This window comes from Brachyistius frenatus, unplaced genomic scaffold (genome assembly GCF_029030835.1).
Source record: "Brachyistius frenatus isolate BFR_SWC_R1_liver_20210118 unplaced genomic scaffold, ASM2903083v1 Contig_15, whole genome shotgun sequence".
Taxonomy (NCBI): domain Eukaryota; kingdom Metazoa; phylum Chordata; class Actinopteri; family Embiotocidae; genus Brachyistius; species Brachyistius frenatus.
Genome location: NW_027210614.1, coordinates 315,750 through 424,612, shown reverse-complemented (window position 1 = coordinate 424,612; position 108,863 = coordinate 315,750). Strand labels below are relative to the sequence as shown.

Below are 108,863 nucleotides of genomic sequence, written 5' to 3'. Positions count from 1 at the left end.
TCCTCTCTTGGTTGACTTCTCATCCTCATTGCCTGCTGGTGCATTTTACAAACATTACTTTCAGCTTTAAACTGTAGACAGGGAATCTGTGTATGCACATTTGCTTAATACTCTTGTTATCATTCATACATTTTTCGCCCTTGTTGATTTAGCACATCATCTTTCACCACAAAATAACCTCACAAATGTTTTTGTTTTTTTTAGGTTGGTACAAAGTACACTACAGAGAATTGAATTCCTGTAAATCTGGGGAAAAAGATAAATCCAACCGTATCCCACAGTGATGGAGCCGTGGAGCTGTCTCTGTCTGAGCATGAGGCATGCAATATCTCAGAAAAGTGCTGGCCTGATTTCAATGAAGCCAGGGTGATAATATGTCTGTCTTCCTTTAGAAATTCAGCATTTGCTAAATTACAGTCATTTGCTTTGCCATGGTAATTAAAGATTTTTAACATGTTCATCTTTTGCCTTTCTGGAGCAACTGTCATGAAAATGTTATTACTTACATGAGAACGTATTTTTTAATGGAAAACGTCTCTTTAATTTAAACTAAAAAGGTAATTGTGTTCTGATTTTGTTTTGTATAGAGCATAGATGTGTTATAACTGCTCAAACAAAAAAGACACTTCATATTATTTATGGGGAACCATGTTCACTGCTGGGTAAAAGGAAATGCCTCAGGCTGAAAATGTGTCCAGGAACAAATATCAGTCCTTGATTCCCAACAGTTGCAGACTTCTTTCAGTGAGACTTACAATCTTAGCGTGAACAGGGTTTTTGAAACATTTGTCTACGATGTACAATAGTAGGTGATGATGTAGATTACTGCATGCAAACCACAGTGTAATTATCAAGGCCATTTAGGGAATCAGTAAAATATCCTATACTAGGACAAATGTGTAAGCACAAAGATAAAAAAAAATAATAATAATAATAAATTAAAAAAAAGAGATTAAGGATTAAGAGCAAATTTGTGTTTAAAAGGGAAATTTGTCTAAATTGCTACACACTCAAAAATTATTAAATTTTAACATTAACACTTAGTAAACAAACACAGAATATGTCAAACAAAGCTACTATATAACTATAAAATATAGAATTACCCTCTTGTAATTGTTTGTCTTCACCAACCAGTTAAGTTGCAGCTCAAATGCATATCTGTCCATACTCATAAAGTGAAGACTTTGAAGGAATCCTCATATGTGTTCACATGTTGGGCCAATAAAGCTGACTGACAGAAGACGATGCTTCAAATATTGAGTTTGCTACAAATTCTAAAACGTGGATGCTTCACAAACATCTTCAATCCTGACAGCACAGAAGATCTTTACAATCAACATGTGACATTATAATGTCGCAGTGAACTTTTTGGGTATAAAATGCCATCACTTCATCATTTTATCCTATTAGAAATTTGTGTGAAGTTTTGTCATAATTAGAGAGTGAATTCTTGAGTTAAAATCACAAACGTGTTCTGTGAGGTCACAGTGACCTTTGACTTCTGGCCATCAAAATCTAATCAGTCCATTCTGGAGTCTAAATGAACATTTGTGCCAAATTTGAAGAACAAAAATCCCTCGAGGTGTTTCTGAGATATTCTGTGGACAAGAATGGGATGGACAGGCAACCTAAAACATAACGAGTCAGACTAAGACTGTTGCTGATAGGCATAAAAATCTCATTTTGGGATCCAGTTTAAGATCCATCTGATAATCAAAACTGCTGCCACCTTCAGCACGGCACCTTGTAATGACTTAAAAGATATACTGTACAGGCTTCATCTTTGATCTTCTGTGTGTACCCTATATTATTTTGATATGTACTGATTTAAATAAATTTAGATCCCTCCTGCCATTTGCAGACCCAACCTCAAGTCCTGTTTATGAGGTTTTTTTATGTAATAGTTTGATATTTTGGGAAATATGCTTTTATTGACTTTCATCTTTCTCAGAGACAGATGGGAAGTTTGATGTCACTTTCTTATCTGTATGGAGCCAGCAGTCAGTTATCTTCACCCAGCATGAAGACTGGAAGCAGGCAGAAACAGGGAAAAGGTTTGGCTCTTTTTAAAAGTAACAAATCCATTCACTAACATTTCTAAAGCTAAACACTTAACTCATTATTTCTCTGACAAAAACTGAGTTTAAAAACCAGTTTGTGTGTTTATATGTCATCCTATTTGTGGGCCAAGACTCCAGGAAGTTTCTGGTGATGGATGGAAAACTGTAAAAATCACGGTCAAAATTGATAAAAATTAATGTCACTATTACCTCAATGCAATACTGGGTTAACCATACTAATGGTAAATGATGCCATGCTTAGAAAACCATGTAAGACATAAAGTTGTTTTGACCGAGATCCATGTTTTAAACATTATTGTTGGTTTATTTACCCAATGGTTTTGTTGCAAACTGCTATAATGTAAGCTTAACTGTGATTATTTGTTACTGATTGATAATATATAAATCCTGGGCAGTTTTAAACATCATATTACCATTATTTTGTACAACTGTAACGCAACTATTGTAAAAGTCAAATTTGAGCTTGTGGGGTTTAACACAGAGACCACATACAGGAAAAAGCAAATCAGCATATTTCCCGTAATGTCAAACTGTTCCTTAAAATAAGATCTTTGTCACCATCCTCTTGTTCTCTTTCTCTCTCCATGCATCTTCATCTCTCTCCACCTCTATAATTCATCATTTTGCCTCTTGAGGGAGAAGGCTCTGTGAGGCAACCTATTACGTCTTGTCATTATTTTTTCTGCCCCCGACACACACACATAAAACATTGAGGAATATATTCCTGGCAGAAGTTGTGGTGTGATCAGGGGAATCAGTTTTTAAAACCATATGGCAAAAGGAAGCAGGTTGTCAGAAGTGAGACTATTTGAACGCCCCCTAGGATCCAGAGAGGAGGTTTTCTCTGTCTCTCCTGCAGGTGAGCCACAGGTAGCTGAGGGGAAGCTGTCAGTACTGCAGGGCATGTGGAACAGCACACACACACAAAAGAGAAACAGAAACTGGAAACAGTCTAAGCAGCTACCTCTCTGTTAAAAATACACATAAAGCCTGCCAAAGATAAAATGAGTTTTCACTTACAACCTACAGTGAGCCGGCAGTGTTACAGAGAATGTTTAAGCGGAAAAACAGATTCACCAGAACAATATATGTGGGTGTGAGATTTGTGTTCACCATGCAGCCAAAATGTTTCACATGTGGATAAATGTCACTGTTAATTGTTTTCTGCGAGAGCGAATCTGAGTTGTAACTGCGTTGCCATGGCTACAAGTCCTTAGCTGCATATTGTCAGATTTCCACAGGCATCAGACCATAGGTGAGCATATTAACTGCAAAGACCTGACAGGATGTAATTGCCTTCCGATGCAGATGTAAGTTTAATCTTTGCCCTTTTTATCTTGCACTGGAATGCTTTAACCTATGCAAATGAACTGGCTGACAAATCTATTTGTTTTTGTGCACACCTGCCTGTGCCATGAAAGAGCATAAAGGTGGGTATAGGATTCATCACAAATAATTAAGATGAAGAGGAGGCCTGAAGTCGAAATGAAAAGACTGAACATGAGAGTCAGCCTAACTTTAACCAGCCAGGCAGACATGTTTAACTGCAGGCAGTCATGGAGGAAGTATTCAGATATTTTATTTTAGTAAAAGTACTAAAACAGCAATGTAAAAATACTCCATTACACGTAAAAGTCATTTTACACATTAGCACATTAGCATTAGCAGCAAAACATAGTTAAAGTATTAAAGTAAAAGTACCAGTTTGGTCCCTGTGAACTACATATGATTATATATAACATTATTAGATTAATAGTTAAATAAATACAGGTGGAGCTAGTTTAAACGACTTTATATACAGTTTTTTACACAGAGACAGCAGATATGTTAGAGGTCATCAGATCATTACTGACTCAAAATTCTGATCCACACATCTGTTCTCAGTTTTGGGGTTTATCATCCAATCTTTGATTTTTGGTGAGATGTTAGATCATTTGAACATTTATTGAAACAAAACCATTTGAGAAGAGGGAAATATCCCTATTTGTGGAAGCTGCTAATGACTCATAGACATCTGAGTCTCTTACACACTGATTGTTGTAAAACTTGAGAAGACCGTTACTTTAATCATTAACAGTGTGTTGTATTTTAAAAGCTTGTTACTTGTTTTCTTCTTCTGAAAAGTAGAGCTGTCATAGAAATGTAGTGTAGCAGAAAGCGCAACTTCTCCCTCTGAAGGTGGTGACTGTATAAAGTGGCATCAAATGTAGGTGCTGAAGTAAAGTACAAGTATCTCAAAGTTGCACTCAAGCACAATACTTTAGTAAATTCAATTACATCTTACAAGAGAAACCCAATAATTCAACAGTGCTCACGTGAGCAACACGAGGGAGAAAAAAATTCAATTTTAACAGGATGAAACCGCCGACAGGACCCACTGGGAGATTTTCACTGATATGCAACTCAAAAGATTATGTTTACTGATAATTATATATTGTAAGAAGATTACCAGAAAAAGTCTCGCCATACAATTCCAAATATCACCATATAAAACTATACACAAGCATTTATCCATCCTTTATTCTGTGCAGGGTCACGAAGGCTGGAGTGAAATGTGCCGTCAACCCCGGACAGGTCACATCTCCATCACAGGGCTCAGATGCAATCAGTGAATAATAAATGTGATACTCTTCTATGAATTTTAACTAGTAGTCAAAAAAATTCTGAGAAATATATAATCCTAATGTAAAAATAGAAACTGAAATTGTGCAGTTTTGTCATGTGTATATACAGTAAACTTGTTTAAAAGTAAAGTTGTTTAATCAGTAAGATACAATAGATAATCACTTTAAATTTAAAGCTGTATTAATTCATTGTTTACAATGTGGGGGCAGTGGAACAGGTTTTAAACACACTACCAACATACGATCGTTTTAATAACTTAATTATACAACGAATATTTTAACATTAGTAAATAACTGCGTATTATAATTCTAGTAGTTATGGAACAACGCAGGTCTTTATTCACTTTCAGGAGATAAGAAGTGATCATGAATGTGGCATTTTTCAGCTCTCTGTATCTGCCATTCAACTGAATTATCAACACAGATTTCAAAAAGGCTCATTGCCAGAGCAGCTGGGATCTCATTATACTTTACATGTATTAGTTGTGTTATACTTAGTAAGTGTTAACAAGTGAGAGGATGTAGACATTTTATCCATTACAATTTAACTGGCTTTTGATGGTAATGGATGTTCCATTCAGAAGCCCATAAATCAGATTAAATTGTGAAGATGGATATTGGCTGGGATATCTGCTGTCTGTTTGCTTTTACATTTTAGAAATGTCATACTAAGGTTAAATCTGTCTGCCTCTATGGAAAGCCTTTGTGAATTTGATTCCTCCTTTGAAGCAGCCATCAGCTGTCAATCCATCAGTTCTTGGTCAAAATGTTAATTTTCTTGGTTGAAACATAACATGATCCAAACCTACCAAATATTATCCTGGATAAACAGACCTCAGCTGGAGATGCAACAAACTGTGTCCCTCAAACCTCAGAGGGGTCTGTAATTCCCATTAAACTTATTCTGGAAATCATTTATGGTAATTCAAGCCGTTGTTTTGAATGTTGGAAAAAAATTAATTATACCGTAATTAGTTCATAATTATTGGTAAATACATGCACAATAATCGTCGGATGATTGTTTTTCTTTTACATTTAACTAGCTACACCTAAAGCTCTTACACTTGCCCCCACTTATACACTACTGTGCCTTCAAAATACATTTTGCTTTCTCCTATATTTGAACTCCATTTTATTTTAAAAATGTGTTTTCTTGTGTTTAATTTGATCTGTTCTTAGGCATTTTATTTTGAAATTAGTTCTACATTTTAACATGTTTTTATGTTCCCCTATATCTGTTTTTCTGTGAAACACTGCATATAATTTTTTTTGTTGTAAAGCACTTTAGTTGCTTTTTTTTGTATAAAGATGCTGTACAAACAAAGTTATTTATTTATTGTGTCTATTATTTTGAGCTGCTGCTGTAAATCAAATCTGCACAAACTACACCCACACAATGAGGATGAGCTGTTGATGGATAAACAAAACAAAAAAAAGAAGACAATTAACATGTATTTTTTTCTCAATTTTAATGATATATTAAAGATTTAAAACCTAGTGTAAATCCCATAAATTTAACAGAAAACTGTCCAATTCAATTGTAGTGCTAATGCTGCAGTTCTGAAGATGCCCAGTAGTGGGCGGTAGGTGCTGGCAGAAAGCGTTTCAGCTGAGGTCAAAGGGGAAAAAGAAGAGGGAGACACCTGGAACAAGTGGAGTTGGGGTACACAAGCCAGCTGAGTTAGATCAACTTGTTTTAGACATAGATGTCAAAGTTGTTCGAGACAGCGGAGCCGTGTTTCGGTACTTTGTTGTTCAGGAGGAGGTTAAGGTGCACCAGACTTTGACGTGTTTTGATGGTTGTCTTTTTTTTCTGCTAGATTAAAATGAAAGCAGCTGAGTTGATTTTCATGCCGTGAATTTAAAAAAAGAAAAAAAAAATCAATGGGAGAAGCAGTAGAAACGCAGCACTGTTGAAATACCTGTGTACAAGAGGTCGAATGTTTTATTGCTTCAGAAATGTTTATCTGCTGGCATTTTATTTTGATATTCATGAAATATGCTCTAGTTTTGTGAACATTTAATTAGTAATGAGATGAGGGGCAATAACTACAAACTATCTGCATGTTTAGAAAAATTGGACATTAATTCAAATTCCAAACTGTACTATATGCAGGTTGTTGTTGTTTTTTTGTATCGTGGATTTCTGAGAGAGGACGGCGGAGGATTTTCAGTGAGCTTGAGGCACAATGTGGAGGAGCAGAGGAGCCTCCATGGATCTGGACACTGGATTCTCCTCTCAGATTACAGGTAAGCCTGAACACAAATATAGAAGCTCCTGACTAAACTGAAACTATAAAAAAAATACTGACGTGACTGAACTGAAATACACTTCAGCAAACTCCGAATGGCTCAGAGAAACTGAACGATAGACAATTTAATATCCTTTTCTTTTTCTTTTTTTGCTTTAGTATCTGAAAAGAGTTGTGAACAAGGTGAATTTTGGTTTATTTTATTTGTTTATTTAATTTTGGATTAAATGTATTCTGTCTGTCTTCACAGAGTAGAATTTGTGCCTCAGTTATCATCCTACTTACAGGGCCCAGACTAAAGATATTGGTGTAAACTATTTAATTGTCCTTTACCATTTCAGTATAACAATTTGTGACACAAGTTTTGAGGGGTGTCCAAAGGAATAGCTTGACATTTTGGGAACAGTTTGGGAACATTTGCATTCTTGGTGAGGGTTCGGTGGGAAGATTGATACCGCTCTCACATCTGTGTACTAAATATGAATGGTAAATGGTAAATGATCTGTACTTGTATAGCTTTATCACCTTTCGGTCTCAAAGCGCTTTAACATGGTTTTTCCATTCACACACTAATGAGACAGATCACCATGCAAGGCGCTGCCATCAGGAGCACATTCACACACCGATGGTACACCATCGGGGGCAATTTAGGGTTCAGTGTCTTGCTCAAGGACACTTGGGCATGTGGACAGGAGGAGCTGGGATCCAACCTTCTGATTAGTGTGCAACCCGCTCTACCGTCTGAGCCACAGCCTCCCCCAACATATGAACCTACTGACAGCAGCTGGTCAGTCTAACTCGGCACAAAGACTGGAAACGGGGGAGACGGCAACCAAAAGTAGTGAAAATTCATTTATCTACACCTTTAAAATTCACTAAATAACACTTCAGCTATATCTGCTGTATCTTCTTTGTGTAATCTTTACACAAAACAAAGTGTAAGTTTGTGGTTATGGTGCAGCATGGGCGCATTTGAGATGGTTGCCTAGCAACTTCTCCCCGACGGTTACCTAGCCAGCTGTTTATGCTAAGCCAAGATAACTGGATGCTGGTGCTAATAGTTTGTTATCTGTGTGTCTGCCTACGTATTTGTCCATCTATCTATCGTCACACATATTTTCAGATTTTTGCTCATTTTCAATTAATCATTAATCATAGCAGGAAAATCTATTCTGAAGTTATGACATTTTGCCTCAGCCAAGGCTCGCCTGTTAAACCACACAGGAACGAGGAGAATCTGAGGCAGCATGGGTTAATCAAAATGTAATCACACCGCAAAGGCTGATTCAGTCAGTCACACATACAGTATGTTTAGGTTGGACCAGACACATCTTTACGGTTCATTTTGCTGCTACAACAATCTGCCTTCTGACTGCTCTGTCAATACCTTTTCCTGACACCGCACACCTGAGAAATTTCATGCAGCTACAAGTTATCTAAAGAAGGGAGGGGGAAAAAAGCTGAAGTCCATGAACTCACATCACCCCCTAACAATATCTAATCACTGCAGGCTGGATGTAGACTCTGCCTCTCCACTCCTGCAGCACTGTTGAGAAAGACATCTTGTGAGTACTGGAGCAAAACTCTATTTCTATTCTTGTCCTCCTGCGCACAGAGCTGCGCTTGATGCAAGATTCCCCCAACAGACAAATTGATAATGGTTATCCCGGTTTTGTTCTTCCACTGGATTCAGATCCCTCGGAAAGATTTCGGTTTGTGTAAGTCTACTCAAAGAACTCTGCACAACATATGCATCAAAGATTTGAGGTTTCATGCAGATTATAGACATCAGAGTTTATGTTTCATCTGTGTTTTTGGATTCACATAAATCACTGTGCTGCTGTGAAATGGTACTTAATGCTGAATGCAGATAAGACAGAGGACATGCCTGCTTCTCTGCGTCTGTCTGTCTGCCTTGTCTGTCTGTGTGAAACTGTCAGTGATGGAAAATAGCATTAACTCAAGTACTTTAACAGAAATGGAGGTACTTGAATATTTCCATTTTAAGCTCATTTATGTCTCCACCACATTTCAGTGGGAAGTATTCACTTTTTTACGAGAGGCGGACATTTCAAGCAAATAAGTATTCAGTATTCTCTGGGAACTATTCAACTAAGTACTTTTTGAATTATTTTTTTTAAGTTATGACCAATCTCTGCTTTTTACTACAGCAGTAATAATTAGTCATTTTTCAGATCAATATTTTACATAGAAATACACTATAAATAATATTTATTTATTTTTTAAAAACTGAAAATAATAGCTAAATAAATTTACTTCGAATTGCAGCCCCAATATTATTTTGACCTGTGTATATATAACATCGTATATAAATGTTAAATCTGGAAGTTATACACCTGTCTGCTCTGGCTTGCTGAATCCAGCGCAGTGTTGCGTGACAGCTCAACAATATGAATTCATCATAACATTGATTTTTGCTGTAGACAAAAAGCTACGATCTACGTGATGTGAGTCTCAATAACCAGACAAGTGTGCAGCACACCTAAAGATAATGTGTAATATTAGCTCAATTAAGTTTTTCATTTGAATCCATTTTGAATGTTGTTTTCATGTTATCAAGTGTTTGATGTTCAAAGCTCCGAACAAACATTCTGACCTAGATGCAAAATTAATCATTAATCGCAAACAGCATCTGTCAAGCAGATGGAGGGCAAGGATCTAATGGTATGTGTTTAGAAAGGAGAGAAGCTCATTTCTGTGGCCACCTGACTCTGAACTTATTAAGGGTACACACAACACAATAAGCTATAATCCTCGGTATATTGCTGGAGAAAATCCATCAATAGCCTATTTCTGAGTGTCCTTACATCACTCACTCCATTAGGTACGCTTCAGAAAACAGATTGCTTGCCATATTGAAACTCAGAAAAAGGCTTCTACCTAAAATGTGTGATATTTACATTTTGAACCACTTTTCGCTTCACTCCACAATGTTATCGCAAAACAGCAACACCTGATCAGTTCTCTTCTGGAGTGTACAATCTTTGAGGTTGCATTTGTGATGTATAAGATAATGAGAGATAGGAAAATAAGATGTCTCTTACTTTGCAGGTGTCGGCAGTAGAAGATGAGGAGTGAGATGGACAGAGCTACTTCTTGATGAAAAAATTCAAAATTTTTGGGTATGTCAGATGTTTTTTTTCACTTTCTTGCCAATACTTACATAATTGCAGTTTTATGAGGTTTTAAGCTGAAACATTTTTGGGCCGGAGCTGATAACTTCCTGGAGTTTCTACTTGTTGCCAGGCAACTGCACATAACCCACAGTAACACCACAATGTTTTGTTGTTACCCACTGATTTTAGCACAGATTTCACAAACAAGCTGTAATTGTCAGGATCCCCGTCTGTCCCCGTTTTCTCCCCCATCACCTCTTCCTCATGTTTCCTGTCTCTCTCCCTGTTTGTTATTGCCTGTCATGTGTTCTGTGTTCTGGTCTGTGTGTGGAGGGTGTGGATTCATCCACTGCCCGCCTCCAGACTCCTCCCACTACCACACCTCCTTCAGCTGGCACAGCTGCTTCTCATTTCAGTAATCATCACCTGGCAGTATATCAGTACATCGGTCCTGCACTCCACCTGCGTCAGTCCGTTCCTTCAACCCACCTGGTACCACGCTGCAGGTCTTTAGTAAGGCCGGTTACGCTGCCTGCTGCAGTCCTTCCAGCGTGCCTGTCTGGTAACATGTGGTACGTACCCGCTGTCCAGTGTCGATCCATGGAGATCCCCTACGAAGTAGAAGCCGTCCTGTGTAGTTCCTCGGAGATCACCAGTCGACGAGTCTTGGCAATCCTGCGTCGGTCCACGTGAAACCACACAGTCGACCCGGCCCACTGCCCTGTGTCAGTCCACGGAGATCACCAGCACGGGGGCGCTCACACCACCCAGTTTGGACCAGCCTACCTCGGCTCCGGTCACCGGCCTGTTCCTGCTCTGGCCTGAGCTACTCGTGAGGATTACAAGGACACCCTCCCCTCTGGACTCTGTCTGAGTACCTGCCCCGACCCCGGGAGGATCCCAGGTCTTTTGTTGGCTTTTGTTGGCTTTAGTCACCCCGGACTTCACGTACCATATCCTGGACTATTGATCGGTTCTGTGTTTTTGACAATAAACTTATCGTTTATTCAAGTCATCTGCTCTGTGTGCTGCGTTTGGGTCCGTTCTAACACCACCACATAACAGTAACATGTTAATTAGTCATATTTAGAGAGGCTCATGGGCAGATGTGTTTACCTTTGGACCGAGTCCGGTTCTATCTTTATATTTAACTTAAACATAAGAGTAGTAGCAATATAAGCTAGGGATGACACCTGCCGCTCACCATAATTTTTTAACTGATAGGTGTTGACTATACTGAGCTATATTTATCCCAGATCCTTTGTTTTACATCAATGGTTATCTGGAAAGCCAGGTTTGTGGCAGGAAGCAGAACTTAACTCTGACATGTGGCAGTTAAAATGTGTGGAGCGTGTATATATTTTAAAGCCTGTAATGTCTGCAATGTAAGCATTTAGCAAGGTGGTAAGAACAGAACTTTTTTTTAACACTACTAATTGGATGTGGCACCAAAAAAAACACAACAAATACAGTGAGATCACTCGGGCAACTGTTATAAAGTGAAAATGTGATGAATATTTAATTGTTGTGGCTGTGAATGTTTACCCAGTTCAGACCAAAGATTTGCAATATTGCTGTCGAGATGTCTGAACCTGGTTACTATTTTGAAGATAACAACATGAAAACCAGTGCTGCACTAAGACGTGGAGCAGTGATTAGCAGTGGTTAGTGGTGTCGCTGCACAGCAAGGAAGTTCTGGGTTCGAATTTTGACTCGGGCCTTTTTGTGCGGAGCCTGCAGGTTCTCCCTGCATGGGTTGTCTTCGGGTGCTCCACCTTCCTTCCACCGTCCAAAGACATGCATGTTAGTTTAATTAGTGATTCAAAATTGGTTGTTGATGTGAATGGTTGCCTGTCTCTGTGTTGGCCCTGTGATGGACTGGAGATGTGACTCAGGCAGGGGTCCACGATCTACCTGATGGATCTACTGGCTGGAGACCCCTCGTCTAGGGTCTACCTGTCCTTGCCCAAAGTTAGCTAGTTAGATCAGTTTCAGCCCCCTGTGACCTTGTATTGGAAAAAACATGGATATAGATAATGGATGAATGGAAAACCCTTTCGTAACAGCTTGGATGCAGGCGTTTTCCCTAATGCATTACAGACCCATTCATCAAACATGAAAATTTAACTGATTTTAATAATTTTATTGAACTTGAAGTGTCCTCTGTGCAACTGTATTATCTAGGAAAATAAAAAGTATTGGATCGGAACTCTGTATTGATTCAATATTAAATTACTTTGATCAGGATCGGAGACAAAAAAAAATTTGATTGATTGGGAAATCCCTTATCTAAGCACATCAGCAGCAATGTCAAGCTGTTAAAGGTGAATGTATTTTGTCTTTGATTGGCCACTGTAATATACTTGTAAATTGTGAACATAAAGCTTCTAGAGGAGTCCGCAGGAGACTAACAGGTGACTGCTGATGGGTGTAAGCCAGTGATTGTAATAAGTGAGGATCCTTTAACTTAAGTCTGGAGCACAGAGGAGGTCAGATGACAGTGTTTTTAGAAAACGCAAGGTGAGAGGGAAATTAGGTCAGATCAGTACATACTGTATCTTCAGATCGCTGTTCTCAGGTTTGTGCTAATTGGAAAGTGGATGATGATATGTTTAAAAAAAACCACATCTGTCAGCACATCGCGTTTCAGAGACAAAAAGGGAAGATAGAGAGTGGCTTGTAGAGCTGCTGGGCTCAGACAGAGATAGATCAGATGTCATCAACTTTTTTGCCATCAGTCCCCTTCTAATTATTTTCAGTGACTCCCACTGCATTAGTTTTACAAAAGCAATTGGTTATTATTTCATGAGTAAATTATGTTCCAATGACTTCATTTTGGCTTCATAAAATGCTGAGTGTTGTACCCTATTTCTGTTTCATAAACAGTAGCCTATGTTTTGACTTATTTTCTTAAGTTGCTGATTTGGCAAAAATCCATTTGTAAAATTTGCCTTTGAGCTCTCCTTCATTTGCTGAGGATAGTCTCAGGCACTAATTATGTAATTAGCCATTACTTTTGTGACGCAGACACAATGTAATTGGAAATGGCAGCCAAAACCTGAACAGGAGGCTTTCATGTATCCAAATCCAGCCTTTAGTCTTCATTTTTGTTGACCATTATGAAAATTACGGGGGTTTTTAGGTCTTTTTTTTTTTTTACCACTGGATCCCACTTTCATTTAGCTGAATACAGTATTTCAGCATGTTTTGGTCCTGTAATATATTTAACTTCAAAGTCACAAAATACTCACCAATATTTGTATAGCAGCCTAAAAAGCAAACAAAGAAAGGGGTAAATATCCAGTGTTCCCAAAATTGGTCAAATTGCATCACCAATTGTTATCAATGTGTTTAACTGAAGAAACAATGTAGGAAACAAAATCTAATTATAAAGCAGAAAAACAGAATTCAGACACAGGATGTTAAAAGTACAAAAGTAAGGGTTGTACACAGATTGATCATAATGCAGAAAGCAAATTTTGATCATTTGGATGACTCTATGGGGCTATTTATAAACAGGGCCCGAGGGTCAACTGAGGGAACTTAAAACAGCAAAAGCAATAGGCAGTTCGTTAACAGTCACTTATTTAATATGCTTCTCACTCTATCCTCAATAAAAAATAATGACTTGAGCAGCATGAGACACGGGGTCAGCAACTCTGATGTTGTTATCCCGGAAGAAGAGATGTGACAGATTTATAGATGCTGGAATTGTTTGAAATTTTAATTAACTAAAGTTAAAAAAAATATACAAATAAAAAATTAAAAAAATTGGGGAAAACTGGTAAACACCCCTGAGCACGTGTACAGCATGCAAGTCACGTAGTAAAGTAGATGCTCACAGAAACACATGCAAAGACAGAGGCACAGCATCCACATAGATATAGTATTTTATTTTACTGTGTTACAGGAGGGTCTGTATTGTGTTCACTATTTTGAGACTGCAGTGACTTCAGAGAGCAGGGTTGTGCTTCAACTTATAAACTCCGCAGATGAGCTCTACTCTTTGACGTACAGGTTATAAAGCTGCTCTCATGGGTTGTTGTCACAGCTAGAAGGGTCACCTAGGAGCATGAATGAGGGCCAGAAGAATCGTGTGATTGATGGCTGTGCCGGATGACAGTTTTGCAACTCGAGCACTACTGCACCTTGGAACCAGGCCTTGGTAGTAAAGAAGGACCTAAACCACAAATCACAGCTCTTGATTTTACTGCCATCGGTAAAATCACGACCATAACCCGTACAAGCATCTCAAAGGAGAAGCCTCTGAAAGAGAGTTTGTCACACTCTGATTGACAGGAAGGGGAATTTGCAATTTCAGGGGACACTGGCATCCAGCCAGCGCTGCTCGACACTGTCATAAGCCCCCTGAAGTGGTTTGAGCTCCTAATAAGAACACCTCCTGGTTGAAGGAGACAATGGGTTAGACTTAGTGGCTTTAAGGACAAAACAAGACAGTTTTCCTCACTTCACAGAAACCCTGACCTGGATAAAAGGCTACTATATAGACAGATACATATTTTCAGTCACTTTTTGTGCAACATCTTTGCAGGAATGCCCCAACAACATTCAGCATGACTGAGGCTCAATAGTTGTGGCTGCACCAAGTAAGAATTCATTAAAGCACCTCTTTAATTACTTGAGGATTTGAAATTAAGGTTTTAGGAGCTTTAAATGAAACCGTTGTTTGCTATTGTTCTGTTTGCAGATTATGAATATGAACTTTCATAGAATGTAAAGTGTGGTCAAGAAGCAATCAGAGTTAGTAGAATGGCCACATACATATACACATGCATATTTAATAGCTACAAAGTCATTGACCTGCTCTATTTTCACTGATTCAGAAGGATCTGTGCCATCATTGACCTGTGCTCTGTTTGCATACTGACCATCCTACCCTAAAACACCACCATAAAGGTCATCTGTTCAAGCTGCTGAACATGCTACATATTTCCATTTATTGAGACTTCTAGTGGCCGACGTAATTATGACAGGAGCAAAGGAGGAGAGAGCGACAAAGTCCACATGGGGAGGAATGTTGATGGTATATGGACTGATCAACTACAGGAATTATATTCAGGAGATGTTGCTTGTGTCCTATGTGGAAACAAAAGCTTCATAAGAGTTAACTTATCGAGCATATTTGGCTAAAGTCCAGGACTTAACATCAACAAGTTAAGGAATTTTTCTGATAGGTCAGTCTATTTTTGCAACCTTAGCACTATATATCCTTTATACAGATATTCCATATGCCATCTTACCTGCAGCAACACAGCTGGTGCAATCCATAAAAGCAGGAAGCAGTTGCCATCACAACAGAAAGTATTTAGGCCTGGTTGACTTGGATGGACAGAGAAAATCTGCAGCCAGTAATGCAGAAAAGCTGCACCAAAAAATAAAAAAGACTTAGCAGGCTGAGCAGCAAAGTGTGCACAGATAACGGATTTATTGAAGCCGTCTAAGCTAATGATGAGAGCAATGGCAAAGAGGCCACGTATAAGAGGAGTGAGCAGGTTCTTTGTTACGCTTACATCCTATGTGCTGCGAACTAGCTAAATGAGCTGACTAAATGACCATATGTGTTTGTTAACCTTTCAACGCTGGTTTGACCATTTCCAAAGTTTAACCAGTTAGACACACTGCATTAACATTTGTATTTATTTGAAAACACCATGATCTTTTCCTAAATCTAACCAAACTGCGACTGTTTCACAATGTTAAACACGTGTTTATTATCATTGCATTGATGTCGAAGGTCCTGTCCATCTGTTTTTGGTGTTTTCAAAATATACATTATAGTGTGTCACTTTTGCAGATGACCTATTCTTGTTTAAGTATGAGGACGTGTTGTTCCAATACAGGACACTGAAAATTGTGTTTGTCGTTTTGTGAATCATAGGAAATAGACTTTTTCTGTTGTTTCGGTGATGTTTTGTTGGTGCATGTCATCCGTCATGACAGCCTCCCTGCAACAACTGCACAAAATGTGTCACTTACTGCTCTTTAAAAAAAAAAGGTGCCTTTTCATAATCCCAGCAGCAATGGAGTTTCCCTTAAAATGTAATTGAAAAATATATTAAAACTATGTAAATGTAATTTAAATGAGTCATGGTTGCAAAATGATCATGTTGTCGTTAACACACTTAGTAATGCCAAATATTCACAGTTGAATGTTTATTCGGAAATTTAAAAGATAGAATTGATTTTGTGTAGTATATAACCTCTAGGTACAAGAAAAATTAACATTAACAATTTTATCTCTAATTGTAATAACTTCAACACTGATATATGTAGTGTGGTGTGCTTTATGACTTTAGACATAACTGAATTAAGACAATGGCTGCTTGATAAACATAATACAGGCAGAAGCATCCTAAAATGATATAGACTGTCTTATTGGTTACAGACGGCATCATGACAACACAGTGAGACAAAGAGAAATATTATCTTTCAGCATGGAGTCCCATATTGTCAGGTTGTCAAGTGGGAGCAAAATTGAGACAGATGAGGATGGATTTCTTTCAAAATATGTACATAATTTAAGACTGTCATCAAAAAAAGAACAAGAAACACTTTGCTCTTCTTGGTAGTTATTCTTAACATCATCACAATAATAGCATGTTGTTTTACTGGCATGTGCAACAACCATAAGAGCTCATAAAAGAAAAAGAAGCATTCAGAGCGTTTACTTACGTTTAAGCACCAAAGAAATAATGTAAAAATACTCCAATTTACACATAAAAGTAGAGTTTTCTTTTTTCTTTTATTGATTGAATTAGTTATTGTGAAACATTGATAATTCGATCACTTGTGGCCTCAAGTGTCTCTTTGGTGGATTGTGTCTCAACTCATGAATATCAGAAACACAATAAGAATCTCCAACCAGACTTTAGCTTTTGTAAAATAGGTTACAGGCCAAAAGTCTTCTTTCCTGGTTAATGTTTAAAAATGCTAAGTATTTTAGAAACCTGTTACTGCCCCTTTCAAATCTTGTGAGGTATAACTCAATGTAAAAATACTACAAAAGTTACTTTCCACCACTGATACATGCACACATGAATGAACACATGAATACACTACCTCAGGGATATATAAAGCTTGGAAAGATTGGAATAATGAGGAACTGTATATCCTATTATTCACACCACTACGACTCTATGTTGCTGTCTATTGCTGAAAGAAATTATTTATTAATATTTCCACTTTGTTCATTCAGTATCATGCAGATAAACATCTGTTTTTGACAGTTATATGGGATTCTTAATTCAAACTGGATGGGCTCATTAGAGATTTAATGCAGCATGACAGAGACAGGGAGACTTGTTAGCTCCGAATCGAAGGAGGCTGATTCAGTCACAGCAACAAAATGAGTGGGAGGTGCTGAACCAGTAGGCGAGTGGCAGCTTTTGACCTAACAGCACTCAAATCACACACAAGCCAGGGGAGTAGAGTAAAACTTCAAAGTTAAAGTTGCCTGCAAACCTTTTGGATACCCAGTTGGTCTGTTATGTTGCAAACCTCGAGCTCATTTGAACTCTGAATCTCTCCTGAAGGACAAAACAATGTTTGCATTGGTTTGTTCTGTGTTTCTAAATATTTATTACAATGCAGCATTTGCACGTCATTGAATATTCATAAGTAATGTGTGCAAGCAGTTAGGATTTGTTTGGGGACAGGTTGGAATAAATATGAAGTTCAGATAAAGGAGAGGTGTAGGTGAGCAATTGGCACAAGTTTTTAGATGAATTATTCTCATCACATTGCATTCTTAATATTGAAGTCTTTAATTCTGCTTGCAAGAAATGAATTCGTTTAGTAGCTGTGCCCTGTATTTTTGGCAGTTTGTTCCAAAATAAAGGGAAAGTATAGAAAATATCTCCAAGCCAGCTAATTTTTTACTTTTTAAAATCATATTGTCACATACTTTACGTTGTATTGATAAACAGACTGTGGAAACAGTTGTCCTATTAAAATTATGAAACTGAAAATAGTGGAATTGGCATATCCACATGAACAATGAAAGGGATAAAACATTAGGAATTCAATCTGACATGATTTATTTAAAACAGAGAAACAGTAATAGCTGAAGAGCAGAAATCACAACACAACATGTAAAGAAAATCCCAGAGCAGCAAGAGGGTGTGAAGAAGAAATAAAACTGACAGCAGTACTTGCATCGTGTGTTGCAGTTATGTTTAGCAGGACAAAATTGAATTGAATTGAAGAACCAAGAAGACATTTGTTCACACAACTGCTCAGCGGGAGAAGTGGTATATGTCACACTGTGCAACGCCAACAAAATATGTGCATGTTGTTTCAGTTGCATTAGTTTCACTGTGCTCTAAGAAGGGTTTGATTATACATGAGCAAAAATGTCCCAGTAGATTTACCCCCTCCTGATGAAGATGGTTCAACACCTACAGAGGGAGGCAGGTTTAGTGTGATATGAGTTTATTTTTAAAATCATAAAAGATTTTTCTACAAGAAGTACTAATAGTCTCAGCGGCTATGTCGGTTGTCGCCTGTATGAAAAGCAAGAAGGTTAGAAAATGAAGCTGCATGTGAGAATACAGTGTGAGAGGAGTTGATGACCAAATAGGATGAACAATAAAGTTTAGCAAAAATAACCATTTGTCAAATGTTCTTTCCAAATCTATGTACAACCCAAATTTGACTTTGCCCCGAGTATAAAACCCCTTTGGATAAGCCTGACAAATTTCTATATTTTTTTGTTTATTGCCAATAAACACCAAAGCCAACATTGTGTTGGTCCGTCTCTGCATAATCTCTGACTCTCGTAGCCCAGTTGTACTCACAGAAGACAAAAGCTTTAAAACCGAGTCAAAAATAGTCTCGTATTCAAATGAAGTTAAATAGGTTCCCAAAGCAGCTGGGCAGTGTAACATTATTCAAACAGGAGTAAAAGTGTGGATTAATTTCTGCTACATATTTTGTGTGTTGGTGAGTATTTCAAGCTGCAGGACTTGTGTGTTGGTTGGAATCAACATAAACTACAGTCCCTGTTTTCATGATAATGAAGGAGGATGTGACAGTGCAGCAGTGTGGTTCAGTGATGTCGCCTCATAGTTTGTGCACTGAAGTAGAGTTGTGTTGGCACAAAGGAATACGTGACATCAGGCTTTAGCGACACAGACAGTCATTGTAGTAGGATCTGTTCATTTTTGGTGTTTTTGTTGGAAGTGTTGAGAATTTCAAAAATGCACATCAAGTAAAGTTAAATGTTCAAATGTAAGTACAGTTCATCCTGACATGATTTTGAGTGTCAATGTGGTGGCAGAGCTAGAGGAGCGTTTTGTCCATTTTTCTTATAAGCAGCAGCACAATGGTCCATTAGGCCCATAGAGTTCTGGTTATGGCACTTAAGTATTTTGAGTATGTATTGCGTGCTACAGGCTGTACTGTTCATACCACTGTGCAACATTTAGTATCTCTGGCTCAGGATTTGCTGTTGCATTCTTAAATTCTGTGAACAAAGGCTTCCTTCCAACAGTTTTTTCTCCTTTTACACCTTATTGCCTCTTTTCACAGCCGAAGTGTTTGTTAAAAAAAACAAAAAACGGAAACAGACAGCAGTCTTTTTCTTGCTGCAACACGGTGTCAATGTCTGCAGGCACAGAACATCCACAGAATCAGACCGCAAGTGGTATGACAAGTCAGTGCCATGCCACACCAACGGCACAACACAGTGCCAGGGAACAACTTCACATCCTGTCAGACTGTGCTGTGCTAACTGAAGTCAAAGGGATGAGTAAGGCAGAGCCTGTGACTGTGTGCTTGACAGCTATCGAAGGAGACACAAAATCTTGCTTCCGCAATAGTGTCATTGTGAACCCAACACACAGTACTCAGTACTGATCTAAAGGATGCTGTATGTTGTGTGGCACCATCATAGCCTTCCCCCCTAATGGATTCATTTGTATCCTCACATAACATGTTTGTCACTCATTATAGCTGCAAGGGGTTTTAGCAGCTCTTAGTTTTCCAAACATGTTCTTATTCCGTTCATAATAATTATAAATCAACAGTATTTAATGGCTTTAGATACTTCTCACAAATAAGATCATATCTTATCTGTAGTTAAATATAATGTGTTCTTGCCCAAATGTCCAACTGCAGTACACAACCTACCAAACACTCTCACTCTCTTGTAATAACTTGACTGAATGAGGAGATCTTGTTTTCCATGCGTCTAAACATGGCACTAATGAAACCAAACCTATAGGGTATATCATAGATATTGTTTCTTTTTTTAAGTAAACCGTTTTATTTCTTTAATGCTATGGTCATGGTAATCTGTGGGATTAGTCATACTGGATGTGTTAATTCTGTCCATTATATATTTGTATTAATCCAGTTTACATTTATCAAGAAGTTTAAAACAGATATGTGAGAGAATCCAGTCCAAGAAGCTGTATGTAAAAGCTAGTGATATATGTGACAGCAGTGAGAAGATCAAATGCTAGAGTATTGTACAGTGAAAGGACAATAATATCGTCTGGTATGTTACATTTCACTTCAGTATCTTGCTTTATTCTTTTTCTCCTTAACACATATTGTCATTACTGCTGTATATACACATAGATACATGTTTGCATAGATTTTGTTTTGCCTAGATTCTGCTTCAAAATGCCATTGTTTAAGCAGTAACTGCCAACCATTACCTAGAGGTGCTGAGATTACAGTAAAGGCATTTTTTATTTCAGCTGATGCAGAAATGAAGCGCCATAAATCAAAACTGTCTTGACAAAAATAAATCCTATATGTACAACTCTTGAAAAACATCTTCCTGTCGTTCATGTCTTGACAGTAACCATAATTTGATGTTAACTCAGGTTGACTGTTCACTTTGCAGGGAAATAATTAAGTTTCAGCCTCTTCCCGTGATACTGACTAAGAATGAGAATACCATAGGGGCCCTTGATCTTCTGAAGATGCAAAATTGATTGCCAGAGTCTACTTCAATCTTTGATATTGATTATTGCCTCTGCTCCAACCTAACAAGCCTGGCCTTGATGATGCATTTAGTGATGACAGAAAATCCATTCATATGAAGCTGGTAGCTGGTTATACTGTAGTTTTACAAATCACATGTGGGTGCAGGCTTTTTCTACATTTAGGGTTTTACTATACTCTGCCAGATAGGATTGTGAATTGGTTTGATGCTGAGCTGTACTTTATTTATGACGAGAAGGTCACTCAGAGTGCACAGACTTCCACCAAGGAGAATAGTCCACTCTTCTATAATATGCGGATCTGTCAACTGCAAACTATATGTGTCTGGCTATATTTCTAAATCTATGAGAATGATGTCAAAACACACCTGTTCCTCGCTGAAACTTCATATCTCAGCCGTTGTAAGCGGTTCCTTTTCTCCCCTATGAAACCAAGCTGCCCTTGAGTGTTCCATAACAACTGCTTTCTGTATGGAATTTGAAAAAGTACCTGTGTATCCCAGAGGATTCCTGATGCCTGTGGATTTAGGGTTTGACGTAACATTTGGCCCGATGGCTTGTTGCTATTAAGGGTTTGGCTATTTAGTTGGCTTGTCACTGGCCCTTATGAGGCAGTAGAGGCCAATTAGAGGTTTTGATGCAAGTGCCTTGTAGATAATGTCTCTGTTTTCAAGACATGACCCATAAAATGTATGGTGATTTACTGAAATTGGCATGTGAAAGGTAAAATTCGCCCACTGCCCCTATCCCACCAGCCAAAACAAACAAACATACACAAACTAACAAACTGCACCACAAACATACCCGCCGTGGTGAAGGTAAGAACCAGTAAGCTGCAACCTTCAGTCAGTTTTAACACATTGACACATGTTGCAACAGAGAGTGAATAAAGTAGTCAACAAACAAGCAGAAAAGGTCATATTAAAAAAAAAAAAAAAAAGGGGTGCTAGTGTGAATGTAAATTTGATTAAATTATTGTAATATAAGTAAATTATTGTAACAATATTTACTTAAATGTAACCAGTTCAGTTAAAAGCATTCAGTTTATAGTCCATTCATAAGAACCTGTTTGTACAACATGACAGAACATTACAGGTGTAAATGAAACTCATCTGATTCGGGCTGTGGGGGCATGGCAGACAAAAATGTTTGGAAACTGCACTATGACTATATTTCTTCGTGTAAAATCTGTTGGGTGTTTGTTAGAGAGTGGCAAAATGTTCATTTGGATTCCCCCTTACGTTGATTCTGTCAGGATGGCTTCTGACATAATATTGGGGCTGCAGGTAAATTTCATGTCTGACTCTGATCTGCGCTGACAGTCTGAAACTGCATGCAGGACTTCATTGCTTCCCAGAGCAGATTTAAGGCGCAGGATACAGAGATTGAGGGCTAGGCAGACAGGAGCTCAGCTCTCCCTGCACTGAGCAGACGATCTCAGGCCCGGTCACATTACCTCAGCTTGAATGGAGATTGTCTCCCGGCTGCTCAGCTGAGTCCTCACCTTGTCACTCCTCTCTACTGGGTTCTATCTCTGTCTGAGTCTATGCAGGGAGACATCTGTCAGCATGTGTAACGCACTCCAAGAACAAAACCAAAGCCTGAACCATGTGGGAGTTAACTATCAGTGCCAATACATCTCAACCTGCACGGAGAAACAGGGTGGAAGAGAGGGGCATTAAAGCAAATAACATTGAGCTGTCTGACATTTCTTTCGATTAACTAGTCATTCTTGAGAAGTAATTCAAAGAAAAAAGTGCAGTCAACTGGTAAATCCCATAATCCTAATCTCAATTAAAACCTTTTGAAATATTTGATAAATCCCATGATTATACATGTTTAAAGTTCTTACAGGATGAACAATGAAGATTAACTTGAATACATCTTGAAGCAAAGTACAAGTACGATGAAGAACAACAGCTCCAGCACAACTTTTATACCAAGTGGTCCGAAAGGGAAATGATAATCCAGCATCAGCAATATCGATGACTCCAATGCATTGTATGGATAATGAGTATTCAGCAATTTAGTGAAAAGACCTTCCAACAAAGGGCAGTGAGTGATTGGGTGATCTGATCTCCTCCACAGCCTGAAGTCTCAGCGCTTTAAAAAGAATTCGGCCTGATTCAGTGTATCAGTAAATGCTGAGCAGCTTTTGTCTGACCAAGGCAAAATAAATGCCAATACATCTGATCAATATGTATATGATTAAAGTAGTCACTATGACCAACCAGTACACTCATCTGTTGTCACTGCCTTTCTACTCAGTAGACATAAGCAAGAGGCAGAGAGCAGTTTTTGTACATATTGAAAATTTAACTGTTAATTTCCACCTCTTCAAAACCTGCTGATAAACAGATACACGGTCTCCTTTTCAACAGGAAGCTACAGACAGGAAAGGTGAGTGGAAATATGTATATATAAATGTGTAAAATCAAAGAGTACAAAAAACAAGTCTGTAAATTCTCATTGTATTTCATATTTACTCATTAGAGGAGATTTGACTCAAGACTCCCCGCTAGGCAACATCCTCGCTTCGCTGTCTTGAGAAAAAAACGTCTTTGTATTTATGTTTTTATTTATTTAATAGAGTCAAACGTGTGGAAGGGAGAAAAGGGCACTGCTAATAGAATTATTTTTTCTTTTTCATTGTGAGCTCAGAATGGTTTCAAGGGTGCAGAACTTTTTCTGTATGAAGTGCTCAATATTTTAAAATGCATTCATTATAATGGCTTTTTCATGTTCTAAATGCATGACAAACTATTTCCTCAGCTATTGACAGTTGTGCACACCCTATGAAGTACAGCTCTTATATAAATTTAAAAAACACCACTAGTTTCTGAAATATAATACTGAAAAAACACATGGCGTATAAAGCTATTGCGCCTGAGTCATCAACTGTAGCTCTTAAAAATGTTTAATCAAGACTCGAGTGGCTGCAGTTGTATTTCTTTTACACACCAAAGGTGGTTGGAAACATCAGATGTATGAGAAAGTAATACATCCTATCATGAAAATGTAGCCTATTTTTAAATACTTTTAACTATTGATCTCCCCTTTGTGTGTCGTGCCTTAGCTAATGTTTTAAACCCTAAAATGAAAGCAGCAATAAGCCCTCATTGATACAGTAATAAACATTTTATAGGCTGATTTTTGTTTGGCCTCAGACTAGAGCGCTGAGCTTCAATGCTTCTGCCACAGTGTGATTTTGATAAATGACTTTATTAGTTGTTTGGGCTGTTGAGGGTGGATGTTTTTCTGCTGCCCAGTACATTAGTTCTTTGTCCTTACAGAAGGATGCCAACACACTGACTGGTTTCATATTGGAGAAGTAGCACCTCCTCTATTTTTCTTGGCCCAAGGAAATTGTCTGTCCCATAATGATGCAGCACTGCTTTATACAGAATATACAGAGCATTTCCACTTGTATTAGTGGGCAAGACTATTTTAGGAATGAGCATTTGGCCACCTTCTGGCTGCAGGATGGCTTGATGGGTAAGGACACTGTCCCAGACAAGGTCACACGTAGAACACATATGACAGCGGGTGTCCATCCTACTCAGTATGACCTGCATGCTCAGGATCTCTCACACACACCCTCTGGAATCAATTATACTGCAAGTGAAACTTATCCGTTTTAGGGTGTTAGAGATGTGATAGACAACAGGTTTAAGATGTTGTCCGTGTACTTTCATTGAGTCTGGCTGGGAACATTTGCTGCAAGTCATTCCCCATTCCTCTCACTCCCACCATTTTCTGTCTGCATACTAAGCCAGTCTAAATGAACTTACAGACAAAATACATGTTTTGTCCATGACGTCTATATAAAACTCCTTAAGCCTGACGGCGGTATGTTCTTTTGCTGAAATGCTTTTGTGCTACCTCACATTCAGTTTCACGTTTCCTTTGCAATATTGTGTGCATTCCACTTCCTCCATTGGAACAGTTAGTGTCCTTGATCCACTGCCTGAATAGGGAAACATTCTGCAGTTACTACAAAAAGGAGAGATGATGTGACACTTTAAGTGATTCATTTATTGATCATTCCTGCTTTCAAAAGACAGAGCTCGGACAGTATACAGCTACCAACTGTGAGCACAGCTGCAGCTGTTCTGCCTGACTGTGCTGGCTGAAGCTGTGGATATGGTTATTGCTGGGACTTGGGGTGTGTTATGAAATTGATGATGCTTTGGATATGTCTATGGAAGCCTTACTCAGACTTAGACACACTGGATTTAAACTCCATTGTGCTTCTATTGGATATCAAATATGAGAGATGTGTTAAAAAATACACCACAGGAGTTCAAGAATACTGTAGCTTCAGTACAACGCTCAGACAGTACAACCATCACTGTGACTTGGTTGAGTTTGGGTTTTTATTTTCTATTTTGTTCAGATTAGAATGACATTATGGGTTGGGTTGAAAGAGTTACTTAATTAGTGCAAAACTTATACAAATAAATAAGCATCTGTTACATCAAAGCCCTTGCTGAACGAGTTCACACACTTTATCACCACCAGATAAATCTGTCTGCATACAGTTTTTAAGTCTGGTGTCTGATGAGACATTCCCGAGCGAGCTGGATGAATGCAAACTAGCTGCTACTGGCCATCGTCCATGAGTAGAGCACATGCACCAGAGACTTCCACCTGCCTATCCAGATAACTTATGGTTTAGTCCTACGATAACTTTAATGGGGATAGAATAATTCAGCTGTGCAGTTCCTCTCTACTTAAATGTTAATAGACTGAATGGATCAAACTCTGATAGTAAAACAAGTCATTTTGTGGGGATTGTGAGGATGAAAACAATTTATCCACCTTTTTACAGCAGCCGCAGTAGCGCCAGAGTAGGTTACAGCGGAGCCAATGACGTAAACTGTGTTTTTGTAAGGAATCACTCTCACTGGCTTAAGGTTTAGCACTGCAGGTTTAAGATTTGTTATGTTGATAATAAACACAATTAAATTTAGGGAAGAATTGTGGATATGCTTACTCCTTACTTTCCTCATGCCTCACATCAATATTTACTGCAGCTGGTGGAGTGCTTTGTCCCATGAACATAAACATAGTTTGTCTCTTTCTAAAACTGGTGCTGTTGTTTTTATTGGAGGGGCAATCTCTGCATGCTGAATAAAGGTAAAAATGACAAAAATATACTTTAAAAAGGTTCTGCAATGCTTTGCACTGAATGCCAATGTCAGCATACTAAAATGCCCGTAATGACAATGCTAACATGCTGAACAACGGCAAGTGTGATGCTTACTGGGTTTAGCATGAGTTTAGGCTGAAGGGTTGCTAACATTTGCCAATTAGTATCCAACACAAACTACAGCTGATGTGGCTGTCATTAATTTTGCAATTATTTGGACATAAGCCAAATTATTGAGCAAACGGTTCCAAGAGGGAACGTTAGTGTTTGAGCAGAATGCCATGGTAACCCATCCAACATTGAGACAGGCCTATTTCAGTCTCGACCACCATTGTTGGACCAACCAACCTCCATCTGCAGAGGCATGATGCTAACATGGTTTTTAAAAATAGCATTTCATCACAGATAGGTGTTAAAAATATATCTTAACTATCACACACTGTACACACCGTCGGGATGACATGATGATACATTTTATTTTTCTGGTAACAAAGCTGCTTCTGTGATTCAAAAATTGAATGTTGGATGTCATGTCTCTTTCCCACTTTTGGCTTCATACGTAGAAAACACTTTAATTTGTCTCCAGGGAATGTTCTCTTCTCAAGCAAATCACATGATAATATCATCACACCCTCAGGAAGAGCCTATCCAGAGTGTAAGCAGAGCTGGAATCAGACACAGGGCTTGTCACTGATGACTCAGACAGTCCCTCAAGCCCAACACAATTTGGCACACAGGACAGCCACCATTGCTCTACCTCAGCATATTCATGCAGTATGTGCTCAGAATATTAAACACACAATCAGTATGAGCAAGTTTGGCAGTCCTGTATGTTAATTTGCAATGATATCTGAGGCCATGCACTATTGCTGCCATGTATGAACCATGTATGTCAGCAATAAACAAGAGCCAATTAGATGACGAGCAAGGAAACCTTAATGTAGTAAATGAGAGACATGTCCTGCTTAAATGAGAACAGCAGCAGCAGGAGCATGTATGGGAAGTGCTAGAAGTTTTTGACACCTATATGGTGCTGTAGGGTCGGGTGGGGGTGGGGGGGCTGTGGAGGGGGATTCACTAGGCCAGTATGGATGAATAATGCAGCCTACCCACTGTATGGTTGTTCTTAGTGTATTTCATGTTCTGCATGCTGAGAGTTCAGTCAATTAAATTTGCATTCCAAAGAGGGTTTTTTTTCCCCATGCTGTCCTGATTCTTTAATGGATGATTTCTAAACGTGTTGACCCGTTCATCGCTGAAGGTACAGAGCTCTAATAATCCTGAAGTGTTTGTGTGTCCCGGCTATGGGCTTATAGGTAGGTAGGTAGGTAGGTATATACTTTATTAATCCCCGAGGGGAAATTTTTTCGCCACAACAGCATACATACAGGAGCAATAATATAAACAATAGAATAAAATAATATGTATATGTGTATATGTGATAATTATACTCAAATGCGCAAATTATGTGACATTAAGACGAAACAATATTGGGCCGGGTAATATAAATTCACAACTGGACACATTTTGTTTTTTTCATTACATTCACAGACATGTCTGTTTTGTTTTTTTAATGACTCAGACCCAGAAGCAATACAATAAAAGCAGGTTAAAAAACAACAACTTGATGATCGTGTTTGACCTGATTTGTAGTTAATGGGCACATTAACATGTCCATGGTTACAATTGTCACATTTATAAAGCCTGTTAATGAATATTTAACATCGCACATACTGTATGTAAAAAAACAGTTTATATACTGACTGTAGAGCTGTACAAATGTTACTCACATCCTGCACCCATTGTGAACTTACATATGTTATTTAGACCTTGACAGGTTTTGAATTTCCAACTTTAATAGTAAAATTGTACATAACATTGAAAACAAAACAAGAAAAAGTTACAAGCTATATCACCACTAGCAGCATGTATTTAGGATTATGTGATAGGCATCTTTATTTGACAGTGACAATAGAGAGGCCATCCAAGGAGACGACGAGAGGTGTGAGATATGAATAAAGACTCTGCCAGACCTGAACCAAAGACATTGTGGTTATATGTGATGTAGTTTAACCATACGGCACCAAACATCTCATCCCATTTCAAAAAAGAATTTCGGGCTTACTTAGGCACTACTCAAATGTTTTTTTTAGTCATTTGGTAGTAGAAACATTATTGTCATTTAATGAACTAGATAGATTCTAACATTCAGTGGTATTAGTTAGGACAACTTACTTGAACATAGATGCACATTTTTATATTTGAACTATATTGAAGCCCATTTCTCATTTTGACTTCTCAATATGTGTTAACTTGGAAAATAAATATTGATTACATTTAATTCAGGTGTGACTCTCAGGCCCTGCTATTGTGAATGCAGGAGCACAGTCACTGTTGTGTGTGTGTGTTATTAATTCCACTTGTGTTGCACAGTTTATGTCAAAATGCTGGTGATAAATGTTTTTACTTTTACCGTGTGTTATTTACTGATAGCTTTGGTTTAATGGCAGCTGCACGCATTTAGAATAATAAAAGTGTTAAATATGTTAGACACAATAATTAGCGTACACAAATTATTTGTTGTTTGTTTAAGATAATTAGATGGTAGTATTTGTTGACAGAGTGATTGATTATTTTCCAGTTAAAATTTTTCTAGTGTTTGTTTGGCAAAGAAAAATGGCCACCAATTTGATCATCGTTAAAAAACCATAAGCTTATTGTAAGTCAATGACCTTTACACTAAATGCCAAGAGCACAATTTATGTATTCTATGTGAACAATAGGAAAAGTCTCAGGAAGCATTGTACCACCATCTAGTGGCTTCTCATTCTATCAAGCATTGAGAGACATTCAACCTAAATTAGTTTTTATAAGTTTTATAAGTCATTTGTTCAACTCTTTTATTCCTTCATAAATAGTCTGTAATTTTCTCTGCTTAGGCTTTAAAAATGGGGAAACACTGTCATGGCTATTTCTGGGGCCCAACTTTAATTAACTTTAATAAGTCTCTCCTAATCCCTTGTGATGGCCACAATTAAATTCCTAATTTACTTCCTGTAATATTGTCCAACCTCTCAATAATAAATTGTCTCATTATACCAGAACTGATACATTCTGTTTACATTCCTTTGTGAATATCAGTTCATTTTCAGCTTTCAAGGAACAATTCACAAACCCAGAGAAAATATATAATAGAATATATTTTGATTTCAGAAGTATGATACTGACTTCAGTTTTATGCATTTCATTGTATTGGGTAAACTATAAAGAGTTTTCATATATCTTGCTGCATGACTGTTACACAGCATACACATATCATCAGGCCACTTTGACATCTTTGTTGCAATGAGGGTGACTGCTGGGGAATTTGTCTGTTTTTGGCTCCATTCATTGTTTCCTCTATCATTGAAAAGTGCTCCATCACTGCTAACAAAATGCCTCTCCTTGCCATGACAGTCTGACCATGATTTGACAGTAAAGCTGGAGAAAGATAGATGCTGTGACTTGATCCCACTCGACACTTTACACTTTGTCCTAAACGGTTCATTTTCTTTTATCAAAGTGTATTGCCTTTTTGGAAACTCCAGACTTATCCCCATGCCTTTACACCCTCAGGCCATTTTATCACCTTTTGAATTTACTGCTGTCCTTCTGGCAAGATGTACAGTAATTCTATATTTCTGTCTTAGCTTTCCCCTGGTCTGGTTCCACTTTCTGATTTGTAGCCTTCATGGAACTTGTTCCACAATTTATAATTTCCTAATTAAGCAGTCTACAGTGCTGCTTCAAACAAAACAAAACATTATGTTTTACTGTGCCTTTTATCTATAGATCTATGACTAGTCTCTGAAATCAGTTCTGTGGACTTTGTGGCAGAGTTTGGGCTGCAATGACACAATGGTGGCATATCTGTTTTGTTCATGTCCAGTGAAGTTAAAAGGATGTTTCACTCAAATGAATATGGAAGCACATATAGTCACTTTGAGTTGTCACTGCTGCTGAGTTGATTTGAGCTGATCGCTCATTAAAAATTTCCAGGTTTAAATTTTTCATTAATGTGTAAAAACGGTTAAATTCCAGTTGGAAAAACTGAGATCATTCTCAAGTATAGAAACCGAACAGCACTGGGCAGCAACATCTCTCCACGAGGTCCACTCTACAGCTGTCCTGAAGTTTTAAAATGAAGCTTCTCAGTTGAAAACGTACCATATTATTTCCTTTTTTCTTAAAACCCTTTGAGGACTTCTTAACCAAATTGGCTTAAAAGATTTTCAGTGGCCGTGTCCGACATTAAGATAAGATGTCCTAAAATTAATTTAAGGTCGTGGACAATCAAAGTGTTTTCCACAGGCAACTGGACTTGGTAGAATTTTTTCACCAGGACTATTATATTATACATGACTATTGTGACCCTAACGATTCACAGGACGGGTCTCACATGTGACCTCAATCCCTCTCAAGGTCTAAACGGCCCCACATGGAGTTAAAAGGAAGGGATCCCCCTCCAGTCAGAACTGAAGCTGAGTGAAGTATTGCTCTTTGAATCAGAGCCGGTTTCTGAGCACTACAATGCGGATGCTCACTGCTCCTACTGTAAATAGTTTGGATGGGTCAAATGTGGAGAAGAAACCCCCTAACGAATAAATAAGGTGTTGTGTTAAATGTTGCACCAGCTTTACGTTTAGCTGACGTGTGTATTGGTAAATGGCTTGTTTATTTGCTTGTTTGATTTTACGTAAACATTTTAAGACATTTTAAGGTGTATTATGTGTCCTAGTTTAGATGTTTTATATGATCTCCCTTCTTAATATCAAAGGTCATAACAAGGTTCAAACAACATCAGCGGATCAGTGATACCCAGATCAAAGAGAAACAAAGCAAACCAATGCAATGATAACCAACTTCACACCAACTCCAACTGGAACTGTACTGTTTTTCCTCAACTGCAGATCTAGTCTTTGCTGACTTTATTGGCACACTGGGCTTAATTAACTTGGAGTGGAGTGTTTACTGTGAGACAACTGGCTTCATTTTGCTTTTGATGAATGATTGATGCCCCTCAGGGGTGAAGAAGCAAACGAGTGCAGGCACAGAATGAGGTTTAACACTCCCTTGACTAATAGGAGAAATGATCAAATAAACATGCTGAAACAAACATCTTTGAAAGTGATAGGATCTGTGTCAATATGACAACCTGCCAAGACACATCTGTCAAATGTCATCAGAGCTTACAATACAACTGAATAAATCAGGCATTCTCAAACAAGTTGTTCAATAATCCAGAGTCAAGATCCACTTACTGTTAGCTGCATCTTCAGCAGAAATGGATTACAAGTTGATGTTTATTTCCATGACTTCTCTCCAATTTTGCTCTTTTTGTTAGAAGTCAGCAGAAATGTTCTGACTCTGACTTTTTTAACTGGTCAACATTAACTATGTGGATTTAAAATTGTCTTACAGTTTTTGAAAATGTATAAATGCTGGTGTCCAACGTCTTCTGATAGGTTTGAGTCGTATCTGTATCGTTATCATCATGACAGCAAATGTTATAACTACTCTTATCTTGCATAATGGAGGGCGCAGAGTAACCTGAGCGACTAAGAGGTGTTACCAGTCTAGTCTTACCCTGTAGTCATTTACTGGCAGATGGAAGAAGTGACTCATCTTGCCAAGTCAATGTGAACAATAAGTTTGGTTTCATATTCTCAACAATAGACACGATCCACAGTACTTATGAAACTCTTTCCCACACCTTCTACTCCACCGTAAAGTAAAATAGATTCATGAAAAAGAGTGCAGACAGCAACAAATTACAAAATCTCAGTCCAATCTGAACACATACAGTAGTGTGAAAAAGTGTTTCCTTCCTGGTTTCCGATTGTTTTGCATGTCTGTCACACTTAAATGTTTCAGATCATCATTTAAATATTAGTCAAAGATAACACACGTAAACACAAAATGCAGTTTTTAAATGAAGGTTTTTATTATTAAGGGAGAAAAAAAATCCAAACCCACATGGCCCTGTGTGAAAAAGTGTTTGCCCCCTCCTGTTAAAACATAACTTAACTGTGGTTTATCACACCTGAGTTCAATTTCTCTAGCCACACCCAGGCCTGATTACTGCCACACCTGTTCTCAATCAAGAAATCACTTCAATAGGACCTGCCTGACAACGTGAAGTAGACCAAAAGATCCTCAAAAGATAGACATCATGCTGAGATCCAAAGAAATTCAGGAACAAATGAGAAAGAAAGTAATTGAGATCTATCAGTCTGGAAAAGGTTATAAAGCCATTTCTAAAGCTTTGGGACTCCAGGGCCATGTGGGTTTGGATTTTTTTTTCTCCTTTAATAATAAAAACCTTCATTTAAAAACTGCATTTTGTGTTTACTTGTGTTATCTTTGACTAATATTTAAATTTGTTTGATGATCTGAAACATTTAAGTGTGACAAACATGCAAAAAAAAAACAAAAAAAAAGAAATCAGGAAGGGGGGAAATACTTTTTCACACCACTGTATACAGAAAAGTGTATTAAAAGCTGCTCTGAAAGAAAGGAAATGGGATGACATTTGGTGATGCTACAGGAAAGGTCAAGTGATCACTAAAAACAATTCATTCTCTGGGGCCATGAATGTCCACTACAAATGTTATGGAAAGTTTCCATTAGATTTTGAAAGGTCAGATGGTCAGCGAACTCATTAGGAAGCCTCTGGGGAATATTCATAACTCTGACTACACTCACGCAGATGCAACCAGTAGTTGTTGAGATAGATTCCTGGACAGGATGGACGAGTGAGCAATCAGCTTCTAAAGTTAGAGTGTAAAGACAGAGTCGGAAATGTGGTCAAAGTGATTAAGTGTTTGCATCATGTATGCTTGTCAGAATAGACTCAAACGTCCTCTCCTAGTTGACTCGTAAAACCACTTGGAAATTTGTGTGGCAGACTGGGAGGTTTGAGACCGATGTCGATGAACTTCGGTGCATCCTGTGGCATTTTGAAGTAAAAACACTGAATCCCTACCAGTTTCTAAATCGATGCTAACCCTGTGCCTGGCTGGAAGATAAGGGCAGTGAAATTGAGTCTCCCTAACAGGATCTATATAGTTTCACTAGTGAGTCTACAATACAACCCTTCTTGTTCTGTTGTGGTGGAGGCCTCTCTCCGATGGTTTTCAATATCCACCAGGAAAACGAAAAGATGAAAAATTAGGCATGATAGATAATAGCAAAGATTATGATAACCTAACATCATTAGATGACAAGTAAAAAGCACAGAATAATAAAAATTTGCCCCACAACATTTCATAATCATGACTTGGACATTTGAGTCAATATTGTGAAATTAAGGGTCACAATTAAAAGATTGAAAAATAAATTCTGATATGTCAGTCAAAGTTATGACACAGTACAATTTAGACTTATTATGTCATTTAATATTAGATTTGTTTTATTTATTTATACAGTCTATGAATAGTTTGGCAAGTTAGGCAAAAATACCAAACTGAGATACAAATTAAATGTATTAGAGTAATTCCAATGTTTACTTGCCGTCTCATAATGTTGAATTAATAGGTCAAGCTTTTGTCCCATTACTTTCCTACCTGTACAGAAAGATGGGCTTTAATCGTTTCCTGCTTTAAACAAGTGACCTTGAACTGTGCCTGACACAAAAAAAAATTTAAAAAGTGGATATACAGAGAATATTTCTAGTTGGTCAAGAATCCTTCATTTGTCCCCGGACATCTCCATCCATTTGTTTCAGTAGTTTTACAGTTAATTATTATTAATATCATCTGATCATTATAAGTGATTGGTTGTTTTTTTTTTCTGCCTGGGAAGTTACCTCATCGTCCCGTTTGGCCGTCACTCATTACAAACGCATCACAGCACTCCTTTAAACTGAAGCGCACACGTTATGCCAAGACGAGGTTGCGAAATGTTCCAGGGTGTTTTTGTTTTTTGTTTTTTTTTTCTGCACGGTGACGTCGGCAGGGTGGGAAGATGACGTCGCGACAGCCCCCCACACAAAAAGCAGCTTCCGCATGACGTAGACGAACAGTCAGCATTCTTTCTTCACCGTAACCGGTAGCTAACACATCGGAGTCGTCGTGGTTCTGCTGGTTTCAACAAAAATAACAAAACCTCGCAGGTTTTAACTCGGCTTTTTGAGCTCTTATTTCCATTATCTCTATTTTTTTTAATCTTTTGATTGACAAGACAACAGCTACGCTGACGTTCTTTTTGTAAAGGTAAGCTGATGCGTTTGTTTTCCACGTCCGGCTAACGTTAGCTAACCCAACCGGTCGGGGAGGAACTTCCGTTTTTGGTTGATTATGTTCCACACGAAGCGGAAAAAAAAAATCATAATCGGGACTTTCTTGTTTCGAGGTAATTGATGTCGTTGACATTGTAAAAGCTGCGCTGAACCGGTTTTATGTTGAGCAAAAAAAAAAAAAACAACCCGACCGGGAGCTGAGAGTTGTTTACAGCTTGTTAGCTTACCGGCGGCCTGCTCCACAAAACCTCCCAAGATGTCGCTGTTTGGACATCCGGTGTTTGAACAAAGACCTCATAAAACCAGCTGATGGGGTTTCCCCTCCGGATTTACAACAAATACATTTATTTTTTTACATCGGATTTGATGCGGATGTCCTCGGATGATGTGAGAAGTACGTTGGTGAAATAACTGGTTTTAACGGTGTTTGAGCTTTTTTTTTTTTTTTTTTTTTTTTTTCGGTGGCTCTTAAAATATCAACATTTGAGAATAAATCGGCCGCTCACGGACACGCAAAGTGTGTTATTTGATTTAATCTCGAGACGTTCGTGACGGATCGAGTTTATATTTCGCCTAAATTGGTGTCGAAATATTTTCGGCCTCGAGTCGAAATGTCGGACTTCTTTTCCTGCCGCGCAGCCATCCGTGATTTGGCTACGTAGCTAACTGGGTCACTTAGATAAAAGTAATCTGGGAGGGGGGGGGGGGTCAACGATATTTTTATTTGCGGTGAGGAGCGTCGGGGAGAAACGAGTGGGTTTACTGTAAAGGGAAAGCAAACGGGAGATTACGGCAACCTCACGACGACGCATCGTCGTCACCGTACCGGGCTAGCATCGCCACCGCTATCGCTTCGCGGACACGGGGGGAGGGGGGGGGGGCACGTGTCGGCGTTCACGTGCTCAACAAATTCTCCGAAATCCACTCCGCAGTAAATGAAACGTGTTTATGTCGGGTATTATTACGTTATGCTCGACGGTAATAACCTTCGTGTGTGTGTGTGTGTGTGCTGGCGCTGTGCGGAGGTTCACTCGGAGCTAATCGACGTGCGTTTGTCTCGTCTGTTCTTCTTCCAGGTCGCTTTTTTTTTTTCCTGCTCCATTCCCAGAACTCAATTCTTTTCAGGTATTCTTTGTCAAGCCGCCAAAGTGGAGAGTGTCGTTGCACCAGGGGGTCCTTCTCGTTTCAGGTATTCAGCATGACGACGTCAACACCTGTTTACACCGACCACACTCTCAAATAGCACACACTAAAACCTAGGCTCGCATTTATGTTAAGTTAAAAACCGTTCTCCCTTTTTTTTTTTTTTTTTTTTGGATCACAGTGTAGGGGGAGGAGGTGGGGGTGCACCTCAGCACTATCCCAAGACTGTCGGCAACAGGTGATTTTTATTTATTTTTTAATTTTATTTATGTTTTTAAACTCATCCTTTCACCTAAACATATTCAGTAATCTTAATTACACCGCAGATATATAAACCTCTCCATCGGGCCTTTAATCACACACCCAGATATGTAGTGTTCTTTGGCATTATCACAGAGTATATATAAAGTATATGACTTCTTTAGCATCTGAATCAGGTAGTCGCACTTTACTCCAAATGTCACTAATCAATGCACGAGTCAACAGGGAAAAGGCATGCTGTGAGAATTTCAGCTCCTAATAATCAATTGTAACCCTACGAATACCACAGATTATACCACAGTGCCATTGAAAACCAAACTTAAGACAAGTTACTATATTTGAGCAGTGTTGCAAGGTTACTTTTGAAATGTAAAAGGATGCAGATTACTTGTTACCCTTTTTAAAAATGTAATTTGTAATGTAACTATTTTGATGACTCAAAGTAATGACTCGTTATAGGGGATTACTTTTGTAACAATTGTTTTAAACTGGACAATAAAGCTGAAAACCCCTGAAACTAAAGATAAACAAGGCAGTACAAACCTCCCAGCAGAACTCGACACTTATTACTGTCACACTTTAATTAAAAGTTCTACAGTAGAATTAAAGGTTAAAATGTTTTGATTTTATGTATGTCGATCACAACTGACTGCAGGGAGGGAAATTTTTTCCCATAACATCAAACTAAATCCACATTCATGTCGCCTTCATGCTGAGTGACTATAGGACTCATAACAGGGATACTGGTCTGGTTCTGACTTTTTTTAATCTCATGGTTTGAAACAACATCAACCGCCTGAGCACGGTGGTTTAGAGTAGTGCACATTGATTTGATCGGCAGACGACAGGCTGTGCAAATTGAAACAACCCATCGCAAACAATTCTCAAATTTGAGAACACACTGCCAAATAAAAGGTGTCTGTTTAAACATGGACAGAAAATATCAAAATCAACATGATGAATATTACATTCTACATAAAAGCGCTTTACCGAAAAGCATATATTCAGTTGTAACCCATTTGTGATCACCCAACACTTGGAATAGTAACTGTGAATTCATTATATATTGTTTGACAGTAACTGATTACCAATGCATGTAAAACATGTAACTAGTTATTCCCCAACTCTGTATTTGAGTTTCTAAACAGCAACCAATAGTGTCACATGCTGAAAAGTTGACAACACTGTGAACGCTTTTTTTTCACATGCTTTAACAAGGCCTTATTTTTACTCAACCACCATCAATCAGAGCCAGATACCTGCGATATAAGACTATCTGTTCCTGGTTAATATTCCTGTATTGTACCACTGACGATGTTTTGTGTGCATTGCAGCGAGTCCCTGGGGAAAACCCCAGGTTCTAGCGTTCAGAGATGGGTACCTTCTCGAAGCACTAGACGAGATGCCAACTCCTCCATCGAGAAAGGGCAAAATGACGGAATCTTCAGGAAAGTGAGAGGGTATGTTTCCGTTTAAATCCATGTGTACTTCATTTACGCAGATTGGGTAAAAATGTTCACGGTACTATTTAGATGGTAAGCCAGGACCTGAATGTGCCATAAGAGATTGTTGATGGTGTAGTTGGTATATTGTCATTTAATGTGTGCTGTTTTTTTTTTTTTGCCCTTCCTCCTCTTCATCAGCATACTGAATAAGCTGACTCCTGAGAAGTTTGACAAACTATGCCTGGAGCTCCTCAATTCAGGTGTAGATTCGAAACTTGTCTTAAAAGGAATCATCTTGTTGGTGAGTACTCTCTTCAGCTGTGTTTTGTGTTTTATTCGTGTAACCTGTTAAAATGGGCTCCTAATTTCTTACTTTCCATTTTTTCCCTCTTAAGATTGTTGACAAAGCCCTCGAAGAGCCCAAGTATAGCCAGTTGTACGCTCAACTATGTCTACGCTTGGCAGAGGATGCACCAAACTTTGAAGGCCCATCAACAGAAAACCTAGCAACACAAAAGCAGAATACTGTAAGATATCTTTTCACAATAAAATGTACATTTTACTACTCTTGTGTGTTTCCTGTCTGGATTTTGAACAATTTCTGTTTTACAGACCTTCAGACGGCTTCTGATTTCTAAGCTTCAAGATGAGTTCGAGAACCGCGCCAGGAATGTTGAACGTGAGTGAATTCGATTTGAACCATGTGGTCAGTTACAAAATACAGTTTGGTCACGAGTTGTTCCTTGGAGTCATTTTCCTTTTTCCCCTTGTAGTCTTTGACAAACATGACAACCCACTCACCTCTGAGGAGGAGGAGCAGCGTGCTATTGCAAAGATCAAGATGCTGGGAAACATCAAATTCATCGGTGAACTTGGCAAACTCAATCTTATCCACGAATCAATCCTTCACAAGTGCATCAAAACGGTACGTTTGTTTTAATAGCTTAACATGGTTAATTGTACTCATTCATTTTACTTTAATTCTTAAGTTGTATGACCCCAAAATCAAATTGTCACGCCAACAGTTGTGTTGAAAATTCGATTGTATTAAATGTTTTTTTTTTTTTTTCAGCTCTTGGAGAAGAAGAAGAGAGTCCAACTTAAGGATATGGGTGAAGATTTGGAATGCCTCTGTCAGATAATGAAAACTGTGGGACCTAAACTTGATCATGAAAAGGCTAGGGTGAGTACATGGAAACAAAGGTGATAGATAATAGTCTTGTCTATAAATTATTTTGCCCTGTTAAATAACATACATTTTCCTTCCAGTCTTTGATGGATCAATACTTTGGCCGCATGCGATCCTTAACGAACAACAAGGAACTGCCAGCGAGAATTCGTTTTCTGCTGCAGAACACGGTGGAGCTGCGAGACAACAACTGGGTTCCTCGCAAAGCTTACATTGACAACGGACCAAAGACGATCAACCAAGTTCGTCAGGATGCAGTAAAGGTTAGTTTCGCGGATCCACTTCAGAAAGTACCGTCTGTCTGTTTATAATGGAGGGATAAGAACAATGAATAACATCTATAATAATAATAATGGGTGCTGGTCCAGTAGGCTGTGTCCACACATTCTTACAGGAGTTTGTGCTTTGCAGGATTTGGGTGTTTTCATTCCTCCTTCAAATGATGCAATGAGGAATGAGTTCTTCATGGACAACTCCTCCTTCCTACCAACAAGGATCAAGTTCGACAGGGAAACTCTTGGTGGGCTGGCTGATATGTTTGGACAGATGCCTGGTATGTCGCAGCTTTTCCCCTTTTTATAAAAGTAATTGCTTTCAAGATGCATTAAATAAGTATTCCTCCTTACTAGCAATGTTTTGCTGTCTTGGTTTGGATAGGCAGTGGCATTGGTACAGGTCCAGGAGTAATCCAGGACCACTATTCTCCGACCATGGGTCGTCACCGTACCAACCCGCTTTATAATGGCCACAATGGAAACGGCAACGCTTCACACCAGCCTCAGTTTGAAGCAGGAAACAAGACTTTCATCAAACCAAACCAGGTACATGTCATTATTGTAGTTGTTCATATTTCTGGCATGTTAAATTTCTGCACTGATCATTGATAACAATAATTCTGTAACTCTTTCAAAGGGACAAAGTTCTCCAGTTTTCAACCACAAACAGAATCACTCGGCACAGATACAGTCAAAGGACATGGCTCCCCGCTTCAGCAAGAAAGGGAAACTCAATGTTGATGAGGTACAAACTCTTACTTTTGGCTATTTGAGTTTTGCATGTTGGATTACCAAGGTTCCATTTAAATTGTATTGTATGGTTTGAAAATAAATGTGAATGGCTTTATATTCTAGCTGTGTGACATTGGTGTCTGTGTTTTTGCCTTTCCAGATCAGTCTGAGGCCAGCACAGTCCTTCATTTTGAATAAAAACCAAGTGCCAAAGCTGCAGCCTCAGATGATGATGTTGCCTCAAACAGGTCCCCCAATGGGACAGGTAACATTTTTAGATCTGCAGCAAATACACTGAGCTCATATGGTATTTACAGATTTCCAGAAAAAAACATGCTCATCTTTTGTTTTCTTTGTGACTCCACAGCTTGGCCTCAAAACTAATCCTCCTCCAATTCAGGAAAAACCTGCAAAGTCCAATAAAAAAGCTCCTCCTACAAAGGAAGAGTTGCATAAAATGACAGTGAGTTCTTTGAGCTGCTTATTTGAGTTCCTTCCTGCAAAACATACTCCGTCAAGCTTACTGAATCTGATGATCTTTTTTTTTTAGGAGACATTAGTGTCCGACTATCTGAACAGCAAAAACATCGATGAGGCAGTCAATGCTGCGAAGGAGATGAAGCCTCCGAAACACTTTCTGTCTGAGATGCTGAACAAGATCCTGATCTATTCCCTTGATCGAGCAGACGAGGATAAGGAACACGCAAGCACCCTGATCTGCGCACTCTGCACAGAGGGCCTCGTCACTGGTGATAACCTAATGCAGGCGAGTGTTTTTACGGTTCTTTAAAATGTGCAGGATTCACCATCTGAATAGGAATATTAGTTCTTATTCACACCACATTCCTTTTCAATAGGCCTTCCTGAGTGTTCTGGACCAGTGTCCTAAGATCGAGGAAGAAGTCCCACTGGTGAAGTCGTACCTGGCACAGTTTGCAGCTCGAGCGATCATTGCCGACCTGGTCAGCGTTGCCGATTTGGCCCATCAGCTGGAGAACGGTGCTCATTTCCCTCTGTTCCTGCTCTGCCTGCAGCAGATGGTCAAACTGAAGGACCGCGAGTGGCTGACTGATCTGTTCCAGCAGAGCAAGGTCAACATGCAGAAGATGCTACCTGGTATGTCCAAGACCCCTTTGACCCTAAATTTAAACCCAATGTCATTTAAAAAACAAACAAAACAAAAAAAGTTCAATGCAAATCTGCTTCTGAATACAAAATGAAGTCTTTGGCTATTTCTGACGGGTCCTTATTTCTACTCCTGTAGAAATTGACCAGAACAAGGACAGGATGCTGGAGATTCTGGAGGGCAAAGGTCTGAGCTTTTTGTTCCCTCTGATGAAACTGGAGAAGGAGCTGCTGAAGCAGATCAAAGTAGATCCTTCTCCACAGTCCATCTACAAGTGGATCAAAGACAACATCTCTCCTAAACTCCACACTGACAGAGGGTTTGTCAACATCCTCATGACCAGGTACAGCAGTGTTTCTAATGATGATATAAAACAAGAATAATAATGCCTATTAGTTATTCTGATACCACACCGTATATCATGCTCTTAAGCGTATTAAAGTAAATGGTCCTCTTGTCTGCAGCTTCTTGCAGTACATTGCTTATGAGATCAACCCCGATGACGATGAAGAGCAGCTTGCAGTGCCCAGTAAAGAACAGCTGGATGAAGAGAAGCAGCTGATGCTGGTGTTCAAACCAGTAATGCAAAAATTCCTACACGATCACATTGACCTGCAAGTCAGTGCGTTGTATGCCCTGCAGGTCCACTGCAATACCAAGGCTTTCCCCAAAGGTAGGTCACGGTTGTGGTTCAGCGCAGCACCTTCTGTCCGTTTCTATTTGGAAACGTTGCTTAACTTTGGTTTTGAAGCTTTCAGATGTGTAATGGTTGCGCTCTCTTTTTTTCCTTTTACTTGTAGGCATGTTGCTGCGCTACTTTGTGAACCTTTATGACATGGAAATAATTGAAGAAGAGGCCTTTCTTTCATGGAAGGAAGATGTCACCCAAGAGTATCCTGGGAAAGGAAAAGCATTATTTCAGGTAATTTTATGTACCCTAATTATTGTTGATTTTTGACATTTTTTCCAAAATCAGCTGTTTATTTGTGTTGTACTTCCGTATAGCGACCGGTTGATCATAAGTAACTTGGATGTATTGTGGTTCTGGTGCAGGTGAACCAGTGGCTGACCTGGCTGGAGACCGCAGAGGAAGAGGAGTCAGAAGAAGAAGATTACTGAGGAACAGGCCAAAGCCATGTGTTATCAGGATGCAATGAGTGATTCTCTTTTCTCTTTTTTTTTTTTCTTCTTCTTCTTCTTCTTCTTTTTTTTCTTCACGTGTCCTCCCCTGTCTAAATCTTCCCCCTCTTCTTGTAACCACTGTTACAGTTCATTCCACTATAACATGTTTTTGCCAGATCAATTGAGCATCGCCACCATCTTTATTGTATTTATGCTTTGTCAAATTTTCTATCTTCTTTGATGTCCTACAGCAGATGTTTTATACATTTCAATCATCATGGGTTATGTTTTCTTCTAACAGTTGGCAGTATTTTGCAGCAAATTGCACCAGAACTTTGACCCATTTTATCACCTTTAAAATCTGGTAGGAGTCACCAAGTGCTGCCATAACTATTTACTTAAAAACTGTTTACAAATGAGAAAAGACTCCCAACGTGTTGCTTGGAGACTTTACTCAATGTTTAAATTGCATTTGTTAATCAGTTTTTAAATGCACTTTGCTCAACACCATGAGTCGTTGCAATAGTAAAATATACTTTCCTTGATTTGTTAAAACAATCGTGAGCTGCAGTTGTTGGCTGCATGATTATAATGGGGTTTCTTGTGCTCGAAAATAGACCATTTTGTCTGAAAATTCTTAAATCCGGATTCGATTATATCTCTAGAAGTAGTGGCCTATTTTACTTGCACAGTATAATTTCGGTTACCCACATTTAGTTTGATAAATCAAGAGCTTTTTTATGTATGAAACGTTTGTGCTGTTAGGAATGAATCTGTGTGGCCTTTTTTAATTTATCAGTTCATATGGATATACCTCTAATGTATCTCGGACTATACTTGAATGTCTCGGTTTTGACATTGAGACAGCCAAAGCTTAGTTTTCCTTTGCTACGGTTGTTCACCACTCGTGGAAATTTTACGTCTGTTTGCCATATTTGTCAAGTTCTTAAATGGTCTTTTTATCTTCATGAAATTACAAAGAATGTACTGTATGTGTACACTTTGACCTTCTTTTGGAGCGCAAGCGCATGAAGTTGAGTGTACAACTACAGATCAACCTTGAATAAAGTTTAACAGTTCATTTCTGTCTGGAAGATTTGTTTTTCTGTGGCCAGAGGCCTCGTGTTCGTTCTCCAGTTGTTTGTCCCGTTCTCTTGGACGGTATCTGTCCCAACACGCTGAGCGAATGTCTTCCAATTTGGCACAAACGTAATCTGCCGAGTTTGAAGAAACGTTGGTCCCGTGAAGGATTTTTTTTTTTTTTTTCCCCCTTAAGCGTTGGCTTTCTCTAGCTCCGTGAGCTCATCGTGGTTGCAGAAGGACCCCTTTCCCTCGCAGCTACACAAACCCGGTCATCCTTTGCTTCCTGAAGACGAACCGACGTGAGTTTTGGGGGTCGAAGGTCAAGGTTGCGGTCACCTCACGTCGTCCCACTCTTGTGAATGATATCTCGGAAACGCCTCGAGGGAATTGCTTCAAATGTATCGCAAACGTTCACTGGAGCTCAAGGAGAAACTATTTCTATGTTGGGGGGGGTGAAAGGTTACCGTTATCGCACAAAACGCAGTCGTGGCTAAAACTAGAATTTATGTGCTAATTATGACCAAAGTTCACTCGACTCTTGGTTTTATAACCCAAAGGTCAACTTCGCTGACATCAAAATGGTAATGAAACACTTTTCTTTCCATTATTCAATGCAATACCTCAGGAACAGAAGAGATACGTGTGTTGAAATAGAATCAACTGTGTTGGCCAATTCCCTTCAAAGTTTTCACCACGAGTAGTGAGGCTGGATGTAAACTGCAACTTCACTGGTTTTCTAAAATCTGGTGGGTTTTTTTTGTGTGTGGACTATTTGCCCTTTGCTCAGACTAACAGATGGGATGTCTTCCTAAAAGGCTGTTTATTTCCCAAATTTAATCAAACGGCCTGTTGCTCACTGCAAGATGATCTTAAATTCTGGTTTACTCAGATTAGGTAGACTTGAACAAAAGTGTTCATTGAAACCTTCGGAACAGCGATTATCTTGAAGTGCAGCATCCTGTTAGTACAAACTGATGCGCAGCACAACTTTGAAAAGCAACACTTCATACAAAGTTTTGTTTTTGAGACATGTCTGTCAGTATTAGAAGGCCCCTTATTCAATTGATCCTATCTTTCTGAAAGGACCCACATCTTAACCCCCCCCCCCCCAGCTTATTAATAGGGATATAAAGTTGTGTATAATGTTGGTGTGACACAGGACCAGAGCCTTACACAATTTTTTTGTACTTTTTCATTTTTATTTGACATTTCATTGAAGTATCTTTCATTTTGTGGTCAGTGTCTCGTCGGTTACGAGACATTTTTTTCCCGTTTTACTTCAGACCATTTTGTGTATCTTTAACAAAACATTTTCAACAAAGCACAACGTCAGTGAACGAAATTTCCAATAAGACGTGAGAAAATCATCAAAAAGCTGTACCCCCAAAAAAGACACTTTTCTAGACTAATCTGAAATTATTATACGGACAGAAATCTGCTTTAAAAATGAAAAAATGCAGATGGGTTTTCTCAGAGTCTGAGTGATTTGAAGATTTAATCACTGTCATCGTTGTTGGAGCCCTCCGGTTCTGAACCGTTGTCGGACCGGTGCGGGGAACCTTCGTTGTCTGAGCCCGCTTCAGATCCTCTGTTTGACCCTCGGTCTGACCCTCGGTCTGATCCCCGGTCTGACCCCCGGTCTGACCCTCTGTTTGACCCTCGGTCTGATCCTCGGTCTGACCCTCTGTTTGACCCTCGGTCTGACCCTCTGTTTGACCCCCGGTCTGACCCTCGGTTTGACCCTCGGTCTGATGCTGCGGCGGGCGAACCAGCCCTCGACTCGTCGTCGGATCCCGACCGACTCCTCTTGCTCTCGTTGTCCGACTGCTCCGAGTCAGACTGCCGCTGCACTCTCCTCTTCTTCACTGGACGGTCGCTGCCAGACTCGTCGTCCTCAGAGCCGGCAGAGCGCCGAGCGCTTCCCGCCTCGCTGCCCGAGCGTTTCCTCCCGCCATCGGAGTCACTGTCAGACGCGATGCGCTTCCTGTGGCCGCCCTCGTCGTCAGATCCCGAACCACTGTCTCTATTTCTGTGGGAGAAAGGGCATTCATCAACCTTCCTGTTCATTTACTAATGTTCAAGGGTGAAATTTCACTTTAAGCTTTTACCTTTCTTCAGCTATTTTCAGTCCATCTTCATCCGAAGAGGACTCGGAGGAGGAGATGATCGCCTTGGACTTGATCTTTCCTTTAAGAGACGGTGGTAGACGCTCAGGCTGGTGCTGAAATGGAAATGGCGTTAAAATTGTAGAAACTGCACCTGAAACACGTTTTAAAATGATTTTGAGAACGTCAATCAGACAGAAGAGCGAATCAAAGAAAGGACCTTTTCAATCCTCTTGCGGCCGTCTTTGGGTTTACGCTGCTTCTTGGGTCGTGATGCTCCTTCCTCATCATCACTGTCGTCATCTCCTTTAGTAGGTCTGAAACACAGGTCAACATTTTATCTTGGTATCGAAATGCTTTGCTCTGCAGTCAAACTAAACTACATTTGGCATTCACTGCCGCGGACTCACCTCCTCCTCTTCTTTTTCTTCTTCTCTCCATCCTCTCCGTCCTCCTGTTCGCTGCCGCTGCCCCTTCGCTTCCTCCTCTTCTTCATTGGCAGGTCCTCGTCAGAATCGTCATTAACAAACTCATCCATGTCGCCGCCTTTCTTACGCTTTGGGATGAAGAAGAAGTATGTTAGCTACGCCGCATTAAAGTGCAATTTGGAGTCTTCTGTTGACTTCAGCGCAATCAGTGCTGACACTCACACGTCCTCCGCCTCCCGACTTCTTCTTGTCTTTGGACATGTCCTTCGATCCCTCTGCGAAGGTGAGAAGGTTCTTGGTCTTCTCCACATACAAAGCTCTCTGCTCCAGGAGCTTCTTCTGTTCTTCGACCTCTCTGCTCCGCTTTTCCTCCTAAACAGGGTTTGATGAAGAAAAGCCGATGAACTTTATTGGAGATCAAAATTAAATCAAAATCCGATGCAACGCAAAAAAAAAAAAAAAAAAGAAACCTACACGAGGCCAGTTATCACCAAAAAGTGTTTTGTTTTTTGGATGGTAGGATCATCAGTACCTGTTCTTTTAACAACTGCTGGCGCAACAGGTCTCTCTCCTGTTCTTGTTTGGCACGAAGCTCCTTCTCCTCCTCATCCTGCTTTCTGGCTCTTGCCACATGGTACTGAGCCTGACTCAGCAGGTCCGAGCACTGCCTGCGTTGCCACAGCGCAACAACAATCGCAGTTATATCACAACACACTAAATGAAAACAGCGCCAGAACGAGCCCCGTGTAAAAACAAGAAGCACTCGATTAAAAACATTTGATCAAATTGCTGGCAAACTACAAGTATCTGCTGACATCAATGTAAAAAGAAGAAATAAAAGGAACCCCTATTGAAACTGTAATGTTTGAGATTTGTCAAAGAAAAATAATAAGGAAAATCAGCGAGTGTCTGTAAATATTTCTGGTTTAAAAAAAAAAGGGAGGTTTAGAGGCCGGTGTGGATGGAGCAGCAAGTACCAGCTTCATTCATTAAAAACACAAATGCAAAAGTTTTCATAAATTCTTCTGTTATTTAAAAGCAAACAAAAACCTTCGGCATGTATTTTACTGTGATGACAATAAATCAGACTGACCTGGCTTCAGATGCAGCGAGAGCGAGGTCGAACCTCATCTTGTCTCCGGCCTTGCTGAGGTAGCTGAAATACCTGCGTGAGGAGGAGGAGGGTGAGAAGGAGATGAAACTACAGGACGAGGCAGAGGACAGACTGGGGTGGGGGTGGGGGGCGGAGGCATAAACGAAATCTCTACCTGTGAGCCAGTTCCAGCTCTTTGACAGCACTGAGCACGGCCTTCAGGTTGCTCTTCTCATCTTTCAGCACCAGAGTGGCCAGTCTCTGCAGCACCAGGGCTACGTTGAACATCAGCACGGTGTCGCTGGGCGCCACGTGACGGGCCTTCACACATCAGGTAGACAAAGTTACTCTCCCCTCATGTAGTAAATTTGATTTTTTTTAAAAAAAGAAAAAAGCCTTTCATCAGTCTTAACGTACCTTCAGCAGCATCTGCTTGCACTCTTGGAGTTTCCCGCATTTGAAGAGCGCTCTCGCGAGGTACAGCAGCACCTCTGTGTTCTGATACTTGTAAAACTTCTTCAGGCAGTTCTCGTACTGTGGGGCGGAAGAAAAATACCCGACTGTAATGAGGGAAAAAAAAAAACGTAAATAAAAGCAGTCCATCGGAAGTGAGGGCCTTACCATCTGCACAGCGCTGATGTATTGCTTCTGTTCCACGTAGATGTGAGCCAGATTCAGCCACACGTCACTGATGTCTGCTGTGGCCTCCCTCACCTGCGCAAACACGTCACGTGCTTCTCTGAAGTAGCCCTTATGGGCGAGGACGGCACCTGGACGAAACAACGGTATGTTCAGCGCGACAAACAAATACAGCGCAACGAATTAAAACAATAGAAGAAAGCTCAACAGACCGATGCCATTGGCAGCGTAGAGGTTCTTGGCATCATTTCGCAGGACCTGTTTGTAAATCGCCAGAGCTCGATCCTGATGTCTCTTTTCCTGTCGGGGCATAAACATTGTTGCTTCATCTGAGAATCTATTATTTCCCTTCAAACACGCACTTAAAAAACAACAACCAGTCATCTATTAATTACACTGACTTTAACAGGATATGTCTCAAGATCCATCTGATTTATCTCAGCAGATGATTTATTGCCTCATGTTGAATTTGCAGTTCTTAAGTAGAGCAGCACGTTGCAATGTCACAACAGCTACAGCTGGCCCAGGTGACCCTCATCCATCCCCTTTGCTACGCTGCTATCTGCCTGGGCTGTTGAGGGTCTTCCCATGATGCACTGAGCTCTACTACTGCATGTCCTTAACTTTGTGTCTTTGTGTCTGCAGGTGTCTTCTGGTCTGCTCAACTTTACGATGATAAGAGCACTGACATGATTTATGTTGTGAAGTAGCGTTCACTGAAGTCTTCTACTGTTTAACTTGTTCTACTGCTGTCCTTTTTCTGTCAGTCAGCTGATTAAAATGAAACATCAGTGTGCACCTTTTCTCGGTCTCTGGTGGGCTGGTGCAGAGTCTGGAGCCACACATTACCCAGCGCCAGCATGGAGTATGTGTCGTTCTGCGTGGACGGCTGCTTCAGAATACGCTCAAACTTCTTTTGACCCGGTCCCCATTCCTGTTTGGCCAAGTGAAGATTTCCTATGAGGGACCAGGCGTCTGGGTGGTCCTGCACCATACAGAACAAACGTCAGACCATGTCGCAGCAAGTTTTGCATCCATATTTGTCTATGAACGTTCACACAGCAGTGGGGGTGTACCTGATTGATCTGCAGAGCTTCTTTGAACCAATCAGAGGCTTCGTAGAAGTTTCCTTTGTCACGAGCCATCGCTCCAAGACGCAAATAACCTGTACGGCAAAAAAAAACGTTTTAGTCTTTCACAGAGTAGAAACTGTTTCCTTCATGATCTCACTCCTTTCACCGGGTAGTGTTGCACGCTTACAGTCAACATAGTTAGGATGCTCTCTGAGGATGTTTTTGTAGAGTTTCTCAGCTTCGTGGAATTCACACATGGCCTCGTAAAGACGGGCCAGATTGTAGGAGGTGGTGACAGAAATGGCGTTGTAGTAATGCTCGTCATGCTCTCCCTCGGCTTTGGCTCGCTCCAGAGATGCCAGAAAATATTTCTGTCAGGGGAGGACAAGACCCAAAACCTTGAAGTAGCAGCCAAATACAAAATTCTGCACACTTCATGGCCATTAAATACCTCAGTAAAAAAAAAAAGGGGAATGGCTGTCTGTCCAATTAATATTCCACAAATCATCTAGAGCTTAGTTGATGAATTCCTACATGCATGTAGCTTCAGCAGGAGGCTGAACTGATTGTACCTTGGCCTCCCCCAGGTTGCCCAGTCTGAAGTGCAGAGCTCCAAGGTTGTTGAGGATCTCGGGGGGGACGTCTGCCTGGACCTTCTCCTGCAGGATGCGGGTGGCCGTGCCGTAAGCGGACAGCGCCCCCTGGATGTCAGTCTGCTCCAGGATCTGAGCCAGCTCGATCCACGCCTCCACATCATCCGGGTACTGCTCTGTCACCTTCTTTAAGTGCCCCTAGGCAACAAAAGCAGTGACATGTATACAGATTTAACATGATCCCTTAAGTTACCATTTAATATATTTCCACTGGCACAATCTTCAGGTCCATGTGATGAGTGAGATGAGGAAGCACAGGATACGTACTTTTGCAATGTCTCTCTTCTCCTGGTCGTCAGATGTCGCATAGAGAGACCCCAGGATTTTCATAGTTTCGTAGTTGTTGGGGTAGGCTTTTAAAACCTTTTCAAAGCACTGTGCTGCATTTTCCTTGTCCCTCCGATATACATACATCTGTCCCAGGCCAAAGAAAGGCAGCACGAAGGTGGACGAGGCGAACTGAGTGGCCTGGTAGTAATACTGAAACGCTTGGTCGTAGTCCTCCTGTGGAAAAAGAAAAAGAGCAGACGTGTCACTGGCATAAAGTGACAAGCCAGTAATCACTCTGAGCGGGAACAGGGTTGGGTAGGATCGTACCTGCACGTGAAATGAGCGAGCTAACTGATAGCAGCTCTCCGCCTGCATGGCCTCGACTTCGGTGTTGTGGAAAGCATGCAGGGCGAGATGCTGCACTTTGCTGTAGTCCTGACAGAGAACAGAAAACACAGCAGTTAAATCACACAGGGTTACACTTGGGCCTGCACTTCAAAAGGACAAGTGACAAGTGATTACCTTTTTGAAGAAGAAGTGGTTGGCAAGGTGGTTCAGCACCATGGGGTTGCTGGGGTCGATGGTGTAGGCCCGTGACAGGAGCTGCACTCCGTTCTTGATGGAGTCTGCCTCCTTGCTGTTGAGCTCTAAAACTGCCAAACCCACCAGCGCTCCCACGCATTTCGAATTGAGCTCCAATGCTCGGCCGAAAGCCAAACGAGCCTTCTCCAGTTTGCTGAGTTTGACAAAGCAGTGGCCCATCCCCAGCCTTACCTCCGCTAGACAGACACGAGAGCGCGATACAGAAAAGATTAGGAATAATCTGTCTCAAATGTTTGACAAATCCAGCGTTAACTGGAGCACTGCTCATATATCAGCAAATATTCACTCATCACAGGAGTTTTGCATCAGCGTTGGCAGATATAGAGAAAAAGTTAGGAAACATAAATGTTTGTTTTTTTAAATTGTATGTTTGTCTACTGCTGCTTTTATCCCTTTTTGTTACATTGTATAATTTATATATTAATTGGTGAAACAGGAAGTGTTTAAAGATATTATGTAACTTGTTTACCTGGGCAGCCAGGGTTTGTACGCAGAGCCTTTTTGTAGTACGCCAGAGCTCCTCTGAAATCCTTTTTATTGAAGGAGATGCAGGCCTTACCTGTTGAACAACATCAGTGTTATTATTGCAATCAATCAATCACAGTAGTCAAGATCCATTGTTGTCTTTTTTTATATTCAACTTACCAAGTAAAGCAGGGATGTTGTTGGTGGACTGGTTGAGGACAAAGTGGAACTGAGCATCGGCCTGGTCCATCTTGTCTCCTTCCAGCAGGCAGAAACAGGCTCGTCCCAACAAATGGTTCTGATTGAGACAGCGGCAGGTTATATTCACCAGAAACAGAGGAGTCATAGCAGCTTTCTCTGGTTATCTACTTCTCTGACAGACACGTTTCCTACCTGATCATACATGATGATCTTGTCCGCCATAGTATAGAGCAGCGTGGCCTGCGTGATGAGCTCTTTCTTGGCATCTTTGTTTTTCTCTTTCCGTGCTTGCTGGACATAGTAAGCTGCCAACGTGTCCAAACAGGTCATCTGGTCCTTCTCGTGGTCTCTGTAGTCGAGGTTTCCATCGATGCGCGCCGCCTCCAACAGCTTGACAAAATCCTCCGTTTTGCCCTGTTTGTAATACTCCAACTGAAAAAGACACAAATGGGCCGAATCTCATGGAGCTCAGCATTAATCAGGTTTCATATTGTGGATCGTGTTCTTCGACATGACAGTCAACATCATTAAATGTAGTGCTGAAACAATTAGTCAATTATCAGCTGACAGATCAATAGGTATCAAGTTTGTCAATTATCTTCATAATCACTAAATCATTCAAGACTTACTGTTTTAAGAATATTAAATGTGGCATTTGTAACCTTCCTAATCTCATTTTTTGTTCTGAGATAAAAAAATAAATAAATTTAAAAAAAATAAAAAATGTGGCCAAAATCAAACAGAAAGGTGAGAGATCTTCTTTTTTTTTTTTTTTTTTAATTTTATAAACAGACTAATCAATAACTACAGACCTAAAAAATGACAGTCTGAGGTTTCTGTACTAACTCACCGCCAAAGCAATCCAAATGTGCAGCTGCGTGTGTTCTTGCTTCAAAATACTGATGACCTCATCTCCCTCCGGCAGCTGGTCGAAGTCGAGTTCGATAACCTGCACAAAACAATTCAGTGAAGTCGAGATGCATTCAAGGTCTGACAAAAAGTTACCCTGTGTATCACGTCACAGTCTCAGGATACTACCCCGGATCCATTGACCATCTCCTGGTGCACAGTGGAAACCAACGTTGCAGAACAACTTGCAACACTGACAACACTGTGTTTTTAAGAGATTTTGGCACCGATGTGTAAAAGAGTACGTTGGGTTTGTCTGGTATCTAACTTGGACCGGAGGCAATTCATTCGTCAACAGACAGAAAAATAATGCCTGATAATATTGGAATTTTGGACCGTCATTCAAGACATATTTTCTTGGATTCTGCATTTTGACTGGCATATTTTCTTTTTGACATTGTATAGACCAAATGATTGATGCATCCCGGTCTTAATTAAGTAATCAAAAACTAATCAGTGGAGTGACACAGGCATCCCTCAGTCTCAATAGACAATGATGATGAATTGATGCTGAAAATAATAGAAAAAAGTGCAAAAGTAGTTGCATTCTAATTTAATTTGCAGAATTAATCCTGAAGAAAAAAACCTCTGTTCATTTAATTCAAAAACTGTTTTCCTGTTAATGTCATAGGAAATATAAAAAGGCTATTTATTATGTACACTTTGCTTGAACTATATAGTCTAAAACAAGAGCCCTGCTGTAACAGATCCTAATTTATACAAAGAAATAATTAAAGTCATAATGTTCCGTGTTTGTTGTGAGTATTTTAGAGAGATTGATCCAACTTTTCAGTCATTTTGGAAGTTATGCTGCGATTATGTTTCTAATATTCTGTCCGACATGTTAATATACACAAGACAGTATAAATACTATAACTATTACAACCATCTCAATGCATGCAGAGCAATGCAACTTAACAGCACGCAAACTACAGCCCGGCAACTCGGTGTGCATTGATATCACGAAATTAAAAAATCATATTCAGTTAAAGAAACTTTGAACCGCACATCACCACCGCCGTGAATTCAGATTCAGATATTTCACTGTTTTAGATGCCATTTTAAGTTGACAAAAAAAATTAAAACGAGGCAGCAGAAAGTCAAATTAAAAAGAGTCAAAACCAAATATATGATAAAAGTCATTGTGGACTTTCTTCTTTGAAATTATGACAATAAGTGACCTACACTTTGCACATGAGCCTCAGTTATTAAGTTCACCCACGACAACACGTCTGTAATGATCGTTTACAATTTAGATGGACTTGCAATATGCAACATTAAACTCCACATTAATCCTCGCTGAGGAGTCTCCAGACACATTAGCTCACGCTAGCTGGGTTTAGCACGAGCGGCTAGTTGCACAGCGAGGTTCACTACGTCAGTAAAGAGTCCTAATAAATCATGTTAGACGACTTTTACCTCATCTGTGTCCCGTAAAGGGATCTCGATAGATCCTCGAGACATCTTGGATGAGCAGGGGGAAAAGTTTAATTTATTAAAAAAAAAAAAAAAAAAACAAAATCTCCTGCTCGTTGTTTGTTGGTAGCTACTTCATGCTTCCGATAGGAAACAAACACACGGATGGTGCTACTGGAATTATGTTCGACCAGACTGAGCAGCCGAAAACTTTGGTTCCTTCAGACGCTCTGATGGAAACGCGTTGGTACGCAGTAATAACAACAAACTAAACAATTGCGTGAAAAGATATATTTAGGATCTTTAGGAATACTTTATTGGGGTTTCAGTAAGCCTCGTGGTATTCGGTTTCAACTGGCTTAAAACCCAAACCAAACATGTCAATTAGATTAAGAGAGCCACGAGTTTCAGTACAGTGTGCTAAATTCAACCAATTCAACGTTGAAAAAGTGGGGGGGAATGCTGGTCAGACTTTGCATTTGATGGGTTAAAGCGGTGAATTTAAATTAAAATCCTGTGGGTCACAGACCTCTGCACGGCAGCGTTTTGCCAGATACTGGAGGAGGTGGGAGAGGAGAGGGGAAGGAGCGGGGGAGAGGGGGGATGTCAGCTGGTTTTGATGTGAAGCAGTGAAAACAAGCACAAGAGCATCTTGAAGACTTCATGCAACATCACAGTGAGTCAGAGAAAGGCTTGAAAAATAATCATTAAAATTAAAGTCCTAATTTAACATTTGACAAAATATTTTTCTTTGCAGAGGAACTGTCTGGATTGAAAAGTAAGAATCAATTTGTCTAACTTGCTTCTGTTTTTGTTATGTTTGATGGCTAAGTGACTGTAAGGTCATTAAATGGTCCTTGTATATTTAACTCAAAATATGATGCTGCAGAGGTGGACATTTGATTTGATTTAGATTTTTTAGTTTTGCTAGAAAACATTTAAATCTTTTTTGTGTTTCAGAGAGGCAATTTCTCAACCTCATTGTTGGATTACAATTAGAGATAATTTGACAAGATCAACCTGCATACATTTAAACATGAAAAACAGTCAGATTTGGAGAGGAGCTGGTAAAATCATACGTGTTTTTACTTTCCATTTTTGATATTACTGGATCCTAGTTAATGGTTCAATTTTAATTTTAATTTCTACCGTGAGTTTTGGCCTCTTGACATAAAGAAGGTAAAGATGTCTTCATGTATTAAATTATTAGATCATGTAGGAAGGTGACAGCACATTTACTCTCCGGGGCTTCCAGGGGAAACAAGCACAATGTCCGACGGCAATGATGGTAAGTGTTGTAGTTTGTTCTTTCATCGAAGTATCAAAGAAATGTGTGCAGTGTTCTTCCTCCTGCGCGTGAGTGTCCCTTAACTTTTGTCTATCTCTGCATACAAAGTGTGGGAGTCGTCCGGCTGTGGGACGAAGGACGTGCTTGAGGACAATGAACACACAAGTGGATTCTCTGAACATGAACTGCTTGATATCATGTATAATGCCTGTAATACCAGCAACACAGGTACAAAGACTAACTGCACATGATTTCAACATAATGAAGTAATAGTGTAAACTCTTGAGTCGCCCTTCTCCTGCTTCCTTCTCGTTGTTCAGGAGAGGTGTTGGCCTCCACCATCGTACAGTACCTGCAGAACATGACTGCTCAGAGCCCGCAGCAGGACAGACTGGCTGCCCTGCGGCAGCTGCTCGACCCCGACAGTCTGAACCCACACGTGAGCAGAGAGACTTTCCACTCCGCCATGAGGGAGTGGATCGCCCAGTGCAGCCAGGACAGGTGAGAGACGAGGGATCCAGATGAGCACGGTTACAGGTGTCATGCAGTGATTTATTAAAGCTTTACAATGAATCAAATATATTGTGATATATTAAAATAGCCAACAGTATGTGAAGTCATATTCAGTTTTTAAAATAAGCTCAATTCTGACTGCATTTAATGTTACCTGTGCATCCTTAAAAGCAGCATAATGGTACGTGTACTTTTGATGCCTTTGCTGGTTGTATTTATGTGGTTTTATTCAATTACAGTTTTGAATGCAGGACTTTTATTTGGAACAGGGTTTTGTTTTTGTTTTTTTACTGTTGCTTTTACTGACTGCACCTAAAACACAGTGGGCTATGTCAACTTAAATTTAGTTTCTAATGTGTGTGAGGTTTCTTAAATGTTTCTTTAATCAACGCACTGATGGAACTAAAGTAACTCCCTGACTCCTCCTGTGTTTCAGTGCTGATGTGGAGGCCAGTCATGTATCTTGGCCAGACTCTTCTAAAGTGCCTGTAAATGGTGAGTTATCCCTGTTTTGTGCAGACTTCTGAGAAATGTCTTGATCAGATAAAAATCAATTCACTAAACCTGATTTCCTTTCAGGGCTGGATTTATCATTTTCTCAAAGCAAAGCAGCTTCGCCAGAGAGCCACCAGTGCTCCTGGTTAGTTCTGTCACTCCTTTCTTTACTGCTTCTGTTTGCCTCCGTTATTCAGTTTGTTGTCGTACTTCACCACTAACTGTTTGTGTGGCTTCAGTGATGGAAAAGACCTGAGCAGCACAGTGGCTGAACTGAAGCATGCCCACCGCAAGCTGAGCGAGCAGAACAGCAGCCTGCTGAAGACAGTGGCTCAGTGCGAAGACATAAACCTGCAGCTCACTCTGGAGATCACTGAGCTGCGAGGGAAGCTGGTCAGGTGAAGGATCAACCGCCGTCTTCCTCCTTCAACTCCAGTCATAGTATGTAGGATTACACTGTAGTTCCTCACATACGTACAACATTAGCTCGTTTCATTTAATTACTTCCTATGTCACTTCAGTGTGCACGTCTAACACAAAATTTAATACAAAACATAAGCTGAAAACTGTCACAACATAACACACATTTCATGATGAAAAAGGAGCAGAGTGAAAAACAAATACAGTGAACCCTCGCTATAACGCGGTTCACCTTTCACGGTCTCGCTGCTTCACGGATTTGCATCGTGCATTGAAATCACATTACGACTATAAGTAACGTAGATATATTTAATGTCCAGTTCTATCTATTTCAATTGTAAAATAAAGGTTACTACTTCACGGCATCACGGTTTCTATTTGGACATAGTAAAAACGAGGGTTCACTGTCATGTGACCCACACTCCGGATCTAGGCAGGCTTTGGACATAGTACCATGTCATGTGACACTGAAGCTGCTGGTAGCAACAGTCAACAAATACACCATCAGAGATGGAATCACTTGGATAAAAAAAAAGTGTTTAAGTTTGTTCAAAATTATCTTATGCAAATAAAGATTGACAATGAAAACCACGTTAAGGCCTCAAGACCAAGAAATAAATGTTGAATTTATATGAAGGAACGATGAAATCAGTCAAACTGTGATAAAACAACAGCACATTTAAATACTTAATTACACAATTTAAATGTGCCATTAATACAGAAATGTGTTTTATGTTCATTCAATTTCTGGAGTTTTTAGAAATTGTAGCTGTAACACTGAAAATGTGTCACTTGGTTTAAAACTTTATTACCCCTGTCATATTGACTGATATCACTTTTTGTATTGCTTTGTTTATTTCATTGTTCCTTCTTTTGTAATATTAAGTTATTACTGGAGTGAATTGTGCATCCTTAAGTACTGTGAGTAGTCTGCATAGAGGTTTGTTTCTATTATAGAAAAACTGACTTCACCGTTTCCTTCTGCCACTTTGGATATGAGCAGATATGCATCACGTTGAGCGCATTAACGACCTCTGATGTTTTCTCGGTGTGTGCAGTGCTCAGCGGTCAGCAGTGAGAGCCAGATCTCTGACAGACGAACTGGAGGAGACACGTCGAGCGTTTAAAGAGGCCCAGGAGAGAGCCAGTCGCACCCAGAGCAGCTGCATCAAACTGGTACATTCAGCTCAGCCAGCTCCAAATGAGGCTTCCTTTTAAGTTTGATTTATTTTTCATGGTAACTATTTACATATAAATATTCTTTGGTTTACAGAGCAATGAGGTTGAATGTCTGAAGGTTCATATAGGGAGGCTGGAAGACAAGGTAAAGTAGATAAAGTCCAAATGTGTCTACTTTCCATTAGAGAGCTGAAACTGATGTTCTGTAAATGTAATAAAAAATTATTTATGTTTAAACAGAATGAAAAACTCACCTTTGAAAGGACATGTTCTGAAGATAGCCTCAACAAACTGAGGAAGATCAACGCTGAGCTGAGGGTAGGAACAGATCAGTCCTGTGTTGGTCTTGACGTTATGAGTTTGTATTATGACTTAAACATCTACATGTTCACAGACTGAACTGGAGGAAACGCTGGTTATGTTGATGCTGAGAGACAGAGACATCACGACGGTCAGTTATGAGTTATGAGGAAAACTGTCATTTCCCTTTTTTTTAATATGGTTTAAACTTTCTTTTGAATATTTTTGTGTAGAAAGACATTCTTATGGACAAGATGAAGACCTCTCATGTGGAGAATCACAAGATGATTGAGGTATGTTTAATGCTCAGTCATAAAGCAAAGGAAATATCTTTAAACCCTAAAGGAACTTTGTTGTTATATTGATATACTGCAAACCAAGAAAGGTCATTGTATCATATTAAATCATGAAATAAACTAATTTCAAAAGTACTGCAATGAATTTGATATTAAGCATTTCAAAGTGGACACGACTGAAGTATTAAAACTAACTCTGTTTAGGTTTTGACTGTTATTTAACACTTTCAAACTGTTGTGGTGTTGCAGGGTCTGCAGGAAGAGCTGATGAGATTACAGGAACATTCACACCAAGTTCTCTTGAGGTATTTTTAATTAATGGCACTTTTATCAAATGCAACATGGAAGTGATTGTTGCTGCACTTCTCAAAAGGTTTCTCCTTGATCAACTTTGGTTTGGACTGTACCTCATGTGTACTTTTCTTGGGATAAAACCCTGTGCTGCAACTATATTTCTGTGCAGTAATCAGAGAAATTATTTATTCTCTGGTAATTCCTATTTCTCAAAGGAGCATGACAGTAGTTCGTGGATAGATCAGTTTGTGTGATAATCTGAATTGTAGTAATTTAGTAAAGCATTTCCATAAAGTTGTGAGACTCACAAAAGACACAGTAGCATCTTTCATTAGCCTGTGTCTCTAGATTTAAACCCCACACCTGCAGTTTTACTTTAAAAAAAAAAACAGGTTTTCTGTTAAAGTAACAGATATGTTAAATATTTGAAAGAAAAGTTTTGGACTATTTCAATTAAAAATGAATAACAGCAAGTGAGAGGAGTGACAATATAATTTATAAAATATATTAATATTGTGTATGAACGGCACAAATAATTTAGTGTGTTGAGGTTTGATTCTTCTGCTGCACTCTGACAGGTATGACAGACACTGCATCAGTCCTCAGAGTCTCTACAGCCGAGATCCTCCAAACCACCGCTCTCTGCAGAGCGAGATGCAGGACATGCCGCAGGTGGGTATCACTTGATGTTTGTGAGTGAACTTTTCACTGCACTGATCGTCTGTGTCATGTTGTCCATGTCTCTGTTCTCTTTGTCTGCAGCAGCATCACAAAGGTCTGGACGACATCAGCCTCCCATCCCTCCACAAACACAGCGATGATATTCAGAGCATCATCCACAGGATCAAGAGTGAAGAAATAACTAATCTCCTGCACAATAAATACTCTGAGAGGGTGAGGAGAGAGGATGCACTCGACAGGATGATTGTGATTAAACATGCAGTAAACTGTGCGAGTATAAATCGTATTTCTCTCGTGTCTTCTTTCACACACAGGACTCTGCTCCTCTGGAGATGCAGGAGAAGCCTTTTCCTGCCCACCAGCAGCAACAGGCAAGCATCAAGCAGCAGCTTGTCAATGTGTATGTGAGTTTTTTTTACCTCCCTTTCTCCTGTTATGGTAACAGACTGGCCTTGGTTGATGTTAGTCTCTGTTCTGAGAAGCTAAGCTAATAAAAAAGGTGTCTGGTTTTGACAGTGTATTTATGGGCATCTCCATTACGCAACCCATAACAGTTACTGCGTCTTGTGTGTAAGGCTCTACCAGGGCTAAGTGCAGTTTTAGTGCCCCTAGGTAACTATAGACATCACTGTGTGTAAAGGAGATGTTTATAAAACTGTGGTGGTGGTTTTAGGCTGCAGGAGCTCGAGCTGCACAAGTGTGTGTGGGAGGAGAAAGGGGAGAAGGTGGAGGAGCATCGGAGAGCCTGGGTGAAGGAGCAAAAGCAGAGCCAGACTCAGATCCCAGAGGCCAAGAAGGAGGCTGTGGTAAACTGGTGGAAAGCCATCAGCGTAGAGGGGGCTAAGACCCGTACAAAAGAAACCAAGTTGATCCAGGAGCTCTCTGAGACACAAGCAAAGCTCCGGCAAGCTGAGCAGATGATCACTGACATGAGGGAGCAGGTCTGCCACCTGCAAGCCTCTCTACGATCTGCACAGGAGTGTGCCGAGCAAAAACACACCAGTAGAGTTCTTTGTATCGACAAGGGGAGCAACACTGAGAGGAAAGAGGCGGACATAACTGTGGAGAAGGTGGTGAAGGATCAGAGAGATGCAGCCGTGGCCACGGATCCTGTGGACATCACAGGGGGAACAGCTCCAGAGCAGGAACAAGCCAAGCTTCAGGTGACCGCAGACAGCCTTCTGGCGACCCTCAGAAGGATGGAGGTGATGGTCAACAACGCCCTGGAGACCGCCGAGCTGGTGAGGGAGAGCGAGCAGAGGGTGTGTCAGGTGAGAGTGAGGATGGAGAGCATCACTCAGAGGGTGGAGGAGGCGCTGGACCGAGCAGCCCACACTGATGAGCAGCTAAATGATCTGGAGGCCAGCATCACAGCTCCAACTCAGGTTTGTCAGAAAACTGTTTGTTTTACATGAGTAACACTTTATTTATATCTTTATTTATCTAAAATCCACATAATTAAAAAAGCACAAATCTTTCATCTACAAAACGTATTTGAGTTTGTGCATGTCTGTGTGTTCAGTTTTCAAATATACTTAATTTATTTTGCAAATACATGCTTTTGAATTTTGACAATATACTTTTCTTTATTGATTGCTACTTCAGTTACTACTAGGAATTTGTTGTAATTCAGCAGTAAGTCTGCTCTCTCTCTCTCTCTGTACTTTCCTGAAGTCTCCAGATCTCAGTCCGCCAGCTGATCCTGGAACAGCCACCACAGGCTTTATGGCCGAGGGGGATGTGGAGCCTGAGGACGCAGACAGAGCGCAGCATCCTCCTCCGTCTCCTGCAGTCCCTGAAGTCAGTGAGCCTCCACAGCTACCCATGAATGGTATGGTGACTGCTTTATACAAGTACATCTTCAGTGGTATCGTGGTTCTGGGGTTTTCACTGGGCGATGCTGATGAATTAAAGAGACTTCCTTTTATAATGGCGATCCCAGAGGATGTCTGAAAATAGATTGTGCAGATATTTACATTGCACACAACAGCTGCAGCAGAGAGGAGGAAGAGAGAATAAGCTCTTAGGGAGTGTATGTTATCTATCAAAGGGGGCCAGGGGGAAAATTAGGAGAGACCAGAAATAATCTTTTATGAAAACATACTGAGGGTAAAATATTTTTAGCTACAAACTACTTTTCTTTCTTTTTTTAATACTTTTATTCTTTGAGGGTTTTTTTTTTTTTTTATGGCAAAATCATTCTTTTGGTGAGCCATTCATTCCCTGCTTTCAGAGCCTGTGGTACCGCCTGTTTTATATTCATGTTTGCTTTCCTCTGAATCGCACTGAGAAATCTAAAGTCTGTAGTTTGCAAAGTAACAGTGCAAACTTTTAGTTGCATTTCGTGGGGACTTTACAAAAGTCAAAATTCAATTGTTGATTGTAGCACAATCATTGTGACGGCCAGTTGAGAAATTCTTCAACAGATTTTTATTTGCTTTCTGGATGAGAGTTAGTTGAGAAGACTGCTACTACTTCATGGCTATACAGGAAACATGAAGCCACAGCTGACGTCCAGCCTTTATGCTAAGCTAATCTAGGTAGCTTTATATGTAAATCATAGGATCATACCATTCGATATTCTCCTTTCACAACAAGAAAGCAATTAATATTCAAAATGTTAATCTACTCCTTTAACACATTTATAAGAATCTTTTAGAATTTTCTAATTTCATCACGTTTTTCAGCATCATGCTGCAAAAAGTGTTTTGGCCGAAGTAAGGTTCAATTTTGTTTCAACTCTTCACTAAAGTTAATGAAAAGTATTTCCACATTCTCCTTCTCCAAGAAAGAATTGTCAGTGAGGCTCAGAGGACCAAGTCTTAACATGTAATGGTTTGTTTGTGATGTAGAGGCTGCAGAGAGCCAGTGGGTGGCCTGAGAGGGGGACATTATATTTGAATTGAACAGGCAATAGTCCTCACCATGTGCTGTTGTTTGTTTATTATATAGTCTTGTGTCTAAAGTTTACATTATCCACTGCCATTTTGCTTATCAAATGAAGCTCCTCCGTTTGAAGTCCGTTGATGTGGATAGTTTTGTATTAATCCAGTGACTGTCTTTGTGAGACCTTTGTGAGAACACCTTGCAACACCTTGCAATAGCAAAAAACATCAAACATACAACAAAATAAAACATCACAAGGAGCAACAAAGATGGGCCAATACTAGATAATGCAAAGGTAACATGACACTCACAATACTCACACATTATCACAAACAAGACTAGAGTCCATGCTGGCAGCTCAATCGTGGTGTTCTTTAAGCTAACTGCTAGTTCTCACAATGACATGCAGTGCTAATATGGTCATTTTAATTTCATACCATTAATCATCCCAGTTTAGTGTTAATATGTTAATATAATAATATGATATAATCATAATAATATGATATAATCAAATGCAGACATTTGATTATGACTTGTTTAAATTAAAAGCACAAATGTCAAAGTGAACAGGATTCCTCCTCTGAGGAACACGAATGTGTGTATAAATATTTATGGTAGTCCACATAATGGTGTTTGAGATATTTCAGATTATAGCACATTGGTGAAGCCAACCACTGCCTGCCATGCTTATCTAAGGAGCTATGCTACTAGCAGCTCTAAGGATAGCAGCATTATGAATCAAATAGCATTACTAACAATAATAAATACTAAGCCATTACTGTCAGTGAGTGCTGCGGTGCCCGCTCTGTTTTCTTTGTATTTTGGATGCCATCTAGGAGCACAGAAGAGAAACCTCTATTAAGGCTTGTGGATCTTTTATATGATCCTTTCACCATCCTCCTTTCACCACTAAAACATTGATATTAAATCAAGTTTAGGTACTGTAACATTTAAAAGAATAAAACCCGCCCTCAGGTTTTATGTTGCTGTTTGAAAAGAGTCACAGTCAGGTTGTGTGTAAAGATCCACTGAATGTAAATAATTTAGAAAAAGTGTCTCTGTGTGTGTGTGTGTGTGTGTGTGTGTGTGTGTGTGTGTGTGTGTGTGCGTGCGTGCGTGCGTGTGTGTGTGTGAGTGTGATGTCGGGAGGAAGAAGCACACTGCTGCGGGTACTTTTGTTCTCAAAGTAAAACCTGGCTGAGATGCTAGTTTTAGTGTCTGATTTGTGCTTTCCAAGATTCAAAGTTCTTGGAAGTGTCACCATTAAATGAGCGATGTAAAATCCTCTCGTGGGGCTGGTACATTTGTAGTTCTTTAATTAATGACCTTAAAAGTGACATGTTGCTTTTCAGCTGTGATGGTGCTCAATATAACCTCTTACTGTAACTGGTGTTTAGCTCTCGCCTTGTTACCATACTATTACAAACCGTTTCCCGAGAGCCCCTGAAGCAGACGACAAGAGCTTTCAACCAGCAGATCAAGCACCTCGTGTACTCAAGATGGTTGCCAGGTTATTGTTGCCCCTAGTTATAGAGGTGGGATACTTCCTGAAACAATCAGATGAACATCATGCTGCCAGCTTCAGTCTCGCAGGACAGAAAAACCCAAGTTATTTCTTCCCTGTTTGTCTTCTCTTTCTGTCTCACGCACTCTCTCTTACATTCACACATACACATATGCACTTTTCTTTTTTTAACTGCCCCCATGACATTTGCATTGCACATGCTTTCCTGTTAAATGCAAATCAACTATTTTCACTGTCTGTCTGTGCTCTGGCTCTGACAGGTGGCACAGGACGAGGCGGCGGCAGCGAGGTAAGACTCCCTCTCTGTTACTATAAAATACAATATTATTTTGGTATGTAGCAGCAGAACTGAATGCTGAATGTGTTTGTGAATGAGTGTGTTTGTGTGTCTTGGATAGTTTTGGAATTGGCTTGTGTGAAAGGCTCTTTTTGTAGGTAATACAAGTGCGACTACATCTATCATACTCACCATTAATCCATCCACTGTTTGACTTTGTGACTAAGTGAATAACCAGGTACATTAGCTTCAGCTTCAGCATTGTATTTTACTATTATTTTAAGGGACTTTATGTAAGTGTTTCCATTTTATATTACTTAGTATTTCCACTCCACCGCTGTTATATCTTCTCCTATGAAGACAATATATTAATACAACTGTTTTGCTATTTTCTATTATAATAAACATTATCCACTCACAACTACATTGTAATACACTTATGAATTATAAACCATTCATTATATTATATAGGGCAGTAAAATCTAATCAGTGCTTACCAGGATTTGTAGTTTATGTTGCCTTTCAAAAAACAGCAGTGAATTATTCTCAATTTTCAGATAGCAGTTCCACTAACACATAGATACAAATCATCTCATATTTCACAATAAAGTCAAAGTAGAAAAAAATCAAACAAATGAAAGCAGGTTTGATGGACAAACTTTGTTTCACTTAATGCAGGATTTTTACTTGTATTTATAGGTTGTTGTAATCGTACTTTAGTAAAGAATCTGAATAACTCTTCCACCAGTTTCTTTAAGTAAAACAATAAGTGTCAAACTAAGTTTAAAGCTGATCTTCCCTCTGATTGAATTAAATAAGAAGAACATCTGACTTGTTGGCACAAATTGCCCCTTTCATCAAGAGAGTCCTTCACACTTAAGATCATCAGCTCATATTAATTCAAATTGTAATGCTGTAATTCGCTGTGAACGTCATCTGTGTTTCTCCAAACAATGTGACTGCTGTGCTCCTTTTTATCCACAAAACTCAAAATAATCACAGCACAGAACACAGAAGCCTCCTCACCACTGAAGAGCAGCACAAAGTGACAGAAGTTCAAACAGAGCAGTTTACCAAACAATAATGGACCTCAAGAGCTCGGAAGTGGATCCATCGATTCATCCACGTCAGCAAAGTAAACACAGATCGGACGTGACACAATCAGTCTCTCACTAACGTGCCCTCGCACACAACAATACACAAAAGAGTCTCCCACACCTCCCTCTGAGAAACAAAATAACAAATAACATACTTCTCTAACTTTCCTCAGGTTTTAGTTGAGGGCTGATCAGATGAGCAGCGCACACACACACACACACACACACACACACACACACACACACACACACACACACACACACACACACACACACACACACACACACACACACACACACACACACACACACACACACACATGCACACTCCTCAGCAGCCCAAAGAGGCGCACAGAGCCCTTCTCCTTAAATGGTCAAAGCTCCCAGCAGTGAAAGAGAGGTTGCTGCTGCTGCCGCTGCTGAAAAAAGACAGGGAACAGAGGGGACGGGAGAAGGAAGGAGAAGCCCTGAGGATAGAGGAGTTTTCTGAGGAGAGTGACAGTTTGACTGTGGGAAGTCAGTCTGAGCTGGAGAGAGCAGAGGGAGAGAGTGTGTAGCGGTGGACTCAGGTAATGTGCATGCTCTCTGTGAACAGGTTCAGATGATTGGCTGCGTGGAGGCGAGGGGTCTGTGTGGGTGATGGTTTAGGTGGACACATGCAGGTTCAGCTGTCAGTCCTCTGGCAGTGTCTCTGCTGCTGCTCACACTTGTGGATGAAGCTTTGTGGACAGTCTGACTTGTAACTGCTGTCGTGGGTTCATATATTGTCGTGTTTATGTCTCATCTTTGCTTCTCCTTGATGTGAGATCGTGCATTTTTGCAGTCTGTTGGATTAATCTACTCCGTCTCCTGACTCTACATTTCTCTGTGCATCCATTTCTTTTTCTTTCTCACACTTCCTCTGCCCTTTTATCTCAGATTGCGCCTCTGTGGTAACCACTTCCTCTGTACTCTCTGCTACACACAACCAAATTTTAAACAAATCTGGCAAGAGGGAGTGGCCTTATGTAACAGAGGAGGGGAGGAGGGTGCCGGTTCCCTCGTCTCCCCCTGAGGAAAGACACGGCTGGGCTGAAGTGAAAAGTTAATTCTCAATGTGATGGCTCAGTAGGTCAAATACATTTTCTGTCTTCCTCGTTGTGCAGGAACAAGGAAAGAGTTGTGTTCACACGGTTATCTGGACTCAGGCTTGTATGTTCTGTCCAGTTCCCCCCACAGGAAATAATCTGAGTGATTCAATTACTCTGCAATATTTATCTCAGTCTCATGGTCCGCTGGGGAAACTCTCTGCACCGCGGGGCCTCCTGCAGTGCAGGTTTGCATCTTTGTTTGGGATGAATCCTCTTCCAGTAGCTTCTCTACGTCTGTCACTGTGTCTCGTGGTCACATGAAAGCAGGATTCGAACAGCAAAAGACGTTTAAACCCATTGAGCTGCGTTTGTTTGGTTAGTAATAAATTTTCTTAGAAATGGACCAAACAGATAAAAGTCAGAGACACAGTTACGTACTGTTCAGTGATTTCTTCATTTTTCTTCTTCTTCTAAATATTCCGCTCCATATTTGGTGACACAAAATGAAATGGAGTTTCATAAATTTAGTCAATTGTGAGAAACACAGGTGGTTGTTACCAAAGCTACACTGAACATCAGGGGCAATTAGTTAGACATATTCAGTGACTCACTCTTGTTTTTATGTATGCTGATTTCTTTTGATCTAAATTGATAAATACTAACTGAAGAAGAAGACTGAGAAGTCAGTTCTTACTTTCAGGTGTGAGAATCAGATGAAATTACAAAACATTCATGTTTTGTCTCAACAGAAGGACAATCGACAAATCTATAACTCAATAATCTGAAGTAAAACTGCTTTTTAAAGTATCCACACGTCCGTAATAAAAGCTCCTGCAGACTGAGAAAGAGAAGTGTATTTACTCCTGTATCAGAGTGTTCCTCAAGTCAGGAAATATCCTTGCAGCTCACTGGGAGACAGTTAAACAACCCATTTCCTCCCCAGTGCCTCACAGGCCTCGTGTCCCCTATATGTTCCCAAGAACTTGTCATGTTTGTGATGACATTAAGCAGCACTCTGCATATTTTGGCCCTGAATTCTCCGTACAGTTCATGCCATACTTCTGAAATAACTAATAATTCATCACACCTTTCCCTCCACCATCACTCATGAATGTGACTGTAAGCTCTGACAATAAGAGCAGCCACACCTGTGGTGGTCATGCATATGTAGATCTCTGTGTTTTTGTTGAAATCAAACAAATGTGCGGTACATTAGCATCCAGCGCACTCACCCCTTGTTCAGATCCAGATAGTACTGCGCTTCATCAAAGGGTTAAATCTACTCTGCAATTAGATTTGCATACATTTGTTACTAAAAAGGGGAAGAGCTGTGCGGTCAGACAATAGTTCAAACAAGTTGCACATGTAATTTGTATTTTATTTTATTTTTGTTTAGCCACGGTGTTGATGGAAAACACAACTTCAAACGACTTAACAGCTGAAAATAATTATTCAATTTGTCAAATGACAAAAAAAGGAACAATTTTGCTAATGGCAGTAATCACTAAATAATAATTTAAGCAATAACGAGAAATATTTGTCAAGAATATTTGTCTTAATGGGTAACTGAATATCTTTGGGTTCTGGGTCAAACAAATCATTTCAAGACTTTGAACAATAGGAACATTGATGAGATGAGGACTTTTTTCAATGATTTAATCAATGAGATATTCAGAGGATTAAATTTGGATAATTAAAATAATCTTTACCTGCACCCCTGATACAAATGTATAATGACACAAGCTATGTTTTTCTGTCTTTGACAAATATGAATCTAATATTTCTTTGCAGGGACAGTATGATGAGCTCATTGTGCCTTATTGAAGCTCCATCAGCGCTGATCCTTAATACCAACAATATGTGCAGTCTGCATTATCCTGACTTTAGCTAACAATAGCTCTGCTGATCATTCCCAGCCTCTATCTTAAGAAACTTTTGATTTGATTGACGTTTTCTGTCTTCTTCTAACCGAACACTGCTTTATTTTGTTTGCTCTTGGCTTTCCACATGCACAACTCATATCTGTTTGTATCGTTTGCCAATCGTCATCATTTTATGCTCTAATCTCTGTTATTATATTAATGTTTCTTCCGCCTTCAACTTTAGTAAATGAAGCTGTAATGAATTCACTTTTGAGCTTTTAAGAGGAGAAACATTTGGTGCAGGCTCTACAATAGTTCTCCTCCTCTCACAGTTTTTTTCCATAATTTATCTACAAGCCCCTGTGTTTGTTTTGCGCTGTCCCTCAGGAGCTCATAGCCTCAGTCAGCCTATGAGAGCAAGTTACACTGAATGGAGCCGACTTTTATAACAACCCAGTGCATCCCAGTCAGTGTTTGTGGACAAAACAGTAACCGCCTGATGAAAGTCTCAGTGTGGGAAGACAAACACACATGGAAGTTGGGCTCTGCAGGCTCAGTCATGAGCGGTATTTGTTTGCGTTTTCAGTCATTCACGTTGTGAAGAGCAGATGCTGGTTTTGTGTTTTCCTCTCGTGAGTGTCTGTTAAAAAGGATAAAACTGTAGCCTCTTATAACTTCTTGAGTCTTTAAGAATTGAGTTCATAAAACCAAAACACAGAAATCTGACACTTTATTATTGCATTCATTTCTTTTACATCCTCAGGTTGAAGGAAATATATTTACAAACGTAAATGCGTGTCTCTCACCAGAGTGTGCATTCTTAAAGTTTGATAAATGTGTTAAACGCATTTTCTTCCTCATTCGTCCTTTGTGAAATCTCAGCAACATTTCTGGATTTTTGTTGTTGTTGTTATTGCTGTTTGTTTTGTTTTTGTGGTGCATTATCAATGTACATCAGTGAAATAGAATGAATCCAACAGTGTGATGTGAACTATGTCGCCAGTGTTTTTTGCATGTGCATAATGAAAAGAAAACATGGAGCGGCTCATACAAACCTTGCTCATTAGCACTACTAGTGGTCAAACCTCCACCAGACACCTTTTAATGAATATTCATATTTTTGCAGTCAACCGCAGATGATACCAAAGAATGAGACCTCGGTCATGTGACAGAACAGAACCCCGTGCCTCACTGATGGCATCTCCCTCTTTAGTTTTGATGTCTACCTTGAACTCGGACTGGAAATGAATGTCCTTTCTTTCAAACATTTAAGTCGTAATTTCAAGGCGGAGGTTTTATTCCTGGTCAGTTAGTAACAGTCTGTTGCGAAGATTGTTGCAGAGGAACAGAGAATGAAGCTATTTCTGGGTTTGTTTATGGTTTTATTAGTTCTGGTCCATCGTTTTTTTTTTTTTTAGCTGTGGTTTGGCAGAAAGGACCTTCAGTTCAGTACTAACGATGTGGAAGAGTTCCCCTCAACAGTTACTCATCTAATGCTCGTGTGTCTACTCGTGCTTGAGTACTTGTGATGGAGTCTTGATGTGTTTGTGATCTTGCAGCTTCGGGAAGAGGACGAACCCTCACTGCAGGAATCTCCTCTTGAACAAAGTGACCGTAACTCCAAAGAGTCCTGCGACGCCCCGTGTGCTGCTGAACTACCTTTTATTTTCCCGAGCACCCGCTCTCGCCCCCCGCTGCTGCCGGCCATGCCCACCCTGCCCGAGGAGGAGGAGGAGGACTCTCCCGAGGAGCTGGACAGTTCCTCCAGCTCTCCCAGTGCAGTGAGTGCACACGCTGTCACTTTTTAAAGCTCGTGTTCTGCTTTTAGCAAAAGCGTCCGAGTCCATAATCAGTTTGGCCCCGAGAGAACCATCTCTCAGTGCTCACCGACTGAATGTGTCCCTTCTTCCGTCAACATGCTCGTTTTAAATCCGCCAGTCGAAGCTTTTGATTGATCTCGGAGCACAATTTTCCCTATCCGCTTACAGATGCCCCCTGCTGTGAGGGAGGCTTTACTGTGCAGAGAAGATCAGAAAATATAAAGCGACAAACCGAAATATTGGCATTTGTACATATTTTACGTTTTGTGCTCTGTACTCATATCTCCCACCAAATGTTTACAAACGTATTTCATGCTTCTGATTCCTGCATGTTTTATGAGTCTTTGAAGGCCACTTTGCTTGGCTTTCATAATAAATCTTCCAGAGAAGAGCCACCACTGAGGTTAATAAAGAGACGTGTGGAATCTTCAGCAGACCTCACTGGAGTGCAGGTTGAAGACAACTGTTTGGTTTGGTTTTTCACAAAGTACTTTTCTGTTATCTGGTAAAATGTCAGCTTTAAATCTTTTCAGACAAATTTTTAATTTTTGTTTTGGGCTAAAAATGTTCCCTTCTGAGGCTAAATAAACAACAAAAAAGACTTTAAGACTAGACTTTAAAGTTAAAGTTGAGTTAACCAAAATTTACAAAAACATGTCTTTTTTTTAGTTTTAGTTACTTTCATTTTTGACTAAAGCCTTTTAATTTAAACAATTTACAGATTAGATTGTTTTTGTTTGTTGTCTGCATCCCCTGTTGTCACCCCAATACAACTAACTCATTGAAAAATTGCATTTGAAAAATGTGTCAAGCTTACTTGAGATAATCCACAGACATCATCGTCAACCACTCTAGAACTTTTGACAAGGATACTTGCAACATCGCGACATTTCTCTTGAGCTTTTAAAATGCTATTTTTACTGCTTTGAATCAACAAATGACCCCCCCCCTCCCCACACACACACACACACACACACACACACACACACACACACACACACACACACTCCCACCCCCCCCACACCGCTCTGTGAAGGCGAAAGTAAATCCAGAGATGAATATCTCACAACCTGCAGCGGACAAATCCAAACTAAATTCACAGGTCGGTACCAGTGACAGAGAGGAAGTTTGTCGTTTACACGAACTGAACATTTAAATTATCAACATCCCCAAGATTAGAAATATAAGTTTATTTTTAGTTCAACAATGCAAAGAGTACAATCTTAAACGGGTCAGATTCAGAATTGGATTTCCTGAACATCCCAGAGACAACACCGTGGTAAACCGGTGGATGTCTGGACCTCGGAGAACATTGTGTCCCGCTGCAGTTCCTCATAAACTCGTACGGTAGATAAGACATCTGTGCAGAATGTAATGAAGCTGTGTAATCTGATCATCAGGGCAACACTATAAAAATATCCACCTTTAGTGGAGCCCGGCCACAGCCGATCTGCAGCCTGTCTGCAGTATTACCGTCAGAAGATTTCCTTTTATAACAAATCTATTGCAAAGATAAGATTTTAGAGGAGCTCTTAAACAATTAGTGTTGGATGTCAGTCGGTGTTTATTTACACTCTTTACCTTTGATAGTAGGACAAGAATTTCATGCTGTAAAACTGAAATTGAGTTACCTTTCATTTCAAAAGCTGTGGACCTTTCTAGACACAAATAAAGTATCGTTAAGTATCAGTTTATCAGCACTTGTCCTCATTCATCAACAGGTGACAGACTTCTTTTTGTTGCATTAAAGACAGACGTAAGATTACATTACACTGAGCAACAAAATCCGGACTTTTTTTGTCCCACAAGCTGCAACCGGTGAATCTAGCGCTTTTCACTCTAAATTTGAATCTGTTTTTAGATTTGTTTCTATCAGACCTGGTTTTTAAGTGACAATGTAAATCACATTTAACTTCATCCTCCTTAAGGCTCGTTGAGAGGGTTTCTGTCAAAATCTATTTTAATACCTTTGTTATGTTATTTGATATTGTGGTTCTGTGTTTATTCCTAAAAAAAAGTTTAAAAAAAAGTTGTTTTTAATCAAATTACCACAAACAAACTGAGTGCCTTTACTGTAGCCTTGTTCTAACTCAGACACTTCATTGTGTTTCATTTTTTGCACAGTGTGCTTCAGGAGAAAGTCGAGCTGTCGCCATGACTACCCCCACCATCGTCTACTCACAGCAGGCTAATATTGTCCAACAAGATGGATGCCCTCTGGAGCAGGCCAGGTAATCCTTCGCCATAAAATTGGTTTCTCATCTTCAGCTGTAAACAGACAGTGTGTCCGAATCGCTACCGTTTCCTCCCTCAGGCCGCACAGTCCCAGAGCACGCCCGGCCAGAAAGACCTCCGGAGGACCCATCACCACAGTCGGTGGGTACACGCACGCAAACACGCTGCAGCTGCAATTATTGAAAAATAAACAGAGAACTATGAGAACAAATGAGATGTTATCACGAGCACCAAACGGAAGCCACCATTTTTATTCTACGGTGTTTCTCCAGAACTGAACTGGTATTAAGTGCACATCTGCAACACTGTTAACACTATCAACTACATCTACTTCTCAAAGTGCCTTCTTTATCTACAACATCTTTAGTTAAATTTCATTGAAAGATTTTTTTCCAAGGATGAAATAAAAAAAATTTTTTTTTAAAGTCTCCTGTAGTTTCAGACGAAGCTTCGCAACATTTAGACTAAGTTTGGTCAACTGCATCCTGACAGATGAATCAGTAGGTGTGTCCTCCCACATGCCTCAAATGCTTTCGCTGCTTTGATTGCTTTTGATGTTTAGCTTGTTGCCCTTTTTAGAGGAGAAGAGATAAAAACACAACTGACCTCACTTGGCCAGAATTCATCACCTGACTTATTGGCTCACATCCATCTTTGAGTTATTCCTCGCTGAGACTTTAGCAGGAGGAATCCCACTTAAATACCCTTTAAGACGGCGCTGACTCCAATCCAGTAGCACTCAGACCTTTTAAATTTCTTGTGCTTTAACATTTTTAAAGATGTAAAAAAAAAATCGACATATTTTAAAGCCTTATTTTCTGATGTTTTGTTAATATGTGGAAAATGAGGCAACTGTTTGTCTAAAAGTGCATTTTTTTTTTACATTTTTTAATTACATGCAGAGACGTTGAAGAAACACAGAATCTAAAGTGTACTTGAGTACATGTGTGTGTGTGTGTGTGTGTGTGTGTGTGTGTGTGTGTGTGTGTGTGTGTGTGTGTGTGTGTGTGTGTGTGTGTGTGTGTGCATGTGTGTGTGTGTGTGTGTGTCTTTCTCAGACAGCACCGGTAATTTGATCGACCTGGTGAAAGATCAGCTGCCGGAGCTGCAGCTCTCTGAGGAGGATCGCCAGAAGAACCTGGAGCTGCTCAAACAGGCCAAGAAGGTCAGCGACCGCTTCCTGACGCGCCGCGGCCGCCGATCCAGCAGCAGCCTCAGTGACTCCCCCACAGGTAGCACAAGCACATACACGGCCTACAGTCAGACACTAGAACAGAGTACATTATTCCATTATTCCTCATGTTATATAAGTCGCATGTTGTCTTAGTAGGTTTAAATTAGTTTTAAAAATATTTCTAACATACATAGTTCTGGTAAACTTCTATACTTTTAAGACTTTTAATGTGTTTATTGCATAAATATGTTGTTGTTTTTTTCCACAGGTCTTTCTCCACCTCCAACACCATCATCCTCACCATGTTCATCGAGAAGCAGCTCACTGACCGTGGCCCCTCAGACTGGTTTGTACTTCACTCTTTGTCTGGGTTCTTCAAGTGTATTAAATTTATAACTTTTTATTTTTAATTTTTTGACAGTTTGAATCTGTGAGAATGATTTATTTGATGTTTTCTGTAGGACCGTCAGAGGCAGCTCAAGCCAGCTCCCAGTGTGTTGGTCAGGTAAAGAGATTGTTGTTATTGTACATAACAGCTGTCGCTCACAATGCCGTCCAGTGTAATGAAAAATTTTTCCTGTTGCATGCTCATTTTTCATGATTAAAACAGATGGCGTTCATTTAATTTCTGCATTTATTTTGTTTTGAAATATTGCTCTATTTTTTTTTTTTACCTTATGTAAAACACTTTGCCTCACAACCGCATTGTCTTTAAAATACAAACCTACCTTAAGCATTCAAAATCCGCCAAGCCTGATTTTAATCAAATCAATAACTCAGTAATGATTGACCCAAGTAATACTTATTAACACAAGAAAATTGGTATGTTCTCTTATAGCATCTGGAGGTGCCGTCAGTGAGGGAACAGTGTGATGTAGCGAGCCAGGACCAAGAGGTCAGATTAACAGATGACTCACTGCATTTCTTTTTATTAACACAGATATGATAGACTTGTATTGTCTAATGGACACCTGAGAGAGAAGTTTGTCTAAGATGGAAGTCTTGAAAAAGTCAATTTAGGCACACGGTCACCTTTTGTTAACACCCTTTGACTTTTCCTCTTCTCACTCCATCATAAGTTCAGAATCCAGATTTGTCCAGGACTTTTAACATGAATTTAAACATCTTAGCGTCATTATTGTGAGCCTGTTGCAAAGCTAGTGTTAGCATTTAGCTTAGAGCACATCTGTGCTAAATGTATTAAGAATCGCCATTATGCTTTTTTAACCTCAGGGCAGGCTGTTGGTGGACTGGAAGCCCACTGAGAAAAGAAAAGTGTCCTCTGGAACTCTAACGCCTCGTTTTGCTGTGCAGAAGGAGAACTGTGATCTTGCTGTGCCTAAGAGTCCTCCTGCAGTCAATAAAGCAGATGAAGTTTCAGGTCGAAACCCAAACCAGGCCCCAGCTACAGGGGTGGCCAAGCCTGTCCCCCGACCCCCTACTCAGCAGGCCCCCTGTACAGCAGAGATCAAGACCATCGGGGCCTTTCCTCCACTAATGAGAGCAGTTTCCTGGGATGCTGTAGGCAGCCTTAATTCTAGAAACGGACCACCGACTTTTCCTCCTACAGTCGAGGAAACCTTCTCGGACAAACCCAGGGATGCTGTCTTCAAGTCCTCAGGGTACAAGGACCTCCCCACGCAGCCGGGGAGTGTGCAGAAATTGTCAAAACTCAGAGAGGTAAAGCAGCAGGTGGCACTTTACTGTCATCTTTCCCTCTTTTTGTAGTCAAATATCCGTCTTGTAAGATGTTGTAAGAATAATACAACGTATAAAAACGCTTTCTTCGTGTGTGTGTTTGTGTACACAGGAGCACAAGCTGATGCGTAACCAAAGCGTAGTGGGATCCAAGTTACCAGACTTGAGTGAAGCTGCTGAACAGGAAAAAGGTAACAGCCTGTGATTTCCCTCCTGTCATGCACGTAAGACAGAAAGTACTTCCAGCAGTAGATTGAGCAATGTCACCGAGGGTGTGCACATCCTGAATCTCAGGGGAAATCTGTTCCAGTCAGAAAATGATGATGACCAGTTCTTGTGTTTTTTTCCTCTGTCACACATTTACTGGCAATATCATAACTTGGGAAAGAAATGCTGTTTTCATTTTCCATCAGCAGATGGCATGATTGTTAAAGCATGTGAGCCAAACACTGCCGGATGAAATGAGGAAGTTACTCTGTCAAAAGAGACGGAGATGTGTTGCATGAGGTTTTGCTTGGATTTGACTGCTTTGAGAACGGACCTAACTGAGACTTGACCACCCAAAGACTTTACTCAACGTGAGATTTGAAAGCCAATAAATGTATATATGTATTCATATGATACCAGAGTGCAGAGGTAATGAGACATATCAAGAAAGCCTTTAGAAATGGGTTTTCCTTGCTTATGCTGCTGATATTTCAGTATTTATTATTAACACGTAACTGATATTGAAAGAAATGTGATTTTACATCAACTTGAGCAAAAGGTCTGGAATTACCTGAGACAAACAGACTAGGTAATTCTGTTGAGGCCTGATTTATGCGGCGATGTGTTGGCAGGTCCTTCCCCTTCTCCAAACTCAGCCAGAAGTGAGGCGACGAAGGAGAAGTTGGACGCCATGCCGAACATTTCAGACGTGATGCTGAGAAAAATGAAAATTCACCGGGGTCTGCCGGGCTGGTGTGTAGCAAACTTTTACCATTTGAGCCACTTTGTTTTGCCTAATAGTTCACAATGTGCCCTCCTCACGTCTGACTTACTGTTTATGATTATGTACATTACTTACCTTACTAACAGTGATTCTTTGATTTCTTTCCAGTGCTCCGCCACTGACTGAAAAAGAAGTTGAGGTTGGTGTCTGATCTGTGAAGGTTATTTTCTAACATTTAGCTACACATCCACAAAAGCATAAAGCAAATCATTCCCATTCATAATGAAGATTGGAAAGTTGAGGACTTTGTTCATGCATGCAGTAGTTGATTTTGTTTTCTCTATTTTGATGTGATTGTGTTTGCTTGCAATTTTAAGAGTTTAACATTTTTGCTATTTCAATTGTTTACTTTTTTTTTTTTTTTTTTTTTACCAAGAGTTACATGAGAGGATGGATACCACTGTCACGTCTATCTGTTTATTATGAAGCCCATTAGTTTATCTTAGCATAATGACTGAAAACAAGGAGAAACAGAGAGCCTGGTCTGTCTCTAGGTAACAAAATCCACTTATGCACCTCTTAATTAACATGTTGTATCTCATTTGTTTAATCTGTTTAAACTTGTTGATTCACAAGAAAGCATATAATCAAATGTTCAGCTATTTCTTTAATGATTCCTAAGACACTTTCTTACATGTGCTGCAGAAAAACCTGTAAAAGTAGTAAGACACTACTTATTTAACAGTTGAACATTAAACAGTTAAATAGAAAAAAATAGAAATGTCATGTTCTCCTCTCTACAGAAGACATTCCATTATATTCTCTCACATTCAAAAAGATCCACAGTTATTAACTGTACATGAGTCATAATACAAGAAGTCATAAAATTGACTCACAGCAGTAATTTGTTTGTTTTGAACAGTTCAAACAGTGGAAGCAGATGGATTGTTCCTGAACCGGTGCCACACGCAGCCCCATGTTTATAATAACTTGTTCTGTTGCTTAATTACACTGTCGTCAAAAAAAACGCCTGCCTGGGTTTGGCGGTGTTGTGTCAACAGGAAAGTGTTTTTCTGTTCCTGATCAGACCGAAGAGACTCGCAGTGATTTCCTGCGAAGAAAATGCAAACATTCGTGACGCTCTCAGGCTCTCGCTGCAGCCCCTCTCGCTGCTCCCTCTGGGATGCGTCTGGATCAGGACAGTCAGAGGTCATACATTTCCTCTCAGCTGTGTCCCATGTATGTTGGAAAACTGTGCAGACTGGCTTTGATCAACACAGCAAAACATCAGGAGGTCAAATGTCAGACTCACAGCTTGTTCCCCATGCTCGTCTCAGGGCTGCTTTATGCTCCCTCCCACGTGAGCCCATAAATTAAATATTAGTTACTGAAAAGACCTCACTGACTCTCACTGAGCCTCTCATTGTGTGTGTTTGTTGTACCTTGGGGAGGTTTTTAGGATTTATTCCAAGGACCTGGTGTGTTGCCATCCCCAGCAGCTCATCTGCATTTTAATGTGTTGCTTCATGTTCCAATCTGAGTGTTATATTGCTGTAACTTTCCCTCCACAGAATGCATTTGTCCAACTGTCACTGGCATTTCGCAACGACAACTACACTCTGGAGACAAGACTCAAACAGGCAGAGAGGGAGAGGAACCTGACCGAGGAAGACACAGAGAAAGAACTAGAAGAGTTCAAAGGAGCGCTGAAGGTCGGTCCTCGAAAACAGTAGTTGATATTAACTTACCAGAGAAGAAGAGTTCCCTCTGGCTCTTTAGTGCGCATTCATCTGTTTAATGTTTTCCTGGAACTGTCCCACAGTAAATATTTATCTGGTCAGTGTAAGAGTCTAGCACCAGGTACAAAAGGGACGTTGATGTAACCTTTGTTTTCCTGAGATTTTTTAACAAGATCCTGTTATGTTTTTTTGCAGATAACTTCACCACAGTGGCAGAACCTGGAGCAGCGTGAAGCCTATCAGCGCCTCATAGAGACACTAGCAGTGCTGCATCGACTGGCCACACGGCTCTCCAGCAGAGCAGAGATAGTTGGAGCAGTTCGGCAGGTGCACTTACACACACACACACACACACACACACACACACACACACACACACACACACACACACACACACAACAATACAAAAGTAGAAAATAAAGCACGGTGCAGGGACAGATGACTGCACAGCAAATTCACATTTTTGGAATAAACTCTCTCTGAGTTCAAATCAACTCTTTTTGCTTGTTACATGTGAGACCATCGAATTCACTCTCAAGCAGTGAAAGGAACTCTTTTCTTGGAGTTAATTTTTAACACTTTTCAGTTGAACCTGAACTCTGGGAGTTAAAACTCAACTCCCATGAAGAGTAAATTTTCCTTTAACCTTGAGTTGTTTGAATATGAAGTCTTTCACAGTGTTAACAGTCAACACTTAAAAGTGTGTATTATTTGACATTTATGGAGTTACAATGTCATCACACTATAAAGGTTTTAGGTAAGACTGACAACAAGATAACAACATACTCATCTCAAATTTGTATTTAACAATTATATGCAGTGTGCAACAATCAATGCTGCATGAAATCTTTGCATAACAAGGTGCAAAGTAATCGTTCCTACCTTGTAAACTTATGGTTTTGAATGATAGCCCCATTTTATTTATCATTATGTCTTCATTGAAATATTAATAAACAGCATGTTTTAACAAAACTAAATATAATTTCTGCCCATCACTTAGATTTAATTTGGTTGCTTTAGATAGAGATAGATAGATAGTTACTTTATTAATCCCACAAGGGGACTTTTTTTTTGCTACAGCAGCATTTATAGATACAGGAAAGAAATAAAATAACAGTAAAAAACATTAAATATAAAAATACGCAGTGTATATAATAAAATAGAATAGAATAATTCAATTAAAACTAACTAAACAATCGTGCAAAGTTTTTTTTAATTTTTTTTATATTTAAACAACCAAGAAAACAGACAACCAACGGTGTTATTGTTGTGTGATGGATTTTGCCAGAGGTGAGTTATTGTTCAGTCTTGTTGCAGTGGGCAGGAATGATCTCCTGTATCTGTCCTTGTGACAGCGTAGCTGGAGGAGTCTTTTAGAGAAAGTGCTCCTCTGTCCCTGCAGCAGGTGGTGGTTTATTCTCAAAAATTACAATGAAATAACTAAGGCATCCTGGGAAATGCTAATACAGCAACAAAGCTGTGCGGTCAACACCGGGAGTCGTGTTGAATCATGGTCCTCAACACTCAGCGAATGAACCCCAAAATATTACACAAGCTGTAGTCTAACTTAGAAAATAAACTCCCAAAATTAAACTCTTTGTTTAACTCCAGGATATTTCACTCCAGAAATGTTCTGTGTGTACTGAGCAAACATACAGGACATCTTAGGGTTAAAAACATGCTGTTATCTTCAGGATGTTTGGGGCCGCTGGATTGCCTGTTAGGCTGCGTTTGAAAAATAATGTCTGGCCTAATGTTGGCCAAAGCAAACCTCAGAAAAAATACAAATCTGCTGTTGCTGCAGTACAAAGGTCTTTAGCTATTTATAACCCTGAACCACTCACATGAATTACTTCGGTCTTTTCTTTGCACAGCTGCCCATCTATTATTAACAATCTAATTATAATATGCTAGTAATCATAGGCTTTGATCCCTTTGATCCATAGAAGTTTACTGAATGACTTTTAGGTTTTCTTGACAACAAATGCAGAAACATTCATAATGTCAGAGCTGACAATCTGTGCATTCATGTTACATGTTGTTTTTTTGGTTTGTTTGTTTGATACACTTCTTCAATTTCTTCATTGTGGATCGTATTTGTTGACATACTGTAGGGATATACGAGGAGTTAGGATTGGGTTAAGACCAAACCAAGAAAGTAAATTTGAAGAAAAATACAATCAATTGAATTTTTCCAAGCTGTGTCAGTATTTTATGAAGACAACCATAGAAGTAGGGCTTCCATAGCTAAATGCACTATGTTTGTTAGTTGATTCTGTAGCAAGATATTCTTCTTTAAAAATCTGTAAACTGATGGGAAAAGTCAACGATATGTTGGGCAGCTGTAAATTGATAACGATTTATAGTAGATATATGCAACCCAATAACTTGTGTATTTTGCTTTAAATATTGTTGCGCTATTCCTGCCTTAAAAATGTCTCTGTTAAAAAGTTGTAGGTTTCAGGTAAAGAAACTCCTGTTCCTGTGCTCATACATTGTAAGCCGGCCTGTATGGACTGTGTATTTATTGTCTAACAGGAGAAACGCATGAACAAGGCCACGGAGGTCATGATGCAATATGTGGAAAATCTGAAGCGGACGTACGAGAAGGACCACGTAGAGCTGATGGAGTTTAAGAAGCTGGCCAACCAGAACTCAAGTCGCTGTTATGGAGGGTCCGTAGACACTGGAGGTAAGACCACACTAATGATCACAAAGCAGGTAAACATGGAGAATTAAACTCAGCCAACCTCACCTTATATTTTCCTCTAAAAGGGTTTCATGCTTTTAACTGTATAACTTTGACTCGAGGCGAGGGTTTGATAAAGCATGTGCTTTTTTTAGCGCCACTGCTGGCTCTCTCGGAGCATATTTTCAGCAAGGAATTTTCCACACTAACTGGAGTATCCTTCTGCTAGATGGGAAAAATACAACATTAACTGAATGGTTTCTGTATTGTGTTGTTCTTTGTTTGTCATCTGTTAAGATGATGGAGTTCCACGGGCATCAAGATCAATGTCACTCACCCTTGGAAAGGTAAGGATTCAAGTTGCTCTTCTTTTTTTTCTCAGTTTCACATGGCTATAATTTGAATATATGTTGACTTTTGACTGTTAGTCAATCAAAACAAGTAATATAAAGTTACAACCATGAACTGGCCATTTGTCACTACAGTCTGCTATTGTAAACAAATAAAGAGATGACAAAAGGTACACGTCCCATCATCCTTCTCCTTACGTATAGTACTCTGAATGATCAAACACCATCACAACAGAACACCTTGCTGTCAGAGTCCAGGTTAGCTTTGGTTCCTAGAGTTTCCAGAGGTAGAAAAGGAGGCAGAGCTCTTAGGCTCCTCTTCAGTGGGACCAGCCCCCGGTTTGGACTCTTGAAGTTTTTGGATTAGCCCTAAAGCTTTCTTATTTTAATGATTTCTTTAGTTAAGGCTGTTGACCCTGTTTTGTGTATTTATCTTATATCTGGACCAAGCATCAACTGCCATGCTAGCAGTTTTTTGCAGCTGTACTTAGGCCCAGCAGAAATTAGAGCTTAATGATCACCAGCTAAAATGTTCACAATGAAAGGGTGTGGTTCAGATACTTTACCACAAATATGAACCTCATAGTGACACCAGTGAGAAAAAAAAAAACAGGGGATCTGCAAAGTTGTCAGTTAAATCATCAAAATTGCATGATTGTTATCCATTGATCCATCTAACAGTTGCAGAAATAAATCGTCCTAAAAGTGCCCTCATGCTTTACTGATATTTGTGTACTTTTGTTTCACTTCTTTCACTTTTAAAAGTGTGTAATCTCCCAATATCACCCTCGTGCCTCTGTTGCTGTAAAGGACACTGTTGCATGTTCTGTCTCCTTTTCACCTCTGTAGGCTTTGCCCAGACGCAGGGTGAGCGTAGCGGTGGTGCCTAAGTTCAACCTCCTCAACATCCCGGGTCAGACGCCACCCACAGCTGGCCCGGGCCCCAACGTTGGACCGGCAACTGGTGCCGCTCTTCCTGTACTGGTAAGTCTTCCTGTTCTGTTGTGAACTGATGGGAAATGAGGTATCAAGCATTTGATTCAATGACGCCCACACTCACAAACTGGCTGCTGAATGAAAGTTCATCAATAGGTTGGAAACATATTCAGCTCTTTTTGGACATGAATGGTTTTACAGTGTTATTCCATTGTCCAAAAGTATAAACCTTATAGTATTGCTGTATTTTACTGGTTATCATATGATTAGCTTTGAAAATGTAATGCACTAAAAGCAGAGTCTGGTTGGGGCCCCTTGTCTCGATGTCTGTGCAGCCCAGTATCACAACAAAATGCGTAATACAGTGTCAGTGTAATGTTTTGCTTCACCAAAGTATGAAAACTGCACGCACATATGACCAGGGTCGAAGAGGAGGTCACGTGAAGAAGGTCATGTGACAAAGGTCATTTGAGAAAGAGGCAGGTTGGGGGTGTTCGGATGAAACAAACCCACGACTTCCATCCAGGAGTCTGCTGTCATGAACTGAGCGGTGTATTACATGCTTTGGTGTGATACTGGTTTGGTCTGAGTTGTTATCATTTTTCCCTCTGAATTTCCAGGATGGTTTGATATAAATAACAGCTTGTTTTTCCTGTTTGAGCCTCCAAAATGTAAAAGTTAAAAATATTTCACATCAAAGATTACTTATAATTGTTTGGTTGTTAGAAGACAATAATATTCTTCAAGTTTCTCCTCCTCAGTGTGAAGGGAACGATGTGAAAGCCAGCGCCTCCACAGAGGCCACACAACCAGCAGCAGAATGGTATGTTTTGGGTGCTCATGGTGTTTTGCTCACACACTCAAACACACACACACACACACACACACACACACACACACACACACACACACACACACACACACACACACACACACACACACACACACACACACACACACACACACACACACACACACACACACACACACACACACACACACACACATAATTGACTGCATGTAAGTCACATACCACTGCTTGATTTTCAAGGCCATTCCACGGTTCTGGAAACAATGGGCCAAGAAAAAGCCTGAACCTCTAGTCATTCTTATCCAAAGCATTTTGTGCTGCAGCGGGAACTTTGGCTTGTTTGTGTGACCTTCAGGATGTGTTTTACAGTGCAGAGAAAGCCTCAGTGAGGTAGAAAATAACCCTGAAAGCATGAAAAATAATCAAACCCTGCTGCAGTCCAGGGATACGGTATCCTGGTGCTTAATCTAAACATTAGTCAAAAAGTTTGACAAAGCCCAGGTACAAGGCTCCAATCATATTGTGATTCTTTAGTGAGCCTCAGTAGACCTCTCAAGTGTCTGAGCTAGATGTTCTGTGAGGGGAATGGAAATAACAAATGTTACTTTTTGTACTTTCCATGCTTCTGGTGGTGTCGGTAATTCACACCCCCAATCAGTCAGCACTGCAGCCTGTCCATTAAAAGACAAACCCACAGTGTTGTGATGGAACCGAACTGTGCACTGTTTAATAATGTCCACTGTGATAGTGGTGGTGGTGGTGGTGGCCAAGGCTGATTGTTCTTTCCTATCTGAAACAATGCAGTGGAAAGAGTGCGTCGGAGCAGGAAAGTGAGCCAGCCAAGCCTGCAGTGAACATGGAGGAGATCAGAGCCGAGATCAGAGCCGAGCTCAAGGCGAAGATCGAGGAGGAGTCGTACAATAAAGGGTGAGGCCTTCTCGCTCTTGTGCATCGTCATGTACACAAACAGACAATGATGACATTATTCGTGGTCATAAATCACCACATTTATTTGACGTCCTGAACATTTCAAATGCAGCTACCAAGAGGGAATGAAGCAATGCAAAGCACTTCAAGACGAGAAGCGAGAAGAGGAGAACGTGGCAGAGAAACTGCTGGAAATCAAAAATAAGGATGAAGAGAGCGGAAAGAAGCTGAAGAGCAGCAGGTAAACTGAATCTGCTCTGTAAAAAAAGAGAAATATGGAGCATTAACTGTATGTTCATCTTTGACAATAAGCACAGCAAATTCCCAGTATTCAAGTTACTTTTAAATGCAATACTTTACTCTCCAAACAGTATTTATCAGTCATCCTGCTTTTTTTGTGATTTTGCCCCCGTTTGCCCCATGATGATGCTGATCATCAGTTAAAGATACTCCCTCCCCCTCCCCCCATGTTTTCCATATTGGACACATGTGATCACATGTATGACACATGTTTACCACATGTTGCAACATATGATAACGTGGGGAACATAAGTGTAAAGGTTTTCACATAAGAATCTACACTGGCTTCGCAGATTACAAGGCAAGGCAAGTTTATTTGTAGAGCACATTTTAACAACAAGGGAATTCAAAGTGCTTCACATAAAACCATTAAAAGCATCAAAACATAAGGCAAAAGAAAAGGACATTTTAAAAAAATTAGGAACAATGATTAAAACATTAAAAACAGTGATTAAAACATTAAGCAAGCTAAAAATAGGATAGAAGTTTAAGACAGAAAATACAGTAGTAAAATACACAAATGCAAGAAATGAATCAACATCTTCAAATCAGGTTCAGTGAAAGGCAGAAAACAGAAAAGTCTTCACTCTTGGTCTTGATTTAAAGGACACCATGAAATGTTTCACATGAAACATGTGAAAGTCATGTGGGTTTTCTGTAAGGGCTGCTACTTTTTTTATATAAATCGTAAATAGAGGACACAACAACACAAACATTATAAATCATAGAGAAACTTTTTATATACTTATCAATGAATGGTAAAGCATATGACCTAAAGAAAAGGGGTGAAATGAAATTTTAAAAAGTAAAAGTGCGAGATTAATGCTCATACCAATAAATATGAATGATATCACAGTTTAAGTAAAAAAAAAATCAGTCTTCACATGGATCTGCCTTGACTTTTTTGTTTTATTAGTTTGCTGCCACAGTATATATTGAGATATATAAATATACATTATTTAAAGAAACTCGGATATCTTTTTATTTGAATGGAAATGACAGTTTCTCCACGTTCACTCACATTAGAAATGATCATTACATAGTTTGGCCTCGATGCTCCAGCCTCATCACTCTCTGCAGATGTTACTACATGGAGATATTAGGGTGCCTGCAGGTGGGTGCTGCGGTGGTGGTGAAGAGCAGCACAGTCGTCAATAGGGACGACTCTTCCGTCTCGGAAGAGATGGGAAATGTTGTCAGTTTAAATACACTGGGAGGGTATGTTAGACGATTATGGAGTTTGAGGCATGTCGCATGAAGCAGAGCAGAGCAGCTCCAGTTAACTGCTTTGAACTAGATTGCAAGAATCGCTCCGTTAGATTTTGACAGGAATAACATAAACCAATCAATCTTCTGCATACCACAATGTATAAAAGTGCTGCAATGCAACTGTCCAATGTGTACTGTGTACTGTATGAAGTTACTATCTTCACAGGAGGATGGAGGAATTCCTGGCTCTTCTTGGTCGGATTTGTCCCAAGATTTCCATGAGTCGACGGCTTCTCTTGATCTCCCTCACACTGTTTGTGGCGATGTGTGTGGTCATCAGTATTTTCACTTTCTTCAGTGACTACTACAACCGGCGTGAGGACACGTAAAGAGAGACAGGAACTTTGTGGTGAGACGCGATGGAGATCTTTGGACTGAGTGTAGCAGCACAAACAAAGAGCCCCACAACAGAATACCAGAGAGACCAGAGTCACCACGTCTCTGTCAGTTTACCATATCCTCACACTCGGACTCACTTGAATCACATGACCCTGACGCTCGAGGGTCAATGACGGTTTGGGAGGCTTTTTCATGGTGAACAGCCTTAAGTTATAATTTTCTTTAGAATGGAAAGTTTGTTTTCTGCAGCGAGAAATTAGATTTCTTTATAGGGACCAATTATATAGTGTGATGAAATATATATTTAATTAAATTAGATGCATATGTAATGATACATTCTGGTTCTGGTACTTTGGATGAAGAACATGGCACTTTCATTAAACGCCACAGTAGAAAAAGTGTATATTTATCTACACTCTAATGTTAAAGTATAATCTCTCAGATCCAATAGATAGTGAAGCCCATGAGATTTTGTATTCATATTTAAAGGTTGTTTTTATTTGTTGTTTAATTTCTATATAAACGATATTTAAAGACTAAACTATAAGCACATTCCAAAGTAGTTCCTTGAGTGCAATATCTTGCAGCTGATGGTTCTCGTTTGTGTCATGGATTGAGTGTTCAGAGCACTGACAGATTTTCCTCTTGTATGAGAGCACTGTTTAGATACCATGAGGCTTATCTTTATCTTCTTTGCACATGTGTGCCTGCCTGTGTTATTTGTTCTTTGTGGATTTTATGCTCAGCCACGTCACCTTTAAATAAAAGGTGCCTGAAAATATTCTGTAGTCATTTCATAGGGACAAAGGCGCTAGGAGTGAGCGGTGGATCTGACTTGATCTGATTGGAAACCCGATCCCGCCCACTGAAACCTAACTGCACTACAGGTCTGTCAATTAAGCAGACACACCCCCAAATACGAGGCTTTTTGAGGCCTAATATCTGAGTAATGACAGGATTATTTTCAGATAGACCGCTAGAAAACGAATAAGAAGGAGTGACTTTAGCTAACAACACCAAAATAACTTTATTGACAGTGTATTTAATAAGTAAAGAGAAATGGACGTCAATGGAGCCGGAGGTTTTTTGGAGCCAACCTCTAGTGGCCCTCGGTGGTACTGAAGTTTATGGCACTTCCACATTGGGCACATTTTTCAGACCAGGAAGCTACATCCACCTTTGTATACAGTCTATGGGTAAAGATTCTTAGTTTCAGGTGATTATACACTAATGAAAACATAATCAGGGATATTATAGTCAGTTTCTGCCAATAAATCCCCCTAAATCCCACACACTGCTCCTTTACTGTCTTCCAGCTGTCGCCTCATATTTAGTGTACAAACGGTCAGGAGACTCATCTCACTCTTTGCAAGAAAGAAAATTCAAACTCCAAAATGCTGAAATATTTCTCTGAATTAATTAATCAGATCCACATCAAAGACCTATTGACATGTCACTGTAGGAAAAACACAGGCGTAAATAACAAAACACAAAATATGTCTGAACTCTATTCAGCTGCCTCTGTTTCAGAGTGCTGTCTCACTCTCGTTTTGTCATGTTTTACTGAGACACTTGAGGGAACAGAGCCACTGTTAATGTTATTATGGTACGAGGCTTATCTTTAGTCGAAATGTCTGCTGTGAAAAAAAAAAAAATTCCCACCAAAAACCTCCTCTCATGTCTCAACACATCAAAATCTCAGGAAAACATTTGATGTTAATGTAATTAAACTCCATGATATCTTTATATGACCCCACAGACACACAAACCCCACCCCTAACGAGAAGTCAAATATACATATAAGAAGAGAATAATATCCTTTTCCATAGCTCCACATTGTCATTTATTATGCCCTCACCTCATTGACACCTTGCATCTGATAAAAAACACTGCTGCGTCCTCATCAGCAAAGGTGCCTGCGTCATTTCCTGTCGTCAGGGCATGTGGAGAGATGTTTTTGTGGAAGTGGGATGTCGTTGTTTGCCAAGGGCTCATCAGAGGACAGCAGAGATGATAAGCACACTCATGACTGAGTAATGCCCTGAGGGAGGAAGTCATCAGGACAGGTTGTCAGGAACAGTGAAAATCCCTTTATTCAAATGTACAACATCATTATTACTGTAAGCCTTTTATTAAATTACCCTCTGTATCTTTACATCCAATAAATGTCTTGCTCATTACTTGTTAAAGTCAAGGAACATTCCTGGAACATGTGTCCTCTGCATTTTACCTTTTATTGAATTTCTTTGTCTTTGTTGGCGTGTTATATCTCTTCGTCTCCTGGGCCGTGCTCCCAGAACATATGATGGCTCTTGATGTGACCTGTGCACAGTACTTCCTACTTCCTCTTCCTGCACTTTCTGGCACTGACATAGTCCACACATCCCAGTGAACAGAATCACCTCTATTTAACCGTGTCATCTGGCTGACAGACAAATAAACCCTGCAGCACTGGTCATCCTCGGCATTCATCCACCAGTACTCTGACCAGTCATGAATATCATCTGGCTTTGGATCACATCACTGTTGTCTATTACTTCAGTCTTCTCTGATCAAAATATCAACCTCAGCCGCATCAAAGGTAAGTAACTCCAGATGATTTGTAAATGTATATATGTCTACTGTACAGGCGCAGGAGTTGTTTTATCTTTACCAACATGGTAAAGTCCAGTTTACTGTACTAAATCTGAAATTGTTTCACATGCTGTTTCCAGTTTTCCCGGCAGTAAATGAAAGTGTTGCTGGAGTATTCCAAGTCAGCTACTTAAATGACCTCAACCAGCCTCAGTATGCCTTCAATGCCTCTGAAGCTCGAAGCCTCTGCTCGTTTCTTGGAGTGCACATTGCTTCAAAAGCACAAGTAGAGGTAGCTCTCACTAGAGGTTTAGAAACATGCAGGTAAGACCAGAGAAAAAAAGATGCATTATCACACTTCAGTGGGATCCAATGAAAAGTATCTGATGTCACTTTTTGTTTTGGTTTAGGTTTGGATGGATTGATGAACATTTTGCGGTCATTCCCCGCATCCAGGCACTTTCTAACTGTGGCCAAAACCAGACGGGCTTGGTGACATGGCGAGCCTCTGTAAGACAAAAGTTTGATGTGTTTTGCATCAGTGAATCAGGTATGACGCTTGTCATCTGCATTCTACTCTGTTGCTTTAAACTTCACATTAAGAGACAGAGAAATCAAGCATGCTGATCTTCAGGCCTTGATTTTCATTCTTTAAACAAAACAAAAAAAATCTGTTTATTTATATAATACATTTACACACAACATACGGTGACCAAAGTGCTGGACAACATCAGGCAGAATTAAAACAAATTAAAAAAAAACATAAAAAACTGAATCAAAAACACAAAATCAATAACCGTATTGTAAGATGTTAAACAATACCAAGCCAAAACAGAACCCACACACCAAAAAGATAAAAATATTATCTATTTATTCTTATAAAATAAGATAAAAAAATAATATTTTGGGCTTAATCTGGAAATCAGATTTTATTAACTCAGATTAATGTGAGCGAATTCTCCCCATGTAAACTTGGATTTGGATTTAGCTGTATTTTTGGGGGAATATCACACCTTTTCTTGTTAAAAAAAAAACTAAAATTTCTTGGAAAATTTTAAAGTAAAAATGCACCAGCGGAGAACATTTAAGGTTTGTTTAAACCTCCTCAATAATGTTTTTGTTTTCTGGACAGGAGTTTTTAGTATTTTCCCATACACATCATAATCAAATGGGAGGCAGCAACAAAGAAATGACTTACACTTTATAATGTATAACAATTATCTAATCGCTCATGGCCTTCCTGTACATGCACAGATGCAGCGACACAATTGGAGGATACAGCAAATGATAGCCCTCTGAGCAGCGGGTACTCCACAGGGCATCCTCCGCCTCCTTCTCAGACAACAGAGTCTTCCTCCTCCACTGATGAAACCGTAGTAACTGAGGCAGGGCCAGCCCGCTTTGTCGGCAGTGCAGAAGGCTCCGCCGGAGGTACAGTACGAGACTCCTTGTCGTGTTAGTTCGTACTGTGCAGGAAATAGAGCACAACCAGTAAAAGCAGAAACAACATGCAAGCAAAGACCTATTTTATCATAACTTCTTGGTTTGTTGTTTGATGTGACTAATGTATTTTCCCTCTTGTGTTTTATTGTCTCAGGAAAAACTGTACTCATCACCTGCACCTGCGCTCTTCTCCTAACCGCAACAATCATCCTCGCATACCTGAAACTGTGAGTGGCCTTCAATATAAAGATACAAAATGTAATGCTGAGGTCAGAAAAACAGATTTGTTGTTGGTTAAATTAAACTTTATAGACGTTAGGAGTGGGTGGAGATACACACACAGTAGCAAAGAATCTGACTGTGGGCTGTAGGTTGACTGCTAAAGCAAAGACTATTTCCTTCATGTTAAATTGCAGGTACTACATTACATCATTTTTCTTGTTTCTCTTGGCGCTTACTGTGATTTTATTTCTCTCTGTGAAAAAGGAGAAAGCGCTGCCTGAAGCAGGAGGACGAGTACATCCAGACAGAAGAGTGGACAGTTGTGAAGACTATTCAGGAAACCAAGAAAGCTGTTCAGGAAGATGAGAGGATAGAAGAGGGTGACAGTGCACATTAAACATTTTACTGATGAGATATTTTTGAAGACGCTCAAAAGCTCTGTTACATTATGAAAGTAATGTAACAGAATAGTTGTAAAGTTTATTGTTGCAAGTCATCTAATGTTATTAAATGGTGCATTTTATCCACTGGAGGGCAATGTTTGCATTACAATCCTTTTGACTTTTATTATCAGAACAGTGTTTCAGATCATAAACATGCTTGTAACAGTAACTTTTTGAGTACAATTTCAACCGCTTCAAAGTCTGTATCAGTTCAAACTTGGGTATCTCTCATGTCTTTCAAATACCAATATCCCCCCCCCAAAAAAAAAAAAAAATCACTGCAGCCTCCTAAATAAGAGACACAAGAAATGTCTCAGACTCTACTCATCTCTGTTATCCCAGGCATCTGTGCAGAACTCTCAATAACAAGTGCTCTTGTGTATGTGGTGTATACAGGTTCAAACAGCTGCTGTGACATACCCCCATCACAACATGGAGTGTAATGTACGATTGCTTATACATGGGGGTTTGTTAAATGACAAGCGTGTGAATTTATTTCACACGTCTGGCCCTCCGCAGCTTTAGTCTAAACCTTTAAAGACCAAAGTGCCATCAGTCATTCAGTCCTCATTTGACCAAACTCAGTATTGCTCTTTAACTGTTAACATATTGTATTTTTTACTCAATCATCATAGTCACTAAGTGGCACTTTTCAAAATGACAGTAAATGATATCTTGGAGGGCAGCATGCTTGCTTTCTGTCTCATGCGAGGTCCTTTTTATTCGCTCTGAGAATTCATAGCTTCGGACTTCACTGCATCTACTATGAAGCTAAGTTCATTGCACAGAGTCTCGTGTCTGTAGGCCATGCGGATCTGGGCGACGTTGGTCCGACGGATATCGTTCCCTTCGGGTCCATCTTTCAGATAGTTCGCTCCTATGAAGTGCTTCTTTTCCTTGAAAAGAATAATTAAACAAATTGTTGGAAGACAGGTGGAAGCAATGATGATTCAATTCAATGGAGATTTGTCGATGCTTGGTTTGACAGAACATTTTTAAATAGGGGCATGTCATGGTACCTCGTGGGACAATCCACTCTGTAGCACACTGTTTCTGGCTATTTCACACACATCACAGGTGCTGAGCTTCCAGAGCTGAGCTGCGATGGCGTACTCCTCCATCAGTGGTTCCTAGAATCAGGACACACAAACAATGAATACAAATCATTTACACTGGAGAACTAAATCCATCTAACCCACAGTATAACACTGAATTAAAGAATGATCCTGACACCCTGAACCATAGAAACGCTGTGTTTCATATTTGTACCTTGGTGTAGTGGAACTGCATGGGGTCGTCTGTGGACAGGGACACACACAGACCTTTGTGCAGGAACTCTCGGAGTGGATTTTTGGAGTATTCCAGGAAGAGGCTGTTGTTGCTGAGTGGCGACATTGCAATTGGCACCTGGGCCAGGTAGTACAGGTACTGCAGCACAGGGCTCTGAGGGAAGTATGAAAAAATAATAAAACTCTGGCTGTCAGATAAACATGTACAGTACAAAGAACCGGAAGGAAGCTCAGCTACTGATATAGATGTCAAATTCTTTCTCCTGATTGAAGAGTTATCATGTCTCCTTGCATAGGAGCATTTCATCTGTTAACATGCTATATACTGTACATGCTAGCTTCCGTTCTGTAGTGGTGATCTGTGTTTTGTCTGCAGGTCATAAATGAGACATTGTGTAATTAAAAACATTAAATGCAGTCCCAGGTTAGTTGTAATGACCACGACTGGATATTGCCTTATTATATTACAGCGTGTAGGTGTATGTCCACAATGTTGACACTTAGATACAGTAAAAGACAGTTTGATTATGAGTCCGAGGGTCAGCTGGATGAGGAGAGTTTTGCTGCTTCAATTAACAAAGAGGAAAATAATATATCTGTACAGTTTAGGTTGTAGATCAATATCAGCGAGTCCATGTCCTTGTCCTTTCTGGCAGTTTCTTTTGGAACACACTGTTCATCCACCAGATATTCAATACTTCAGATTCCCTCTCGTGTTATCAGGTGTTGTGTAATGAACCTCAGCGCAAACTGACACTCGGAAAGACACTGTGAAGGATGAAGCTAAAAAAAAAAAAAAAAAAAAAAACCTGTCTCAAACCAGCAAAGACTTGAAAACAGTCAGAATAAATTTTGTTTTGTTGTTGATTATGTTGCTTTTTGGCCTAAAACCAGTCGAAACAAGGATAAAGAGTAGCAGAGGATGAATGCAAACCTTGTCATATCATTGATCTCTGACTGGGTGTGAGACCACATGTTATCTCCTCTCTACTCTCTCAGGGATCCCTCTCTATCCGTATGGATTCTGCAGACGGCTTCTGAATGTCGTACTGTAACAGTAGGTCTGAAATGACCCCGTCAACCAATCCAACACACCTTCTTCAAGTTGAGTCCATGTGAGATGTTGTCAACGCTGAGAAAGGCAGAAACCAGATGAGTGATTGATCCAGCTTCTCCGCAATGAGGACGGAACTGGAAGGTACTCAGTCCTTGCTCTCTACAGAGGACACGTAGAGACATAATAACAAGTCAGTCAATGTAGGAGCAAATCACAGAACAGCGTTTTAGTCTGTTCATCACTGTATTCAGCATACTCAGAGTAGTTATCAGTACTACATGGTGAGTATTGAATTCATCAGCTATGAGTGTTCAGTACTTGCAAGCATGTTACTGTCCTGTGATTAATTCATCACTTTTTCCCCTGAGAGATCTACACGGTAAACTGTCCACTCAGTTCTGGACACACAAGACCAGGTCAGGTCCTATAATCAAGTCAAAAGATGGCCTCCATCAATCTCTCGGAGAAACTCTTCCTCCTTTAGGAAGCGTTTCTTTAAGTTGGAAGAAGGCCTTAGCTCCTATTCGTTTACCATTTGTCTGTTGCCTTGTTTTCTGACTGTCCTGTCATTGCAGATGCAGCCACTCCTACCATGTTTCGCACCAGTTAACAGCCGACCCTTTGCCACCTCCTCATCCCCCCTCCCTCCCACCTCCCGTTATCACTCAGCTCATCAGGCCCCTCCTGCTCAGATACTAGCTGTCTATCACTCATACCTCCACAATATTGTCTTTGTATGCTCACCAGAGCTTTCGATCATAATCAGCCTGATTTTACCTGCTCGCTTTGTCTTGTTTGCGTCACTTTGTCAGTCTCAGTGCATTTCAGGCTGCTTGTGGTGCTTTTGAATCTCTGTCTGAAATGTGACACTTACTTTCTGAGGTTGTTGAGGACCATGATGTTTGCATACATGTGGAAGATGTAGTAGCTGTAGGGGGGGTTGTCATCTCCAGTCCACTGCTCTGGCTTTGGGCTCCTGAAGGAGAACATGTGATCACTGTGTTTGGACTCGTCGTCCACGCTGTCAAAGCCTGACACCTGCATGCACAAAGAAAGGAAATCTGTCATTTTTCTGTTGGGATTGCTTTATGAAGTCCAGCAGGTTTTGAGGGTAAATTGTTATTTGTAATTTTGACAGAAACACTTGTTTCTACTTACAACGACCAAGTGTTTATATACTGCAGATAAATGCTAAATATTGGTAAATATAAAGTGTTATCAATTCAACGACATGATTTTTAACTTTGCTCCTACAAAAATACAATGCATCTTACATATTTGAGGAAAACGTGAAGTTCTTTGTGCTCCTGTGGGTTAACAGTGGCCTCAAAAAGAGGGAGGAAAATGTTCTCCAGCATCTTGGCAAAATTCGGTATCAGCTTCTTTGACTTAAAAATATCACTGAAACATAAAATAATATATTTTATAGTTCACAAAATTTTGCTTCTAAAGCTTAAAGCTTCTAAAATGAGAAGCTTTTTGTTAGTTTTTTGTTTTTTTTACAGATGTGACACTCACTATATCCTGGGCACTTGAATGATCCACCTCATGTTTGGAGAGTGTACTTTGTGTTGTATAAACCACTTCGACAGACTGTCCCACTCATCAGGAGAGCGTCCGTAGATGGACAGCCGTGGCTCTGCATGCTGATACTTACTCTCCTCCAGGTCATGGGCCACTTCCTATTAAAAGGTGAGAGGGAGGTGAGGGAGAGTGTGCCAAACTGTCTCGGTCCTGACTTAAAATGTATGACACGGTACCTTTATGATGCAAGCAAAGTACTCTCCATTAATGAGGTTGTCCCCTTTCAGAAAGATGTCCCGAAGCTCACTGGCTCCGACCGGGTTATACTTGGAATTGAACTGGTCAAACCGGTGGAATGTTTGTCTCCCCTTTAAATATGGTAAATTACAACATATGATTGTGAACACAGAACTATCAGTCATGAAAAAGTACTTGTCATAACAGTGAGCTAAAGTGATACAAATTAGAGGCAGCGATAGTGGAGGAATTGTAAGTATCAGAAACGCTACGGCATGAATTTATGCACTTAACCTGCTTGTTACATTCTGATCAAATGAAAAAGAATTGACAAACAAAATCTCAGAAAATTTAATAACTAAAACATGGTGGTATTTTCTTCTTTTCTTACAGCATGGACATCCAGAGAGTCCACAGTAAGGTCATAGGGGTCCATGCTGAGGTTACAGAAAACCTGCTGGAGGGTCAGCTTTTCTCCAGCCTTTTCCACAACGACACGATCCGCATCAGACTTATATGTTTTCTGGATGAAGGTCAGCAGGTGTTTCTGAGACATGCATGCAGCTGCATGAATATGTGTGTCCACCTGGGTGAATAGAAACCGTATGTTCAGCCTACTCAAATTTATTGTTTAAACAAGCACACATTTTTGGTGAAAATGTCAGTCTTTGCTGGGATTTCTTTTAGATCTCACTCTGGCCTGGTGATGGACACACACACACACACACACACACACACACACACACACACACACACACACACACACACACACACTTATTTTAATTGAAAATGCTTCCAAGTGTCTCTCATCCAATGATTTTATGTTAAGCCTCACAATTGTGGAGCTGTTACTGACTGACTGTTACTACTGGATTACACGCTACAACACTAACCTTCCTAACATTGTAGAAATCTCTGTGAGGGACACTTTTCAGTTCCTTTAGCTCAGCCATCTCATTGAGCATCTCATGGAGGTGGAACTTTGAACTCAAGAAATTTAGTCTTCTGTGACAGTAGGTCTTCCTGAAAATTAGAGTGGAACTCAGTTTATATGCTGAGTAACTCTGACTATTGTAATCAGCACCTGCATAGGTGGTAACAACCGGTTTTTCAACCAGAATTGCTGCGAAGTCTTTTTATTTTGGCAACTTACGTGGGTCCATCTGTAATCATTGCCAGCACGTGACTGAGGTCTATGGCGAAGGTCTCCAAGTCTGGGTAAGGAAGGTCAAGGGGTTGTTGTTTTCTGAGAGCCTCTGCATCATCATACACATTCACTATACCATCCTTCATCCTCAGTTCATAGTTCAGGTTCTCTGGGATGTTGTCCATGCTGTAGGGATCCTCCCCATCGACTGGACATGGGCACTGGTCTGGCAGCCACGACATTGTGTTGTTATTGTCATATAAATCACAATAAAACATCTTTTCAAACACCATAATACATATACACTTCATACCTGGCTGAACCTCGTCTTCCTCCTGCCATCTCATGTTCTCAGCACTGCGGAGGAACTTGCTTGTGGTTCTACAGAATCGGTGATAAGCTAGCTTTGAGTATTTCTCTCGAATAATTAGCGCTTTAAACAGACTTTTGGCTGCTTGTTCGTAGTCTTCCACTGTGATCTGAGAGGGGAATACACATTACACATAAATTCTGTCTCATCTAAGCCATTTGATAATTGTACAAATATTCCATGTTCTTTAACATGCTTTGAACATGACAATATTTGGATGGAAAGTTATTAAATAGATAACATACAGCTGTGAAAGCATTAATTTCTCTTACTTTGATGCCCTCAAGTTAATGCTTCCGGCCGTAGTACTTACTCCAGCACAATAATCACCACTAATAGTAACCCTCTGGTAATCAGGGCAGTTTTCTGGCACCGATGAGCAGGTGGAGCTGGGAGACAGGAACGGTGTCACTGACACTGAGCGTGTCCAGTCTGCATTGACCGGGATCTGCAGGGACATCGACTGGGAACGAATCATCTTGAAGCTTTTCTTCCTGAAACATTAGCAACACGATTGGCAGTTAGTGCAAAGATCATTGAGGCTGCGGTAAGTTTACCCAAAGTCTTGACATAATTATTTCTTTATTGGCATTAGGATCCTTTGTGACATGATACGACTGATGTGTGGTTCTGTTCCAGAGCAAGGGCAGAGCCTACCTCTTGGCACTCTCCACTGACTGTTGCTCTGCCAGCTCCTTAAGGAGCTCATGTTCCTGGGCTTGCTTGAGGCCAATTGGGCAGTCCTCAGGCAAGGTGAACATTGAGGAGGCATCCTTGTTGTCTTCTTCTTTTAACGCTGATGCATATACTTTCTCTACTAGCAGCTGCGTCTCCTCCTCCGCCTCACTCAGAGTTACCTTTGGGAATTGACGAGGCATGTCTGGAAGAAGGCAGAGGCTACGGTGAAGTGAAAGATAACGGTAACGTGTAATCATAGACAACACAGAGAACCTGCCCTCCTCATACAAACTTCACTTGCTCCAACCAGTTTGTACTGTTTGGTAAACAAGAGAATTGACTTGTGTACAGATTTGGGTGCAGGGCATCCAAGAACTGATTATGTAGGCACAAACGACAATAAAGAGGGGGAGTATGTCACTGTTTTTTTATAAAGTTGTTTCTCCTTAAAAAAAAAAAAAAAAAAAAAAATGTCAGTGCCACAAATAGGCCAAGACACAAGATTTTAAGGTTGTGAATGTGATGTAGTCACGTAATAATGCTTATTGTGATGGCCGCAGCCACTGATTTAAAAGTCGATGGCCCTCTGACATTCATACTTACTTCCTTTCTTTGTTTTATATTTGTACTTCATTTGTCCTAGTCTAGTTTATTTTGGGCTCAAGACCTTAACAGTAAAACAAATGACATGACATTATTCACCATAATAATAATAATCTATTTAGCCGTTTTTACAGCACATTCATCCCCTATTGTAGCACGTGAATGTAGTGACACGTTGTGAAGTCAACACGGTGTTTACCTAACGTTTTGAGGAACTGTCCTGTGGTGTAGTGACAGTGATACCTCTTTTGTTTCCAAATAGTCTGATCAGCAATGATCCCCATTGTGTTCTGTTGAGTGAGTTTGGTATGGTCAGTTGAGTTTCATTTAGTTGACCTCTTATTTTATATCTTTCTCATTTTAAGCAAAAACTTGTTTTAAAATGTGCTCCAGCTGTAAAGTCTATTATTATCATCAAATGGCTGTATAGAGATGCTGAAATATAAGCACTAGCCAGGCCTGTGGAACATTCATGCAATCACCACTATATTTAAAGCTGGAAGCATTTTGAATTGGGCACTGGTTTAATGACATTAAAAATATATATATATATATATATATATTTGAGCAATCCAGATTTGGGACCCTTTCATATGAATGCCTGACTTCCTGAATTATTCTTGACATTATATTATAGTGGCAGTCTCCTCCTCCTGTTTTAACAACGGTACACTACCCTGTTTACAGTCATTCATAAGGCTCACAGACCCATACAGTACAGCAGCTCTGTCAGGCAGATAGCTGCTCGTGGAAGGAGGTGACCTGGATGAACCGACCGGGTCTTGTTGATATTCTTAGTGATACAGGGTACATTTTGATCACTTCAGTGCTGAAGCAACAACAGAGAGAGGCCACGTTGCACGGTGTAATCTAAGTCCGTGTTCCGCTCTGCCAGGCTGCTTCCAGGAAGCTTATCATTCCGGACACACAACACTAACCCGACGACAGCTGTGTGCACCACCGATGTGGAGCTTTATGGGCCCATGTGCACACTGTGGGAAGAGAGCATGACGCTGTATCGATTGGGAGTTGATGGCCTCCATCCTCTTACCTAAATCATTTCAATAGAGCCAGTACTTTTATTTCTTATTTTGCTTTTTCACCAGTGTGCGCGCACACGCACACATACAGAAAAAAAAAATCCTTTAAATAAAACGGACTAACGCCATGAGTTGGACCAGACCGGACCGAACCAGACCGGACCAAACCAGACTGGACCAAACCAGACTGGACCGGATCAGACCGGACCAAACCAGACTGGACCAGACCAGACTGGACCAGACCAGACCATCAGACCAGACCGGATCAGACCAGGATCAGACCAGACCGGATCGGATCGCAGCACTCACTTCTAGCGGTTAACTCAGACTGCATGTAAACGTCAACTGCAGCTTTTCGTTGTGAATGAAGTTAGATAGTCGTAGTTTTAAACCAAACAGCGTTGGCTAAGTTAACCACAGCATTAACATATATTATAATAATGTATAATAAAATAAAACGTGATGCTAAAATGATACTTGTCGTCGCTAGCTGCTGACCTGGAGTCGTAGCTCTGGTTTTCCGCCGAACATGTTTCATCCTGCCAAACTTCTGCCCCTGATAAGTTTATTTCAGGAGCTCTGACAGCCGTTCGGGTTTATTAGTCTATATAAAATCTTAATTTTTTTTTTTTTTTTTTAGCAGAGACTGTATTTAGTAGAAGTCTTCTCTTCTGAGGTCGGCTAACTTTAATTTTGTTTTCTCTTAGCTTGTAGCAGTATTTGGCGGTAACCATGGCAACAAAGACAGTTTCACGTGGCTGTAAACATGGCTGGGATGAAGACTTTTTTCAAAAACTATGAGCATGATGTCCAAATACTCTTGCACCCAGGTGAAGCCTCACATTTTAGCTGTTTTTTTTTTTTCCCAATTAAATAAAATTGTATTTAAATGATGCCAAATCAAAACATAGGTAAGGTCATAGTAAGGTCAACACCTTATAATGCAACTCAGAGATATCATGACAAGGTCCTGAGGCCCATTGTCGTGCAATTTATTCACCACCATTGCCTCATTTGGTGTTACATGTGGCAAGATTAACAACATAGATGCATCACACTCAGAGGCAGGTACTAATTCAAAAACAAGCTTTACTTACAAACTATGGCAATACAAGACTCAAGGAACATAAAATCCAGAGGACCAGGCATAAGGAAAAGAAGTCTTCAAACAGGAGAGGATAGGATGGCGCTCTAACAACCTAAATGCTTGGGGAATGGGGATAATGCAGCCTAACCTGACAGATTGGTCAGAGCCGTTGCAGGTGAGGCAGATTGGGAACTGAAAGCAGGTGAGGTGGGCGTGACAAGCTAGAGACGGCTCTGAGAGTGACTGGGGCTGAGGACCTCTGGTGGGGGCTGAAAAGTCAAAAATCATGACAATTTTGCAGCATAATTACATGGCCCGATGTTGCCCAAGGGTCTGTGCAAAATTCCTGAAGGCTGACAACATCTTAGTTATTGCATGGCCTGTGTGTTTGGGATACTTGGGATTGGCGTTTATAACGGCAGTGTGTTTGAATTCCTGGCAGTATCCAACAACTTCACAGCCGATGAGGAGTGGACCAGCACTCAGCAGGCCAAAGTCAACAATCTGAACACCTCTTTGCGAAGGCGATGTGTCGCAATCCATGAGGCAAATGGTGGTTACACCAGATACACACTGGCTTTCTGCCCCTTTTCCCTTAAGAAAAAAAGTAATATCTTTAGCTGTGGGAAATTGTGCCTAATATTGAAAAAGAAAAAAAAAAATCAAGATAAAACTGCACTTTGCAGAGTGGCCTTTTATTGTGACAGCATCTGGATGTGACACCTGTTAGGTGGATGGATTATTTTGGCAAAGGTGAAGTGATTATTAACATAGATTTAAATACATTTTTAAACAAAATTTTAGATATGAACTTTTGTGTGCATACAATAAGTCCTGGATCTTTTACTTGAACTCGTGAAAAATGGGATTGAAAACAGAATCTAGACTCTTTTTGGGTGTAAGTTTGCTACTGGTCAACTTCTTTCTATTGATCATGTGCCTTGAATTATAGCAGATATGCAGTGAGAATAGCCTATACTGTACTATAAGTTGACTTAACAACCAATTGGCTTGTTGTGCTTACCTTCAGTGATGCTCATAGCCATGTCTGAGGGTGTTGTCTTCTTAAATTGGACTCAGAGAAGCACTCCACAGATTTAGTGGTATCTCAGAAGATTCTGTCGGCAATCTGTGACTCTATGGTGGTACACAACTAGTTTTGTTTTCCTGACTGCCCATCTCTCTATTTTAAGGAGCTAACGGCATCATGTTGACAGAGGTACTAATCCTGAGAATATGTCAAAACTGGCTGTCGACAAAGAGAAGGGCCTCGGTCAGAGTAGATGCAGCTTGCTGTTCTACTTTTCTCTCTCAGAGACTCAGGCACAAACACATAGCGCTCCGTCACTCACCTACATACAGTACACTGTGCACACAGAGGGGGAGAGAAGAAAAAACACTACTTCTGTGGCAAAGAGGCATCCCATCAGCTAGTTGTCACAGTTGCCCTTTTTAGTCACTAATTCACGCGCTGCTGTGTTATTTTCTTAAGCAGTTTAAGAATAATGCAAGTGTTTGCCTGTTTATTGTCATTCTTACTGTTCTCTCCTTCATTAGTATTTTATCTGGTTTCTGACCTGTTTTTTTTTTTGTCTGTGCACAATCTGAAAATTAGGCCACACGATACGATGTTATCACAGCACTTAAGTCATGATACAATGCTGTTGTGATTTTAAACATTTTGCGATATGCATTGCATTATTGTAAAAACATGTATTATATTTTTCAATCACTTGCTGTCACTGCACTGTAACAAAGTATAAAACTCAGTCAGTAAAATGATGTTCATACTGTGGGATTCGGGTGCTGTTTAACCAGCGGTTAATAAATGAATATAATAATGGCCTTGCTTAGCTTACTCCCACCATGATCCAAATATTTGGTGGAAGATGGATGGACATTATAATAATGTATGTATAATAATACATGATTTCCTCCTGATTCTCCCAGAATCAACAAATTCTTTGACTATGACTGAATTAAGTTTTTTTTTAAGGTTTTGCTAAACTTTACCAACCAGGCAATGTTTTATATCAGCTTATTTTAAGATAGATAGCCGCAGTATGGCAGTAAGTCAAAAGTACATGCTCCATCTCTGCACGCTTAAATTTCCCAGTGAAGCCATATTTTAATCTTTTAAAATAGATGTAGCTATAAGCACAAATTGCTGTTTACTTCCTCTCGACTTTTGCAGTTTTCACATTTAGGAAACAGATCCTTTAATCATTATGCTGACTCAATATTTGCAATATGAAGATGACAATAAATATGAATGCCCTTGCTAATTTTCCACCCCATACTGTAGTGTGATCAGTCAATCCCTAATAGCATGAATGTTTCTCAGCCTATATTGGGAGCTCTCCAACACTGCACTACAGTAACACTATATAAAAATATTTCATTCAACATTACAGGAGCCTTTAGATTATCTGGTTTAGGAAACAGTGCTATGGTGTAGGTCTGCACAGAGCAATATTAGGTACTAATGTCAGGAGTATCTTAATGGTGCTCATTCTAGGTTGAGCTAATGTGGGTTTAAGCACCCTTGTGCTTGTGGGTCTGCTTAAATGCTCTGTCATGTGGAAATTTTGAGCTGACCATATATCATCTCCATGGTTACTTTAGAGAATAAGGATCATCATTCATTATTTCCCACTCCCTTTGTAAATCCCATAAGAGGCGTCATGAGGCCATTACTGGACCACTCAAAGCCCTATCGGAAAGTCTTGCTATATTCTGCTGCTTTTATCTTGTCTTTTCTGTCTTCTCTCAGACACCCCCGTGCTGTTATTGGCTGAGCCCCCTGGTCGGCTCTTTGTCAAAGTCATATCAGAGAAAAAGGTCAACAACACAAGAGAAAGCCATTTACCACATTACAGAGTGATAGTGATGAGAGAGGTAAAGAAAGAAGCTCACTCTTTCCCAAGCAAGGACTTGACTGCTGCTTTAAAAGAGGCGTGTCTCCTCTTCTCATCTTTCTTAATATCCAGGGCCTAGAGAAGAGTAAAGACAAAAAGCAAAGGAAGTGCACTCACCCATGAATGCAAACCAACCTCCCTTGCAGATATATTTTTAAATGCATGTCTGATACAGTAGGTCTAGATGTGTAATTTTTGATATTGTAACGATGGATAGGTTTAAATATTGATACACATAAGGTTACACAGTTTCAAAGTCACGGCACATCAGAACTATAAATAACAAGAAAGGTAGAGACATTTGATTGGATATTTGAAGACAGAAAGATACTTAAAGTGATGTTTTCCTCCCATTGTCGGTGATCAGTAGTTATCACTGGTCCTACATTATTATGTCAAATAAGTCCACTCACCTCTTTAGACTCCGCTGTCTCTGAAGTGTATACAGACTGTGCACAAGTTCCCTAAGAGAAACATCTACGTCATGCTGTCGTCTTCTTGTGGAGAGAGTATTTGAAATATCATCCACAGCCCTTTAGCTCACATCACTCCATCTTTAACTCTTTCATGACCACAGTGTGGCACAAGGACAACAGCTGAAATCAAATACTGAAGTCCACCATCATGGTCACTTTGTTGCTTTTCCAGCTACTAAAGAAGGCTGTGGTAATTATGTTCAATGTGGGTTACCATGTAAATCATTCATGTTTTTCCTGCTTTCTCTCTTCTTTCTTGGAGGCTAACCATGTCCTCTTGTGGTGGTTTTGTTCCTTTGCAGGACACTTTGCTCAGCTGTAGCATGAGCAGACTAGAAAGTAATTAGAGCAATGTATAGGTTGCATTGATTAGATAAACAATGAATGTGCAAATAATACAACAGTTTTCACTAACAAGACTAATGTTTTGAAGCCTAAAACCCTGCTCTCACTTTTATATCTGTACTTATAGGTCCTCAACACAGCACAATTGCAGTGCATTCACCCAGATTTACCTCCACGATGGTCACGATCAAGGCAAGAGTAAGTGTCTCTGTTATTTCATGCATTATGTGTACTTTGCAGAGGAACTAAAATTCCAGACTGTCAGTAGCGTCTTCACACTATTTTCTCTGATACCCTTTCAGAGCAGAATAGGCAGCCTTGCAGTACATCATGGTATACTGCACAACTGCATCAGAAAAGGACCCAGATTTACTGCTGTGGCATTAAGAAGCTGGGGGCCCACAGTCCCTGATTTAGCCTGACAGTGTTTGAGATTATGAGGCTAATCCTCTCAGCTCAGGTTATCAGGGTATTTTAGAGTTGGCTTTAGAGGCCTGACTCTTACTCCTGCGCCAGTATCCATTTCTCCTCTCCTCTCTTCTCCTCTCCTCTCCTCTCCTCTCCACTGTGTTTTTTTTTTACCATCGTTTTGTTACCTGGGTTTTTTGTGTTTTTTGTGTTTTTATTTTTTTTATAGAAACTTGAATTCCATTGAAATTGTATGAACACATGCAATTTAATCAGCCACTAGATGGCATATTTGTTTTTGTTTTAGATTTGTTAGTGACCTCATGCCATTTAGTCATTTGTGGAGCAGGTCTCATTTTATTGACATTTGGTATCTGCTATATTTGATGTGGATTGAATTTGGGTTATACTCTCTTTTCTCTATGAAACTGTTCCTACTCACGATATAGAATGAGCGTGAAGCAGTATTTGCTTACTGTGTATTTTAAGATGAAGATAAGTTTTAATAAGTATTCATTAATTATGAGCAAATGTTATATAATTATTTTAAAGCACTTGATAGAAAGCTGAGCTGACAAGCAGAACTTAAATTTGTAACCCAGCAAACTAATTCAATGAATATTTCTCACTTATCATTGTTTGTGCTTTTATATATAAAAAAAAAACAACAACACATAAATCCGGCTGTCAAATTTACATGAATTGGTTATACCAAGAACAAAACTGCAACATTGTGTTGTTTTACCCATCCAAGCTCTCTAGATGGCAATAGAGAACACATAATTACAGTTCTGACCTTCACTTTGTTTCTGTATAACCTGCTCACAATCATTACAGCAGTTTGAACAGCTGTAATTGGCATTTCTGGTGAATTAAAACCAAAGCAGAAACAGCCTCCAGTCAATAGCTCAAATTACAAGTAGTGTTACTAAGGATCTTTAAATAGATACAAAGTGTTGTGAGCTTTACAATGGCCTAAAGTCATACATAATTTTGTTCTGTTACAGGCATATCTTTCTTTTCTTTTTTTTATCAACTAATTAACAGTGTCAAACAATTACTAGATTACTTTAATCTGGTTAGTTTGACTTTATACCGTTTAGTTACCTGTTTTTATCTATTGTCGTATTTATGTGTGAAAAAAGTTTACATTTCATTGTAAACTCTGCTCCATATGTTTCAGGTGGTGTGGAAAGAAGGGGTGTTAATGTGTGAAGTGAGTAGATCAGCAGTATTTTAGTGCTGTTTAGTCCTGGGTGTGCTTAAATGTGAGGGCTTTGTTGAAGTAGGTTTTTTCTCTCTTTTTTTTGTGATACTCTCGCAGGAATGTTAGACCGGAACCCCCTGCATCAGATCTCTGGTGCCCTAACCAGCTCCCATTGAATACAGATGGAGCGAAAGCCTGATGGCTTTAGGGCTGCTCTGTTGTGTGTGATGAGCCAAATATGAGCTGAACCTAGCCGGAATGCGCCTGGCACCTTGTCTGCCCATTTTTGGGGGGTGGGAGGTGGAGGGAGTCATAACTAGGGGAATGTAGTTTGAGGAGGGGAGACTCTAATGAGAACCTGAAATCACTTAACAGAGACCAGGTGCTTTGTGTCTTGCTGCTCAGTGTGCCGCAGACAATGGAACGCCACTTTCAATTTACTAGAGCCACGAAGAAAGGAGGTCTAAACGAAGTCTAGATTTTGTATGCAAAATGTTTATTGAATGACAATGTTATTGCTTCGACACAAATAAAATAGAACACATTTACAAATATATAATATACTTATAAAACAGATATCCTATTACCACAGTTTGCAAAAGAATAATGACAAATAGCTACAATGCCCATATATATTTTTTCTTCCTGTACAAAAATAGTTCTATCTGCATAAGTACTTTAATGTAACCTCTATATAATATTTAAATAAAGGAATTCATATATACACATAACTGTAATAAAAACAAATATAGATTGCACATGTTTTTGTACAAACAACATTTTCAAGTATATTTCAATCCATTGTGGATTGGCACAAATCTCACAGAATCTAAGGCATTTTCCCTTATACAGTGTCCAAAACTTGATATAAACTGAGAGCGTCACAGCTCTGTAGCCTCATACTATACTATGTCACATCATGTTTGGCATTGTTATGAAGATGTCTTTTCCTGATGATTCATTTGACTTTAAGTCCAAATGGAAAAGTGCAAACAAGTACTGACAGTCTGATGGAACCTTATGGTAAAATCCTTGGAGGATAGCCCTTATCAAAGTCCTGACCATGAGGAATACATGTATAAAGTCCCAGAATGTTAGAGGAGAGTTCCCTCTTTAAGCCAGAGGATGTGTCCCCTTTGCCAGGTATTTGCACTCTTCCTTTCCCTCTGCCAAGCAGAGAGCAGCACCGGTAGTTTGCTCCACACTGTGCCATCCAGTGTCTGTAAGCCAGCTGCAGTTGTTTGCAAGCTCTACATCGCTGAGCTGCAAAGATCAGTCTCTAGAGAAACTCAGCCACAGCCAGTCTTCCTCTGACTCAGTCCTCATGCCTGGAACAAATGTGCTGGAGAATACTTGGCTGGAGTCTGAGGCATTTTGAGAATTTAAGAACAGAGCAGTAAGGACACTAACTCTGAGTTACTCCCTCGCTTTTGTTCCCAACTCCACTTGCAAAGTCCCGCTCATGTCCGTCTGAGGAGAGCCTCAAGCTTGTGAATTTGTGAGTCAGTTGTGCTCCACACAGGCCTAAGCCTGCCCTGCTCTAGCCCCAGTGTGACTCTGTGCACTGGGAGAGATCGACGCCTCCGGCCGTATCCCTGTGGCTTGATCTTGTCAATAGGGGCACTCCCGATATTCAACTTGTTGTTGAGTATGTGCAGCCGGTGTGCCAGGTCGTGTATTGTGCAGGTGCCCAGCGAACAACCTTGTCTTCTTGACTGGTTGCCTGAATATTTAGACCTCTTGGTTCGCACATTGATGTCAGTGCTGGAGAACAAAAGGAGAGGACATTAATCCACACTGTTCATTCCTGAGTTGTAAATGACTTAAATATGCACTTCTCAAAATTGTGTTCCCTTTTAATGACAAGCATAATGCATTTAAATGTAAAAAGGTATATGATAATCAATTGGAGACAGTTTATAGATTTTCAGGATTGTGTCATTAAGTATCTTACCTGGAATGTGGCAGCAAAGTATCCCTGGTATCTTCTGGTCTGACAAAGTGCTCAGACTCTGCCGTCCTCTCCACTGATACACTGTCAAGATCCCGTCGCCGTCTGCTCCCTAGCCATATGCTCAGCCTATTAGTGGAGAAAAAAAATACTCCATTAATCTTAGGCAGATAATGCAGTAGACAGATAACTGCTGTCTCAGACTTAATAGACTATCACACCTTGTATCAGGTGAAAACATTTTGACTATTAGATGAGTCACTCCTCAGAAACTCACCTTTTTTTCAACTCGGGATTAACTTCAAGTTCCACACAGTGTGCTACTGTTGCCAGTAGACAGCAATAGAGGAAAGACTGGAAGATCAGTTTCATCTTGACTCCTGTGGAGAGTAGAGAAAACATTTGATAGTTAAATATTTATGCTAAAAAGTAATATTTAACAATTTTTCTACCCTCCTTCTTGCATGTAAAATTCCTTCATACAGTATTCGCTCAAGTGCCACAATTGTGCTTGCTTGCACAAGAGTCCAAAAGCCAAGTTATTTGCACATATCATTCATTTATTTAAAAAGTTAAGTTAAGGTCAGATTTTGCTCCGCTAAGTAAACCTACAACCATGCTTTGGGCTGCTGGCCAGTAATGTGAAGGACACAGCCTGTCAATGACGGGTCCAAAATAGGCTCAGCTCAGTCAAACAAAAACTAGAAGGTTTTTCAACTTAGCCACCTGATTAAAAAGTGCAAAACACAGCAAAATGACTTGCTACTAATATATGATGCACTGCCTCTGTTGGATGCTTTACACCTTGAAGGGAATTCCTTCACAGCCGCACACATTAAGAGCTGAACAGCTTATATAACCAGACAGATACCCTGTCCTTGTGTCTACACTTGTGCCCTGACCTCGAAAAAGCATGGATAAAGCCATCAGCTGGGTACACAGCAAATCACAGCCATGTCATCTTTAAAAGAGAGTGCACATACCTGGTATTCTCTGACAATCAGATTGGATGAGAAAGCTCTTCTTGTAGAGTCAGCTGTAAAAGAGTACTCCACAGGTTTCTTGAAATTGCCACTGGTTCTGTAAGGCAGCTGTGTCACTCTGCTAATAGTTCCTACACACCAGACAGGGAGCCTTTATACAGAAGGTGGGAGGGGCTCATTGACTGACACACACAGTCTCTCATCCTTTTCCCCCCACCCCATCCAGTGCATTTCTGCTGTGTGCTTCATGTAGTACAATAATAAGTAAAAATATTTTCAAGTAAAATGTGAAGGAAGTGATTGTTTTAGAGCTCACAGAATAAATGCACTGCTGCCAGTGTATTGTGTTTTTATGATTTCACTGAGAGATAGCAAAAACTTTTTTACACCTCAGTTTAAAATGTTTAAATGCTCATAAAAGATTGTTTGTCTTTTTTTACACTATTTGTATATAATGGAAACAAATAGATGGTCATCAGTTGTGTAAGTCAATTACTACACTCGTCCCTGTAAGGGTACAATATGTTCATCTCATATGACTGTGTTTTATAGGGGGTGTTATAGGTCTAAATAATCAGTAAAGAAACGGTTTAAACATACATTTTGTAATATTTGAACTTCAAGGTCAATGAGGTATAGTTTTTTGTTAGTTCCTTTCAGTCCAACTGGCTAATTGTATAAAATGAAATTTAAGGAATGTTTCCACAGTCTGCTTTTCAGGGCACTCCCTGATGCAGTGAAGTTCTGTGTTAGCTTGAAAATACACTGGATGATGAATCTGAGATGTGGAAAGAGACAAACATTGAGTAACTGATTAAATATAGTAAGTATGCCCAACTGTGAACACAATATGTTCAATGTATTTGTTTGTACAAAGCAAATATTTGACTCTGGACGTACCATTTAATTTATTTTGATATTTTGATAAATGAGAAATGGAATTTTACAATTATCTAAAAATAAATCTGGAGTCAGAAAATGAACTTGAACAATAATCTATGATGTATGAACAATATTGACTGAGACGTTTTTAAAATAACTGATTTCTTGCTGTTACAGTGTATAAGTAATTTGACTTTGCGTTTTGCCTTAGGAATGCACACACACAAATCTATTAGGTGATACTGGGAGAGCCATCAAGTCTGTCTGTACCTCCTCACATTATGTCACTCTCAACCTGCATGCAGCACTTTTTATGTGACCACGCTTTTTCCACGTGTGTTCATATTAAAACAAAACAACCTAAAGCAACACAAAGAATGTAAGATGTGGCAGATGTGAACCATAAGCCCCTTAGAGGAAAAGTCCACAGAAAATGGGATCAGAAATAACTCATTAAGGAGGTCACAACTTTTTGCTTGTCACATTCTTAATTTCACTGATCTTTTAGTGGTGATATATGTTTGTATTTGAGATGAGCATAATGTAATAAAGAGATAATCTAAACCTCAGAAACACTGATGAGGAGATTCCAAAAACATTGAAATCATACACCCTCGCACTCTGTGTATGAAATGTTGTAAATACTAAGAAAAAACCATTTGATTTTATCAGTGAAGAAATTCTGGTTTAGAAATTTCCACGTGGCATGGTGTAAATTAGTTTTACAGAGCAGGCCTAAAGAAATACTTTCTGTTTTGATTTTTGTTTCAGTTTCAATGAAAAGATGAAACGGTGCCTCTGGTTCTTTCAACATAGTTTTTAGGTGTACTTCACACTTGAAATTCCACCATGGCATATAAGTACGCTATAATTCATATTTTATTATTATTACAAACCCTTCGTGAGTTTATTTATATCTCATGCGACCTCATTCCGCACATGGTATCATATTTTAAACTCAAAAAATACATAAATGGCAAACACATGTGCTGTAAAGCAGCAAATGTTTTGTAAGCACTTTGTAATGATAATTGCCTCCAGCAGACAAGTGATCCCCTTACCAGAGTTTACACCAAGAGATGGTGCAATCATGACAACAAAATTCTTCTGTTGCCTTTTGTCTCCTTATATAGAAATCTTTTGTCCTCTGTGAAGTCCTTGTCGTTGGATGAGTGACAGTTGTTCTACAATCGTATTTTTTCCGTATATCAGGTACGTGTGGCAGGAAAGCTGAACACCGGATGTCATGTTTGCCAGGAAAAAGAAGCTTTGATCCCCGAAGAAACAAATTCACGATTATTGTAAAACTGTGGTCAACGTAGAAATGTAAGTTGTGTTGTTTAGGGCCACATGACTTTCCCATCATTCTTGTGTTATGATACACAGTACATGCAAACACACGGTCTGTAGTTCATGTTTTGGCACGAGTCCAACTCTTTGAATATTCCTTTTACTAGCAAACAAAACCAGTATGTGGCAAATTAGAAAGACATTGAAAGCACAGATGAGGAGTGAGAGAAAATACTTAGGAAATCACTCGCTGTGTTCCGGCTATTGTTGACAGTGACGGTGGTTTGTGTGTTCTCTCACAAATTAGCTTGAGTACTGATCTCCACGTGCTATAAACTGTGACAGCTTTTCCTGTTTTCATGTAGTTAATATTTCATACTGACCACAAGAGTTAAATCATAAGCACATTCAGCACAATATTTAAGACAAAAAACAAAACAAAAACAGGAGTGGGGAAGTTTTTATTGTACCATCAAATTAAAGTTACAAAAAATTGTGCAAGAAATGTGTTTATGGAATAGTCAATTTTAATGTTGCAGTTGGGGCAGCTTTGCAGTATT

General features: G+C 39.9%; 6 protein-coding genes and 1 long non-coding RNA gene across 13 annotated transcripts; 4 read left to right on the top strand and 3 right to left on the bottom strand.

Moving 5' to 3' along the window:
• Nucleotides 1–6,869: 6,869 nt before the first annotated feature.
• Nucleotides 6,870–11,077, top strand: LOC138617970 (uncharacterized). Of its 2 annotated transcripts, none has more exons than XR_011310691.1 (3): nucleotides 6,870–6,955; nucleotides 10,030–10,100; nucleotides 10,428–11,077. It is a non-coding gene; the product is annotated as an uncharacterized lncRNA (long non-coding RNA). The 2 variants fall into 2 exon arrangements; XR_011310690.1 differs by lacking the exon at nucleotides 6,870–6,955 and adding an exon at nucleotides 8,531–8,675.
• Nucleotides 11,078–35,573: 24,496 nt separating this feature from the next.
• eif4g2a (eukaryotic translation initiation factor 4, gamma 2a) lies at nucleotides 35,574–42,871 on the top strand. Its single transcript, XM_069693436.1, has 19 exons — nucleotides 35,574–35,686; nucleotides 37,236–37,361; nucleotides 37,545–37,647; nucleotides 37,742–37,873; nucleotides 37,959–38,025; nucleotides 38,120–38,271; nucleotides 38,419–38,529; nucleotides 38,616–38,798; nucleotides 38,947–39,088; nucleotides 39,193–39,356; nucleotides 39,448–39,555; nucleotides 39,703–39,807; nucleotides 39,910–40,005; nucleotides 40,093–40,308; nucleotides 40,400–40,658; nucleotides 40,807–41,011; nucleotides 41,133–41,341; nucleotides 41,469–41,590; nucleotides 41,722–42,871. The coding sequence occupies exons 6-19, from the start codon at nucleotides 38,188–38,190 to the stop codon at nucleotides 41,785–41,787; spliced, it is 2,070 nt and encodes a 689-aa protein (XP_069549537.1). The 5' UTR covers nucleotides 35,574–35,686; nucleotides 37,236–37,361; nucleotides 37,545–37,647; nucleotides 37,742–37,873; nucleotides 37,959–38,025; nucleotides 38,120–38,187; the 3' UTR covers nucleotides 41,788–42,871.
• Nucleotides 42,872–44,060: 1,189 nt separating this feature from the next.
• Nucleotides 44,061–52,868, bottom strand: ctr9 (CTR9 homolog, Paf1/RNA polymerase II complex component). Its single transcript, XM_069693429.1, has 23 exons — nucleotides 52,732–52,868; nucleotides 51,254–51,352; nucleotides 50,596–50,835; nucleotides 50,383–50,500; nucleotides 50,207–50,296; nucleotides 49,657–49,913; nucleotides 49,462–49,569; nucleotides 49,132–49,368; nucleotides 48,784–49,002; nucleotides 48,399–48,582; nucleotides 48,215–48,303; nucleotides 47,938–48,123; nucleotides 47,351–47,438; nucleotides 47,121–47,269; nucleotides 46,917–47,033; nucleotides 46,675–46,820; nucleotides 46,500–46,571; nucleotides 45,939–46,074; nucleotides 45,629–45,778; nucleotides 45,389–45,534; nucleotides 45,199–45,295; nucleotides 44,982–45,094; nucleotides 44,061–44,902 (listed from the first exon to the last, which is right to left on the bottom strand). Exons 1-23 carry the CDS (start codon nucleotides 52,774–52,776, stop codon nucleotides 44,368–44,370), a joined length of 3,621 nt encoding a protein of 1,206 aa, XP_069549530.1. The 5' UTR covers nucleotides 52,777–52,868; the 3' UTR covers nucleotides 44,061–44,367.
• Nucleotides 52,869–53,344: 476 nt separating this feature from the next.
• Nucleotides 53,345–86,323, top strand: LOC138618013 (inositol 1,4,5-triphosphate receptor associated 2-like). Of its 5 annotated transcripts, none has more exons than XM_069693432.1 (40): nucleotides 53,345–53,404; nucleotides 53,486–53,506; nucleotides 53,939–54,016; nucleotides 54,125–54,244; nucleotides 54,337–54,517; nucleotides 54,966–55,024; nucleotides 55,109–55,169; nucleotides 55,264–55,422; nucleotides 56,503–56,620; nucleotides 56,718–56,768; nucleotides 56,864–56,941; nucleotides 57,018–57,074; nucleotides 57,157–57,216; nucleotides 57,469–57,524; nucleotides 58,092–58,185; nucleotides 58,279–58,407; nucleotides 58,509–58,594; nucleotides 58,868–59,579; nucleotides 59,869–60,025; nucleotides 62,866–62,894; nucleotides 68,471–68,692; nucleotides 70,856–70,962; nucleotides 71,046–71,107; nucleotides 72,025–72,198; nucleotides 72,409–72,486; nucleotides 72,602–72,645; nucleotides 72,979–73,035; nucleotides 73,374–73,820; nucleotides 73,951–74,029; nucleotides 74,678–74,798; nucleotides 74,938–74,968; nucleotides 76,341–76,481; nucleotides 76,704–76,835; nucleotides 79,047–79,200; nucleotides 79,495–79,544; nucleotides 80,397–80,531; nucleotides 81,245–81,306; nucleotides 82,099–82,221; nucleotides 82,334–82,462; nucleotides 83,957–86,323. In XM_069693432.1, exons 3-40 carry the CDS (start codon nucleotides 53,998–54,000, stop codon nucleotides 84,117–84,119), a joined length of 4,737 nt encoding a protein of 1,578 aa, XP_069549533.1. In that variant the 5' UTR covers nucleotides 53,345–53,404; nucleotides 53,486–53,506; nucleotides 53,939–53,997; the 3' UTR covers nucleotides 84,120–86,323. The 5 variants fall into 5 exon arrangements, with proteins under 5 accessions (XP_069549533.1, XP_069549531.1, XP_069549534.1 ...); XM_069693430.1 differs by having other exon boundaries at nucleotides 58,276–58,407; XM_069693433.1 differs by lacking the exon at nucleotides 72,979–73,035 and having other exon boundaries at nucleotides 58,276–58,407.
• A 189-nt stretch (nucleotides 86,324–86,512) lies between these two features.
• Nucleotides 86,513–88,765, top strand: lyve1a (lymphatic vessel endothelial hyaluronic receptor 1a). Of its 2 annotated transcripts, XM_069693438.1 has the most exons (6): nucleotides 86,513–86,710; nucleotides 86,844–87,027; nucleotides 87,114–87,253; nucleotides 87,958–88,134; nucleotides 88,301–88,373; nucleotides 88,633–88,765. In XM_069693438.1, exons 1-6 carry the CDS (start codon nucleotides 86,623–86,625, stop codon nucleotides 88,763–88,765), a joined length of 795 nt encoding a protein of 264 aa, XP_069549539.1. In that variant the 5' UTR covers nucleotides 86,513–86,622. The 2 variants fall into 2 exon arrangements, with proteins under 2 accessions (XP_069549539.1, XP_069549538.1); XM_069693437.1 differs by having other exon boundaries at nucleotides 86,644–87,027.
• A 122-nt stretch (nucleotides 88,766–88,887) lies between these two features.
• Nucleotides 88,888–101,242, bottom strand: ampd3a (adenosine monophosphate deaminase 3a). The gene is made up of 16 exons (XM_069693435.1): nucleotides 101,175–101,242; nucleotides 100,760–100,836; nucleotides 95,093–95,315; nucleotides 94,749–94,929; nucleotides 94,379–94,544; nucleotides 94,072–94,291; nucleotides 93,812–93,941; nucleotides 93,310–93,504; nucleotides 92,918–93,049; nucleotides 92,676–92,839; nucleotides 92,432–92,558; nucleotides 92,032–92,195; nucleotides 91,196–91,316; nucleotides 90,081–90,254; nucleotides 89,831–89,941; nucleotides 88,888–89,707 (listed from the first exon to the last, which is right to left on the bottom strand). Exons 2-16 carry the CDS (start codon nucleotides 100,815–100,817, stop codon nucleotides 89,531–89,533), a joined length of 2,343 nt encoding a protein of 780 aa, XP_069549536.1. The 5' UTR covers nucleotides 100,818–100,836; nucleotides 101,175–101,242; the 3' UTR covers nucleotides 88,888–89,530.
• Nucleotides 101,243–103,672: 2,430 nt separating this feature from the next.
• Nucleotides 103,673–106,235, bottom strand: adma (adrenomedullin a). The gene is made up of 4 exons (XM_069693363.1): nucleotides 106,132–106,235; nucleotides 105,426–105,528; nucleotides 105,152–105,277; nucleotides 103,673–104,961 (listed from the first exon to the last, which is right to left on the bottom strand). The coding sequence occupies exons 2-4, from the start codon at nucleotides 105,518–105,520 to the stop codon at nucleotides 104,658–104,660; spliced, it is 525 nt and encodes a 174-aa protein (XP_069549464.1). The 5' UTR covers nucleotides 105,521–105,528; nucleotides 106,132–106,235; the 3' UTR covers nucleotides 103,673–104,657.
• Nucleotides 106,236–108,863: the final 2,628 nt, after the last annotated feature.

What these genes read in the sequence shown, in the direction of transcription:
- adma (XM_069693363.1), bottom strand. Translation starts at nt 105,520, where the DNA reads ATGAAACTGATCTTCCAGTCTTTCCTCTATTGCTGTCTACTGGCAACA. An exon ending in AATCCCGAGTTGAAAAAAAG is followed by an intron (nt 105,278 to 105,425) that starts GTGAGTTTCTGA and finishes CTCCACTAATAG; the next exon opens with GCTGAGCATATGGCTAGGGA. An exon ending in ACTTTGCTGCCACATTCCAG is followed by an intron (nt 104,962 to 105,151) that starts GTAAGATACTTA and finishes TTTGTTCTCCAG; the next exon opens with CACTGACATCAATGTGCGAA.
- lyve1a (XM_069693437.1), top strand. Translation starts at nt 86,744, where the DNA reads ATGTCTACTGTACAGGCGCAGGAGTTGTTTTATCTTTACCAACATGGT. An exon ending in AGAGGTTTAGAAACATGCAG is followed by an intron (nt 87,028 to 87,113) that starts GTAAGACCAGAG and finishes GTTTTGGTTTAG; the next exon opens with GTTTGGATGGATTGATGAAC. An exon ending in ATCCTCGCATACCTGAAACT is followed by an intron (nt 88,374 to 88,632) that starts GTGAGTGGCCTT and finishes TCTGTGAAAAAG; the next exon opens with GAGAAAGCGCTGCCTGAAGC.
- LOC138618013 (XM_069693430.1), top strand. An exon ending in GAGAGCCACCAGTGCTCCTG is followed by an intron (nt 55,170 to 55,263) that starts GTTAGTTCTGTC and finishes GTGTGGCTTCAG; the next exon opens with TGATGGAAAAGACCTGAGCA. An exon ending in GTGCCGCTCTTCCTGTACTG is followed by an intron (nt 80,532 to 81,244) that starts GTAAGTCTTCCT and finishes TCTCCTCCTCAG; the next exon opens with TGTGAAGGGAACGATGTGAA.
- eif4g2a (XM_069693436.1), top strand. Translation starts at nt 38,188, where the DNA reads ATGCTGGGAAACATCAAATTCATCGGTGAACTTGGCAAACTCAATCTT. An exon ending in TTGATCATGAAAAGGCTAGG is followed by an intron (nt 38,530 to 38,615) that starts GTGAGTACATGG and finishes TTTTCCTTCCAG; the next exon opens with TCTTTGATGGATCAATACTT. An exon ending in TATGTTTGGACAGATGCCTG is followed by an intron (nt 39,089 to 39,192) that starts GTATGTCGCAGC and finishes TGGTTTGGATAG; the next exon opens with GCAGTGGCATTGGTACAGGT.
- ctr9 (XM_069693429.1), bottom strand. Translation starts at nt 52,776, where the DNA reads ATGTCTCGAGGATCTATCGAGATCCCTTTACGGGACACAGATGAG. An exon ending in CAACATCCCTGCTTTACTTG is followed by an intron (nt 50,297 to 50,382) that starts GTAAGTTGAATA and finishes GTTGTTCAACAG; the next exon opens with GTAAGGCCTGCATCTCCTTC. An exon ending in GCCGCAAGAGGATTGAAAAG is followed by an intron (nt 45,095 to 45,198) that starts GTCCTTTCTTTG and finishes TTTCCATTTCAG; the next exon opens with CACCAGCCTGAGCGTCTACC.
- ampd3a (XM_069693435.1), bottom strand. Translation starts at nt 100,817, where the DNA reads ATGAGAAGAGGAGACACGCCTCTTTTAAAGCAGCAGTCAAGTCCTTGC. An exon ending in ATTTCTACAATGTTAGGAAG is followed by an intron (nt 93,505 to 93,811) that starts GTTAGTGTTGTA and finishes CTATTCACCCAG; the next exon opens with GTGGACACACATATTCATGC. An exon ending in ACTTTGCTTGCATCATAAAG is followed by an intron (nt 92,840 to 92,917) that starts GTACCGTGTCAT and finishes ACCTTTTAATAG; the next exon opens with GAAGTGGCCCATGACCTGGA.